Genomic DNA, 122,634 nt, shown 5'->3' with positions numbered 1-122,634 from the left:
CATGGGTGGTATCACTGTACTCTGGAAATGTTGCTGAACAGAGTACAAAGCGTGTGGGGAAAAATACACACAAAAAAATACTACTGCAAAATTTGACAAAGGCTTTTGGTAAAATGTGTGCATGGAACAAGTTAAAATACCAGCATTTGAAATACCCTGGGGTTTTCAAATTTTTTTTTTGGCCAGGCTCAAAAAAGTTGAACTTGATAAAGACCTCATTGTGCGGTTGAAACATTGTTGCTGTCTTCCTTTAATAAATCTGCCTGAGCTGGAACCCTTGAGTGCCTGGAGTCTTTATTTATTTTGAGATATAACTCTTGTCCGTCATAGAAGTACTGGCCAGCAGCAGCGGAGGTTGTCTGAGCGCATCGTGCAGATGTCCACCGGCTGCCAGAGAGGAGGATACAGGTCCCGTGCAGCGCTGCGGGGGATCCTCCTCTCTGGCAGCCGGTGAACGTCTACACGATGCACTCAGACAACCTCCACTTCTGGCGGGGCTTCCATGAAGGAGAGCGCCGGCAGGACATGACCTTCCGCTGCTCCATCATAGAAGCAGAAGTGGCAGACATCGTGCAGACGTCCACCAGCTGCCCCCACTAGACACTAGGGAGTCTGGGAGCAAGTCTGCGGATGCATTGGTAAGCCTGGGGTGCAGAGTGGCATATCTGGGGAGCAAAGTAGCATTTCTGTGGGGGCAGAGCGGCATATTTGAGGAGTGGAGTGGCATATCTATAAGCAAGGTGCATATGAATTAAGGGGGACTATAAAACGGCTATTGTTTTTCCAAATTTTTGTTTGTATATCAAAAGCAGGACTAACTGCATAATAGATACCAAAAATGTTAAAATACATGTATTACTGTTCATTAGATAGAATACTGTTTTACCATTCCACTGTGTATTTTTTCTTTAAAATAGCACCAAACTATAAGAGCACGGCATATATATATATTTTTAGTGCACCATGTTCATCTATATGTACCTGTATATATGACAACATGTGTAGACATATACATTCACATACCATTCTTATATTCATCACTGCATTCCTATTCCCTGTATGTGAGCACTACCATCTTATGTTTTTTTTGTTTTTTTTTTTCTTTTTTTGTTAATTTATCTTCAGCAGTGCTAAACCCCCCCCCCCTCAAAATTCCCTACTCAGAACATTTATGACCCTCTGGAGGGACACATACTTTTACAACATCTCACCCTCCCTTATCAGATCTGGGTAGTAAGCACCACCCCGCCCCCCCCCCCCCCCCCCGACCTCCTGCCACACTACATTGAATTATATGTGTCGTTTTGCTCAGATATGCTTTAGACTTGAGAAAGGGAGAAGAGCTCCCGAAAGCTTGTCATTCCAAAATTCTGTTAGTCCAATAAAAAAGGTATTATCACAAGATACTTATTACACTGTATATATATTTTTATAATGTATAAATTAACTCTTATATATGAATTTCATTGATTGAAACACGTCATATATGTATATAATTATTTATTTATGCATCATGTATGTATGACATTGTAGACCTGTGTGCACTAAAACAATCCATAGATTTATAATAGGGATCTAAAATATTGATGCACATTCAGAATGCTAATCAATGTTTATAATTGAATGTACAATGCAAGTAATGTTCTTCAATAAAATATTTATGTTGAATTAGGACACATGACTAAAGTAATTGACGAGATGATAATTTTGCAATATAATATTAGTCACAGAAAGTGGTTATTTTTCTGAAATGACAAGCAGACATTGAATGTATTGTGTTATTGTTACTTTGCCAAACGGATAGTGCTATAATTTAATACACAGCCAAAGAAAGTTAGTGCACAGGGTTCTTGATCTAGTGGGGACACCTGTGGGAGGCCTGCTGCTAAAATTGGGTCTTGTTGACCTAGGCCCAAATAATGTACACTCCTGAGATACTTCTACTGGTTTAGCAGAGTGCTTGTCATATACTTTAGTCATGCTGGCGGAGATAGCTCAATAGTACCTATTTAGACCTAGGTCCTAGTGCAAAGTTGGACAAGATAATACCTACATGCAGTTTAATTCCACCAAGACTATTAATAGGATAATTTGACACTTGAGGCATAGGGATCGCTACCAGGGAAGGGGGGTCCCCTAGATTATTCCTTGCCCCCCCCACTGAATCTGTAAAGCCCCCAACTGCAGGACCAATTGGCTCAGTGCCATCTAAACACATGGGCACACTGGTCAGTTGCCCAAGGGCCCAGCGTTTTAGAGGCCCCATGGTGAATCACATTGTTGCCAGCATGTGATTCTCCACGGTGCTCCTAAAACAGTAACGTATCTATAGAGGAGGGCCGTTCCCCTAGGCCGTTCTTCAGGGCTGCACCGAGGCAGGTGCAACATTGCGATCTCCGTAACCAGCCCTGCTCAAGGGGTCTAATGGCAGTGTATGTGTGTGTGTTTGTAAGCTGGTGTGTGTAAGGGCAGTGTGTGTGTGTGTGTATGGACAGGTCTGTGTAAGAGCAGTGTAGGTGTGTTTGTAAGATGGTGTCTGTATGGGCAGGCATGTGTATGGGTGGTAATATTGTTAATCAAGAGCTTATAAGGTTATGTCGCTTCTGTTTTCAGCCATACAACACTCTTAGAAACACAAGAATACATCCGGCACTATTGTGAGTGCGACTGACACCATATAATTTGTTGTTTTTTGTAAACACTCTACACTATTATTGTTTTCCCTTTTCTTGCATGAGAGCCCCCTTCCAAGGTTGATATAATTATTTGAGTGCATTGGAGCCTGAACTAATTCATCTATTTGAATAATAAACTATTCACTGCAGTAAGAAATTCAGGACAATAATAATGTATTTAATTATACAGTGTAATTTATAGACATTTCTTGTTTTTGTACACTTTATTGTAATTTTTAGGCGTGTAGAAATCTTCAATACGCTCACACACACGTCCCTAAGGAAATAGGGACATTTTGAATTGTGTCCCATAGTAGTTTGCCTGCAGAGAACTTGTTGAATTGTACCGTAGTGGCCCCTAGATCCCATGGCATAATATATATTGGGTTCATTGATATTCATAGAAAAATTGTCCTTCAAGACTATACGCTACGCAATTTTTCCCATCATTCAATACTGATGAAAATACTTGCCTTAGAGCAGGTGAGAATTGATATTGATACTTTTTTTTATTTATATAGAAATAGACGTGTACATGGACATGCTCATAATAAAAAAAAATATATATAAAAGGCTATTAACATATATGGACAGAATGATGACATGGGTAGTTAATTTACAGTAAAAAACATAAAAATCCATGAAATTTAAAAACAAGTAATCACAAAATACAGACATCTTTAAACTGGCAACATAATCATATGTATAGATTAACTGAATTTAGTGATGCGCAGATAATAATTATCGATTTAGAATACACAAAATGCATATTTGGCAACCCTGTTTAAGTGAGAACACTTTTTCAATAGCATCACATCACAGTTTATGCACTCTAGCTAAAATCGACCACTTGGTGGTGCTACATCACATTCTTGGCAATCATAGATTTACATTTCACACATATTGCGAAGTTGTTCTCCCAGTATATAAAAAAAAAAAACAAAATACAAAAACATATCACAATGATCCTTAAGGCGTTTACGATTCCGCGAAATCAAATAATTTTAGGGTGATTACAGTTCTAGCATGTTAAGTATAAGGAGACCTATAAAGAACGATTCCTTGCAAAGTCTTCAAAGTGGTCCTATAGCAACCAACAGAATATGCCTACTGATTGGACCAGTTTGCTGTGATGCTAACAAGCCAGTTTTATATGTTTGCATCAGAATTGCATTTTTGTAAATATCATTGTTTTTAAACAAACAAAATTAAAATTTTGAAGAGGATAAAGAGATTATTTTGAATTAAATTTCACAGTATATACAGCCTAGTAAAACTAGTAATCTAGTAGAATCAATGGCACTGGTAAATCAAGACCCATAATTTGACTCAAATTTAAATTGTGATTTTCTTTCATTATAATATTCAATATTCAAGTAGACATCTTGCACCAGTTCTAAAATTGGAGACCTCACACATTTTATTCACGGCCTTCTTGCCAACACATTGTGCAATCGCTATATTGATAGATATTTTGTGCAACTTTTAGAAATTGTTGAACACCTCTGTTAATTAGTGTTAGTGTCCTTTTTGCTGGTAACCTTTTAACAATAATATAGTACAAACAGGATGTACACTCAAATAACTTTGTTTCTAAGATACTATAAAAAAAATTGAAAAACTTAGAAACAAAAAAAATACATGATCCACTCCTACAACTACCTAAAAACACCCTTTGCTTATTGTCATTGTGAAAATGTATTTCTTTAATCATATTATACTATATATTAATATAGCATAAGTTTAAAAAAATCAAACCAAATTTTTTTTTGAGGGCTGAAGAGAACTTATATACAGTGCAAATGATATAAAGAAACTGAGAATATAAGTCAGTTTTTTGTTATATAAAAATAAAATGTTTCATATTAGGATAAATGTCCATACTTTGTAGCTGCCCATAACTTTTAATATAATATTTTTTTTATGTAGTTTAATCTATATATAGAAGTACAAGACCTGTAGTTATGTAAATACTGACTCTGAATACGCATGAAGTTTAAGCAGGCACCATTGTAGCTTGGTTTAGATAAGTTGGGGTAAAGATTTCAGCAAGAGTGATGAGTTTAAAATTATATAATATATATGCTGCCTATATATTATATAAATTATATAATATATAGGCACCACTTTTTTTTATATATATATAATGCCCCACAACATCTTTGCACGGAAATGATGTACTGTTTTGCTAAATGCTAAAACTCCCTATTTAAGGTAATTCCGATGTGTGCTAGTAGTTGCCTCTCAGAGTTTGCCATGAAACCTGAATAAGGCATGCTTACACTTTAGTGACCAAAGGTATACATAAGCCATAAATTTAACATATATACATTTTGGCTATAAATGACAGACAGAAATATATATATATGCTGCAGATCTGTTGTGTAAAGTTGTAACCTGCATATTTGTATGCAACAATATCTGGTATATCATAATCTCCTTTGTGCTTAATTATAGCTATTAGGGAGAGCTACTCCCTGAAGGTTCTTTTTTAACTTGTAAATAAATTATTATTTTCTTTCCTTTCACATTTTTGCCTTGGTCATGCATGTAGTACTGGCGACCATCATTTTTGCCAATAACAGATACACATGGTGCTTTGTTAAGTATCAAGTAAATCTCTGCCCTAAAATCAGTAAGTGCATGCAAGAATAATGGTTGATTCCAAGAAAGTTTATACAAAAATCCTTTTACTTTTAGAGGTCAGATTTTAGATGCACCTTACTTGAACTTGGTAAAGTTTCTCTTGACCAAGCAGTCAGGGTCAAATCTACAAGTCACTTAGGTGGCTGCTTAGGGTGCTGGATGGTTCGAATGCCACTGCAATGCCCTCTCTTACATTACTACATCACTGAAATGTTGCTCAAATTTGAATAAAGCAGAGAAAACAAAGCGAACGTGTACTCGACTGAGCCTTGTAAAAAAAGTGAGAGATACAAAAATACACAATTATGTTGTCTTGCTATTCTTGATAACAAAACACAATGTTTGAACAGATTACACAGGGGTATGCTCAGTATTGCATAAATATCTACCTGCTTGTCACAAGGAAACACTCAAATATATAAAGGCTTACAAAAAGCTAAAATATTTTTTCAGTGTTCCTGAAACCCTGTTAAATTATCTAACTAAACCATGTAGAAGTGCTTCTGCACATTGACAGAACTGCTAAATGAGCAGTTTTACAGAACTTTGCCATATTGTACTGCACTTTAGTGAATAGACCACATTGACATTTGCAAATCTACAATGCTGCTACCTAGTGACTATCTGTGAAAATGTATTATGTGCTTCCATAATCAGGAGGTCCTGAAACATCATGTCACTTTACATCTTTGTTATGCATCTTTTTGATCATAGGTCTAAACTATCAAGTAAAAACTCCTTAGTAAGTTGGAACATTGTTTCCAAGCACTTCATTCACTGAAATTCATGATTTAGTTGGGTCAAGCTAGAGAATCAGTTTTTGTGCACCAGTCCTTGGAGTACTGAAATACCAGGTCAGTCAGTGAAGTGTATAGAGTACGCTCTTCTTCCATTTCCCTGTTCTTAAAATCAGCTAAATATATGGTCCATAGATAGGGAACATATCAGATATTAAACTGATAAAGAGTCTAGTCTACTTTTAATGCATGTCTCAGTCCACTTTCATGGACTACAGTGCATTTTACTGTATACATATTGGAACATGCATTCTTTAGTTACTGGAGTTAGAAAAATAGATTTTTCTCTCATTTCCTCCTCCATGGCAGCCTTTACTTAAATCAGGAAGCATTAGCAGCTAAACTTCTCTGAATTCTAGCTCCAACAACCAGGATGTCAGCAAATTAAGTTTGCTACATAAAAACACACTTTATAAACATTTAATTCAAATTGTTCAAAAACATCCGTATTTGTGAAGATTTTAACATTTTACTCTTTTTACCAGCGAAGTCATACTGTGTTTTAACACCAGCAGTTAAGAGAAAGCTCTATGTAAAGTTACACCTTAAGTCATTCTACTCAAGTTTGATTTTGCATTACGCTTGTGTCACATTGGTTCTCACACATTACGCTTAAATACTGCCTACTGAAGCATGGTCAAAAGTAAAATGCTATTGACTTGCACTCAGCAATAAATTAGCTAAATGGAAACAGACCTTTCTATGGTGTGGCTTTCTGGTAAACATAATCCTTCACATTATTGCCAGTATTCACATTTTTGTAGGTACTATTTCAATAGGAAAGATGTAGTGTCATTTTCCTCTATAAGAAATACAAATATGTAATTATATATATATATATATATATATATATATAGTTATCGTTTTCAAACTTCAAGCACACTATACTCATTGCTTGCTAGCTCCAGCATTGGCTCATGTGAGCGTTACAGGGCATCTAACATGAACTCCTGTGCCTCAATGCAGAAAGCACTCCCACTGATTTCATTTTGGGATCATTTTCCTGCCACTAACTAGCGACCAAAAGTGGTTATGAAAATGGGACAGGGGGTAGTGTACAGCAGCTCTAGAGCCACAGCTTCTCCTAAAGGTTTTTTTTTAAATTCCTGCTAAAGAACGCAAAGTACTTAATATGCATTCTTCATTGATGTGTTCCTTTTAATGCCAATGTTCTCACAAACTATAGTATAAAAATGTTTATATTACCGTGTTCAACTGAATATATATGCCACCAATATATTTTGAGTTTGTTCAAATATCACTGGGCATTAACAGAAAATGTGTTTAAAAACGTGGCTTGCACTCTGTTTTGTGCAGATAAAGTGTTCAAGGCAAAAAATACAGATACTCTGCAAAATAAATGGACTTAAAATTAATTGTTTTAAAAAAATGATAACTTAACCTGGTAATAAGCAAATACAATTAAACTAAGGATTGCTAAACCCAGGTCATCTTAACAGGCTAGTGCTAAAAAGTGAGATCACAATTTCTGAACAAATTATTTTGCAACTGTAACCTCTATCTAGGAATGAATTTGGAATTCTACAATCTTAAGAAAATTGTATGATAAACTCCTTTGTGCAGCTTAACCACTAGTTCTTGCAAAACAAGTCTTTAGTAAACTGCTGAATTGCTAAAAGCAAAAAAAAAATCTGGCACAACACAAAGACACAAAACAAGTTCTCAAATATTCTTACTGATTTAAAAATAGACAGTGTCTGCGTTCATATGTCCGAGCATACATTGGCCATAACATCCAAGGTTTTAAACTTGATCTGTCTGATATTCCGACATATCAGAGATGTTTTCTGACATGCTGTGAAAGATCTCTTGATGTTCCTGGTTCTCGATGCAAATTATTTCAAACGTACAGTGCCTAAATTCAACTGCTAATGTACCAAAGTATGTCACAAAGCACATAACAAGAACCCACTGGACCCTTGGAGCCAGAATGTTAAGCTTCTGCCATTCAAAGATAAAATCTGTGGTAGGCTGTTAAAGAAAACAGGTGTAATTACTTGACTTCTTAAATCAATTTACATTTTTTTGTACCGTGTAATATACATTTGCATTCTTACAATCAGATTCTTCAGCACGTACCAAATGAGTAGTTTTTCAGGATTATGTAGAATCAGATATCATCAGGAGCTGCTTGTTCTTTTGACCTGGGATCCTCTGCTTATACCAAGAAATTGTTGGCAATCCCATTTGTCTTAAAGGGTATCGGTATCTCTCACCAATTTGTTTTATCGGTAGTATCAGATGAATACTTTCCAAAAGGATTGTGCGGTTTTATTGTTTAAATAAAACTAAAGATTTGGTCCTGCTGTGTAATAGTCATATCCATTCCTGCCTGCCACTACTGGAAACACTTCAATGATATTCACATGCGATATAAGCCATTATAACATTACATTGCCGGTTTACAGAAATTGATAATTTAGCATGTATGAGAATAACCACAACATTCTGTAATTAAACTTCAGTAAAAAGGATACAAATTATGACACATAATGTAATGATTGTAGTCAAAATAACTCTTGGGATTCCAACTCTCCTTCCCTCATTCTTGATGTTTATTTTAAAGGTTAAGACAGACTGGATCCAGCAGGCTAGTGTTCCAAATCCAAATGTCATGGATGTGCCAATGTTATGAATTTGCATATTTCCACTAAGCTGACAAAGAATAATACAATAACTTGTTATTGATAGTCATCAATTCAGGAGAAACCAGTAACAATATACAAAAAGTTGAAATTTATCTCTACACTGTGCTCACTGAATTTTGGGACACTGCAGAGCATAGTGCACACATACAGACCACATTTTTATTTCCCAATGACATACAGTTACTAGCCAAATCTTTTTTAAGGTAACTTTCCCCTTATACAGTTGCCAGCTGCAACTTTAAAGACCCTTAAAATGCCACTATTTTATAACAAGTGCTCTTTACCCAACATGAATTGTCATGTAGTCTTTGGGAAGAGCACATTTCATAAGCAAAATTACAGTAGAACATAATCATCATTATTAAAGAAGACTCCAGTATTAATATATTATACAGCACAATAACCATGTAATGCTGTGTGTGATGAATGGAATCTTTGGAATGAAATCTGAGATATGTTCTTCTTGTATTTTCTTTCCGCTGCCAGTGGGAATTTGAATACATCGATTTTAGAACTCATAAGACAATAAATGTAAAAATAAAAAACATTGAGCCATAACAAAAAAGATGTATTATTCTCTATGGAAACAAACATAAGCATTATTACTTGACATTAAAACCTCGGGTAAGCAGGTCAGATAGGAGCCTAGCTGCAGGTGATACCAGATGCTCTCTTTGTACCCCACAATGCATAGTGATCAGTAACAAGGAACAGACAGGCAAAATGAAACACACTGAAGCCTGGATGATATTATGAGCCCGTGGACAGGAAATGCGTGGTCAGGCAAGCCGGATCAGAACCAGAATATCACAGGAACAAGAAGAATCAGGAAACTATGAAATGGGTAGGAACCAAATCGGCAGCCGAGAGCAAGGTCAGGACAAGCCAGGTAAAAAAAAAAGTGGAATCCAACAGAACACTACTAGCAGTAGCACAGGACAAGAACACAGAGCAACAGCACCAATCAACAAGAACAACATAAAGGAAAAAAAACTATGGAGTCCTATTTTCTAATTAAATCAGCTGTTTTGGGGAGTTTTTTTCTGCCTCTTATTGAATGAGCAATGATTAATGATTTTAATCTTATTATATAAAGAATGGACCACCATGTGATCACTAGCTTATGATTAAGCATGTGAATGCAAAACGAGGCAAGCTGTTTGCTTTTTTGTTCTGCTGTGGCCTGTTCTACCCCATGTGAATATTATTAAACGCTTACCAGCATTGGATCAACCTTAAGGACTCCGCAGTTTTTTCTCATTCTTGTTGTTCTCATAATAACGATCATCTGTTCCATAGCAGTTCTAAAAATTAGATACATGCAACCTAGGATGAACAACACATGACATATTACAACGTGTGGAGAAGCCATGTGTGAAAAAATAAGTACCCCATATGATTCAATAGCTTGTAAAACCACATTTAGCAGTGTTTCTGTATGACTTTATCAGTCCCTCAAATAATTTTGGCATACTCTTCTTTACAACGTTACTTCAGCATTTCAATCTAGTTGAGGTCTAGACTTTAGCCAAGCCTTTGGAACACCTTTTCTTTTTCAGCCATTCTGTGGTAGATTTGCTGCTGTGTTTGGAATCATTGTCCTGTTGCATGACCACATTTCTGCCAAGCTTTAGCTGTTGGATAGATGAACTCTCATTTGAATCTAGAATACTTTCATATACAGAGGAGTTCATGATCGACTCAATGACTGCAAGGTTCTTAGGTCCTGCGGCTGCAAAACAAAAACAAAAAATCACCCCTCCACCACTGTGCTTGACAGTTGGTATGAGGTGTTTGTGCTGATATGCTGTGTTTGTGCATTATGGCCAAACATTTCCACTTTGGTCTCATGGAGGATATTGTTCCAGAAATCTTGTGGTTTGTTCAGATGCAACTTTGCAAACCTAAGCCGTGCTGCCATGGTCTTTCTCCTGGCAACCCTTCCAGTCAAACCACACAATTGTTTCTTTAAGATCATTGATGATGTCTTTCCTCATTGGGATTGTGTTAACACACATCTGAATGCTCCAGAACAGCAAACTACTAAAACTTTGGCTTTTTATATAGGCGGTCACACTTGCTGATAATCAATTAATCAAGGGCATTTGATCATCAGCACCTGTCTGCTACTTCACATCTTAATTCCTATAGAAGCAGTAAGGGTGTACTAAGTTTTCCACACATAGCTTCTCCATTTTGACTTTATTTTTGTTGAATAAATAAATGACACAGTGTAATATGTCAAATGTTGTTGTTCATCTGAGGTGGTATTTGCCTAATTTGTAGACCTGCTAAGGAACAGATGATTGTCATTATGTCCTGATATGTAAAACCATAGAATTCAAAGAGAGTGTACTTTCTTTTTTTTAATGCGACTATGTGTGTGTGTATGTATGTATGTATGTATGTATGTATATATATATATATATATATATATATATATATATATATATATATATATATATATATATATTAGGGCTGCAACTAACAATTATTTTCATAATCGATTAGTTGGCTAATTATTTTTTCGATTAAAAATGAATGCAAATTTTTCATTTATTTAAAATAATTTAATAAACAAATGATGTTAAATACAAACAGCAGAATAAAAAAATTCTTTCTTGTCTTTATTTCCCAACCAGCCCCCCCCCCAATTTATGCACATTTGAGCCCAGGCTTGCCACGATGCCTCACAGACATGCCATGCTTCCTCCCACATATACCACTCCACGCTGCCTCCCACATATACCACTCCACGCTGCCTCCCACATATGCCACGCTGCCTCCCACATATGCCACGCTGCCTCCCACATATGCCACGCCACGCTGCCTCCAACATGTCACTGTTTCTGATACGCCTTATACCCCCTGATACACCACTCCATCCTCCCCAGACATGCCACACTGCCTCCCAGACATGCCACGCTGCCCTCCCCACATATGCCACTCCACTCTACTCCCAGATATGCCACTGTGGCCCCAGATATGCCTTATACACCCTGATACACCACTCTGTGCTCCCCAGACATGCCACACTGCCCTCCCCACATATGCCTTATACCCCCAGATATGTCTCTCCGTCCTCCCAGATATGCCTTATACCCCCCAGATATCTCATAGTGCCCTCATAGAGTCACAGACCCGTTTGCATCACACTGACATCATACTTTTATAAATAAGTACTGGGTTAATCTTCACTGCCCCCAGGATTTAGATTCCCCTTAGTTTGCCCCCCTTTATCTCTAACTGAACTTTAAGTTAACTTTATTAAATTAATTAAATTAACCCTCAGTCCTCATCATTAAATTAACCATAAACACCCCATTAACCATAACTACCCCTAAATTAACTCTAAATACCCCATCAAACACAACACCCCATTAACTATAACTGCCCCTAAATTAACCCTAAACACCCCATTAACCACAGCATCCCCTAAACTAACCCTGGCGGGGTCAGTTGTCACAGTGATTACAGGGAGGCACTGGTAAGAAGGAACTGCTGCTGTGAGTCACTGAAACGGATTATATAATGAGGGGTATTTTTCAGAGCGTTTGCCATGAAAAAACCCTCATTTTATAATCGATAAAAATCGATTCAACTAATCGATAATGAAATTCATTGGCAACGATTTTCATTATCGATTATTATCGATTTTATCGATTAGTTATTGCAGCCCTAAGGTACACCTTGCTAGTACCGGGTTGGGCCCCCATTTTGCCTTCAGAACTGCCTTCACTTTTCCTCAGAGATTTTGATCCATATGGACCATCATGCAGTTGCTGCATATTTGTCGGCTGCACATCCATGATGCGAATCTCCCGTTTCACCACATCCCAAAGGTGCTCTATGGGATTGAGATCTGGTGACTGTGGAGGCCATTGGAGTACAGTGAACGCATTGTCATGTTCAAGAAACCAGTTTGAGATGATTTGAGCTTTGTGACATGGTGCATAATCCTGCTGGAAGTAGCCATCAGAAGATGGGTATACTGTGGTCATAAGGGGATGGACATGGTGAGCAACAATACAATATAGGCAGGATGGATCCATGTTTTCATGTTGTTTACGCCATCATCAGACCAGGCACATTCTTCCAGTCTTCCATTGTCCAACTTTGGTGAGCCTGTGCGAACTGTAGCCTGTTTCCTGTTCTTAGCTGGCAGGAGTGGCACCCGGTGTGGTCTTCTGGGTCTGTAGCCCATTTGCTTCAAGGTTGGACGTGTTGTGGGTTCAAAGATGGTATTCTGCATACCGTAGTTGTAGTGAGTGGATATTTGAGTAACTGCTGCGTTTCTGTCATCTCAAATCAGTCTGCCCATTCTCCCTTGACCTCTAACCTCTAAGGCATTTTCATCCACACTGCCGCTCACTGGATATTTTCACTTTTTTGGACCATTCTCTGTAAACCCTAGAGATAGTTGTGTGTGAAAATCCCAGTGGATCAGCAGTTTCTGAAATACTCAGACCAGCCCGCCTGGCACCAACAACCATGCCATGTTCAAAGTCACTTAAATTCCCTTTCTTCATTATTCTGATGCTTGGTTTGAACTTCAGCAAGGTGTCTTGACTACGTCTACATGCATTGAGAAACTATTTGTTTTAACAAGCAATTGAACAGGTGTACTTAATAAAGTGACCAGTGAGTGTGATATATACCCTGAAAACTCTGAAAAATACCCCTTGTCTTATATTTAAGGTCGTCTTATAATCAGATGTGCATTACTGGAGGGCAGGTAGGCAAATAAAAGAAAATAAAAATAAAACAATAATTTTTCTAAATCATAGTTTTTATGAAATATGAAAAAATAGTTTACATGTGAATTAATATTTACCAGTAAAACTTTTTTTTTACTATAGGGTAGTCTTATATTCAGGCTTTTTCTTTTTTTTAATAAATATTCAATTTTGGGGGGTCGTCTTATAATCGAGCAAATATGAGACATAGATACATATATGTATATGTACACATATTTATTCCCTCCATTGTATCCAAACTAGAAATACAAATCTATCCTTAATATAGCGAACATATCACTGACTAGCTCATTAGTAATAGCAGCATCCGTGGCTTTTTCAGACTGTGTACTTTTTTTGGGTTTAGGATGTTTTTTTATGGCCTATTGAAGCCTTGCATTACACATAAAATATAATAAACATTTTTATTCTATGCAACCATCTTAAAACAGTTTAAAGATACTGTTGTGAAGCACATTATGAGTACATCTCAGCAAGCTACTGAATTCTGCAATAGATAATTTTTAATACAAAGAAAGAAGCATGTAAATAAGAAAACCTTCCTAAAAAAAATCCTGTGTTGCTTTCATGTCATTAAGGTTTCCAAAGAAAAGAATAAAATAACAGTGTTGCCAAGGTTTATTTACTTAACATACTAGAGGGTGCAATTATTTAATTGTTTTATCTTAGTGGAACACCATCTTAAACGGTGTGTTAAAATGTATATGTACACTATAGGGACATACGTATTGGGACACGCCTCTTAATTATGGAATTCAGGTGTTTCAATCAAACCTATTACCACAAGTGTATAAAATAAAGCACCTAGCCATGCAGCCTGCATTTTTAAACATTTGTGAAAAAAATGGATCCTTCTGAAGAGGTCACTGAATTCAAGCGTGGTACTGTGATAGGATGCCACCTCTGCAAGTCAATTTGTAAAAATTTCATCCTTGCCAAAAAAAAATAATAAAAAAAAAAAATCTGTGCATCAGGAGCTTCATGGAATGGGTTTCAATGGCCAAGAAGCTGCATGCAAGCCTCACATCACTAAGTACAATGCCAACCGTATGATTGAGTGCTGTGTAGTCTGATGGACGAGTTTGCCAGGGATTGACGGATGCCAGGGAAACATTACCTGCCTGCTTGCATTGTCCCAACTATAAAGTTTGGTGGAGGAGGGATAATGATATCAGGCTTTTTTCCGGGGTTGGGCTTCTTGGGCCTCTTACTTCAAGAGAATGGATCGTAATGCTTCAGCATATCAAGACATTTTGGGTAATGCTTTGCTTCCAACTTTGTGGGAACAGTTTCAGGAAGGCCCTTTTCTATTCCAGCATGAGTGTGCTCCTGTGCACAAAGCAAGGTCCATAAAGACATGGCTGGATGAGTTTGGAGTGGAAGAACTTGACTGGACCACACACAGCCCTGACCTGAACCCCATCTAACGCCTTTGGGATGAAATGGAACAGAGATTGTAACCCAGGCCTCCTTGTCCAAAATCAGTTCCTGATCTTACAAATGCTCTACTTGATGAATTGGCAAAAAATTCCCACAGAAACACTCAAAAATCTTGGGGAAAGCCTCCCCAGAACAGTGGAAGCTGTTATAGCAGCAATGCCATAAATTTTACTGTTGGTATAATGGGAACACATAATTGTAGATAGTAAAAGTTAATTATTTTGCAACCAAGTACCTGAAAATTACCCAGTAATGTCATTCCAAATGATGTCAGACAGAAGGCTACCAGTCCACTTATGCTGAGCCATGGGTTGATTGTTTTCGGCTTAAGCTGTATGAACCGCAAGACAGCAATCACAAGGGCTGTAAGGAAAGGGGTTGAGAATTACGAAAATTAGTTTTTTTCCTTAGATGCAACACAAAGATACCTTGTTATGATGGTACTGTTCTGCTCCAATTCCACAACATCAACAAGGGATAACATATAACGCTGATACCCGGGAAGGGCTCAAAGGGACCCCTGCTGCAGATCTTAGTGTTGATGAATGCCTTGACATCAAGGCATTACAGCAACACCGTTTGGGAAAAGAACACGACTGTTTAGTCGACACATCAGTTGTCGCCAATAAGATGTTTTTCTGTGATGTGCCTGGCACGTCAATTGTCGTCAAACGGTTAAGGAGAAACTACTTAAAAATTATGATTAAAAAAAGATTGCAAACACAAAATAGTAAAATAAATAAGAATGCATTTCTCAAAGAGCTCCTCTATATTCTATACTTTATTGAATTTAAAATATCTTTCTTCAACTATTAAATCATTTGCTAAAAACAATACAGTAATCAATGGAGAAAGCTTTATTTTAATCCAAAAAACCTCCTTTATCTGAACACTGTAACAACTAAACATGTACCAAGTGCTTCATTAGAAAATGTCCCTAGATGACAAGGGATGTCATGGGCAAAAAATGTCCCCATCTCCCCACAATCATGGTTATCGTAGGGCAGGGGCATCCGACGTGAGACCCGCGGGCCAAATGCGGCCCACCGGACTTCAAGGTGCGACCCGCACCACATGAACGTTGAATCAATACACATGGGTGTGGTTGCATAAATCCACAAAGTGGGACAATACACAAGGTTGGGGAGCGAAAAACATTAATCAATACTAAAGGGGGGCATGGCTGGGACATTAATACACAAGGGGCAAAAATATAAAGGGGGGGTTTAATGACAAAGCAGTGTAGAAAATACATTTTTAATGCTTCATAGTGGCTTAGCCTGTCCTGGTGTGTGTGTTTGTGTGTCTGTGCAGCAGTGTCTGTCCTGGTGTGTGTGTGCTTGGGCGTCGGTGTGGCAGAGCCTGTCCTGGTGTGTGCATTTGGTGTGGCAGAGCCTATCCTGGTCTGTGTTGGTGTGGCAGTGCCTGTCCTGATGTGTGTATTTGGGTGTCAGTATGGCGAGCCTGTCCTGGTGTGTGTTTGGGTGTCGGTGTGGCAGAGCCTGTCCTGGTGTGTGTGTCTGGGTGTCGGTGTGGCACAGCCTGTCCCGGTGTATGTGTTTGGATGTCGGTGTGGCAGAGCTTGTCCTGGTATGTGTGTTTTCGGTCATCTGTTCCCTGACACTTTACTTTCTGTAGGAATAAATTGAACTATTTAATTTTACTTATCCAGAGATAAAACACCCTCCTGAATTTGTAGTCACTTCAGAGGACAAAACTTTCTAGGCCCATAAATCAGTGAGAGGAAAAGTAAATGTTTTGTGTTATTTACTCTGTTTCAATCTGCATATTTTATTAAAAAGGATTAGTGGCACTAAATTGTGTCTTCAGGCCTCTCGTGTATGATGACTTTTTTAGTGTACTGATTACTCCAAAACCCATCACATAAGATTTTATCTTGTATTATCTGCAGAGCACTGATGTCCTCTTTATCCAGTACACATGGATGTAGAGGAGTTAAGATTCTATTTTATTTATTTCCATAAAATGGACACCAAAATCCATAGCACCAGGCCCGTGATGCACTTAATCCGGCCCTGCCTCCAGTGTACCCACAGCATGCTCCAGCCTTGTGCAGTTTTATTTGGCTAAATTTGTTTTAAATGGTTTGGGGACTGAGTTTGTTTTACTGTTTAAGTAATTCAGTATTGATAGAATGACATTTAAAAGTTGTTAAAAAAAAACGTTTCCACTTGTTTCATTATCTCCTAAATAACCCTTTATTAATATGCATTATAAACGCACACAAATTGCTATGTACTCAAGAGCCAATAGAACTACGACAGCTACAGTTAAAAAATTGGGCTATATGTATTTTCAAAAGACTCAATGGGAGTCTTGTTGTCAATTGGATTATTCAAATTTTCTTGGAACTGGAGTCTTATTTGGAAATTTTATTCTATTTTTATTTATAACTTAACTGTTTTAAACATTTTTATATTTTTTATATTTTACTCACATTCGGCAAAATGCAGCTTCTGCAGGGCATTTAGCTGGTAGTGAGAGTTTCTACATTGGAAAATGCAATTCACAATGAGTGCTACTTAGTAAAAGTTGAAAAGCAACCTAGTCTTTCACTTTTCACTCATACTCTAATTTGCATACTATCATAAAATTGTCCACTTGCATCTTAATTCTGCTGAGAGTAAGTCAAGGGCCACGCCGAGGGGGTGCACTGGGAGCGGAGGAACGCTTAGCGGTTGCTTAACCCTCTCGCCGCATGACTTTAGCAAGGCAAGTGAATTGGAAAGGGGGAGGGTAGGTAGTCAGAAAGGGGGTGTAGGAATATTGAAAAACATATAGGTGAGAGATAATGAGGAGGAGGAGAAAGAAAGGTGGAAGTTCCCATGTGTGCAATCTGAGTGCTGGAGTAAGTCCTTTGAGTGCAACTCAGGTGCTGCGGCATGTCCTATATGTGCAATCTGGGTGCTGAGCAAGGCGTTTGGATGTAACTTGGGTGCTGGAGGCAAGTCCTGTGAATGCAATCAGGGTGCTGCTGCAAGTCCTATGAGTGAATTCTGGGAGCTGCAGCAAGTCCTGTGGATGCAGCCTGGATGCTGGGCAAGTCCTGTGCAGGCAACCTGGGTGTCGTGGTGGTAAATTCCAGGAGGGCAATCTGGGTGCTGCAGCGAGTCCTATGAGTGCGATCTGGGTGCTGAGCAAGTCTTGTGAGAGCAATCTAGATAATGGGCAAGTTCTGTGGATGTAATGTAGGTGTCACAGTTGTCTTAGGGTGTCTGACCATGAATACTAATGTGCATGTTTCACTTTATTGCACTTTGGCAGTTTTTTGGTAGTTTTCTGTTTGTTGTTATTACCGTATTTGATCGATTATAAGACAAGTTTTTTTCCAGAGCAAATGCTCTGAAAAATACCCCTCGTTTTATAATCTGGGTCTTCCTATAATCAGACCTCAAATAGGTCTGACTATGAGATTTAGATCTAGATCCCCCGCAGCGCTGCAGGGGACCTGGATCCTCCTGTCTTATGCCCCCCCCAACTTACCGGTGCTTCTGAGTCCCTGGTGTGTAGCCGGGGCAGCGTGTAGACGTCTACGCGATTCGCGTAGACAACTTCCGCTGCAGCCGGAAGGAGGTGCGGTTAACAGCAGGGGTTGTCTGCATCCATCGTGCAGACCTTCCCCGGCTGTCAGAGATCAGAGTTCCCAGGCACCGTGCGGGGAACTGTGATCTCTGACAGTGGGACAACACTGCCCGGACAACACACTGGTAGTCAGAAGCACTGGTAAGTTTGGGGGGGGGGGTGTTAAATGGGGGCATAAGGCATTTCTGCAGGCAGAGTGCTCTATGAAATGCCTTTTAACCCCCTTAATGCCACTCTGCCTCCTGAAATGCCTTATACCTTCCTATATGCCACTCTGACCCATAATATGCCTTTTAACCCCCTACATGCCAGTGGCATATCGGGGTATAAGGCATTTCTGGAGGCAGAGGGGCACATAGGTGGTCAAAAGGCATATCATGGGGCACAGTAGCATATAGAGGGTTAAAAGGCATATCATGGGGCACAATCGCATTTAGAGGGTTAAAAGGCATATCATGGGGCACAGTGGCATATTGGGGGTATAAGGCATTTCTGGGGCAGAGTGGCAAGCCTGGAGGCAGATGTGCATAACTGGGGGGACAGGTTGGAAAATAAAAGGAAATTAAAACAAAATATTTTTCTCAATCATAGCTTTTATTAAAAAAAAGGTTTACATAGTTTACATGAATTAACATTTACTGGTTTCCTATAGGGTCATCTTATATTCAGGCTCTTTTTTCCTAAATTAATATTCAGATTTTGGGGGGTCGTCGAGCAAATACGGTATTATTATCATATATATATATATATATATATATATATATGTTTATATAACGCCAACAATGTACGCAGTGCTTCTTACAATACTCATATTCAAGGGGTATGACAGGACTAGAATTGACAGACTAAGACAAACCGATACATTAGGTGGAGAGTCCTGCTCGCAAGTTTACAATCTCGAGGGAATGGGGTAACACCATAAAAATGTAATTTGTTGATCTATGATGAATCAATGTTCATATTCTTAATTATGCATTCTGATAAGCCAACCTTTCATAGTTTCTTCTAGCTGGTCCTTTTATATACTTAAATTGTCCCTTAATAATGTATCATTATCGGACATGATACAGACCTTTGTGCACATGTGTGGGAAGACCTCCCATTGATTTTAATTGGGAACACTTTCCTGTCACAGACTATTCAAGCAGCCAACCAGTGACAAAAATGTCAGCTCATGGAGGAGGAGGTCAGCTGTTGCAGAAGGACTGCAACTTTTAAGTCACTTGGTTTATATTATTTTTATTTTGGAAGAATGCATATTTAAGTATTCACTAGAGTACTAGAACTGCAAACCTATTTCACCTCATCACCACACTCAGCTTCCTTTTGAGAATTGGTGCCAACTTATATAAATATCCAGATTCATAATGTGAAGATCTCAATACTGATAAAAATGAATGAGATCTAAACAGTACACCCTTCCTGTGTCATCTATGGTGTAGGGCAGGGGTGTCCAAGTTTTTTCTGCAGTGGGCCACTTCATCAGAATTGTAAACGTGCGAGGGCCGCACTTATTTTTTACTGTCATTTTTAGCCTTTAATAAAATATGCAGATTAAAATAAAGTAAACGACACAAAACCTTTACTTTTCATCTTACTGATTTCTGGGCCTAAAAGGTTTTGTGACTACAAATTCAGGATTCTAGATAAGTAAAAATTAAATAGTTCTATTTATTCTAGGGATGCACCAAAATGAAAATTCTGGACCGAAACCGAAAATTCAGGGTTCACTTAGCCGAGGCTGAAAATGGCCCCCACCTTTAAAAATAATAAAAAATCCCACACTTTTAATAAAAGTAGGTTACACGCAACATTTGGCCCGCGGGCCACATGTTGGATGCCCCTGGTGCAGGGATACCAGTAAAAAAATAAAAAAAGAACATGTTGATGAGCTTAGATGCCATAACAGATTGTTTAAGAACTTTTAGAACCATCCATTGTGCTTTAGTCTAATGAAAATAGAGAGCAGGTAAGGTAAACATGTGGGAAAGTAAGAAGTATTTGCCAACAATCAAAGTGATCATATGAGAAAAAAAACACATCAGTTTTCAGATTTGCCATTTAAGGCTTGCCACAGGTTAGTGAGGTAAGTATCACCATCTTTTTGAGAGTAATACTTCTATAATCCCTTGCTACCTGTAAATCCATATGTTACTTACCCTGACACATGCAAAACAGCACACTAATAACAAAACAGTCATACACACACTTACCCAGAAAGGCTGCCATATTCATCACTTGACTGAATACACAGCTTGCTGGAGGTGCATCACCTGCAACACTTCAGAATCATAGAGTAGGTTATAACGAGAACATCGCAAATGTTATCAGATCAAGAAGGAAGATGCTTATTACCTTATATATGGAGGTCTTCTTAAATCAGGTCGTCTTAAAGGGGAAAAAAGCAACAAACAGAGAGAGTCACAAACCAAGGTCAAGTTACATCAACTTGTTAGTGAAATGTTTGAGGAAAAAAATGTATTACCTGTCTAAGGTTAGAGGAAAAATTTTCCTATCTTCTATGGCTATAAAGTACCTGTTTAAGATAAAAACGGTATTTGAAATTAGATCATACGATCAGCATAATATAGATCAAATGTACATTTAGCCTGTTCATTTTGCCATAGGTTGGACCGAGAGTAAACAAAAACCTTAATCTCGTGTGTTCCTTAGAGAGGTTAGTGGGGTGGTTTTGTGCTTTTAGGGAATACGTTTATTTTAATTTTTAGGGGTATTATTTACCCCCAAAAGTATGAGGTGCACCTCAGCTGTAACTCTTTCCTTGTGACCGTATAATGCTCACATCCCACAAATATAGGGTATCTACTTGCTCAGGAGAAGTGGTAGATTAGAAGTATTTTTCCTGTTACAGATATCCAAGCATACAGCATCCATTCCAAAATGTGCCTGATATGTGAAAATGTTTTTCCATTAGATATGTTAAGGATCACATGGAAAAGCAAGTCCTCAGATGATGCTTTCATGAAATATATAGTTTATGGGATTATGTTGGTGGTCAAGGGTAGGTTTACCTCAAAAAGTATGAGATGTGCCTGGTTTATTGTAAAACGTGTAATGCTGATATACCTCACATATGTGGCATCTACATGCTGGGGAGAAATGTGAAATTAACTTCTTTCTTTGCAACCCAATGTAAAGCATCTATCCCAAAATGTTAGGAGTTCCTGTTAGTATTGTGTTTACAGTGGGCCACCTAGAAAGGTAAGTCTTTAAATTCTTCAAAGGGTATATTTTTTAGGGAAAATATAGTTTTATGGGGTTACACTGAAATATGAGACCTCTGTTGGGCCCTAAATGAAACAACTTGATAAAGACCTCATTGCGAGGTCGAAACGTTGTTGCTGTCTTCCTTTAATAAATCTGCCTGAGCTGGAACCCTTGTGTGCCTGGAGCCTTTATTTGTTTTGATCTAAATGAAACATAGACCTAACAATGTGATATGTTTTCAAACATGAAATTTCGACATGTTTGCAATGCACATGTTAAAATTTTGACTCCGCAATGTAAAAGAAAACCAGAGCCGTAGCTAGCTCCTTTTGCGCCTGAGGGAAGAATGGAAAATTGTGCCCCCAGCTATTTTTTTTATACAGAGGTTATTTTATAAAACTGCCCTTACACACACACTTACACATACACGCTGCCTTTACACGCACCTGCCCATAAACACACACTTGCCCCATATCTCTGGAATCTACAGCATTCTCCCTCCCAACATTCAACAAACATTTCAAAACTCACTTCTTCAGAGACGCATACCATCTTAGCTGCTAGAACCTTCTTGTCATTGATACAACTACCACACTACCTCTCACCTTTTCTCTGTGCCTTATGTTTGTCACCCGATTCCCTCAAGATTGTAAGCTTGCGAGCAGGGCTCTCTCCACCTAATGTATCGGTTTGTCTTAGTCTGTCAATTCTCGGCTTGTCATAGCCCTTGAATATATGTATTGTATTAAGCGCTGAGTACATTGTTGGAGCTATATAAATAAAAGATAATAATAAATACACTGCCCTTACACACAACTGTCCATAAACACACATATACACATACAATGCCCTTACACACACACACACACACACACACACAAGCTTACAAACATACAAATACCTATAATTCTCTTACACACACACACTGCCAATACACAATGCCTTTATACACACGTGCCCATAAACACACATATACACATACTGTAAGGACTTAACTGCCTCTCCGGTCCCGCTCTGTGGGCGCTCCCGCTACGCTTCCTCCTCAGACGGCTTCCCGGCCGGCGATTACCACCGCTACCCGGTCGGTGTCTTCACAACATGGACGACCACATGGCAAACTGGTAGCATCCAAGCAGCCCTTTTTTATTGTTATGTTTCCTCAACCACCAAACTAGATTGTAAGCTCACAAGAGCAGGGCTCTCTCCTCCTTTTGTACCAGTATGTTATCATGTGTGATTTTAACCCCTTCAGCATGGAGCTGTTTTATTCTTTTAGTACCCTTTATGACCGAGGGTGTTTGAACATTTTTGCGGTGCTTGTGTTTAGTTGTAATTTTTTTGTGTTTTTTTTTTCCAGGAAAGAATGGCTTTCTTTAGATATCATTATTTTGATCATATCATCTAACTTACTTTAAAAAGATTATAAAATATGGTGAAAATTGAAAAAAGGGCTGACTTTTATTTGAAAAATCCTTTACTTATCTACAAAGGCTAATAAAAACCTGCTATGTAGATTCTAATAATAATTGAGTTTAGAGATACTCAATGATTGTATGTTTTTTGCAAGTTATACAGCAATAAGTACAAATAGAGTAGGGCTGCAACAACTAATCGATAAAATCGATAATAATCGATAATGAAATTCGTTGGCAACGAATTTCATTATCGATTAGTTGAATCGATTATTATCGATTATAAAATGAGGTTTTTTTCAGAGCAAACGCTCTGAAAAATCCCCCTCATTATATAATCCGTGTAATCTGACTCACCGTCTCACAGCAGCAGCTCCTACTTACTCCCCCTCCCTGTAATCACTGTGACAACTGGCCCCGCCCCTTCCTTCTCCAGGCCAGAACCACATGGCTGTGACACTCATCTAACTGTAAGTATATGTATATATGTATATATATATATATATATATATATATATATATATAATGTGTATGTGTGTGTATATATATATATATATATATATATTTGGGCTACTGAAAGTTGGGGGAGGTGGGGGTTAATTTAGGGGCAGTTATGGTTAGTGGGGTGTTTAGGGTTAATTTAGGGGCAGTTATGGTTAATTGGGTGTTTAGGGTTAATTTAGGGGCAGTTATGGTTAATTGGGTGTTTAGGGTTAATTTAGGGGCAGTTATGTTAATAGGGTGTTTAAGGTTAATTTAGGAGCAGCTGTGGTTAATGGGGTGTTTGGGGTTAATTTGATGCAGTTGTGGTTAATGGTGTGTTTAGGGTTCATTTAGGGGATGCTGTGGTTGATGGGGTATTTAGGGTTAATTTAGGGGATGCTGTGGTTAAGGGGGTGTTAAGGGTTAATTTAGGGGCAGTTATGGTTAATGGGGAGTTTAGGGTTAATTTAGGGGAATCTAAATCCTGGGGGCAGTGAAGTGACATATCTGGGGGTATAAGGCATATACAGTATATAAGGCATATGTGGGGAGGGCAGTGTGGCATGTCTGGGGAGGACGGAGTGGTGTATCAGGGTGTATAAGGCATATCTGGGGGTAGAGTGGCATATCTGGGGGTAGAGAAGTGGCATGTCTGGGGAGGATGGAGTGGGGTATCAGGGGATATAAGGCGTATCAGGCACAGTGGCAGATGTGGGAGGCAGCGTGGAGTGGCAGATGTGGGAGGCAGCGTGGCATATGTGGGAGGCAGCGTGGCATATGTGGGAGGCATTGTGGAGTGGCAGATGTGGGAGGCAGCATGGCGTGGCATATGTGGGGAGGGCAGGGTGGCATGTCTGGGGAGGATGGAGTGGTGTTTCAGGGGGTATAAGGCGTATCAGGCACAGTGGCATGTGGGGGGTAGAGTGGAGTGGCAGATGTGGGAGGCAGCGTGGCGTGGCAGATGTGGGAGGCAGCGTGGAGTGGCAGATGTGGGAGGCAGCGTGGAGTGGTATATGTGGGACGCAGCGTGGAGTGCTGTGGTAGGCAGCGTGGCATATGTGGGGGGGCAGCATGGCATGTCTGGGAGGCAGCATAGCAAGCCTGGGCTCAAATGTGCATATATTGGGGGGCTGGTTGGGAAATAAAGACAAGAAATGTATTATCAAAGTTTTTTTATTCTGCTGTTTGTATTTAATATCATTTGTTTAGTAAATTATTTTAAATAAATGAAAAATTTACATTCATTTTTTTTATCCGATTAATCGATTAATCGAAAAAATAATCGGCCAACTAATCGATTATTAAAATAATCGTTAGTTGCAGCCTTAAAATATAGTATTGCTTTTTTAAAACATTTTTTTTCTAAACTTGTAATTCTACCCCCATGTCCTATTTGGGATAGCTTTGAAGTCAGCCATCAAACCATATATTTTTAAATGTACCCTAGGGTACAAATGATAGCAATTTAACTATTTCCATGCACTGATTCTACCACCAGCCTTTGCCAAACTTTGTGGTAATAGTGTTTTTTTTGCTTTCTTTTCCCCCCACACACATTGTACATGAATTTTCAGCTCCTGGTATATGTCACAGCCAAACACCCCTTAACAACGAGGCATTACAGCAACAATGTTTGAGCAAAGAACGTGAACGTTGGTTCTTTTTCTTAGCTCATTTAATGTCATGACGTGCCATTACATAATTGGACATTAACCATTTTTCCCTGAAGTGCCTGGCACCTCATTGGCTGTTAAGGTCTGTTTGACTAACTACCGCCCTATCTCTCTGCTTCCTTTTACCTCCAAGCTGCTTGAACGGATTGTGTACAATCGCCTTACTAACTTCCTCTCCTCTAATTCCCTCCTTGACCCTCTACAGTCTGGTTTCATACCCCTTCACTCTACTGAAACAGCTCTAACAAAAGTCTCCAATGACTTGCTCTCTGCCAAAGCAAAAGGTCACTTCTCTATTCTAAAACTACTGGATCTCTCTGCTGCTTTCGATACTGTTGATCACCACCTTATTCTAGACTCACTTGCTTCTATAGGCATTGGAGATACAGCTCTCTCCTGGATCTCCTCATATCTGTCTAACTGTTCCTTCTCTGTCAACTTTTCTGGGAAGACATCATCGCCCCTTCCACTTTCGGTTGTTGTCCCCCAAGGTTCAGTCCTTGGCCCTCTGCTGTTCTCTCTTTATACTTCCTCTCTTGGCAAACTAATCAACTCATTTGGCCTCCACTATCATCTATATGCAGATGATACCCAAATCTACCTGTCTTCTCCTGATCTCTCTCCATCTCTCATGTCCCGTATTACCAATTGCTTGTCTGCTATTTCTTCATGGATGTCACAACGCTACCTGAAACTTAATCTTTCTAAAACTGAACTCATTATCTTCCCTCCCTCCATCTCCACCCCACTACCTGAATTATCTATCACCATTAACAACATGACTTTCTCTCCTGCTAACCAGGCCCGATGCCTTGGGGTCATCCTTGACTCAAACCTCTCCTTCATCCCTCACATTCAGTACCTCGCCAGATCCTGCCGCTTGCACCTAAAAAACATCTCTCGTATCCGCCCATTCCTCACCCAAGAATCCACAAAAACTCTGGTTCATTCACTTATCATTTCCCGTCTTGACTACTGCAAGACTCTTCTGGTTGGCACTCCACTGTCTCGACTCTCTACTCTACAGTCTATCCTAAATGCCGCTGCTAGGCTCATCTTCCTTGCACGTCGCTCCTCTTCTGCTTCCCCCCTCTGTGAAACCCTCCACTGGCTCCCAATTACCTTTAGAATTAAATTTAAAATCCTGGTAAAATCCTGTTCCTCCATACATTTCTGACCTCATTAGTAAATACTCTCCTACTCGATCCCTACGTTCTTCCCATAGGCTAAGGCTCTTCTCCTCACTTATCACCTCTTCATTTTCCCCGTCTACAAGATTTCACTCGAGCTGCCCCATATCTCTGGAATCTACTCCCAAGGAACCATCAGCACATTCACCCTCCCTCCTGACATTCAAGAAACATCTAAAAACCCACTTCATCAGAGAAGCATACCATCTTAGCTGCTAGAACTTCCTCGTCATCGATACAACCACCACACTACCTCTCACCCTTTCTTTATGCCTTATGTTTGTCACCCCATTTCCCTCTAGATTGAAAGCTTGCGAGCAGGGCTCTCTGCACCAAATGTATCGGTTTGTCTTAGTCTGTCAATTCTTGTCTTGTCATATCCCTTGAAGTTATGAATTGTATTAAGCGCTGCGTAAACTGTTGGCGCTATATAAATAAAAGATAATAATAATAATAATAATAATAATAATAATAAGGTGTTAAATTATTTCACGCATTGTAACAGAGCTATGGAATCTGCTGGCACTAATCAGACTTTTTGACCAGAGAGCAATTTCCCCTCCTGCTCCACAGGCCAGCCCACCCCTGCAAGCTTCAGAGCTCCACCAGGTCATAATTGACTCCACAATGATTCTAGTATAATCCTATTTTCTGGATCAGGGCCCTTCCCCTAGGTACTGTAGAATTTTAAGAATGATTTGTACTAGTGCTTAATATGGAAACATATTTTTTTTATAGGTAATACACAGCTAGCACACACCTTAACACAGTGCTCGACAAATCCCAGGCGCCAGGTCGCCATGGCGACAGAGAATTTTGTCCTGGCGCCTAGGTTTTGTCAGCCTCTTACATCCAGAAAAAATTGTGGATGTAAGAGGCTGAGGCTGAGTCACCACACGGGGGCGCTGCTGCTGCTGTCTGCCCAGGAGTCTGGGCAGACAGCACAGCCACTTCGAGCCCACCCCCGAGCCTGAGATCACTCCCACGGAGTGATCCTGTAGGCTGAAAACGCGGTTGCAGGAAAACCAGCAATCGTGTTTTCAGCTGCCACAGGCAGCTTCAGGGAAAGGGGGTTGTGTGTTGATTAGGTCACCACACAAGTGTGGGGACCTGACACAACACCCCCCTGCTGCCTGATCGCTCCATTAGAGCGACAGTGCAGCGTTAACCCCTTCAATGCCGCGATCGCGGCATTTAGGGGTTAATTCCCGTTTATTTGCCAACCTGCCCCCCCAGTTATGCACATCTGCCCCCAGGGTTGCCACTCTGCCCCATGATGTGCATTTTAACCCTCTATATGCCACTCTGCCTCCAGAAATGTCTTATACCCTCCTATATGCCACTCTGCCCCATGATATGCCTTTTAATCCCCTATATGCCAGAGTGGCATATAGGGGGTTAAAAGGCATATCATGGGGCAGAGTGGCATATAGGGGGTTAAAAGGCATTTCTGGAGGTGTATGTATATATATATATATATATATATATATAAACTGCTAACAGCAATCACACTCCTATCAATCCAAGGCAGCCAGTACATGCTGGAACCTGAGGATGATAGGAGTGTGAGTACAGCCTCCCTATGCCATGCTACCACCACCCTTACACATCCATACTAACACACACTCATTCACAAACCTTTAAATACTCATTCATTCCATTAATAACACACACACACACAAACCCCCCCACCCCCTTACCTGAACTGCAGATCTCTCACTCGAAGACTTCTGCAGGGGCCCGGCTGTGAGTGCAACTTCTCTGGCCCCGCCCCCAGAGGAAGGAGGGGGGAGGCAGAGTTATGTGACACTCTTCTAGCTTCCTATTCTCCTGCTGCTCGCGACCAAAGCCCGGTAAGTAGCATGGCCCCAGCGGACATTTTGAGGTCTGATTAGAAGACGACCTCGATTATAAGACAAGGGGTATTTTTCAGAGCATTTGCTCTGAAAAAAACCTCGTCTTATAATCGAACAAATACGGTAATTAAAAAAAACAGCACTGACCTGGAAGTCCAGGGTGCTTCCAGGTCAAATGCTGTGAGTTTAGTAAGTGGGCTGATGACGATCAGATCACTCCTGACCAACTGTTAGTTTTAAAAAAATCCTGGCTCCTAACTTTTTTAGCTGACGCCTAGATTCACAACAAATTTGTCAAGCCCTGCCTTCACAGAAGAAGAAAATGACCACTTTTAGATGAAATACCATTTTTAGCTAAAAATGGGTGACATTATGGCTTGTAGGAGGACAAAGGAGTGTGCATTTCAAAAGATGAATACCAATTTTTGGACAAAAAATAAACAATCTTCCCAAAATACATACTTAATTATACAAAATATGAATTTATAGTTTTGAGATATTTGTTGAAGATCATTACATAATCAACAGATAATAATAATAATAATAATAGAGTGTTTACTTACACTATCCAAAGTCCAACTGCACTGAACAAAGACATTACAAGGGGAAGAAACATCCACACACTGCACTTTTTGGTATCCATAGCTGAAAAAGAATAGAATGCATCAAAACTTAAGATTTCCCACAACATTCGCAACAATGCATTAAAACAAAATGTTGTTGGTTGCTTCCATCTCAATAACATCTAAGGACATAATTATGATAAAGGGACATTTCAAAGCCACATACCCCCACCAAAGTACAATAACATAAATGCAATGTCAATGTAATGTCGTTTTAAAGAGATTGGGAGTAGGGATTGCTAATCATGGTGGTTGGGAGAAGTGTGACAACATGGGGTCTATTTACACCCATGGTTTTTTGATATACACACAAGCTTTGTAAATACTGTATAAAATTCTAATTTTAGGATAATTATTTTATTTTATTAATTTTATCTTCTCTCTGTTATGGTACTACATACAACACAGGAAATTATGTCAAATATAAAGGGTTTAATTTTCCTTTAAAACAATGTTTTTGCCACCATTCACTTTATCTTTTAACTTAAGGATGTCATAATCTAATCAATATTAGCAAACATAGAATTTGTAATAGAGATAAATATCTAAAGATATACTAAACAAGTAATAACATCTAAAGGCCAAATTTAGCAGTTTAATAAGGAAATGCTATTCAAAGTGAAAACTAATGAAAGAATGGTGAATTATGTGTATAGGAGACTATTTATGGTGACAAGAGCAGACATGTGGCATGTGACCTTGCTATTTGTTCAACTTAAAGGCATCTGCACTGAACTGGCAGCATAATGAATGGTCAACTTCATTCCTGAACAAAGGTGAATGTTTTCTATAAAATCTTAACCCTGTTAACCAAGTTGTAATATCTACATTAGGCCATTGGTGTTACTAAATGTCATTAACAAAGGTTTCCTAGTGACAACCTCTGCAGAAAACTCCATATTCTCAAAAACAATAGAGTATGTGTAATGGTCATGGTCAATGTATAATGTGCCTGGGCATGGTAATAAATCATTGCAAAGGATGTGCTTCATAAACTGCATAATCAAAGGCACCTGGCGACCCTCCACTTAATTCACTTACTTCCCTCCCTAGATCTTTCTAAGGCTGTCATGACCAATCAGGTTCAGCAGAAAAATAACTTAATGGAGAGGGGTAATCAGAAAACGCTCGCAAACGGGGACATCATTGCTCTCACTACTACAAAAAAGGTGAATCAGTGAAGTTAATCAGTGAACATCATTGCATCGGTTTATTAACTAAACTGTAAATGTAGGAAAGTGGTAAATCTGCCAAATACAATATGTTTGGCAAGGGAGATGAATGCAAACTGAAGGCTAAAATCTTACGGCACATCACAACTTTTTTATTTTACATAGTAACTACATTGCTACAGAATTCCTAGCTTAACACAACATCAATCAGATGCAACATGTCAACTTTTAAAAATGTATGCACGCTCACTACCACTTATACACACTCATCTCAATATTTAGACAGCTGGAAACACTACATATCTAATAGGAGACCAAGGGGCTGTTAGGAGTTTTAAGTAGCTAAGCCACAGTGTCTACATTCACAAATTCTAGTTTCATTAGTAAAAAAAAATCTCTTCAAAGTACTCAGTGATTTAACTGTACAATATATAAGTTAATTCATGGATCCATTTTTCAGGGTGATGCTTAAAGAGTTGTAAGCATGAGGGCATTCCTGGCTGTCATTGTTGATACGCTGAAAATGTGCCATCATCAAGAAGCCAGAATCTACCATATTTGCTCAATTATAAGATATACTGATTATAGGACCCCCCCAAAATTTTAATATTAATTTAGGAAGAAAGAAAAGTCCTGAATATAAGACAACCCTATAGGAAAAAGTTTTACTAGTAAATATTAATTCATATGTAAACTATTTTTTATTTAATAAAAACTATGATTGAGAAAAATGCATTTGTTTTTGTTTCCTTTTATTTGCCAACTTGCCCCAATTATGCACATCTAACCCCAGTTATGCACATCTGCCCCTAGGCTCCATCCCACAGATATGCCTTATACCCCACTATATGCCACTCTACCCCCCATATTTACCAATGCATCCCCAGACTTGCCCCCCTGCTCCACACTGGAAGATCATATCACGCTGGTGCTCAATCATAGAAGCCCGGCAGGAGCTAAGGTTGTTTGAGTGGTGGTATAATGTGGTGTAGGATGTTCTGTTCCTCTAGAGGTGTCAGAAGGTGTTTACACTTCTAGTGGTGCCAGCTTATCTGGATCTGGTTAATTAGAAAGAGATTCCCTACATGGTTAAGGTCATCATTTAGGCTATTCAATTGAAGCATTAGTTTACTTTCCCATACTTTTCTCTCCCTCTGGGTATGAAATAGTCCCATCAAAGCCAATTTTGGCAAAAAAAAAATTTCCCATTGGTGTCTCTGTGCTCATTTTACTGACATTGGATCTGTGTGAATTGAATTTTTTATGCAATGGTTGACCTGTTCCACCCACATAGAGGGCTGTTGGACAGTTTGCAGACATGCTAAAGGATACCACATTGGATGATTTATCTTATGGTTATGTCCATTCGGTATATGTAGCCATATGAGAAAACTAAGTAGACCCTAACTGCTTCCATAGGAATTAAGATGCTAGCAGACGGGCGCTGCTAATGAAATGCCCTTGATTAATTGATCATCTGCATGTGTAACCACCTCTATAAAAGCCAATGTTTTAGCAGTTTGCTAGCCTGAAGCATTCAGGTGTGTGTTGACGCAATGCCAATTAGGAAAGACATCAGCAGTGATCTTAGAAAACAAATTGTTGCTGCACATTAATCTGGGATGGCTTCTAAGGCCATTTGCAAACAATTGAAAGTCCATCATTCTACAGTAAAAAAGATTATTCAAAAGTGGAAAACATTAAAGACAGTTGCCAATCTCCCTAAGGTCATGCACCAGGACAATGATCCCAAGCACCCCAGCAAATCTACAACAGAATGGCCCAGTCAAAGTCCATACCTCAACCCGATTGAAACGCTATGGCGGGACCTTACAAAAACGGTGCATACACAAATGCCCGCAAACCTTAATGAACTGAATCAACCATGTGAGAGATTAATAAAACCATATAATTTAAAAAAGGGAGTACTTTCTTTTTCACACAACTGTATGTTGTAAGTGTGATGGTCAGGTGACCACAGCACACTTTGTGAAGAACTGGGAGTCTTATATATGATCACAGCAGAGAACAATTTAAGTCAGCTCTAGACTGCGTCACCCTGTGAATCTGCCCATTTACCCCGTAACCCTGAGATTGGGGCAAAATTTCTGAGACTCAGCAGCAAACACTGAGAGTTTCCAGGTTTTATTATATTGCATTTTGTTCCCATGACATGACTTATCTATAGAATAAAGCAATTGTAAGCTTGCCAGTAGGGCTCTCTTTATATAATATTTGTCTTAATCTATCCATTCTGGCTTTGTGATATCCTTTGAATGTATGTACTGTAAGAAGATATGAATGAATGCTCCACACTATATTAAAGATATGCTAGACAGGATAAAGTACTGAATTACAGTTAATGTGAATAATAAATCATGTTTACGGACAGATTAGTAACTGAGATAGTAATATCATATGCCAACGGATAGTTTGTACACCGATATATTTCTCATCTTAAAAAAAATAAAATATACATATATTGTCAAACCCTGTAGCACGAGTGCCATAAACATCACATTTAGGGGTCTTAAGCACAGTCCTCTAGGGTAATCAGAGCCAGGAACACCAGCTTGTAGCAAAACAGCGCTTTATTTTAACTGTTTAGATGCAACATCCCAAAACCAAATCATAAAAAGAAAACCTAGCTCCCAATTGGAGCCCTCTCTAACTAAACTATGCTGGTCCAGACCGACCAGCCTAATTACTCACTAACTCCCAGCAAGACCAGCTAAGTGCCGGCACGGGAGGTTGTCTAAGCGCATCGTCCGAACGCATTTTACACACCCCCCCCGCCCCTGACTTACCAGAGCAGACTCCCGGGTGTCTTGCAGGGCCGGCGGAAGACATCTACGCAATACGCGTATACAACTTCCGGTGCCGACACTTCCGCTGAGTGCCGGCACCGGGAGTTGTATACACGATGTGCATAGATGTCCCCCTCCGGCCCCGCAAGACACCCGGGAGTCTGCTCTGGTAAGTCGAGGGGGGGGGGGACAGAGTGGCAGCATATCTCGGGGGGGGCAGAGGACAGAGTGGCAGCATATCTCGGGGGGGGAGGACAGAGTGGCAGCATATCTCGGGGGGGGAGAGGACAGAGTGGTAGCATATCTCGGGGGGGGAGAGGACAGAATGGCAGCATGTTTTTTTGGTGCTTTTTTAAAGTAAAAAACTTTTTCTTTAAAAAAAGCACCAAACTTTTAGGGTGCGGCCTATATACGGGGGCGGCCTATATCCGAGCCAATACGGTATATATATATATACCGTATTGGCTCGGATATAGGCCGCCCCCGTATATAGGCCGCACCCTAAAAGTTTGGTGCTTTTTTAAAGAAAAAGTTTTTTTACTGAAGGCACTTTCACTGCAGCTTCATAGAAGCCACAGTGTAAGTGAAGGGCAGTAACGGAGTCTGTCTGTGCGATGCAGACCCTCACCGGCTGTCAGAGAGGATGATTCTCTGTCAGCCGGTGGGGGTCTGCATCGCACAGACAGACTCCGTTACTCACCTTCACTTACACTGAGGCTTCTATGAAGCGGCAGGGAAAGTGCCTGTCAGTAACGGTGCCAGGTAGAGAGGCATGGGAGGGGGAGGAGCCAAAGTGATGTATGGGAGGGGGAGGAGGCAGAGTGGAGTATGGGAGGAGCCAGAGTGGAGTATGGGAGGAGGGAGGAACCAGAGTGGTGTATGGGAGGGGGAGGAGCCAGAGTGGTTTATGGGAGGAGGCAGAGTGGAGTATGGGAGGGGGAGGAGCCAAAGTGATGTATGGGAGGGGAGGAGGCAGAGTGGTATATGGGAGGGGGAGGAGGCAAAGTAATGTATGGGAGGGGAGGAGCCAAAGTGATGTATGGGTGGGGGAGGTGGCAGAGTGGTGTATGGGAGGGGGGAGGAGGCAGAGTGGAGTATGAGAGGGGGGAGGAGCCAGAGTGGTGTATGGGAGGGGGAGGAGCCAGAGTGGTGCATGGGTGAGTTATAGTGGTGTATGGGGGGTATTATGAATTTTTAGGGCATATAGGGGGTATAAGGCATATGGATATTAGGCATATCAGGGGGGCATAAACATATCTGGGGGTAAAAGGTATATCAGGGGGCTCAGTGGCATATAGGGGGTATAAGACATATCGATATTAGGCATATCAGGGGGGCATAAAACAAATCTGGGGGTAAAAGGTATATCAGGGGGCTGAGTTGCATATCACTGGCATATAAGGAGTATAAGGCATATCAGGGGGCACAGTGGCATATCAGGGGGCACAGTGGAATCTGGCATATAAGAGGTATAAGGCATATATGGGGGCAGAGTGGCAAGCTGGGGGTCAGATGTGCATAACTGGGGGCAGTTGGGTAAATAAAAAAATTTAAACAAGGCTTTTTTCTCAGTTTTTATTAAATATGAAAAATAGTTAACATATGAATTATTATTTACTAATGACTTTGTATTAAAACCTAGTTTGAGAAACACCGTGTTTGGGTTCTTGTAGCTTTTATTATTATAAAGTAAAATAAGAAGGTGAATAGAGAGAGGCCATTGCAATAAAGAGATGAAAGTGTAAATTGTACGTTTTTTATTGCAATTTTTCTTCAATTTAAAATAATGTATTTTTTTATCCGATTAATCGATTAATCGACAAAATAATCGGCCAACTAAATCGATTCTTAAAATAATCGTTAGTTGCAGCCCTAGTGTAAAGTACAATATTTTGGACGCACTGTGTGTGAATTAAAGGCATGTATCAGGGAACTTATCAATGGTGTTCAGGACAAAGATTTAAAATCTCCCATTGGTAAACCTTTTTTTATTGCAATGGAGGAGATTTAGCTTATTTTTCATTCACAGGGATTGAAAAAGTCTCTGGCTTCCCACGTGGGGGTTGTGTCTATTGGATATTTCGACAGGGAACTCCATTTCGCCATGGCCTCAATTCACAATATGACGTCTCTTGCTATGTGGATTAATTTCTATAGAGTAAAATAGCGTAATGTTTACCGTATATTCCGGCGTATAAGACGACTGGGTGTATAAGACGACCCCCAACTTTTACAGTCCAAATATAGAGTTTGGACTATACTCGCCGTATAACTCTACCCAGCGTACAACAACCAGCCAATCACGGCAAGCGATGTACCTTACCAGTGATTTGCTGACATATACATACATGCACTGCCCTCACACACACACACACACACATATAATGTATATATGTGTGTATATATATATATGTGTGTGTGTGTGTGTGTAATATATATATATATATATCTACACATATGCCTGTCCATACATACACATTTATACACTGCCCTCACCACACACCCCTGCCTTTACACACACATGTATATGTATATATATATATATACACACACACACACGTATATATATATATATATATATATATATATATATACACATACACACACCAGTGTGTGTGTGTGTGTGTGTGTGTGTGTGTGCATATATATATATGTATATATATATATATATATATATATATATTTCTCCCCCCTTTGTCCCTTTCTCCCCATCTCTTACCTTATCTTCTGTCTTCTTTCTTCCATCCAGTTGTGGGAGCCCGATGTCTGGCACTTCAGACCTCGGCTTCCCTGCTCTCTAATCACTACGCGCCGGCTATTGATGCCGGGCGCCGGGACATGACGGCATCCCTGCGCTCGGCATCAATAGCCGGCGCGTAGTGATTAGAGAGATTGGTGGCTTCGTGGGAACCTCCGGCTTGGTAACTACCCGGCGTATAAGACGACCCCCCACTTTTAAGAAGATTTTTTGGGGTTAAAAAGTCGTCTTATACGCCGGAATATACGGTATATTAACCGACATCTCCGGCCACCTAGTGGTTGCATTGGTCCTTGCCTATTGCAGTAATTTGGAGACTATATATCACTGGAGGTGGTAGTAAGTGTTACATTTATTCCAAGTTTTCCAACTCAAATGTTTTTTGTGTTGTGTAACATTTTGCTGCAGATAGGCTCCTGGTGTAGTATATATTTTTTGTTTTGTTTTCTTATGCTTCTATTCACATTACATCAAATTTATCGTGTCCTTTCTCCATTTCTGTGTATATATAGTTATATTAATATATGTTATTGGATCTGTATATTACAATAATATGTTTAATTTTGTGTTTCTAATATATATATATATATACATACACATATTCTTTCTGTTGAACACTGATGTTCTCTCTCTCTCACTATTTCAGGCATATGGTAATATATGTGTGGCACCTGTGGGGATTTGACACGCTGGGTCTAGGAGGGGGGTGTATCCCCAGCTCCAGAGTCTCTTCCCACATTTCCACAGCTGCTGTTGTTTTCTAATGGTTTTAATTTGTATGTACCCTATATATTCAACACAGTGTACCACTCTGTTAGGCAGCTTATGACTAAGCACAGTTTGTGCGAAACACATCGGTTTAGCCTTTTTTTGTTCGTGTTCACATACTGTTGTTCCTTTCAAATTAAATCGTCAACGGACGCTCAATAAATTTATATTTTTTTTATACAGGGTGGTTCAGAAGAGCTTGATGAATTCAAGCGTGGTGTCATGTGATGCAATAAGTCAGTTTGTGAAATTTCATCCTTGCTAGATAAGAACAGTTAGGAACGTCAGCAACTCAGCCACAAAGCAGAAGACCAAGTAAAGTCACAGAGTGGGGACACTGAGCCTCATGGTATGTAAAAGTCGCGAATGGTCTGATTCCATAGCTGAAGAGTTACAAATTCAGCACAAAAACTGTGTGGCAGGAGCTTCAGGGAATGAGTTTCCATGCCCGTGAATCTGCATGCAAGCCTCATATCACCAAGTACAATGCAAAGCGTCGGATCGAGTGGTCTGAAGCACGCCACCACTGGTCCCTGGAGCAGTGGAAATGCATTTTGTGGAGTGAAAAATCACACTTCTGCGTTTGGCAGTCTGACAGGCGAGTCTGGGTTTGGCAGATACTGGGAGAATGTTACCTGCCTGACTGCATTGTCCCAACTGTAAAGTTTGGTGAAGGAGGGATAATTGTATTTCTGGGGTTAGGATCAGGCCCCTTGCTTCCAACGAAGGGAAATCTTAATGCTTCAGCATACCAAGACATTTTGGACAATGCTATGCTCCCAACTTCGTGGGATCAGTTTTTTATTTTCTAGTGCAGCAAAACTGTGTCCCAGTACACAAACGTATAATAGAAGCAAACGTCCCAAATGTCAAAAAATGACTCTAAATCATGTGCCAACCGCAACCCTAGACAAACACTCTCCGGATGTTTGATGAAATATAATGATCCATGTAGGGGCGCTCGCAATAATAGGGAGAAGAAAACACAATAGCCAGTATAATTTGACATGTTCCTCCTGAAGAAGCCACATGTAGGGCTGCAACTCACGATTATTTTCATAACCGATTAGTTGGCCGATTATTTTTTCGATTAATCGGATAAAAAAATGAATGCAAATTTTTCATTTATTTAAAATAATTTAATAAACAAATGATGTTAAATACAAACAGCAGAATAAAAAAAACTTTGATAAAATGCATTTCTTGTCTTTATTTCCCAACCAGCCCCCCAATTTATGCACATTTGAGCCTCACAGACATGCCACGCTGCCTCCCACATATACCTCTCCACGCTGCCTCCCACATATACCACTCCACGCTGCCTCCCACATATGCCACGCTGCCTCCCACATATGCCACCGTGCCCGATACGCCTTATACCCCCTGATACACCACTCCATCCTCCCCAGACATGCCACACTGTCTCCCAGACATGCCACGCTGCCCTCTCCACATATGCCACTCCACTCTACCCCCAGATATGCCACTGTGGCCCCAGATATGCCTTATACACCCTGATACACCACTCCGTCCTCCCCAGACATGCCACACTGCCATCCCCACATATGCCTTATATACCGTATATGCCTTATACCCCCAGATATGTCTCTCCGTCCCCCCAGATATGCCTTATACTCCCCAGATATGCCTTATACTCATAGTGCCCTCATAGAGTCACAGACCCGTTCGCATCACACTGACACCATACTTTTATAAATAAGTACTGGGCTAATCTTCACTGCCCCCAGGATTTAGATTCCCCTTAGTTTGCTCCCCTTTATCGCTAACTGCACCTTAAGTTAACATTATTTAATTAATTAAATTAACCCTCAGTCCTCATCATTAAATTAACCCTAAACACCCCATTAACCATAACTGCCCCTAAATTAACCCTAAACACCCCATTAACCACAGCATCCCCTAAATTAACCCTAAAGACCCCATCAACCACAGCATCCCCTAAATTAACCCTAAAGACCCCATTAACCACAACAGCCCCTCAATTAACCCTAAACACCCCATTAACCATAACTGCCCCTAAATTAACCCTAAACATCCCATTAACCACAGCATCCCCTAAATTAACCCTAAAGACCCCATCAACCACAGCATCCCCTAAATTAACCCTAAACACCCCATCAACCACAGCATCCCCTAAATTAACCCTAAAGACCCCATCAACCACAACAGCCCCTAAATTAACCCTAAACACACCATTAACCACAACTGCCTCAAATTAACCCTAAACACCCCATTAACCATAACTGCCCCTAAATTAACCCTAAACACCCATTTAACCATAGCTGCCCCTAAATTAACCCTTAACACCCCATTAACCATAACTGCCCCTAAATTAACCCCCACCTCCCCTAACTTTCAGCAGTCCAAATATTAATTTTATTCTTACAGTTAGATGAGTGTCACAGCCATGTGGTTCTGGCAGAAGGAAGGGGCGGGGCAAGTTGTCACAGTGATTACAGGGAGGGACTGGTAAGTAGGAACTGCTGCTGTGAGTCACTGAAACGGATTATATAATGAGGGGTATTTTTCAGAGCGTTTGCCATGAAAAAAACCCTCATTTTATAATCGATAAAAATCATTAAAAAAAAAACAAAAAAACATATATATATATACACACACAGGGCCGGGGCCACCTATAGGGAAAGTAGGCGCTATGGGGAGGTGGGGTATAAGCGGGTGTGGCAAAAGGGGAGGTGCTTGTGGGGAGTGGAGCCGGGGGCGGCAAAATTATGTTTTGCTTAGGGTGGCAAAAATCCTTGCACCAGCCCTGTATAAAATATATATATATATATATATATATATATATATATATAATTGTTAACAGCAATCACACTGCTATTATGCCCAGGCAACCAGTACATGCTAGAACCCGGGCATGATAGGAGTGTGATTTCAATAACAATATTACTTATATGATTGTTAGCAGCAATCACACTACTATTGGCCAGTACATGCTGGAATCTAGGTATGCCTGGGCATGATAGGAGTGTGATTGCTGTTGATTATATATATATACCGTATATTCCGGCGTATAAGACGACTTTTTAACCCCAAAAAATCTTCTTAAAAGTAGGGGGTCGTCTTATACACCGGGTACTTACCAAGCCGGAGGTTCCCACGAAGCCACCAATCTCTCTAATCACTACGCGCCGGCTATTGATGCCGAGCGCAGGGATGCCGTCATGTCCCGGCGCCCGGCATCAATTGCCGACGCGTAGTGATGAGGGAGCAGGGAAGCCCGAGGTCTGGCACTTGAGACCTCGGCTTCCCTGCTCTCTAATCACTAGGCGCCGGCTATTGATGCCGAGCGCAGGGATGACGTCATGTCCCGGCGCTCGGCATCAATAGCCGGCGCGTAGTGATTAGAGAGCAGGGAAGCCGAGGTCTGAAGTGCCAGACCTCGGGCTCCCACAACTGGATGGAAGAAAGAAGACAGAAGATAAGGTAAGAGATGGGGAGAAAGGGACAAAGGGGGGAGAAATATATATATATATATATATATATATATATATACACACACACACACACACACACACTGGTGTGTATATACCGTATTGGCTCGAATATAGGCCGCACTTTTTTCCCCCACTTTAAGTTTTTAAAGTGGGGGTGCGGCCTATATTCGGGGTCTAGCGCCCGACGCCCGGGACATGCAGTCCCGGGCGCCGGGCAGGCAGCGGGGTTAAGATACAGATCCCCCGCAGCGGTGCAGGGGACCTGCATCCTTCTCCCCGATACGCTCAGACAGCCTCCCCTGCCAGCACTTCCCACGGGGGGGGGGTGCCGGCACGGGAGGTTATCTAAGCGTTTTACCTCTGTCCACCCCCGACTTACCGGAGCAGACTCCCGGGTGTCTTGCGGGGCCGGCGGGAGACATTTACGCAATACGCAAATGCAACTTCCGGTAACGGTACCGGAAGTTGCATACGCGTATTGCGTAGATGTCCCTCGCCGGCCCTGAAGACACCCGGGAGTCTGCTCCGGTAAGTCGAGGAGGGGGGCAGAGGAGGACAGCGGCAGCGTATCGCGGGGAGGGAGGACAGCGGCAGCGTATCGCGGGGAGGGAGGACAGCGTATCGCGGGGAGGGAGGACAGCGGATCTCGGGGAGGGAGGGCAGCGGATCTCGGGGAGGGAGGGCAGCGGATCTCGGGGAGGGAGGGCAGCGGATCTCGGGGAGGGAGGGCAGCGGATCGCGGGGAGGGAGGGCAGCGGATCGCGGGGAGGGAGGACAGCGGCAGCGTATCGCGGGGAGGGAGGACAGTGGCAGCGTATCGCGGGGAGGGAGGACAGTGGCAGCATATCTCGGGGGGGAGGACAGTGGCAGCATATCTCGGGGGGGAGGACAGTGGCAGCATGTTTTTTTTGGTGCTTTTTTAAAGAAAAAAAACTTTTTCTTTAAAAAAGCACCAAACTTTTAGGGTGCGGCCTATATACGGGGGCGGCCTATATCCGAGCCAATACGGTATATATATATATATATATATATATATATATATATACATATACACACACACACACACACACGTGTGTGTGTGTATATATATATATATACTGGTGTGTGTATATGTGTGTATATATATATATATACACACACACACACACGTGTGTGTGTGTATATATATATATATACATATACATGTGTGTGGTGAGGGCAGTGTATAAATGTGTATGTATGGACAGGCATATGTGTAGATATATATATATATAGATATATATATTATATATGTGTGTGTGTGTGTGTGTGTAAGGGCAGTGCATGTATGTATATGTCAGCAAATCAACCAGCAAATCACCGGTAAGGTACATTGCTTGCCGTGATTGGCTGGTTGTTGTACGCTGGGTAGAGGGGTAGTCTTATACGGCGAGTATAGTCCAAACTCTATATTTGGACTGTAAAAGTTGGGGGTCGTCTTATACGCCCAGTCGTCTTATACGCCGGAATATACGGTATATATATATATATAGTTATTGCATTTTTTTGGTGTGTTACTTTTAATAAATATAAGATTCTATCACATACATCTGCTGAGCTCTGATGTCATCTTTATCCAACACACATGGGTGGTGAGGAGTTAAGATTCTGTCCATTCCCAGGTACTTATTTTAATTTAATTTAAATTCCTGGGAATTTAATATGGTATTCTGTTGTCATAAAGGAAAAATTTAATATGGTTTTAAAAAGAATGATTTATAGCTATTTGGATGGTAAATAGCGTGGCTCAGATAGGTGTGTGGGTACAAGAGCTCGACCACGCGATAGAATACATGGGGCTGGTGTCCAAATATTTCCAGGGCTGCTTTTCATTCCCAGTCTGGCCCTGCCTCCCTATACCAGTCTTGTGTTTCATTGTTGAAAGATGAGCTGTCAAAGACAACAGGACAAACCATCCACTACCACTGTAGCTAGTGTAGGCACACAAGGGGACAGGAGGGTCGGGGCTGGAGCAGAAAAGCCCATGCTGAGGTTATGGATGAGCAACACTTATCAGCTCACATTTTGGCAGTTCCTACCAATATGCTAGTGCAGTGGACCAGACCACAGGCAGGTACAGCAGTAGAAAAAGGACTAGTGGTGCCTAAAAAGGCAGCAAACATGTTGAAAGCAGTTAGAGATGGGGACATTGTGTTTTTTCGTAGTGCTGTACATAGACTACACAAGGTGGTAAGTGCAGCTTTTCCAACTGACGGGCAGTGTAGGCTGATTGAAAAGTGCCATAAGATTGCTGGATGGAGGCAAGCCTCTCATGGGGGAGGAGCAAGAGAAGATGGGTCTATCTAATCACACAGTTGAGAACAAATGTATATCAACAACTGTAGATGACTATAAATTAAAACAAAGTGTGAAAAGTAAAAACCGTAAACATTCATACATTTTAGTGACACCAAAGACAATAAGAGAATACAGAAAATAACAGAATGGAACTAGTTAGAATGTTTCTTTTCTCTTTTTATTGAGTCTGGGTATAGATAAGTTTTCAGCCTCTACAGTGAAGAAAAACATTTGATCCCATGCTGATTTTATACTTGTGCCCACTGACAAAGACATGATCAGTCTATAATTTGAATGGTAGGTGTATTTGAACAGTGAGAGATGGAACAAAAAAATCCAGAACATGTTTTAAATAAGTCTGGCTCTCAGGTGTTTTTTATAAGGCAACGAGCTGAGAAAGGGAGTGCTCCTAATCTCAGCTTGTTGCCTGTATAAAAGACACCTGTCCACAGAAGCAATCAATCAGATTCCAAACTCTCCACCATGGCCAAGATCAGAGAGCTGCCCAAGGATGTCAGGGACAAGATTGTAGACCTACACAATGCTGGAAAGAGCTACAAGAACATCGCCAAGCAGCTTGGTTAGAAGGTGACAACAGTTGGTGCGATAAATCGCAATAGTAGAAACATGAAGTCAGGCTCATCATATCTCAGCCCTTACTGGATGTTGGAGTCCAGGGCGCAGGAGTGTAAGAACGCACACACACATACTTCACAAATGAGACAAAAGCAGAATGTTTGAATATAGGTATATTAAACAAAGCAGATACATCTCACCCTAACTAGCAGAGTAGGAGGCATAATCAAGTATACAGACTGCTGGGGACTAAAAAGTTAGAATAGTCCAGGTAAGAATCCAAAATGGTCTGGGACGAGTAATAAGCAAAAAGGGGTAAATCCAATAGGCAGTCCAGGTCAAAAAAGTAACAGGCAAGCAAAATGGTAAATCCAAGAGACAGATCCAGAGTCTGGCATGAACTATAGCTCCAAAGTAACTTAATGAACTCACTCCTCTGTTACTGAGAGGCAGGGTTATAAAGCCTGTTGGCTAGGACAGGTGTGCTAATGACATAGGCTTCAGGTGAGGGAGGCATGGATATAGCAAAACCAACACAGCTGAACATAAATACACAGAACACGGATTCTAAACATAACCAGACAAGACATACATGGTACAAGACACTACAAAGGACAGGGAACAAGGCAAGGAACACAGGGGATGGAGTGAGGAGCCGAGATCCTCAGACGCTTCTCCTTTAAGCAAGGATAGGATATCTCAACAGGGACATTGGGAGATGAAAGAGGAACCGAGATCCTCAGATGAATAAGGGAAAAGGTACATAAAATACAGATACACAAACAAAACAGAAAGCTGTGGAGAAGAGATCAACTCCAGGCAGACCTCTTAAAGGGCAGTTTGGCAGTTTGCAGGGCTAGGGCACCGAATCCTGACACACAAAATAACTGTCAATCTCCCTCGATCTGGGGTTCCATCCAAGATCTCACTTCGTGCAGTTTCACTGATCAAGAGAACGGTGAGGAATCAGCCCATAACTACACAGGAGGATCTTGTCAATGATCTCAAGGCAGCTGGGACCATAGTCACCAAGAAAATAATTAGTAACACACTACGTCGTAAAGTACTGAAATCCTGCAGCATCCGCAAGGTCCCCCTACTCAAGAAAGCACATGTACAGGTCTGTCTGAAGTTTGCCAATGATCATCTGATTGATTTAGAGGAGAACTGGGTGAAAGTGTTGTGGTCAGATGAAACCAAAATCGAGCTATTTGGCATAAACTCGCTGTGGTTGGAGGAGGAGGAATGCTGCCTATGACCCCAAGAACACCATCCCCACCATCAAACATGAAGGCGGAAACATTATGCTTTGGGGTGTTTTGCTGAAGGGACAGGGCAAATTCACTGCATCAAATGGATGATGGATGGGGCCATGTGCCGCCAAATCTTGGGTGAGAACCTCCTTCCCTCCGCCAGGGCATTGAAAATGGGTGGTGGATGGATATTCCAGCATGACAATGACCCAAAACTAACAGCCAAGGCAACAAAGGAGTAGCTCAAGATGAAGCACAATAGTGTCCTGGAGTGGCCTAGACAGTCTCCAGACCTTAATCCCATAGAAAATCTGTGGAGGGAGCTGAAGGTTCGTGTTGCCAAACGTCAGCCTCGAAACCTTAATGACTTGGAGAGGACCTGCAAAGAGGAGTGAGACAAAATCACTCCTGAGATGTGTGCAAACCTGGTGGCCAACGGCAAGAAACGTCTGACCTCTGATTGCCAACAAGGGTTTTGCCACCAAGTCACGTTTTGCCTCAGTACAGATATTAGTACAACTGAGCAACTCAGAACATGTTTCAGGGTGTTTAACCCCTTAATGACAATTGCCGGTTCTGGCACGGCACGAAAAAAAAGTCGATTATGACAAATGACGTGCCAGAACCGGCACGTCTTTAAACGGGTGCAGAAAGCGATCTACGTTCGCTTTCTGCAACCAAACGGCGTTGCTGTAATGCCTCGACCTCGAGGCATTCAGCAACGCCACGATCGGCACCAGGGGCCATGTCTGGCCCCTCCCCGGGGCGTCAACAACCGCCATACATTGTATGGCGGTGGACGCCCGTTTTAAAAGCGTTTAGGAGGCGATCAACGATCACCTCCTAAACTTAAATGGTGTCGCTGGAATGCCTCGATCAGGAGGCATCCAGCGACACCAAAAACTTACCTTTGGATGGACTGTGACCGCTCCGGAGAGCGGTCACAGCCGCAGCTGCCGGTGATCTTCGCCATCTGCAAGATGGCGGCGGCCCGGGAAAAAAACAATAAAGTTGAAAAAGTTCGCTAGACGGTCTCAGACCCTCTAGAGAACTCTGGCTCCACTTGCAGGTTGAATACAGGTACTGCATTCAACCATGCAAGTCAATGGAGCCCAGTTTTCTAATCACAGTGTGATTAGTAAAAATAAATTAAAAAATAAAATAAAATGAATAATAATTAGAAAAAAATAGTAAACAAAACAGTAAAATGTAAAAATAATTTCCCACTGATGCCACTATCAGGGGAACCTTCAAGTTGAAAAAAAAAATTAAATTTTTTTTTTAAAAAAGGCAAAAAAATAAAATATATATATAAAAAATATATTTTTGTGAGCAAGTCCTAAAATTAGCACATTAGCTTAAAACAATTCTCGCATGGAGAGAGTTAAAATACTGGCATATTAAATGCCCATGGGGTGTCTACTTTTAAAAAAGGTATGATTTGATGGCGTAAATTGAATTGGCCGGGTTCAACAAGGTCCCAATTAACACGGGGGGAAGGATGGCCACACATCTAATTTCCAATTAGAAAAATGCACACATACCAAATGTGGCCTTTTAGTTCCCCCCCAAAATGACAAACCCATGCATATGGGGTATCACTGTACTCAGGAGATGTTGCTGAACACATATTGGGGTGTCGTGTGACAGCGGCATATACCAGGAGCTGTAAATTCATACATAACATAGGTGTGTGGGGGAAAAATACACACAAAAGAATACTACTGCAAACTTTGAAAAAATTCTGGTGGTAAAATGTGTGCATGCAAAGAGTTAAAATACCAGCATTTAAAATACCCTGGTGTGTCTAGTTTTCAAAAATATATGGTTTTGTTGGGCACACTGAAATGGCCCGGCTCAAAGATGTACCAAATAGGGCATGGGCAGTGGATCCCCAAATGCCAAAGTTCAACATTGAAAATGCGCATGCCCCAAATGTGGCCATTTTGCCCCCAAACAGCCAGGCAAAATCATTCATGTGAGGTATCGCTGTACTCAGGAGATGTTGGTAAACACATATTGGGGTGTTTTATGATAGTGACATATACCAGAACCTGTTTATTCATACCTGAAGTAAAATGTGTGTGAAAAAACAAATGCAAACAAATTACTACCATAAAGTTTGACAAAGGCTGATGGTAGAAATAGTGCTTGGAAAGGGTTCAAATACTAGCATTTGGAATACCCTGGGCTGTCTAGTTTTCAAAAATATATGACTTGATGGGGTAAATTGCATTGGCCGGCTTCAAAGATACCCGAAATGGCACATGGAGGGAAGAATTACCAGATTTGGAAAAAATGGCTTTGAAATAGCAAAACGCTACCTGTACTTATTGCCCCATAATGTGTAGAAAAAAGCAAAAAACATAAAAACATTGGGTATTTCTAAACTCAGGACAAATAGTAGAATCTATTTAGCAGTTTTTTTCATTACCTTTTATAGATGAGTAAAAGATTTTTCAACTAAAAGTTAGAAACAGTCATTGTTTTCTAAATGTTTCACCATATTTTATATTTTTTTAATAGTAAATAATATGATACAATCAAAACAATGTCATCTAAAGAAAGCCCTTCTTGTCCTGAAAAAAAACAATATATAATGTGTGTGGGTTCAGTAAACGGGAAAGAAGAAAATTACAGCTAAACACGAGCAGCGCAGAAATGTTAAAACGGCCATTGTCACGAAGGGTACAAAAAGTAAAATCAACCTTTGTCACGAAGGGGTTAAACAATCCTGTACCGCAGAAAAAAATAGCCATATGAGTTTTTTGGGTGGTTAGTGTCCCTATATCTACAGCTCACGTATCTAATTTATTGAACACACCGGTTAAACATTCACAGTGCAGGGTGGAACATTCATGTGAACTCTGAGATTTAATAACTAGTTCACGCTCCTTTAGTAGCATTGAATTCAAACAGCATTACCTGTAGATGTGGATCAGAGCTGCACAATTGGACCAGTCCTCATTACAAAACTGTTTTACTTTAGCAATATTCTTGGGATGTCTGGTGCGAATTGGTCCCTTTATCGCAATATCTCAATCAGGATGAGATCAGGACTTGAGCATTTTCTTCTGTTGAAACCATTATTTAATTGATATTCTTCTGTGGTTTGTGTCATTGTCCTGCTGTATCATCCAACTTCTGTTGAGCTTGGTGGACAGATGGCCTTGCATTCTCCTGCAAAATATCTTGATACACTTGGGAATTCATTTTTTCCCTCTAGACCCTGATACATCAAAGCGGCCCCAAACCATGCAGCCATGTCCCTTTCACCATATGTTATAGTTGGGATGAGGTTTTGATGTTAGCGTACTGTGCTTTTTTGTCCATACAATATGTGGACTGAGGGACTGCCTGGTCGATAAAGCATAGTCACCAGCAAAGCCCTCTCCATCGGCATTTCCACTGTCTCAGCACGCTGCGTTTAAGAGCCAGGACATAAAGTTTTTTTGGTTTTAAGTACTTGGATGTAAAACGCACCCGCCTCCCCGTTAACTGTTTGTGTTAGTAGTTGAAGCATTTTTTTTGGATCAAAAGTTTCTAAATTACCGTATTTGCTCGATTATAAGACGACCCTGATTATAAGACGACCCCCCAAAATCTGAATATTAACTTAGGAAAAAAAGAAAAAGCCTGAATATAAGACGACCCCAAAGGAAAAAAGTTTTACCAGTAAATGTTAATTCATGTAAACTATTTTTTTTAATAAAAGCTATGATTGAGAAAAATATTTTTTTTTGTTTTTATTTCTTGTATTTTCCAACCTGTCCCCCAGTTACGCACATCTGCCCCCAGGCTTGCCACACCAATATGGCACTGTGGCCCATGATATGCCTTTTAACCCTCTTTATGCCACTGTGCCCCATGGTATGCCTTTTGACCCCCTATGTGCCACTCTGCCTCCTGAAATGCCTTATACCTCCCTATATGCCACTCTGCCCCATAATATGCCTTTTAACCCCCTAAGTGCCAGAGTGGCATATAGGGGTGTAAGGCATTCCAGAAATGCCCTACACACACACACACACACTTACTTACTTACTTACTTACTTACCGGTGCTTCCAATTTCCTGCTGTATTGCCGGGGCAGCGGGTTGACGTCTCATTCCGCGGCAGCCGGAAGGAGGTGGAGTTGGCAGCGGGGGTTTGTATGCGTCCGTCGCAAATACCTTCCCCGGCTGTCAGAGATCAGGAACTCTTGAACTCTGATCTCTGACAGTCGGGGAAGGTATTTGCGACGGACGCATACAAACCCCCGCTGCCAACTTCACCTCCGGAAGCACCGGTAAGTGTGTGTGTGTGTGGGGGGGGGGCGACGACAGGAGGATCCAGGTCCCCTGCAGTGGTGCGGGGGATCTGGATCTTAGTCTCCTAATCAGACCTCTATTTGAGGTCTGATTAGAAGACGACCCCGATTATAAGACGAGGGGTATTTTTCAGAGCATTTGCTCTGAAAAAAACCTCGTCTTATAATCGAGCAAATACGGTATATCTTTAAAAGAACATCACTCGAGGCAGCGATCCCTGAGCATTTTTTCGCCTTGAGATTAGAAAGGGACTTTATGCCCTACTAATAAATGGTAAGACAACATAAGGTAAGACAAAAATTGGGTTCATCATCTGCCTTGTGCGCTTATGATGGATTATTTATAATTTTTCTTTCCCACAAGGCCACACAGACCTGGACTGAATCATTGCTACCTGTTGGTATGTGTTACAAAAAAGTGTGTGAATACTGCTCTGTCCACAAGGGTGGGTAATAAGGTTGTAAGAACATGCATTTGTATGGAGTTGTTTTTTTATTTGACATACAAAAAATTAATTAGAGGTTCGTCGGCAGTTTGCTTTCCAACTGTGCAAGAAATATGGATAACTATGCATCTTGGAAGTTATACATACAATTTAGCTGATGGTCAACATCTTGGCTACCCCTATTTTAAAATAATATATGAAGTACCCCCTGTTTTCAGTAGTTTACTAGCAGCTATAAGTTTATAAAAACAACATCATTTTAAACGATACAATATAAATATTATTCACTGGCTAGAGAAATCTAGACCAGAGGTTATTTTTAATTATTTATAATTCTGGCCTGAAACATTTTTATAATTATTTTTACCTTTTTTTCACTTCAGAAATGCAGTTTACTTGATCCCCAAAGAGCTATAAAATACAATGTCTTTCGGTTGAAAGGAAAACGCATATAGAACAAAAGAATCCTCTCAAACTGCCTCAATAAATGGGATCCATCCAGAAAACACTCATCCTGACTTTCTACCAGGGGAGTTGATGTAGGAAGTGATTCATAATTTCTTGTCTTGTTATTTTTTCAACAATAATACTTGCCAAATAATGTGCAATGGAAAACTATTACAGTAACTACAATTAACAGCTCATATACGGTAATTGAATACAGAAAAAATAACCAATTCTAGAAAACACTCCTGTTATAGTGGCAGTGATTATATAATAATTGATACTGGTATATGCAGTGCTGCTTCCAAACCAAACTCAAAATGACATTAAACGGCTTCTCAGTAAATGTATACATTAGTGGTTAATCATTTGAATAGCCTCAGCATAAAGAGAATTTAGAAATGTATGCAATATGTATTAATAATATTCTTCTATTCTATTCTTATTATTAAAGAAATAAATTTCGGGAGATATTTGCTGCCTCAGACAATTAAAACAACCTAGTAATGTTATCATTATATAATAAGCGGTTAATTTTTAATTTCTATAAAGCGAGTAGTGCCCTATGCAGGTAGTAAGGTGTTCCTCGTCATAACTATTTTATTGTCAATGCCATTAGTACCAGGATTGTTGTCGGAGTCCGTGGCAGAGATCAAAACCGGAGAATCAGAAATCCACAAGATCAGCAATAAAGGACAGGAACTACAATTCCCTAGCATGAAAGATAGGTGTATGCCTGGGTTATATAGGTGCATGATTGTAGGAATAAGTAACAGGTGTGTCGGGAGCAGGTAAACATCTTATGTCAATGGAGAGGTAGCGAGTACAACAACCTAAAAGCAAGCTGGTGACCAGGGCCGGCCCAAGACAAAATGCCGCCTGGGGCGAAGTTTAGAATGCCACCCCCTCCCATTATCTTCCCTGCTGCCCCCCATTATCTACCCTTCCTTTCCCTCCCCCCTTGTACTTACCTTTCAGCAGTCCTGCGGCGAGTCATTTCCGGCGCTCAGCATTGCAAGCCGGCACCGAGACCAAGCTAGAGGGCTCGCAGAGGAGAGAGAGGGGCGCCGAGCGGGTACTGACAACTTGGTAAGTGAAAAAAAAGGGCTTGGGGCGGCAAAGTGCTAGAATCCATCATAAGGCACCATTTAATAAAAAAATACATGATATAAATGTAAATCTGGGGGTATCAGACACTGGGCTATTTTGAAAAATACTCAAAATGTGGATTAGTGATATTATTATTATTATTACTGTAGAACGTTCAATCTGAGACAGCCTTAATGGCAGACACCCTGAACTGGATTGATAGAACATAAGTGATAAGACCAGGGCCAAAATGATGTAGGTGCTGATGGAGCTGCAGCTCTAAGTCCGTAACTGAAAATAGGCCTAGTTGCACAAAAGTCATGGAGGTGCGCACAGACGGGCAGGCGCAGATCTCGCCTGGTTGACCCATCGATTTGCAAGGCTACCGTTGTCCTTACAGAAGTATAGTCCTTACAGAAGCCTGGCAAATCAAGTGTCAGGCATGCCAACGCAGGGTGCTTCCCTAGCATTACACCTTTCAATTCTGTGCGCTTGCCAGCACAGGTCCTGGAAATGCACGGGAGCGGCCAATAGAGGAGAGATGGAATCCAAAAAGTGAAAGCATTCTCTTCTTGAATTTATCATAGTTGGAGTCTAGATTGTTTCACAGAAAAAGAAACAGAACTCTGTGTGAAAGGCATCACATGAGTTTAACATCTGCTACCGATCTTAAGAGTTCAATGACTCTTTGGTTGGTTATAAAATAGGATTATGTTTAGTTCAAGCATTTTTCCTTAATTTATTGTTGATACATTATGAAACTTTGCTCTAGTTTCTGGTATTCATAAACAAGTGAGCTATTCAACTAAAATGCAAGTATATTTTATGCACAAAATAACATATTCACTTATTCTTGAAGAGTTTTAACCATTAAATTATCAATTCATATGTCCATTATTGTAATGTGAGAAAAGTGTGGTTTACCACACCATATCTTCAGGTAAGGTATTGTGAAAGATGTTTTCAATAATGTCTGGTTTCTCATTATATTTTGCAGTGTCAATATAGACATAATTACACATTTCTTAGCACCTTTCTTGTACAACAAGGCTTGAGTAAAATACTAGCTAAGAAGTAAATGTAAAACCCTTGTCTGGATCTTCTATATAATACTTGTAAGTAGAAGGCTAGGAGTAGTCCACATTTTTTTTTTTTTCAGACATAATCTGTCACTTAAATACATCAACTACACTCTATCATTAGACATAATTTTTTGCTAAAAATAGGTGATATGAATGTAATTCTTAATTAGGGGTGTCAGATACCATTATCTGAGGACACTATGGACACTGGCCTATTTAGAAAAATATTAAAAACGTGGCTTAGTGATAATAATAATATTAGATTGTTCAACCAGAAGTGCCTAAATTACTGGCAAAATTACGGCCTTGAAATCAGACACCCTGAACTTGATTGATGGCATGTGAGTCTCTGTGGGTCAGCTCAAATATGTGGTTTAAAAGGTTACAGAACACTTTGATGAATGACAGAACTTAGGAATTTAAAAGATGGGCCTCATATGTTAAACCAAGGTCACCAATGAAAATGCTCAGGTTTAAATTTAAGGAAAATGTATTGTTTGCTATGTCTTTACAAATGACATTGAGAGAGATTTGCCTCTCCTCTCGCATTGAAGGTTTGAAAGTTTCTTCAGAGGTTCATGAAAGATAATCTTTTGTAATTGATCCCATTCTAGTAGATTAATGAACAATAAAATTAATATCAGATTTGTAGAATGTTGTTACTAGTAGTTAATTCTACCCACAGCAGAGCAGTGAGACAGAGGCCTCGCTCTCCCACCACAGGACTGCACGGTTAGTGACCTACAAAAGGGGGTAGGGAGAGGGTAGATAGTGAGAAGGGGGTAGGGAGAGGGTACATAGTGAGAAGGGGGTTGGAGAGAGGGTAGATAGTGAGAAGGGGGTAGGGAGAGGGTAGATAGTGAGAATGGGGGGTAGGGAGAGGGTAGATAGTGAGAATGGGGGTATGGAGAGGGGGTAGATAGCCTGAGAAGGGGGGAGAGGGGGTAGATAGAGTGAGATAGTGTACAGTAAAACTGTCCCTTTACTGTACATACAGGATATGATTTACAAGGTTAAAAAAAAAAAAACAAAGAAAGTTTTTAACACATATGAATTAGAGGAAAAAGCAGAATATTTAAGAAAAACCACACTATGAATAACGGTATTCAACAAAGAGTTATATTCCAACTGAAAAACTATAGTCAGAGGCTTTGATACATATAATGGTACCGTATTTGCTCGATTATAAGACGACCCTGATTATAAGACGACCCCCCAAAATCTAAATATTAATTTAGGAAAAAAACAAAAAGCCTGAATATAAGACTACCCTATAGGAAAAAAAGTTTTACTAGTAAATATTATTTCATGTAAACAATATTTTCATATTTAATAAAAGCTATGATTGAGAAAAATATATATTTTTTTATTTCCTTTTATTTGCCAACCTGCCCCCCCAGTTATGCACATCTGCCCCCAGGGTTGCCACTCTGCCCCCAGAAATGCCTTATACCCCTATTTGCCACTCTGCCCCATGATGTGCCTTTTAACCCTTTATATGCCACTCTGCCTCCATAAATGTTGCTAACAGCAATCACACTCCTATCAAGCCAAGGCAGCCAGTACATGCTGGAACCTGGGGATGATAGGAGTCTGAGTACAGCCTCCCTATGCCATGCTACCACCACCACCCCCCTTACACATCCATACTAACACGCACTCATTCACAAACATTTAAATACTCATTAATTCCATTAATCACACATACTTGCTCAAAAACTCTCCCCCACCCCCTTACCTGAACTGCAGATCTCTCACTCGAAGACTTCTGCACGGGCCCGGCTGTGCGAGCAACTTCTCTGGCCCCACCCCAGAGGAAAGAGGGGGAGGCAGAGTTATGTGACACTCTTCTAGCTTCCTGTTCTCCTGCTGCTCGCGACCAAAGCCCGGTAAGCAGCATGGCCCCAGCGGACATTTTGAGGTCTGATTATAAGACGACCTCGATTATAAGACGAGGGGTATTTTTCAGAGCATTTGCTCTGAAAAAAACCTTGTCTTATAAATCGAGCGAATACGGTAATAAAAAAAAAACATTTGCGAGAATGTAAAACAGCCTAACAAAAGTGATAGAGATTAATTCAAATTTAAATATGCATTTGGTGAGCAGAAGACACAATGTTAAACAAGACAGAAGATCCAATGAGATATTTCACAGCAGGTAATATTTGCATTTTGCAGACAAATTATGTGTTTCTGTATCACTAATGGCAGTAAGTAACCTGACAAGAAATTAACTATTTCTATTATCTATGGGAAATAACAAATGAAGACATGAAAATAAGGCCAGAAATAATAATATAAAAGAATAACTATACTGTATTGTAAAAAGGCGGTCCAGATTTTGCTTCCTATGACTTTTATAGTGACGTCTCGATATATCCATGGACATATCTATGTAATACAAATAAGGCAATCTATGATTTCTCCAATAACATGTATTTAGGTAGTTTTTCATTTACCTAATATATAAATCTCTCAGCTTGCATACTAAGCATACACTTTCTTCCTAACTCAGCATTAGAAGTGTTTTAAGTTTTTTTTTTTTAAGTTTTTTTCTTTAAGTGTCCAACATAAAGGAAAACACAGAAGTGTAATGTTTCTTTCTGCTTCTTTTTTTTTTTTTTTTTTTTTTTTTTTAAACAGCCTTTCTGAAAATCGAGATTAGCTGGCCCAACATGCAATCTTTCTCTAAAGAGAACAAAGAGCAGCAGGCTGGGCCATTTACGGCGGGAAAATATGGGACAAGGGGATTAGGAAAATGAGTTAAGTATTTAACCTGGCCCTCAAGGATTAGGCCTGCATTACTCACTTTTTCTGCTTTGTTTTTTCAGATCCTGATGCCGGACCCGCTTTGGAGAACAATGGAAGCCGAGGCCTTCTACCTGCTCGATTAAGCTGGAACAGGAACTCACCTGGAAAAGAAAAACAGAAAAGTTAGACCTCCGAGGAGATACCGCCGGGATCCCCTTTTGGCTGGTGAGGCAGCCCTGGTTTCCAGACCACGTCATCGTCCCTGCCGTCCTACCTCCTCTATCCATTCCACCTTCCCTGCTATCCCGCTACCTTTCCCGCCTTTCCTACACTTCATTTAATCCTTCAACCTCCTCCCGACCCCGCAACCCGGAGGATTAGGGTCTTGACCCAGAGGAGTGGCACTCACCCGGCAATCTCTGGGTCAAACCCGGAGAGTTCCCAGGTACGCCAGCTACCCAGGGGCCCTCCAGACACGCTACCCAGGCCAGTACCGCTACTGCGGCAGCCCAGGGACCTTCTTCCGCGCCGCTGGGAAGCAGTCTCCCATATGGAAAACCATCTGGTCTAAATAGACCGGATGGGTCAAATAACCCAGCGCGCTGCTCGCGCCTACTCAAAATGACGGACCAGAAGTGGCTAGATCTTCCCCCCACGGTTCTAGAAACGAAGGTTCCGCCCCGTTATTTGAATTTAACCCCTTGCTTGCTGACAATAGCCAGCAGTCGGAAGGTAAGGTACCTTCCCCCTATTCCCAGTTAACCCCTGCCTTACCAGTCCCCCCTATTTTCACTATACAACCGGGTAATTCAGACTAATCTTGATGTTTCTTCTTTGCAGGAAGATTTAGACAGAGTTGGGGACTGGATGTGCAAGTGGCAGATGAGGTTCAATATAGAGAAATGCAAAGTTATGCATTATGGTAAAAATAATAAAAATGCAACCTATTCTTTAAATGGAATATCCTTGGGGGAAACTACCAATGAGAAGGATTTAGGAATAATGGTTAACAACAGACTTGAGAACAGTGTGCAATGCCAGCAAGCAGCTGCGAGGGCCAATAAGGTTTTAGCATGCATAAAAAGAGGTATCGATTCAAGGGAGGAGGATATTATCTTGCCTCTTTACAGGTCATTGGTAAGACCTCACCTTGAATATGCAGTACAATTCTGGGCACCGGTCCTTAAAAAGGACATTATGGAATTACAAAAAGTGCAAAGGAGGGCTACGAAATTAATAAGGGGATTGGGAGATACTAGTTATGAAGAGAGACTAAAAAAGTTAAAATTATATACGCTAGAAAAACGGCGTCTCAGAGGGGATATGATAACATTATAAAAATATATGCAGGGCCAATATAAAGAGCTCTTCAGTGACCTGTTCATTAACAGAAATATACAAAGAACAAGAGGTCACCCTCTGAGACTGGAAGAGCGCAGGTTTCATAGACGACAAAGGAAGGGATTCTTTACAGTGAGGACAATAAAGGTATGGAATTCACTTCCAAGGGAGGTGGTGTTATCCAATACATTAAATAGCTTCAAAAGGGGCCTCAATATTTTCTTAGAAAGGCATGACATACAGGGATATAAATAGAATAACATTAATATTTTAGAGCTTCTTGATCCAAGGAGAAATCCGATTGCCTCTTGGAGTCAAGAAGGATTTTTTTTCCCCTGATGGCAGAGTTCGAAGTAGCTTAATTAGGGTATTTTTTTGCCTTCTTTTGGATCAAGAATAGGAAGGTTAGGTAGAAGGGTTGAACTTGATGGACTTAGTTCATAAGGTTGAAAAAAGACCTATGTAACTATATGTACATGGGACTGTTTAACCCTCAGGCAACATATTTTAACCCTTTCCTTCCCCAACCATTTAATTTTGCAGGTTACCCCACTATGGCATGGCTTTTTCAATACCCCCAACAAATGGTAGCACGGGCCTTCCAGTTACCTTACATGCCTGACCAATCTACCCCTCAACTGCCGCCGTCCCGTTCTTCAGCTGCACCCACCCAGGTCACAATCAATGCTGTTCCACTTCTCTAACAGAACCAGGCAACTGCTGGGCAGACAGACACCTACCCCGACACAAGCAGGGGACCTGTGGAGGCTAGTGTCCAGTAGAAGGGTATATGAAAGGGAGGAGCACAGGTTTTTTTATGGTTCCTGTCATTCCTACAGGGGATATAATCTACTTGTCCTGGACTGACTAGGGCCCAAAGGACAAATTAAAAAAAAATGTAATTTTTTTTTAAGCCTGTGCCACAGTTACTTTTTATCAAAACACCATAGAGGGAACAATTTTAACATTTAAATGCATTCAGACACAGTAATACTAAGGAGTGACATATGGTAGACGGACAAAAGTATTGGGACACACCACTTAATTATTGAATTCGGGTGTTTCAATCAATTGCCATAGGTGTATAAAATCAAGCACCTAGCCATGCAGTCTGCATTAATAAACATTTGTGAAAAAATGGGTCGTTCTGAAGATCTCAGTGAATTCAAGTGTGATACTGTGATAGGATGCCACCTTTGCAATAAGTCAGTTTGTGTAATTTCATCACTGCTAGATATTCCACGGTAAACTGTAAGTGGTACTATTAGAAAGTGAAAGTGTATAAGAACAGCAGCAACTCAACCACGAAGTGGAAGACAACATACAGTCACAGATCGGGGTCACTGAGTGCTGAGTCCCTGATGCCCAGAAATGAAACGTTTTTTTTTTTTATGACGTGGAGGAATGAGAGGGGCGCCGAGCGGTCTCTCATGAAGTTTTCAGAAAATGATTGGCGCCCCTCAGTCTCCTCCGCGAGGCCTCTAGCTCGGTCACGGTGCCGGCATGTCATGCTGAGCGCCAGAATATGACATCATATTCCTGCGCTCAGCAGTGAAGCAGCGTGCACTGTGGCAGAGCAGGGAGACAGAGGCCTCATGCTCCCATTGCAGGACTTCTGGAAGGTAAGTGAACTACAAAGGGGGTAGAGGGTAGATAATGAGAAGGGGAGGAAAGAGGGTAGATAATGAGAAGGGGAGGAAAGAGGGTAGATAATGGGAAGGGGAGGAGAGGGGGTAGATAGTGAGAAGGGAGAGAGAGGGTAGATAGTAGAAGGGAGGGAGAGGGAGTAGATAGTGAGAAGGGAGGGATAGGGAATAGATAGTGAGAAGGGAGGTAGAGGGTAGAAAGTGAGAAGGGAGGGAGAGGGAGTAGATAGTGAGAAAGGGGGGGAGAAGTGGGGTAGATAGTGAGAAAGAGGGTAGTAAGAATATTGAAATAAATGTGTGAGTGAGAGAATGAATAAATCAGTGTGTGGGTGAATTGTCTGAATGAGGGAGAGAATTAATGAATTTGTGAGAATGATTTGTGTGAATGAGTGAGAGAATAATTTATTATGTGAATGAAAGTGTGAATTAGTGAATGACTGTAAAAGTGTTTGTGTGTATAATAGATGTATAAATGATTTGTGGAAAGGCAAAGATGGCACCAGCAGGGTGTTTAAGCCTTGGGGACCAAGATGGCACAGGCCGGGCTGTTTGAGGACAAAGTTGACTCATGCTGGGCTGTTTGGGGACAAAGATGGCAAGTCCTATGTGTGTTATCTGGGTGCAGGTCCGGTTCTATTTGGGCAGTGTGGATGTCAGGGCTGGCTTTGGGTTGTGTAACCTGTGATCTATGCCTGTAATTTAAGGGGGTTTTATCTATAGCTTTAATGCCGAGTTTTTATGTGAATTCCAATTGATCTATAGCTGCAAAGCAGGGTTTGTGTGTTATTCTGTTGATTCATATATGTTATGCTATGTTTCCATACATTATTTATGTATACCTGCAAATACAGGGTTTGTATGTCTTACTCAGTTGATCGATACATGCAAGTGCTGTTTTATGTGTTGTTTATTTGATCTATACCTATTTTTTGGTGCGGGAATGTTGCATGCTAGGGAATGTGGAGCGGGGCCCAAGGAAACGCTTGCGTAGGGTCCAATTTTGTCAATAAAAAATTTATTGGCAGCAGGGTCCAAAATTTATATATATTGGCAGCAGGGTCTAATATTTATATATACCGTATTTGCTCGATTATAAGACGACCCTGATTATAAGACGACCCCCCAAAATCTGAATATTAACTTAGGAAAAAAAGAAAAAGCCTGAATATAAGACGACCCCAAAAGAAAAAAGTTTTACCAGCAAATGTTAATTCATGTAAACTGTTTTTTTTTAATAAAAGCTATGATTGAGAAAAATATTTTTTTTGTTTTTATTTCTTGTATTTTCCAACCTGTCCCCCAGTTACGCACATCTGCCCCCAGGCTTGCCACTCCAATATGGCACTGTGGCCCATGATATGCCTTTTAACCCTCTATATGCCACTGTGCCCCATGGTATGCCTTTTGACCCCCTATGTGCCACTCTGCCTCCAGAAATGCCTTATACCCCTATATCCCATTCTGGCATTTAGGGGGTTAAAATGCATATTATGGGGCAGAGTGGCATATAGGGAGGTATAAGGCATTTCAGGAGGCAGAGTGGCATTAAGGGAGTTAAAAGGCATTGTATAGAGCACTCTGCCTCCAGAAATGCCTTTTACCCCTATATGCCACTCTGGCATTTAGGGGGTTAAAAGGCATATAATGGGGCAGAGTGGCATATAGGGAGGTATAAGGCATTTCAGGAGGCAGAGTACTCTATTAAATGCCCCCTTAACGCCACTCCAGAAATGCCTTATGCCCCCATTTAACACACACACACACCCTATACCCCCATTTAACTAACACACACACTCTCTCTCTCCCCCCTCTCACCCCCCCTTCCCCCTCTCTCACCCCCCTTCTCCCTCTCTCACCCCTCTCTTACCGGTGCTTCCAGCCGGGGCAGCGGGTTGACGTCGCCTTCCGCTGCAGCCGGAAGGAGGTGGAGTTGGCAGCGGGGGTTTGTATGCGTCCGTCGCGTATACTTTCCCCGGCTGTCAGAGAGCAGAGTTCCCCGCACCGGTGCGGCACCGGTGCAGGGAACTCTGATCTCTGACAGTCGGGGAAGGTCTATGCGACGGACGCAGACAACCCCCGCTGCTAGCCACACCTCCTTCCGGCTGCAGCGGACGTTGTCTACGCGGATTGCGTAGACGTCAACCCGCTGCCCCGGCAATACAGCAGGAAGCACCGGTAAGTGTGTGTATGATGGGGGGGGTGAGACAGGAGGATCCAGGTCCCCTGCAGCGGTGCGGGGGATCTGGATCTTAGTCTCCTAATCAGACCTCTATTTGAGGTCTGATTAGAAGACGACCCCGATTAGAAGACGAGGGGTATTTTGCTCTGAAAAAAACCTCGTCTTATAATCGAGCAAATACGGTATATTGGCAGCAGGCACTAATTTTTATATATATTGACAGCAGGGTCTAATATTTACATATATATATTGGCAGCAGGGGCTAACAGTAATATAAATTGGCAGCAGGGTCTAATATTAATATATATCGACAGCAGGGGCTAATATTAAAGAAACTGACAGTTCAGCTGTTATTTTGTAATCATATTTCATCCCATAGGACATTATTTATGTATACCTGCAAATACAGGGTTTGTATGTCTTACTCAGTTGATCGATACATGCAAGTGCTGTTTTATGTGTTGTGTAGTTAAAAATGCATGTCTAACACATATGCGCTTCATAGTGTGTCCCTGAATGACAGAAATAATATGTGGTCACCCTAGTGCTGAGGCACATGGTGCATAAAAGTCGCTCTGCTGATTTCATAAAAGTTTAGCTGAAGAGTGCTAAACTTTCATTGTCATTAATATCAGCACAAAAATTGTGTGGGGGGGGGGCTTCATCTGCCATGATCTGCAGGCAGCTGATCTGCCATGGGTTTCCAGATCAGCTGAATGCAAGCCTCACATCACCAAGTAAAATGCCAAGCACCAGATGGAGTGGTGTAAAGCGTGCCGTCACTGACATCTGGAGCGCTAGAAACGTGTCCTGTGGAGCCAAATTAGTATTAAAAGAATACTTCCAATACTTATAGTTTACGTGTCTCTGTTTGGCAGTCTTATAGGTAAGTCTTGGTTTGATGCAAGGAGAATATTACCTGACTGACATTGTGCCAAATATAAAGTTTGGTGCAGGAGGGATAATGGTATTAGGCTGTTTTTCAGGGGTTGGCTAGGCCCTTTACTTCCGGGAAGGGAAAGCTTAATGCTTCAGCATGCAAAGACATTTTGGACAATGCTATGCTTCCAAATTTGTAGGAACAGTTTCTTTTGACTGTAAAAAACCACAACATGTTGGGAGAACATTTAGACCCCTATAAAAGATTATACGAACATATAAATAATATCAAAAAGAGTTATATTAACCCCTTAACGACAATCCCCGTACATGTACGGGGTTGCCGTGCAACGGGTTAACGACAATGCCCGTACATGTACGGGCTGCCGTTAAATAGCTGCATCGCCGCGATCGCGGCGTTTTCGCCGCGATCGGCGGCTTTGCAGCATCCACGGAAGCCTCCCAAGTGAGGCTGACCGTGGATCCGGGGAGGGCAGCCCTTGGCAGCCCTCCCCGGAAGAAAAATGGCCGCCGCCGCACCGATCATGAAAGATCGCGGCGGCGCCCGGCTAAAACAGCTTAGGAAGCGATCTGAATCGCTTCCTAAGCATAAATGGTGTTACTGACATGCCTCGATATCGAGGCATATCAGCAACACTACCCCCCTACCCCGATCGCCTTGTGATTGCTCCGAAGAGCAACCACAAGTGCCATCCTGTAAATGACGTTGCCGTCATTCACAGGATGGCATTAACAATAGAAATGAGTTCATAGAGGGTCTATCCAGACCCTCTTGTGAACTCTCGAGCTCCTCCTGCAGGTTGAATGCAGGTACTGCATCCAACCATGCAAGGTCAATGGAGCCCAGCTCACTAATGAGTGATTAGTAAAAAAAAAAAAATTAAAAAAAAATTTAAATTTTTTTTTTTAAAAAAAATGTTTTAAAAAAATAAAAATAATATGGTAATATATAAAAATCTCCACTGTCACCAAAAAAAAAAAAAAAAATTAATAAGCAAGTCCTAAAATTCTTTATCTTTATAAAAATTCCAGCATGGAAAGAGTTAAAATATTGGCATTACAAATGCCCATAGGGTGTCTCGTATTAAAAAATGCATGAGTGGATGGGGTAAATTGAATTGGCCGGGTTCAAAGGTGTCCCAAATATGGGACATGGGGGCAGTAGGATCAGATGTCTAAATGGCCAAAAAATACACATCTCACAAAGGCGGCCTTTTACCTCCCAAATAACCCAACAAACCCCTGCATGTGGGGTATCACTGCGCTCAGGAGATGTTACTGAACACATATTGGGGTGTTGTTTGACAGGGACATATACCAGGAGCGATAAATTTATACCTGAAGTACAACGTGTGTGAAAAAAATACAAAAAAAATTACTACCATAAAGTTTCACAAAGGCTGGTGGTAAAATTAGTGCATGGAAAGGGTTAAATTACCAGCATGTGAAATACCTTGGGGTGTCTAGTTTTTAAAAATATATGACTTGATGGGGTAAATTGCATTGGCCGGCTTCAAAGATACCCGAAATGGCACATGGGGGGAAGAATTACCAGATTTGGAAAAAAGGTTTTGGAATAGCAAAACGCTACCTGTACTTATTGCCCCATAACATGCAGAAAAAAGCAAAAAAACATAAAAACATTGGGTATTTCTAAACTCAGGACAAATAGTAGAATCTATTTAGCAGGTTTTTTCATTCGTATTTGCAGATGAGTAAAAGTTTTTTGTTTAAAAAGTGAGAAAAAGTAATTTTTTAACAAAAAATCCCCATATTTTATCATTTTTTTATAGTAAATTAGATGATATGATAAAATTAATGGTATCTAAAGAAAGCCCTGTTTGTCCTGAAAAAAACAATATATAATATGTGTGGAAGCACGAAATGAGAAAGAAGAAAATCACAGCTAAACAGGAACACCGAAAAATGTTAAAATAGCCATTGTCCCACAATATACTACGAGTAATAACCCCTATTGTCCTTAAGGGGTTAAACACAATCGCTCTTTACATTTAAAATAAAACATGGGAGCAACCTAACAGCACTGAAATGTACTTAGGTATAGTCAAAATAAATAAGTATTGGAGAGATGGCAATTTCAATAAACAAATAGATGAAGCAGAAACTAAATGGATTTATGATCTTTGCTCCCTGAACCCACAAGGTCTAAACATAGATTTTGAACTACAAGTTTGAGTGAGGACATTTACACGACAAAAATATTTAACAATTAGAAAGATTTTTACAACCTCTTACAATCTAGACTCACTTTTCATATAGTAGAAAAACAAAAACTGTTCTAGTAAATCAAAGCAAATAAGATAATTCAATATAACAAAATAAATACATTTTGTGCAAAATAATGTAAGCTTAAATAAAATATCAGTTATGTAAAATGATATCATTTAAAAGCATTTGAGTTATGGATCAAATGTGTGGTTACATTTGCAAATTAGTTCCCCTGTGCTCCCTGGGTAAGAGGAGGTTCTGAGGAAGATCCTTGACCCAAATGTGGCAAACTTTCCTAGAACCGTGTGTGCTGTCTGGAGGGGTTTCCAAAACCTGGTTTAGCTGGTTTGGAGAGATGCAATTTCAATAAACTAATAGATAAAGCAGAAACTAAATGGATTTATGATCTCTGCTCCCTGAATCCACAAGGTCTAAACATAGATTTTGGCCTAAAAGCAGTTTTAGAAGACTGAAGACATTTACACAACAAAAATATTAAACAAATAATCTCTAACAACTAAAATCCTTAAGAATTAGAAACATTTTGACAACAAAAAATATTTTAAACCATACAATCTAGAATCACTTTTGAAATAGTAGGAAAACAAAAACTGTCCGAGTGGATCAAAAGCAATTAAGATAATTTGATATAGTAAAAAATCATTTAGATCCCATGAAATAAACCAGTTATGTAAAATGATATAATTTAAAAGGGTTTCCTACCTTTCTATCCGTACTTTTAGTGTCTCATTCACTGGAACTTGCTCCTCTCCCTACCACTATCTATTGGTGTTCCTCAAGGCTCAGTTCTTGGGCCTCTGCTATTCTCCATCTACACTTCCCTCGGTCAACTTATTTCTTACTTTGGTTTCTAGTACCACCTATATGCAGATGACACCCTAATCTATATTTCTGCTCCTGACCTTTAAACCTCTCTTCTAACTCGCCTCACTGACTGTCTATCAGGAATTGCATCATGGATGACATTCCCGTTACCTAAAGCTCAACATCTCTAAGACCGAACTCATGGTAATCCCGCCATCTCTTCTGTCCACTTTTCCTGACATCTCTATTACTGTTGACAACTCCACTATCCAGCCATGTGCGTGGCCTCGTTGACGGGTGTTCCCCGCCTTCTCCATTCAAGACTGAATAAAGAAAGGTGGGGGCGTGCACGCGCTCTCTTAGATTCAGCCGCGAGAGCAGCCGACGGAGGAGGAGCAGGGATGTTGGTGAGAGCGGCGGCGTGGGAGCTGGTACCCGCGATCGGCGGGTACTCAGGTGAGTTGCTTCGTCGGGGTTCTCTCAGTGAACCCTGACACCCGCCTTTCACCGCTTCAATCCATCCTCAACACTGCAGCTAGATTAATTTTTCAAAACTTTCAAAACCTCTCTGAAAATCCACCTGTTCAGGGAATTCCTTTCCATTACTCCCAACCATTATCATAATCAAGTCATCTAAACAATCAACAGCTTCAACACATCATCAGAACCAGATCAACTCATCCCCATCCAAGCAGTCCTCTCCTATTGGTTCACTTCCCCCTCAACCACCGACTAGATTGTAAGCTCGCAAGAGCAGGGCCCTCTTCTCCTTTGCACCAGTTTGTTATTGTATGGGTTTCTAAATTGTCCTACTGACTGTAACAGCGCTGCGGAATCTGCCGGCACTTTATAAATAAATGTAATGTAATATAAAAAGGGTTATGGAACAAATGTGTAGTTAAATGTACAAATTATATGTATGGGTCGCTGGGGTGGAGCATTTGGAGAGTAGGGTGGGTCTGTGCTCCAACTCCAGTATTGTAGTAGGCTGTATGCCCTAAGTTGGGTTTGAAGGATTCGGTCCAGGAATTCAATAAAGCCTCCATCAGGTACAGGTGCTGAAGCATAACAATCAGAAAGAATAAATGTGGCAAACTTGCCTGGAAACGTGTTTACTGTTTGGAAGAGGTTTCCATTGCCCTGCTTAGCTGGTCCTGGCAAGGCAGTGATGTGGGTGTCAGTCTGGACCAGCAAAATATAGCCAGAAAGGGCTCCAATGGGAGCTTGGCTTTATTTCTATGGATTTTGTTTTGGGGATATTTTGTATTTTGTGCACCAACAAATAAATCAAGATTTGCTGCAAATTGGTGTTCCTGAGCCTTATTGCTGTAGAGGACCATATAAGTAACAATTATGGTCCTCGCGTTACAGGGTTTGTCACACTATGTCAGTGTGGTGACCTTAGTGTGGTGAGAGTGGGTCTAAGTATGTTAGTGTGGTGACTCTGTGTGTTTGTTAGTTTGTGTATTAGGGTATGTTACTGTGTGTCTGCTTGTGCATGTGTTTCTAGATATGTTAGTGTGTGTCTGTTTATGTGTGTGTCTGGGTACGTTAATGTGTATGTCTGGATATGTTAGTGTGTGTCTGGGTATATTACTGTGTGTCTGGGTATGTTACAATGTATGTGTTTGGCTATGTTAGCGTGTTTGTTAGTATAAGTGCCTGTCTTAGTATCTAGGTGTGTTAGTGCGTGTCAATGCGTGTGTTAATGTGTTGTGATTGTGAGTGTCTGGCTGTCTGTGTTAGTGTTGAGTTGCTGGTTGTGTTGGTGTGACTGTCTAAGTTAGTGTGTGTCCTTGTATGAGTGTATTAGTATGAGTTTCTGTGCACATTATGACGTTGCTATGTTCTGTTTATCCACTGTACAGCACTGCAGAATATGATGGTGTTATATCAATCAATAAATAAATAATAATAATAATAATAAAACATGATTAGAAAGACAAAGGGCAATTACATTCAAGTACCGTATTTGCTCGATTATAAGACAAGGTTTTTTTTCAGAGCAAATGCTCTGAAAAATACCCCTCGTCTTCTAATCGGGGTCGTCTTCTAATCAGACCTCAAATAGAGGTCTGATTAGGAGACTAAGATCCAGATCCCCCGCACCGCTGCAGGGGACCTGGATCCTCCTGTCTCACCCCCCCCATCATACACACACTTACCGGTGCTTCCTGCTGTATTGCCGGGGCAGCGGGTTGACGTCTACGCGATCCGCGTAGACAACGTCCGCTGCAGCCGGAAGGAGGTGTGGCTAGCAGCGGGGGTTGTCTGCGTCCGTCGCGTAGACCTTCCCCGACTGTCAGAGATCAGAGTTCCCTGCACCGGTGCCGCACCGGTGCGGGGAACTCTGATCTCTGACAGCCGGGGAAAGTATACGCGACGGACGCATACAAACCCCCGCTGCCAACTCCACCTCCTTCCGGCTGCAGCGGAATGCGACGTCAACCCGCTGCCCCGGCTGGAAGCAACGGTAAGAGAGGGCTGAGAGGGCTGAGAGGGGTGAGAGGGGTGAGAGGTGAGAGAGGGGTGAGAGAGAGTGTGTGTGTGTGTTAGTTAAATGGGGGTATAGGGTGTGTGTGTGTGTGTTAAATGGGGGCATAGGGCATTTCTGGAGTGGCGTTAAGGGGGCATTTAATAGAGCACTCTGCCTCCTGGAATGCCTTATACCTCCCTATATGGCACTCTGCCCCATAATATGCCTTTTAACCCCCTAAATGCCAGAGTGGCATATAGGGGTATAAGGCATTTCTGGAGGCAGAGTGCTCTATACAATGCCTTTTAACTCCCTTAATGCCACTCTGCCTCCTGAAATGCCTTATATCTCCCTATATGCCACTCTGCCCCATAATATGCATTTTAACCCCCTAAATGCCAGAATGGGATATAGGGGTATAAGGCATTTCTGGAGGCAAAGTGGCACATAGGGGGTCAAAAGGCATACCATGGGGCACAGTGGCATATAGAGGGTTAAAAGGCATATCATGGGCCACAGTGCCATATTGGAGTGGCAAGCCTGGGGGCAGATGTGCGTAACTGGGGGACAGGTTGGAAAATACAAGAAATAAAAACAAAAAAAATATTTTTCTCAATCATAGCTTTTATTAAAAAAATAGTTTACATGAATTAACATTTACTGGTAAAACTTTTTTCCTTTGGGGTCGTCTTATATTCAGGCTTTTTCTTTTTTTCCTAAGTTAATATTCAGATTTTGGGGGGTCATCTTATAATCAGGGTCGTCTTATAATCGAGCAAATACGGTATATTGAATATATTACTATATTGAGTATATATTAAAAAGTTGTTCATTTGTTTTTCTATTAGTTATTTATCACTGTATAGTGTTATGAACATGTATGACAATAAAACAATTCTGCAAACAGTTGAGAAAAATCACAATGGGCAATTTATATCTTTTTTCTGTTCATTGCTTTTCACTGGTTGTTTAAGTCCATTATTGCTTATTATGATTCGGGAATGTAAGGAATGTAAGAAACTCTTACTCTCTTTACATGAGTAATGTTACAACAGTCCAATAAATTTGTTTTAATGTAATAGGCAAACAAAAGAAAAACCCAGAACTGCCTGCATTAATTAATTTTCCCAGAATTATCATTGGTTCAGTTCCAGCATTAGTGGAGTCAGAGTACGATAACCCATCATTTCCCTAAAATACAAACCACATGTCTTGTTGCAGTAAAAATTAGATCACAGGGTTTACTTGAAAATCCCACAATGTTTCTATTAGACATTGTAGCGTGGGATCGTTTTCACTTTATGGAAGTAAGCCATCAAGCAAGAACTGAATAAAGTTCAGCAATGTAATGATTTGTACATGGCTATATGTGAAGGGTTTCATCACTATGATGAAAGGCTCATCATGCTGGTGTGTTGTAAATTATAATTTAGGATGAGAGACCTGCTGTAGACCTAGCACGGACAAACTTAAAGTGGGTTTGTTACATCTCCTAAACTACTAACTTCAGCACACTAAATAAGCATACATGATTTAATTAATAGACTTTTGCACATGGACCAAAAACATTTCTGACAGCTTCTCCCTGTTCCTCCAATAGGAGAGAAAAAATTTAATTATTGAGGTAATAGCCATAATAACCAGCATAGCTGGTTAACAGGTCATCTCTGTTACTTTTCAACACAAATCTCATCTTCCAAAGGATAAAATAGCCCTTTAACCAAATATCACCAAAACAATTACAGTATACAACATACTAAAAGTTGTGATGTTAATATGTGCCATTTTTATCAAGTCAAATGAGTAGAAGCATACCTATTCTACCTATATAGCTGGTATTTAGCATCAGCTGAAAGCCAAACGTACAGCTAAGTAAATAAATGGTGTTTAACAGAATTGCAAAAAAGGTTCAATCCTTTCATCAAAACACAACATTTTAATTTGATGGTACTTGCGAACCATTCAGCCTATCGACTCTGCCCATATTTCCTGATATAAAGACTCATTAATCAGTCCTTGATCTTATCTTAGATTCAAGATATCTTTATGTCAATCCCATGTGGTTTCAAATTCACTCACTGTATTACTCCCTATTTTGTCTACCACATTTATTAAATAAGAAATGAAACTAGTTACAAAATGACAGTGTGTGATTGCCTCAGTAGTCATTGCCGAGTACAGATGTACTCTCACTGTACTTACACTATATGGACATTTACTGGTTTATTACACCAACAGGGACTTTTAAGACATCATGACAGAACATTTTATCACTGGGGTGCCTGGAGGGGCCTGTGGGCCAGCCTTCCCCCAAAAGACAGTAATCGCTGCTGTCTGTTTCCCATTACCCCTAACCAAAAAAGCTTGTTATTGGCCCTAGTGGTAGCGTCGGGAAGGCACCAGGCAGACGGCTGGAATGCTTACCCTGGGCGGGACAAGAGGAGTGGAAGATATTGTGTTTCACCTGGTTCGATCTATATAAATAACTGTAAATAACAATTAACGAGAGTCTGTTTCTCTCACCCTACACTGTGTCTCGGCACGTGACTGGGTAAATAAGAGGAGGTAAAATTACTGGGCTGCAGTAATAATAGTTGGTCCCCCCTTTGCAGCTATATTAAAGGATGCACATCATAGTTCCTTCACATTTTTGTGAAGTCCCCCATACCAAATGTATGGAGTTCTATGGCAGGATCCCCTCAAGTGCATGTCACTCTCTATCTCCCCTTTTTTGGCTTACAGTTAATGTGTTTGGCTTAACAAGAGCCCCACACACACACACACACTATGTGTGCATGCACAGAGAGTGCCCCATTGATTTTTTTCCTTGATTTTTATTTTCCTAAGGTTTTTGTCAATCATTGGACCACTGAGGAGAAGGGCAGCCGCAGGGCTTCTACCTCAGGTAAATTATTTTTATTTTTGAAAAATGCATATTAGAAACCCAGAGACACATGTTATTAGCCTATTATGAAAACCTAACCATATTTCTGACATCATAACTACAAAGATGCTAGGTGCTGCGTTCTCTGTATGACCCTAGTGCCTGTCCCGTCTAGGATTTTATGGCAATGTGAACAGTATATATGGCATCATTTGAAAATACTCTACTTGAATGTACTGCAACCTTATCAGTAGCTTTACAAAATTAATTTAGTTATGCTAATATCTATGATGGCGACAGCACCCCTATTTGAACCTGAAAGACAACCACAGTAATTACCCTATTCACTGACACACCGTAGTTCTTATTGAAAGTGTAGCAATGCTTCGAATGTGAATGTAATTCTAGTTAAGATTATTACCGTAAATGTCAGAACACGGTTAGATGTTGCAAAAGAACTTAGAAATTTCAAAACTCATTGGCAGGCTCTGTAGCAACAGCAGCAGTGTTTCCGCTTAAAACACATGAAATAAAACAGTTTTAGTTTCTCTTTTGCTTTCTTCCCATAGCATTGATAGCAACTAATGGAAACAATTTCACAAGCATTCCATTAAGGTTTATAAATATTCAGATTCAACTAATTACAGCTGTATTAGTTTTACTAGTTCATCTAAATATTTTAAGTATATTTTGCTTTACTAGATTCTTATTTGTTATCTCAATGCCAGTCTTGCTAGTTCTGTTAAGACAGTAACCCCGTTACTAAAAAGTTCTGCTATAAGGCAGGGCTTTCCAAATTTGGTTTCAATCTTGGAGACAGCTAAAAAAAAAAAAGTTAGGAGCAAGATTTATTATAAACATTACGACAAAAATAACATCCTAAATTTACTAATTTATAAAGAAGACTTGAACCAAAGGTCATGGGCATTTAACATATTCAGATAATTGATATATTCTGATGTGACACACCAGATGTTTTATGCTTTCTCTTTAATATTTCTACTAGTTTACTGTACCCACACTAATTATATATATATATATTTTAGGACAAGTATGGCTTTCTTTAGATACATTATATGATCAAAATAATGGTAATTTATTATAATGAAGTTTTTTTTGCAAGTTATAGGGGAATGTACGAGTAACATATTGCTAGTTCGAAACCATTTTTTAATCTAGCCATTATGCGCCCATGTCCTGTTTCAGACATCATTGAAGATGGCCGATTCAATTTACCCTTAGACATCCCAGGGTATTTCAAACGGTGTATTTTACCAATGCGGTTCTTATATACAGTACAATAAGCTGGTGTAGCAAAACAATACATTTCATTGAACAAAGGGACACTTGTGTAGAAGTTATCTACATACAAGTGGTATGGTTTAGGGCTGCAACAACTAATCGATAAAATTGATAATAATCGATAATGAAAATTGTTGCCAACGAATTTCATTATCGATTAGTTGAATTGATTTTATTGAATATAAGATGAGGGTTTTTCTGAGCAAATGCTCTGTTTGACGGTGGGGATGGTGTTCTTGGGGTCATAGGCAGCATTCCTCCTCCTCCAAACACGGTGAGTTTAGTTGATGCCAAATATCTCGATTATGGTCTCATCTGACCACAACACTTTCACCCAGTTCTCCTCTGAATCATTCAGATGTTCATTGGCAAACGGCCTGTACATGTGGTTTCTTGAGCAGGGGGACCTTGCAGGCGCTGCAGGATTTCAGTCCTTCAAGGCGTAGTTTGTTGCCAATTGTTTTCTTGGTGACTATGGTCCCAGCTGCCTTGAGGTCACTGACAAGATCATCTTGTATAGTTCTGGGCTGATTCCTCACCGTTCTCATGATCATTGAAACTTCACAAGGTTAGATCTTGCATGGAGCCCCAGACAGAGGGAGGTTGACAGTTATTTTGTGTTTCTCCCATATGCAAATAATTGAACCAACTGTTGTCACCTTCTCACCAAGCTGCTTAGCGATGGTCTTGTAGCCCATTCCAGCTTTGTGTAGGTCTACAATCTTGTCCCTGGCATCTTTGGACAGCTCTTTGGTCTTGGCCATGGTGGAGAGTTTGGAATCTGATTGATTGACTGCTTCTGTGGACAGGTGTCTTTTATACAGCTCGTTAGCTGTATAAAAGACACCTGGGAGCTAGACATCTTGCTGATTGATGGGGGATCAAATAGTTATTTCACTGAGTAAAATGCAAGTCAATTTATAACTTATTTGAAATGCGTTATTCTGGGTTTTTTGTTGTTATTCTGTCTGTCTCTCACAGTTCAAATAAGTCTACCATTAAAATTATAGACCGATCATGTCTTTGTCAGTGGGCAAACGTACAAAATCAGCAGGGGATCAAATAATTTTTTCCTTCATTGTACTTACGGGCGAGTTTGTTTTAGTTTATTGAACTTTGCTTGTTATTCCTCTGACACAACAGTACTACATGATGCATCAATTGTATTCATTTCCCAGAAACTAAACTCATTTACTGTTACAAACTCTCACAGTTTGTTTTGCCTTATTTCCAAGATATTTATTGTTATCATTCACACCACTCTTTCTGAACAGCAAACTGAATGTTAAAGAAATTCGATATAAACTCATACCAATGAGTTTCTCGTTAGTACTGTCAATTAAAGGTTTTAGTAATAGTAGCCAAAACAACAATAATCACATTCGTGGTCATACCAATTTACCATTGGCAACTCAGCAGAGATGCGCACACTAGGGCTGCAACTAACGATTATTTTCATAATCGATTAGTTGGCCGATTATTTTTTCGATTAATCGGATAAAAAAAATGAATGTACATTTTTCATATATTAAAAATAATTTAATAAACAAATGATGTTAAATACAAACAGCAGAATAAAAAAAAACTTTGATAAAATGCATTTCTTGTCTTTATTTCCTAACCAGCCCCCCCAATTTATGCAAATTTGAGCCCAGGCTTGCCACGCTGCCTCCCAGACTTGCCACGCTGCCTCCCACATATGCCACTCCACTCTACCCCCACATATGCCACTGTGCCTGATATGCCTTATACCCTCCGATACACCACTCCATCCTCCCCAAACATGCCACGCTGCCCTCCCCACATATGCCTTATATACCGTATATGCCTTATACCCCCAGATATGTCACTCCATCCTCCCCAGATATGCCTTATACCCCCCAGATACCTCATAGTCCCCTCATAGAGTCACAGACCCGTTCACAGCACACTGACACCATACTTTTATAAATAAGTACTGGGTTAATCTTCACTGCCCCCAGGATTTAGATTCCCCTCGGTTTGCCACCCCTTTACCTCTAACTGCGCCTTAAATTAACTTTATTAAATTAAATTAACCCTCAGTCCTCATCATTAAATTAACCCTAAACACCCCATTAACCATAACTACCTCTAAATTAACTCTAAATACCCCATCAAACAAAACTACCCTAAATTAGCCTAAACACCCCATTAACCACAGCATCCCCTAAATTAACCCTAAAGACCCCATCAACCACAACAGCCCCTAAATTAACCCTAAAAACCCCAATTAACCACAACTGCCTCAAATTAACTCCAAACACCCCATTAACCACAGCTGCTCCTATATTAAACCTAAACACCCCATTAACCATAGCTGCCCCTAACTTAACCCTAAACACCCCATTAACCATAGCTGCCCCTAAATTAACCCTAAACACCCCATTAACCATAGCTGCCTCTAAACACCCCATTAACCATAGCTGCCCCTAAATTAACCCTAAACACCCCATTAACCATAACTGCCCCTAAATTAACCCTAAACACCCCATTAATCACAACTGCCTCAAATTAACCCCAAACACCCCATTAACCACAGCTGCTCCTATATTAACCCTAAACACCCCAATAACCATAACTGCCCCTAAATTAACCCTAAACACCCCATTAACCATAGCTGCCCCTAAATTAACCCGAAACACCCCATTAACCATAGCTGCACCTAAACACCCCATTAACCATAACTGCCCTTAAATTAACCCTAAACACCCCATTAACCATAACTGCCCCTAAATTAACCCCCACCTCCCCTAACTTTCAGCAGCCCAAATACTAATTTTATACTTACAGTTAGATGAGTGTCACAGCCATGTGGTTCTGGCCTTCTGGGAGAAGGAAGGGGGCGGGGCCAGTTGTCACAGTGATTACAGGGAGGGACTGGTAAGTAGGAGCTGCTGCTGTGAGTCAGACTAAACAGATTATATAATGAGGGGTATTTTTCAGAGCGTTTGCTCTGAAAAAACCCTCATTTTATAATCAATAAAAATCGATTCGATAATGAAATTCGTTGGCAACGTTGGCAAACTGGTCTGATCAGGGTGGACCAAACTGGGTAAGACAGCCTTTATCTGGAAAGCTACTATCTAGTAAATCGATGTTCACCATTAAGATTGCGCGATAATTGGGTCCTTCCACTCCTTTGGAAGGCATTTATCGGACCTTTGTGAAGTGCTAGAGCAAGTATTTGGAGAATATGTTGTAGTACGTCAGGCCAAGGGGATCCAGCCCAGGGCCTTGGCTGCTTTTAATTGCTTGATCGCTGGGGTCATTTGTTCATTGGTTATAGAGGCATCAAGATCTGCACCCCAACTGGATGTGCCTCTCCAAATATGTTTGAATGTCTGTCCCGTCCCAGGAGGAAGAAAGGAAGAAAATGGCAGGATTTCCAGGGCAGCGCTACCCTCACCTTTTGAGGCGGGGCCCCCTAGGAAAATCTCAGGGTCCACCTAGTCTTCAATGGTGGAAAATTGCCACCCCAAAGAAAGAAGAGTAGAGAGAAGAAGGAAGAGTAGAGAGAAAAAAAGGGTAGGGAGAAGGAGTGAGATTCAGAATATATTTAGAACTGGGAGGGAGTAAATCACTCATCCTTCAATACCTGAGTAGAGGTAAACCCAAGTGTAAAAGTAAAATATTTTTTTGCCATTTAGACATTTGGTCCTACTGCCCCCATGTCCCATATTTGGGACATCTTTGAACCCAGCCAATTCAATTTACCCCATCAAATCATACATTTTTTAAAACTAGTCACCCTATGGGCATTTATAATGCCAATATTTTAACTCTTTCCATGCGGGAATTTTTGTGAAGATAAAGAATTGTAGGACTTGCTCATAAAAAAACTTTTTTTTTGGTGACAGTGGGGATTTTTACATGTTACCATATTTTAAACATTAATTTTATTTTTTTTAATTGTTAAAAACGTTTTTTTTTTTTTACTAATCACACTGATTAGTGAGCAGAGCTCCATTGACCTTGCATGGTTGGATGCAGTACCAGGAGGAGGAGCTCGAGAGTTCTCAAGAGGGTCTGGATTCAGTTTTCTATTGTTGATGCCATCTTGTGAATGACGGCAACGTCATTTACATGATGGCACTTGTGGTTGCTCTTTGGAGCGATCACAAGGCTATCGGGGTAGGGGGGTTGTGTTGCTACATGCCTCGATATCGAGGCATGTCAGCAACACAGTTTATGCTTAGGAAGCGATTCTGATCTCTTCCTAAGCTGTTTTAGCCGGGCGAGGGCTTTCCTCCCCAGATCCACGGTCAGCCTCACTTGTGAGGCTTCCATGGATGCTGCAAAGCCGCCAATGCAGCTGTTTAACGGCAGCCCGTACACGTATGGGCTTTGTTGTTATCACGTTGCACTGCAAGCCCGTACATGCTTTGCCGTTAAGGGGTTAAGAATGGGTTTGGAAGAAAGACCTAAACGCAATATTTAGGAGGGGGGTCAACATACTTTTGATGACATAGTGTATATATATAGTAATTTGAATAAACTATGTTCACCAGAAAAAAGTTTTCAAAGATTTATTTTTAAAAAAGCAACCTTTTGAGAGGATTTGTTATTGTAAACAGATGTTACTTTAACCCCTTAAGGACCGGGCTCATTTTTCGTTTTGTACCCTGTGGGACCGAGGCTGTTTTGACACTTTTGTGGTGCTTGTGTTCAGCTGTAATTTTCTCCTCACCCATTTAGTGTACCCACATAAGTTATATATTTTTTTTTCAGGACAAGATGGGCTTTCTTCAGATACCATTATTTTGATCGTATCATCTTATTTACTATAAAAAAAATTAAAAAAACATGGTAAAAAATTGAAAAAAAACACATTTTATGACTTTTATTTGAAAAATCTTTTACTCACCTAAAAAGGCAAGTAAAAAAACTAGCTAAATAGATTCTACTACTTGTCCTGAGTTTAGAAATACCCAATGTTTTTATGTTTTTTTGCTGTTTTTTGTAAGTTATAGGGCAATAAGTACAAGCAGCGTTTTATGATTTCCAAATCTTTTTTAACAAATCTGGTCAGTCTGCCTCCATCTGCTCTTTGGAACATCTTTGAAGCCGGTTAACTCAATTTAACCCATTCAAACCATATATTTTTGAAAACTAGACACCCCAGGGTATTCCAAATGCTGTTATTTTAACCCTTTCCATGCACAAATCATACAACTACACTTTGTCAAACTTTGTAATAGTAATTTTTTTTATTTTTTTTTTCCACACAAATTGTAATTTAGTTATAAATATGCAGGTCCTGGTATATGTCACTGTCAAACAACACCCCAATATGTGTTCAGCAACATCTCCTGAGTACAGCGATACCCCACATGCATGGGTTTGTCAGATTGTTTGGCTGGTAAAAGGCTACTTTTGGGGCATGCGTAATTCAGGTGGTCATTTGGTCATTGTGCCTCCATCTCCTCTTTGGAATATCTTTGAAGCCGGTTAACTCAATTTAACCCATTCAAACCATATATTTTTGAAAACTAGACACCCCAGGGTATTCCAAATGCTGTTATTTTAACCCTTTCCATGCACCAATTATAGAACTACACTTTGTCAAACTTTGTAATAGTAATTTTTTTTTATTTTTTTTCACACAAATTGTATTTTAGTTATAGATATACAGGTCCTGGTATATGCCACTGTCAAACAACACCCCAATGTGTGTTCAGGAACATCTCCTGAGTGCAGTGATACCCGACATGCATGGGTTTGTCGGGTTGTTTCAGATTTAAAATGCCACATTTGGGAAGTGCGCTTTCTTTCTCCATTTTGGTCAGTCTGTACCTATGCCCTATCTTTGAGCTAGGCCACTCCAATTTACCCCATCAGCCATTTTTTTTTTATATTAGACACCCCTTGGGTATTTGAAGTGCTTTTATTTTAACTCTTTGTTGAGATTTTTGAGAAATTTTAGCACTTGCTCAAAATAATAAACTTTATTTTTTAATTTTATTTTATTTTTTTTAATACTTTTTTTATATTTTTTTTTACACATTTTGCTGGTACTGGATGGTTCATCTAGTGACATCACTGCATAATTATTTTTAAATGTTAGCACATTTTTATATTTTTTTCCTTTTTTTTTTTTTTTTTAATATTTTACTTATCACATAGTGATTAGAAAGCTGGGCTTCATTGACTTGCATGGTTGAATGCAGTACCTGTATTCAACCAGCAAGTGGAGCCAGTTCTCTAGAGGGTCTGGAGACCATCTAGCGAACTTTTTCGTCTTTATTGTTTTATTTCCCAGGCCGCCGCCATCTTGCTTGATCGCCTCCTAAACGCTTTTAAAACGAGCGTCCGCCGCCATACAATGTATGGCGGCTGTTGACGCCCCGGGGAGGGGCCAGACATGGCCCCCGATGCCGATCTCGGCCTTGCTGAAAGCCTCGACATCGAGGCATTGCAGCAAGGCTGTTTAAGCGAAGAAAGTGATCCTTGATCACTTTCTAAGCTTATTTAATTTTTTGACGGTTCAGGACCGTCAAAGGTCATTTAGTGACCTTCTTGTTATGACGGTCCTGAACGGGCAAAGGTCGCGAAGGGGTTAAAAGACTGAATATTTACAGGAACACTTACTAATAGTCCTAGGCTATCTATAGCAGAGTCAGGGGAGGGCTGGCAGCCTAAGGCCTGGGGGGCAAGTCAAGTGAAGTGGCTCCGCCCCCTCGCACTCACCTTTCAACCCTCACGCTGCTCCCATCACTATGCTGGAAAACTTATCTAAACGGCCGCTGGTTGCTGATGCCATCGGCCGGAGCTACTTTAATCCTTTTTTTTTTTATTTATTTAATATGCCGGATCGGCTTGCAATATTAAAAAAAAAAAAAAATAAAGTATTAAAGTAGCGCCGGCCGGCAGCATCAGCACCCAGCGGCCGTTTAGATTCGATTTCCAACAATCTGATGGCCGCATAGTGATGGGAGCAGCGTGAGGGGTGAAAGGTGAGTGCGAGGGGGCGGAGCTTTCACCCCTCACGCTGCTCCCATCACTTGGCGGCCATCGCATCCGGCCGCTGGGTGCTGATGCCGCCGGCCGGCGCTGCTTTAATACTATTTTTTTTTTCATTTAATAGCCGATCCGGCTTGCCATATTCAATTTTAAAAAAAAAGTATTAAAGTAGCGGCGGCCGGCGGCATCAGCACCCAGCGGCTGTTGAGCAGAGTCATAGTCAACAGTCACAGCCAATAATCACTATCTAGCTTAATACAATCGCTGTTCAAGTCAAAAAGCAAAAATCAAATGACACAGGCATAGTATTCATTTTGATGCACACGTGTGAAGGAAAGTTTATGCGTGTGAGGTGGTAGTGTGCTCTGAATAGTGATGTCCGGATCATGAACGAATCGTTTATTTGATCCGAATCTTTTTAGTGATCCGGATGAATCGGTTCAGTAGACTGAACGATTCATTTGTAGCAGTTCAGTCTGTGAATCATGCAGCTGTAACCTGATCCTAGAGCAAGTCATCTGCAGAGCACTCAGACACAGACTCTGGGATCAGGTTACAGCTCATTAATTCACAGAGGAACGATGACTCATAGAGTCAGAGAGTCTTCAATGGTTAATGGGGTATTTAGGGTTAATTTTGGGGCAGTTATGGTTGATGGGGTGTTTAGGGTTAATTTAGGGGCAGTTATGCTTAATGGTGTGTTTAGGATTAATTTAGGGGCAGTTATGCTTAATGGGGTGTTAAGGGTTAATTTTAGGGGCAGTCATGGTTGATGGGGTGTTAAGGGTTAATTTAATGCTAAGGGTTAATTTAATTAATTTAATAAAGTTAACTTAAGGTGCAGTTGGAGGTAAAGGGGAATGTAAATCCTGGGGGCAGTGATTATTAATGTATTTATTTATAAAAGTATGGTGATATTCTCTGATGTTTCGAATCCCAATGAAGGCAGAGAGTCGTTCAAAGATTCGGATCTTACAGTGATCCGGATCTTACAGTGATCTGGATCACTGTCAGATCCGGATCTTTGAACAACTCTCTGCCTTCATTGACATCACTCGAGTAGGCAGGCAGGAGGGTTCATTGACTAATGAAAGGGGCGGGGCCAATCGTTAGTGTGCCTGCACAGAGGGACTGGGAAACAGTAACTCCTGTGAGTCACACTGAGTGATCCGAAGATTCAGATCATGAATCGGATCATGACCTTAGTATCGTCAACTTCGGCCCCATTCCCCAAATAAGACACATAGACAATGCATGTAATTAAAATTGCTTTATTGTTCGATTTTGGATAAATTTGGCCACGGTCAAAATCCCAGTATTATCCCCCAACCGTGACACCCATTATCATATTTCTTAAACGTTATAAACCACACATTTTTTGGCTACAAGCCAACCATATAACACCGTACATCTATAGGGCTGGTAAGGGCGTAACAAATCACGTCACCTGTAGAGGCTGCCGGCGTCCAAAGCCCAGCAACCACACGTCACCCAACGTATCGCCTGAGCAAGGTGCCCAGGGAGTGTTCTGCACTTCCGCCCTGAGGCATGTGCACCACGAGTACAACCATACCTTAGATAGTTGTCTCAAGCACCGAACCAGCCAACCACATATTAACAATGACCAAAATATAAACACCAACCGCCACACAAGACGATATAACAATAAAAAGAGGGAAGGGAGGGTGGGAATTTCGCCTACTTAAAAACCTACAAGCTCATCTGTGAGCAGGTCCCCAAATTTATTTAGTTGATGACACCCAGTGCCCTCCCCTTCTTCCTGTTCCTGAACATTCAGAGTGTGGGGGCAAAAGTTCACACAGGGGCCAAGTAGTCACAGAGGATGTATGTATCTAACCAATATTTTAACCCCTTGTTAGGTCATGGGGTGCTCCTCGTTCCTTCCCCGGTCATGGTGCCCCTATACCTATTTCATGCTCCGGGGCTGGTCTTTTCAGTGAACAAGTCGAAATTATCCGATTCACTTTAATGATCCGAACTTCCCATCACTAGCTCTGAATAGTGATTGCAAATATCCATAAAAATCCATAATCAAGTGCACGAGATTGTAAGGACCGCAGCTTATCAAAACACATCCAATTGACGACCTCAAATGATCAACTCACCTGCAAACTTTGGGTTTGCAAGTGAATGTATTCTAAATTTCACCACAGTTTCAAAAGTATAGAACATGCACTTCATAGACATGCTGTGGTAAAGGAACAAACCTTAATTATGAAATAGTTTCCTTTAATCGAAAAGAAAAATACATTGTTCAGAAGGGAAACAGAAGGAAAGTATCTCACAGGAAATTTCTAGTCTGCTTAACAGGACCAGAGGGAAATCATTCTGCTTTATAAAAGATAAACAATGGACTTTTAACAAAACAATCACTGTTCTTTGTAGATTCACAAAAGGTGGTTTGGATATCCTTAGAGGTTATAACAATGCAATGCAAAATACAACTTCACAGTCTCTGCTGCATAAAATGTAATTTGCTCAACGAGGCATAATAGTAGTAAGTGGATGGACATGATTATTACTATTCCCTTTTACTTATCCAGTTCCAATAATTTACTCAGGGCTTCTTACCATAGACACATACAAATAGTATGACAAAACAAAAACTGACAGACTAAGACAAACTAATACATAAGGTAAAGAGGGCCCTGCTTACAAGATTATAATCAAGAAGGAATGTAGCATAGAAAGACACAAGGTATAAATGACAATGGAAAATATATTAATAGCAGATAATATGTGAAGGCTTCAGACGTTTACAATATTATCAGCTGAAAAAATGGGTTTTGAGTTTTTTCTGGAAATCCTGTATATAGAGAGGTTTGGTAAGCGCTGCGTAAACTGTTGGCACTATATAAATAAAAGATAATAATAAATGCGTTGCAGAGATATTGCACAGTATGAGTGAAATCATACAAGCGTGCAAAGGAAGCATGCTGATGAGGGAGTGGGAGAGCCTTAGTTCATGGGAAGAATGTAGAGATGGAGCAGGGGAGTATTTTGTTATGAAGACAGAAATATATGGGGGAGCAGTACCATGTAGGGCTTTGTATATTAGTGTGAGGGCTTCACAGAGTGGGGAGGCAGATGGAGAGTGAACTTTAAGGAAGATAAGCCTAGCAGAAGATTTTTGGATAAATTGCAGAAGAGAGAGGCAACACAAAGGAATACCAACCAGAGGTGGGAGATAATAAGGGACAAACAGTTTTTTTCTGGTTTCCTGAGTGAGGAAAGGTGGATGCAAGAAATGTTTTAAATTGTAGTTTGTAATATGCGACATGACAGAAAGAGAGAGATCAGGTAGACAGGAAGGCAGGTAGATTTGGATATAATCTGCATATACACTATATGGACAAAAGTATTTTGGCCGGTAGCGAAACTTGGGGGGGTCCACCGTAGTTGATACTTGTTAGCGGGGTGCCACCAGGCTGACTGCCCCCAATGCCGGACTGGCCTACAAGTAGTATTCCGAGCAGCCAAGGAGCTCTGGAGACACGCAAATGTCTATGCGACCCAGCCTAACACAGGCAGTTCCTGTTTCCCCCAGGAAGTTGCGGCCCACAAATGACTACCACAAAGTTTGACAAAGACCCTGGAGTGTCTAGTCTTCAAAAATATATGGTTCGATGGGGTAAATTGCATTGGGCAGCTTCAAAGATAACCTAAATGGCACATGGGGGAAGAATTACCAGATTTGGAAAAAATAGTTTTGAAATAGCAAAACACCACTTGTATTTATTGCCCCATAACATGCAAAAAAAAGCAAAAAAAAACTAAAACATAAAAAACATTGGGTATTTCTAAACTCAGGACAAATAGTAGAATTTATTTAGCAGGTTTTTTCTTTAGCTTTTATAAATGAGTAAAAGATTTTTCAAGTAAAAGTCAGAAAAAGTCCTTTTTTCTCAATTTTCCACCGTATTTTATACTTTTTATAGTAAATGATATGATTCAATCAAAATAATGACATCTAAAGAAAGTCCTTCTTGTCCTGAAAAAAAACAATACATAACTTGTGTGGGTAGAAGAAAATTACAGCTAAACATGAGCACCGCAGAAATGTTAATAACATTAATAAAAATTAATTAATAATAATTGTAACGGGTTCGCCAAGAGAGCTGTAGTAACTCCCAGAGATCACCCAGATGTATCCTCCTGTTGTCCCCGGAATCACTTCCAGCACCAGTCAGCATGCACACCTTGGAACCCTGCCATGTGTACCCAATAAGTAGACACAACTACCTTGAATTGAGTACAGCAGGAATTAACAGTTTATTGATGTAGAACATAGACTCATATATCCAGAGAACCGCATTAACATAAATTAACAGATACATGTATACAACCCAACCTTTAATCCCCAGGCAGCAATCCTATTGATGGGATTAATTAAACAATGGAGTTCCTGTCTGTGCTATCTTTGTTTGACTGCCAGGCTGGAGCCATCTATGAGTACCTTGGGGCCCTGTATGACAGGTCATTCTGTCACAATAATATTAATAATAACATTAATAAAAATCATTAATAAAATCAGCCATTGTCACGAAGGGGTTAAGAAATGTGTCCCAATTGTTTTGTCCATATAGTGGTGCACAAAGCAAAGTCTACAAAGACATGGTTGGATGAATTTGGTGTGGAAGAACTTGACTGCCTGCACAAAGCCCTGACCTGAACTCCATAAAACACCTTTCTTATTAACTGGATCGAGGAATGTGAGCCTGGTCTCAATGTCCAACATCAGTGCCGGACCTCAAAAATCCTCTCTTGGATGAATGGGTAAACATTCCCACAGAAAAACTCTAAAATCTTGGGGAAAGCCTTCCCAGAAGAGTAGAAGCTGCATAGAGAGACCCAACTTCATGTTAATGTCTATGTACTTAGAATGCAATGTCATCAAAGTCCCTGTTGGTGTAATGTCAGGAGACCAAATATGTTTGTCCATATAGTGTAGGCGATGATGGTATCCAAAGCAGTTTTCCAAGAGATGAAATGTAGAAAAAGAGCAGAGGGATCCCAACAGAAAGTAGGAGAGGTGAAGACATATCAGAAACATAGAAACATGTCTGCACAACCTCTGAATAGATGCCTTCATTGTATTTATATCTACCACTTTAGCTGGAAGGCCATTCCATGCATCCACTACCCTTTCAGTGAAGTAATATTTCCTGATATTAGTTTTAAACCTTTGCCCCAGCGTAAGATTATTTCCTCTTGTTAAATAAACTCTCTTCCTTTATCATGTTGATTTTCTAAGTATTTTAATGTTTCTATCATATCCCCCTATTACGTCTTTCTTTCAGGCTATATATGTAAAAAAATCATTCAATGTTTCCTGGTAGGTTTTATGCTGCAATCAACAAATCATTTTAGTTGCCCTTCTCTGAACTTTCTCCAAGGTATCTTTATTAGGGTGACCACATGTCCCGGAATTGAAACGCCGTCTTTTTTTTTTTTTTTTAATGTGGAGGGGCGCTGAGCGGTTGCTCAAGAATAAGTTTTCAGCAACCGCTCAGAGGCCGTCACTCTACTCTGCAAGGCTTCGCAGTGCCGGCATTTCATGCTGCAAGGCTCAGCAGTGAAGCAGCGCGCTCCGCGGCAGAGCATGGAGAGAGAGGCCTTGCGCTCCCACCGCAGCACTTCTGTAGGGTAAGTGAACTTCAAAGGGGGAGAGGGGTAGATAGTGAGAAGGGAGGGAGAGGTGGTAGATAGTGAGAAGGGGGGGAGGTGGTAGATAGTGAGAAGGGAGGAAGTGGTGGTAGATAGTGAGAAGGGAGAGAGAGGTGGTAGATAGCGAGAAGGGAGGGAGGGAGAGGTGGTAGATAGTGAGAAGGGAGGGAGAGGTGGTAGATAGTGAGAAGGGAGGGAGAGGTGGAAGATAGTAAGAAAGGGGGTGGTCAGAATATTGAAATAAAGAGTGATAAGGAATTAATGTGTGGATGCATTGTGTGAATGAGTGAGAATTAATTAGTGTGTGTATTAATTATGTGAATGAGTGAGAAAATGAATTAATTAGTGTGTGGATGAATTCTGTGAATGGGTCAGAATGAACAAATGAATGTGTGGATGAATTGTGTGAACGAGTGAGTATGAATGAATGTGTGGATGAATTGTGTAAATGAGTGAGAGAATGAATGTATTAATGTGTGGGTGAATTGTCTGAATGAGTGAGAGTATAAATTAATGTGTGGATGAATTGTCTGAATGAGAGAATTAATGAATTTGTGAGAGTGCATTAATGAATATTTGTAAAGGATTTGTGTGAATGAGTTAGAGAATAAATTATTGTGTGAATGATTTATGTGAATGAAAGTGTGAATTAGTGAGTGACTGTAAAAGAGTTTGTGTGCATCATAGATGTATAATTGATTTGTGGAAAGGCAAAGATGACACAAGCAGAGTTTTTGAGCCTTTGTAATTTAGGGGGTTTTATCTATACCTTTAATGCTGAGTTTTTATGTGAATTCCAATTGATCTATACCTCCAAAGCTGGCTTTGTGTGCTATTCTGTTATATCTGCATATCTGCTATGTCATGTTTCCATACAATATTTATGTATATCTGCAAATACAAGGTTTATATGTCTTATTCAGTTGATCAATACCTGCAATGCCGGTTCCATGTGTTGATTTGATCTATACCCTCAGTGCTAAGTTTACATGTGATTTCCAGTTGATCTATACCTGCAATGCTGGGCTTGTGGGTTCTGTTGATATATACCTGCAATGCTATGTTTCCATACATTATTATTGTATACCTGTAAATACAGGATTTGTATGTCTGATTCTGATTTAGTGTGGCAGCGAGAGCGAAGGGAGCGATTGCATGCTAAGGCGCTTGGAGGAGGGCCCAATTTTTTCAATATAGAATTAATTGGCAACAGGGTCTAATATTTATATATATCAACAGCAGGGTCTAATATTAAAGAATGAAAATTGACTGTCAGTTCAGCTGTAATTTTGGAATCATATATCAATCACGGTCTTTACTTCAAAAAGATAAGTAGAGATTATGTAGTTAAAAATGCATGTCTAACGCATGCCCCCCAACTATACCGATTTAAGCGGGACAGTCCCAATTTTGGGTCTCTGTCCCACCGCCCCGCCTATATACACCGGTGGCCGGAGGAGGCTTTCAATCCAGTTCGCAGCCGCTCAGCGGCTGTGTTGAATATTGGTCGGCGTTTAATGAAATTAAAGGAGCTGGCTTGCACGCACCACCCGCCCAATGCCCGTGTCTCAGGTCTTCGTATGTCTGGCTGAGCCTTATGGGAATTCAATTCAATGTGTTGGTTATTTTTAATATGCATGACTGTGCTGACAAAAATAAAGCGTGTTTTAAGTTGCTTGTATCGGTGAGTTCCGCAAAAAGTATTATTTTTTTTTTAAGTGTCTCTCTTTCACATTTTGAAATGTTGGGAGGTATGCTAAATGCATATATATATATATATATACATATATAATATCCGTGTCTGTTATCTCATGCACTTCATAGTGTGTCCCTGAATGGCAGGAACAAAATGTGGTCACCCTAATGTTTATCCTTCTGGAGATACTCCAAGTGAGGTCTCACCAGTGCTCTGTACAACAGTATGAGCACTTCCCTCTTTCTACTGCTAATACCTCTCCCTATACAACCAAGCATCCTGCTAGCATTTCCTGTTTCTCTATTGCATTGTCTACCTACCTTTAATTTCTCCGAAATAATTACCCCTAAATTCCTTTGCCCTTTGTTTTTTATGCCTAAACTACATTATTTTGCATTTATCCAGATTAAATGTCAATTGCCATAGCTCTGACCGTTTTTCCAGTTTAACTAAATCATTTGCCATTCGACTTATCCCTCCAGGACCATTAACCTTGTTGCAAATCATCTAATTTCATATAGAAAAAAAAAATATCATAAAATAAATTGATAAAAACCCACTTTTTCACACTTTTATTTGAAAAACCTTTTACTCATCCGAAAAAGCTAATAAAAAAACGCCAAACAGATTCTACTATTCGTCCTGAGTTTAGAAATACCCAATGTTTTTTGCTTTTTTTTCTGCAAGTATTTGGGCAATAATTACAAGTAGTGTTTTGCTATTTCAAAACCAATTTTTTTCCAAATCTATATGCTATTTTGGGTACCTTTGAAGCCGAGCAATGCAATTTTCCCCATCAAATCATAGATATATATATATTTTTTTTTTAAAACTAGACATGCCAAGGTATTTCAAATGCTGGTATTTAAACCCTTTCCATGCAGTAATTCTACCACCACCCTTTGGCAAACGTTGTAGTAGTACTGTATTTGCTCTATTATAAGACAACCCCCCAAAATTTGAATATTAATTTAGAAAAAAAAGAAAAAGCCTGAATATACTACCCTATAAGAGAAAAAGTTTTATAAGTAAATATTAATTCACATGTAAACAGTTTTTTCAGATTTAATAAAAACTAGGATTGAGAAAAATGCATTTTTTGTTTTTATTTCCTTTTATTTGCCAGTCTGCCCCCCCTGATATGCCACCCTGCCTCCCTGATATAACACTTTGCCCTCTCTATATGCCATTCTGCCTCCCTGATATGCCACTTTGCCCCTATATGCCTTATACCCCCTATACGCCAATCTGCGCCACTGATCTGCTTTATAGCCCCCCTATATGCCCCCCCAAAATTAATGATGCATCCCTAGACTTGTCCCCCATGTTCCAGACTCCCTGGTGTTTAGTAGCAGCAGCTGGTGGGCGGGACTTGGGTAACAGTGGAGTCTGTCTGCGCGCATCGCGCAGACGTTCACTGGCTACCAGACAGGAGGATCCAGGTCTCCTGCAGCACTGTGGGGATCCTCCTCTCTGGCAGCCAGTGAACGTCTACTCTTTTTCTTTATTTATTGTACTCCAGGTGTGAATTTACAGCTTCAGGCTAAAAGGCCACATTTGGGAAGTGTGCTTTTTTCCCCATTTTGATCAGCGTGTGCCTACGCCTTTGAACCCAGCCACTCCAATTTATCCCATTAAACCATTCTTTTTTTTTTTTTTTTTTTTTTTTTATAAGTAGACACCCCTTGAGAATTTTAAATGCTAGGATTTGAAGTCTTTCCAGAATGCGCCGCCATCTTGCGAGTGGCCTGGAGAGCGGTCACAGTGCTTTTGAGGCATTTCAGCGACACCAGACATGGCCCCTGATGCTGATCTCAGTGTTGCTTAACCCCTTAATGACAAAGCCTGTACATGTACAGGCTCAAAATGCATTGTTTTCAGTGGGTTTAGGGACCGCCCATTGTCCTTAAGGGCTTATTGCCTTGGCATCGAGGTATTACAGCAACACCGTTAAAGCGAAGAAATTGATCGTAGATCACTTTCTAAGCTAGTTTAATGCCATGACGTGCCAGGCACGTCATTGGTCGTTAATTGACCATTTTTGCGTGACATGTCTGGCCCATCATAGGTCATTAAAGCATTAAATAGAATGGGTCCAAGTACAGATCCCTGAGGTAGCCCACTGGTAACAATACCTTCCTCCAAATATACTCCGTTGACTACAACCCTCTGTTGTCTGTCACTGCCTAATCCATTTAACAATACTAGCACGTAAACTCAAATATTGTAGTTTCTTTATAAGTATTCTATGTGGGACATTGTCAGAAGCCTTACTGAAATCAAGATACACAATGTCTACTGCACCACTTTGATCAATTTTTTTATAGTCACCCAATCAAAAAAAAAAAAATCAATAAGATTAGTTTGGCATGATCTTCCTGAAGGAAACCCATGTAGTTTTTGATCTTGAAACCCATGTGACCTTAGAGGCTCAACAATCCTTTAACATAATTTCCATTCATTTCTCCACTACTGATATAAGACTGATATGTCACTCCGTCCTCCCGGGTATGCCATATAGCCCCCAGATATCCCATAGTGCCCTTATGGATACACAGACTTGTTTGCAGCACACTGACACAATACTTTTATACATAAATACAGGATTAATATTCACTGCCCTCAGGATTTAGATTCCCCTTCGTTGCCCCCCCTTTACCTCTAACTGCACCTTAAGTTAAGGTTATTAAATTAATTAAATTAACCCTCAGTCCTAAGCATTAAATTAACCCTAAAGACCCCATCAACCACAACTGCACCTAAATTAACCCTAAACACCCCATCAACCACAACTGCCCCTAAATTAACCCTAAACAACCCATCAACCACAACTGCCCCTAAATTAACCCAAAACACCCCATCAACCACAACTGCCCCTAAATTAACCCTAAACACCCCATCAACCACAACTGCCCTAAATTAACCCTAAATACCTCATCAACCACAACTGCCCCTAAACACCCCATTAACCACAACTGCCCCTAAATTAACCCTAAACACCCCATCAACCACAACTGCCCCAAATTAACCCTAAACACCCCATCAACCACAACTGCCCCAAATTACCCCTAAACACCCCATCAACCACAACTGCCCCAACTTAACCCTAAAGACCCGATCAACCACAACTGCCCCTAAATTAACCCAAAGCACCCCATCAACCACAACTGCCCCTAAATTAACCCTAAACACCCCATCAACCACAACTGCCCCAAATTAACCCTAAACACCCCATCAACCACAACTGCCCCAAATTAACCCTAAACACCCCATCAACCACAACTGCCCCTAAATTAACCCTAAACACCCCATTAACCACTGCTGCCCCTAAATTAACCTTAAACACCGCATTAACCATAGCTGCCCCTAAATTAACCCTAAACACCGCATTAACCATAGCTGCCCCCAAATTAACCCTAAACACCGCATTAACCATAGCTGCCCCCAAATTAACCCTAAACACCGCATTAACCATAGCTGCCCCTACATTACCCCTGAACACCCCATTAACCATAGCTGCCCCTAAATTAACCCTGAACACCCCATTAACCATAACTGCCCCTAAATTAACCCCCACATCCCTTTTCAGCAGCAGCCCAAATATTAATTTTATACTCACAGTTAGATGAGTGTCAGCCATGTGGAGGCTATAAGGGGCGGGGCCAATCTGCCCCTGACTGCAAGGAGGGACTGGGAGAATGAAATGGGTGGGCCAATCAGTACTAGGGGGTCTTACTAAAGAGTTAAACATTTCAAACTTTTATACTTCTTATACCTTGATAAATTATTCTTTCCTTCAGAGAATAAAAATAATGCTTAATTCCTCAATCCAGACTCATGGCCCCCTATCATAGCACAGAATAGTGATATATATTCCGTAATACTCATCAAGTGGAAATATTTAGAACATGCCACACAATAAAACAATTATACTTTGGTCAAGCAATAAGATAACTTTTCTGGTACCAGACATGTAGGCAAACAAATCATCAACACGGTAGACTGAAGTAGCTTTTTTGTATAAACTACTTGTAAAACTCCACATAAATGCTATCACTGGCATATTAAGTGTAACACACACAGGGAGGGACTGGAAGAAAGGGGCGGGGCCAATTGGCAGTGACTGCAGGGAGGGAGTGGTAAGTAGTGTAACCCAGTGCAGTTATTCTGTCTAATAACATTGCAGCTGAGTTGTCATGGATACTGACCTTTCCTTCCAGTACCAGGTCACTTGTCTCCTGTAAGCCAATCAGGACCTCTTTGGGACGTATGTCAGTCTTCCTGAGCTAGGGAAATGTTCCTCAGCCTATCAGAGGAGAGGATCTGGGAAGAAACTTCTGGAAGAGTAGAGCTAAGCACTTAAGCAGGGGAGTGAAGTTTCTTAAATGGAGGTGTGTCCTGCAACATCAGCGAGAACGCTAACTGACAACAGCACAACTGCCCACCGACGCCAGTGCAATTGCCCACCGACGTCAGTGGGTAGTCCTGGCCACGTCGTACAAAGCCCATCAGTTCCCAAGTATGGTTATAGATAAATATGAATATTTCTTAGTCCAGTCTATATACCTTTTTGGCAGAGGTTTTCATCTCTGGTTTTCATTCCCTTGGGTGTTTGAAATGCTTTTATTTTAACTCTTTCTATGTCGAGATATTTGAGAAGATAAAGCACTAATTTTAGCACTTGATCAAAATAATATTCTTTTTTGGACTTTTTGTTTTTTATATTTTGCTGGTACTGGATGGTTCCTCTGGTGACATCACTGCATAATTATTTTTAAATGTTAGCACATTTTATTTTTTGAATATTTGTGATTAGAAAGCTGGGCTCCATTGACTTGCATGGTTGAATGCAGTACCTGTATACAACCTGCAAGTGGAGCCAGATTCTCAGGAGGGTCTGGAGAGATTCTCCTGAGGATTCTGTTCAACTTCATCTTGCGAGTGGCAAAGTCACTTGCAGTGGCGGTTGTGACCGCTCTCCGGAGCAGTCATGACGCGTCCTGGGGTGAGTATTTGGTGTCGCTGAATGCCTCGCTATCGAGGCATTTCAGCAACACCATTGAAGTGTAGGAGGTGATCAACGATAAACTCTTTTAAAAGTAGGCATATGGTGGATGTTGACGCCCCGGGGAGGGGCCAGACATGGCCCCTGATGCCAATCGCAGCATTACTGAATGATTACAGCAACGTCGTTTAAACGAGGAAAGTGATCTAAGCTTATTTAATTTAATGACGGTTCAGGACCGTCAAAGGTCGTTAAGGGGTTAAAAGTGCATTTCTAAATATTTGTAGCGAAAGGCAAATATAGTAATTCAGTTTTTCCAGGAATTACCTATTAACAGCAAACTTGGTGATCCCAATGACTGAATGGAAATGCATCCCAGTCAAAGGTTTACTAACATACATAGTGATCTTTTTTAATGTTATTATTTTAGATCATCTCAATCTGTGTATTTATTAATCCCATAACATTTAAAGCCATTTCCTGTTGAGGTTCAACCACCAAAGCACCAAAGCAGTCTTCAAAAGTGGGGATGTTAAACTCGTATCACAGAACTGCTAGGGAATGCAATTTTATTGGTACACTGTGCAATCTGAACTGCTTTCAAATGTTCATATAATTTAATCCTCTATGTCTGTGAGTGGGTTGATTGTAGGGCTGAAACAACTAATCGATAAAATCGATAATAATCGATAATGAAAATCGTTGTCAACGAATTTCATCATCGATTAATCGGATCGATTTTTATCGATTATAAAAAGAGGTTTTTTTCAGAGCAAATGCTCTGAAAAACGCCTCTCCTTATATAATCCGACCTCAAACAGAGATCGGATTATAACACCGGAATCCAGATCCCCCGCAACGCCGCAGGAGACCTGGATTCCCCTCACTGTCGGCCGGTCTCTCACTTCCGTCTCTCTCCCCCTCCCATCTGCCTCCTCCCCCCTCCCATACATCACTCTGCCTCTCTACCCGCCACCGTTACTGACAGGCACTTTCCCTGCAGCTTCATAGAGGCCTCAGTGTAAGTGAAGGTGAGTAACGGAGTCTGTCTGTGCGATGCAGACCCCCACCGGCTGACAGAGAATCATCCTCTCTGATAGCCGGTGAGGGTCTGCATCGCACAGACAGCCTCCGTTACTGCCCTTCACTTACACTGTGGCTTCTATGAAGCTGCAATGAAAGTGCCTTCAGTAACGGAGCCGGGTAGAGAGGCAGAGCGGTGTATGGGAGGGGGGAGGAGTCAGAGGGGTGTATGGGAGCCACCCTCCGATACACCACTCTGGCTCCTCCCCCTCTCATACGCCACTCTGCCTCTCTACCCGGCTCCCTGGTGTCTTGTCAGAAACGGAGGTTCACAGGAGGCAGAGTGGAGTATGGGAGGGGGGAGGAGGCAAAGTGATGTATGGGAGGGGGAGGAGCCAACGTGATGTATGGGAGGAGCCAACGTGATGTATGGGAGGAGCCAGAGTGGAGTATGGGAGGGGGAGGAGCCAGAGTGGTGTATGGGAGGAGCCAGAGTGGTGTATGGGAGGAGGCAGAGTGGAGTATGGGAGGGGGAGGAGCCAAAGTGATGTATAGGAGGGGAGGAGGCAGAGTGGTATATGGGAGGGGGAGGAGGCAAAGTGATGTATGGGAGGGGAGGAGCCAAAGTGATGTATGGGCGGGGGAGGAGGCAGAGTGGTATATGGGTGGGGGAGGAGGCAGAGTGGTGTATGGGAGGGGGGAGGAGGCAGAATGGAGTATGAGAGGGGGGAGGAGCCAGAGTGGTGTTTGGGAGGGGAGGAGCCAGAGTGGTGTATGGGAGGGGAGGAGCCAGAGTAATGTATGGGAGGGGGAGGAGCCAGAGTGGTGTATGGGTGAGTTATAGTGGTGTATGGGTGGTATTATGAATTTTTAGGGCATATAGGGGGTATAAGGCATATGGATATTAGGTATATCAGGGGGGCATAAAACAAATCTGGGGGTAAAAGGTATATCAGGGGGCTCAGTTGCATACCACTGGCATATAAGGAGTATAAGGCATATCAGGGGCACAGTGGCATATCAGGGGGCACAGTGGAATCTGGCATATAAGAGGTATAAGGCATATATGGGGGCAGAGTGGCAAGCTGGGGGTCAGATGTGCATAACTGGGGGCAGTTTGGTAAATAAAAAAATTTAAACAAGGCTTTTTTCTCAGTTTTTATTAAATATGAAAAATAGTTAACATATGAATTAATATTTACTAATAACTTTGTATTAAAACCTAGTTTGAGAAACACTGTGTTTGGGTTCTTGTAGCTTTTATTATGTCAGTAAAATAAGAAGGTGAACAGAGAGAGGCCATTGCAATAAAGAGATGAAAGTGTAAATTGTACGTTTTTTATTGCAATTTTTCTTCAATTTAAAATAATGTATTTTTTTATCCGATTAATCGATTAATCGACAAAATAATCGGCCAACTAATCGATTATTAAAATAATCGTTAGTTGCAGCCCTAGTTGATTGCAAACCTGTGTGTTTTATTAATGCATATGGCAGCATAACTACATTTTGTGATCATATCTAGAGAACTATGGGTAATTGCTTGTATTCTGCAGTCTACGCATTGTGCCAACAAATGTACACTCGCCTTAGGAATTACCAGTACCACTAAGGAACCCTTAGGAATTACCAGTATTTATGTATAAATTGTGTCTTGAATATGATCTTTAAGTTAAAACAATGAGCACAATCTACTTTAACTAATAATACACACATTATTGTATTGTTCTTGTCCATATTGCATACATTATTAAAACATTCCCCGTGTGGGTTGGAAAAAGTAAGTAAACCCCTAAGCTAATTGGAGTCAAGAGTTGGCAAACCTGGAGTTCAATCAATGAAACAATTTTGGAGTTGTGCTTTTAGAGATACTTTTGACATAAAAAAAACATTCAAACATTTTGAGTTTGCTATTCTCAAGAGGCATCTACTGATGTGAATCATGCCTCACTAAAAATAAATCTCAAAAGACCTACAATCGAGGATAGTTTATAAAGCTGATAAGGGTTACAAAGTAATCTCAATTAATTTACATGTTGATCAGTCCACCGTTAGACAAATTGTTTATAAACGGTGAAGATTTAGTACAATGACTACTCTCCCTAGAAGCGTGTGCCCAGCCAAGACGACTCCAACGGCACAACACAGAATGCTCAATGAGGTGAAAAGGAACCGCAGCTAAAGGATTGAAGGAATCATTGGGACTGGTTAACATCTCATTCAAGTGTCTACCATACGCAAAACATTGAACAGGTACGAAGTGGCTGGCAGGACACCACGTAGTAAGCAGCTGCTCCAATGTAATATTGCTGTTTGCCTGAAGTTTGCCAAACAGAACCTTGACGCTCCACAATGCTATTGGGATAATGTTTCATGGCCTGGAAAATATGGATTCCAAGGTTTATTATGGTATCATACAGGATAATGCCAGGATCAGTACTGTGAATGTTTAATAGGTGTGTTCAATAAAGACATGAAACATTATCATTGTTTTAAGCACATTGTGTTTGTTTATACCCATGACTTAGGTGTTTACCAGATCACATTTTATGACCAATTAATGCAGAAAACCAGGTAATTCCAAATGGTTCATTTACTTTTTCTTGCCGCTGTATAGCAAAACAGTGATGGGGGAGTGGGGGTACTTTCCAGCTCTAAACAGGGTGCCAGACCAGTCAAGTACACAGCTCTGTTCACTCTGTACACAATCCATTTGGTATTATAGGTGTCCAGTGGTGTAGCTAAAGCCATCTGGCTCTGGTCATCCTAGCACTGAGTTCCACCAACATATATTATAATCACACAGGTCGATTGGCAGTACAGATAACAATTCTCTTCATACATGATCCAAACATAAACAGCAAGCGTGTTAATCTTTCAAAAACACGGCTGCTGAAAAGGCATTTACCTAAAAAAAAATGCTAAAACTGTAAAATCTGATCATGAACTGTAACAATTAATGTGGACAATTCAGATTTTAAAATAAAATGAAGTATGATTTTGCACTTTTACAGCTCAGTCACATTTCATTTGATGCAAAGGGTCACCACCCTGAGGGAATCCACAGAACAAAATGTGTACAATCATAAGCTGAAGCACCAACCAGCATTCAGTTGTCGATATACAGGCAATGCATTATGTATGAGTTCTACCCACATCTCCAGGGTTGTACAATACAGTACACCAGTCACACTGACTGACATATCGACCTTACATGTGTATGTTGTTAATTATGCATGTGTTCGGTAGCCGCATCAATTTCTGCGCTTCTATCTACATACAACCCCACTGAACACGCCTCTGGGCCGACTGTTATTGCTTCTGTTAATACATATAAAAGAAAGCACTGGAACAAATGGGAAACGGTGAGGAAAAGCCGGTAAACAGTCTCATCATCTTCACCAAGGATACCCTGCATGCTGCCAGTGACAGCTGTACATGCTACACACATGCTGTGCACCTCCAGATCCGTGTGGACATGGTTCAGATTGAGAAAACTGGGCAGCCACCATTAAAAGGAATTTGTCCTACCTCCAGATTCACACGAAAGGCTCCCGGGAACTTCCCGCTACCTGGAGACAGCAGATTCTGGCCGGTTTATAGAACGAGCAGGGAAAGGCTTTTGTTAGCACTCCTCCTCCTTTCCGTACAGACCACTGAAATAAATGCCTCTCAGCTCTCAAGCTTACATTTTCCTTCTCCAGCCTTTCGAACAGCCTCTCACTTTCACTTCCTTCCAGCCTCCTGCTGTCTGAGACCTATTTTTTCCAGCTTTACTTAGTAATGTATTTGTTTAACTCCTCATGTCCCAATCATTTTTTTCTTGCTTTCTCTGTTTCCATATCGCATCGTAAATTATCTGAAATATTTAAGTATTTACACTGAAGGTGGTGTGAAAATGTATTCTGTTTGTAATTGAATGCTATTTACTAATACATGTGTATTAGTCCCAGGGGTTTTTTGGTACCTCAAAGTCCGGAGCAATTTTGCCATTTTTGCGGTATGTCGGTTCAGCGATTATTCCCCTTTCCTGCGAATAGTGTACCCACATAAACTATATATTGTTTTTCTCAGGGAGAGATAGAGCTTTCTTTTGATACCATAGTTAGATGATTAGCTGAAAATTTAGGATGAGAAATTTAGTAAAAAAAGTTGCGAAAAATAGAAAAAAAAATATTTCTTTATATATTTTCTCTCTGAATCCTCCAAAAATTAGGCAAAGTCATGGAAAATGCTCTCCAAGTTTATCAATTCACGTGTCCTGATTTCAGAAATACCTAATTTATATAGAATTTCCATACTTTCCCAGCGCTTATAGGGAACAAACTATAAGGTGTACGTTATTCGTAGAATTTTTACATTAGGTATGATGGGATTGCAACTCTAATTTTAAACAAATAAACCAGAAATACCCACAAAAGTATATATTTTTGTAAAGCAGACAACCTAGACTATTGTATCAGGGGTATCTGGGCACTCTTCACACAGGTATTTGGCCACCAATCACTGTCAAAGGTGGCCTCGGAAATTAGTTCCTGCGCTTTTTTTTCACCAACACTTCTGTGTTGCTTAGATTTTTTTGCACATGGTATGTGTTACCGCAAAGAAACCCGCCCACAATTGTTTAGCTGCCTCTCCTTATTAACCCCTTAAGGACAATAAGGGTTATTACTCGTAGTATATTGTGGGACAATGGCTCTTTTAACGTTTTTCAGTGTTGCTGTTTAGCTGTGATTTTCTTCTTTCTCATTTCGTGCTCCCACACATATTATATATTGTCTTTTTCAGGACAAACAGGGCTTTCTTTAGATACCATTTTTATTATATCATCTAATTTACTATAAAAAAATGATAAAATATGGGGATTTTTTGTTAAAAAATTACCTTTTCTCACTTTTTAAACAAAAAACTCTTACTCATCTGCAAAAACGAATGAAAAAACCTGCTAAATAGATTCTACTATTTGTCCTGAGTTTAGAAATAACCAATGTTTTTATGTTTTTTTTTTGCTTTTTTCTGCACGTTCAAAACCTTTTTTTCCAAATCTGTTAATTCTGCCCCCCATGTGCCATTTCGGGTATCTTTAAAGCTGGCCAATGCAATTTACCCCATCAAATCATATATTTTTAAAAACTAGACACCCCAACGTATTTGAAATGCTGGTATTTTAACCCTTTCCATTGCACTAATTTTACCACCAGCCTTTGTGAAACTTTATGGTAGTACATTTTTTTTGTATTTTTTTTTACACACGTTGTACTTCAGGTATGAAATTATCGCTCCTGGTATACGTCCGTGTCAAACAACACCCAAATATGTGTTCAGTAACATCTCCTGAGCACAGTGATACCCCACATTTGGTTATTTGGGAGGTAAAAGGCCACCTTTGTGAGGTGTGTATTTTTATGCCATTTAGACATCTGATCCTACTGCCCCCATGTCCCATGCATTTTTTAATACGAGACACTCTATGGGCATTTGTAATGCCAATATTTTAACTCTTTCCTTGCTGGAATTTTTGTAAAGATAAAGAATTTTAGGACTTGCTTATTAAAAACTTTTTTTTTGTGACAGTGGGGCTTTTTACATGTTACCATATTTTTTTTATTTTTTTTTAAACATTTTTGAACAATATTTTTTTTTTTTCCTCTCATTAGTGAGCTGGGCTCCATTGACCTTGCATGGTTGGATGCCGTACCTGCATTCAACCTGCAGGAGGAGCTCGAGAGTTTTCAAGAGGGTCAGGATAGACCCTCTGTGAACTCATTTTCTATTGTTAATGCCATCCTGTGAATGACGGCAACGTCATTCACAGGATGGCACTTGTGGTTGCTCCACGGAGCAATCACAAGGCGATCGGGGTAGGGGTAGTGTTACTGACATGCCTCTATATCGAGGCATGTCAGCAACACAGTTTATGCTTAGGAAGCGATTCCGATCGCTTCCTAAGCTGTTTTAGCCGGCCGGCCATTTTTCTTCCGGGGGGGGGCTTTCCTCCCCGGATCCACGGTCAGCCTCACTTGTGAGGCTTCCGTGGATGCTGCAAAGCCGCCGATCGTGGCGATGCAGCTATTTAACGGCAGCCCGTACATGTACGGGCATTGTCGTTATCTCGTTGCACGGCAACCCCGTACATGTATGTGGATTGTCGTTAAGGGGTTAAAGAGATACCTCACATCTTTAGTTGTTTTTTTCTTTCTAGAGGGCCATATCCACCCCTTACATATAGTACCCTATAGGGTAGTATTTTTTTTATACCTGTGGCTTAACGGGTTTGGGTGTTGTGAACGGGGGCAGAAGGGTTATACTTTTTAGATGTTGTCTTAGGGCAATGGGATGTAAGGCTTTTTTTTCTTTTTTTATTATCTTTTTTATATATTTTTTTATAATTTTTTTTTATTTAAATGCACCGTTATCAGTGCAGTATGGTTAGAGGTCCTCTTAGGGACCTCTTGAACATGTTGTTAATGCCAGTGATGTCACAATGACATCACTTACCTCACGATATTGTTTTTTTTTAATTATTATTTATTGTATTATTTTAGTGAATTTTTTTTATTGTTTTTTGAAATCACTAACAATTTTATTTCTTTTTTTTTTTTTTTGCTGATTCGTTTCTCACTGTGGGAGAAGAGTGAGAAACATGGTTTTAAAAAATTAAAGTTTCCAAGAGGGTCTCTCCAGACCTTCCTGAGAACTCCCCTTGCAGGTTGAATACAGGTACTGCATTCTACCATGCAAGTCAATGAAGCCCAGTTTTCTAATCACAATGTGATCAGTAAAATTAAAAAGAAAATAATAATTAACAAATGGTAACATGTAAAAATAATTCTCCACTGATTCACCATCAGGGGAACCTTCCAATTACAAAAAATATATATAAAAAAAGGGAAATATATATATTTATTAAGAGCAAATCCTAAAATTAGCGCTATATATATCTTCAAACAATTCTCACATGGAAAGAGTTAAAATACTGGCATGTTAAATGCCCATACGGTGTCTACTTGGAAAAAAAAATGCATGATTTGATGGGGTAAATTGAATTAGCCCGGTTCAACAATGTCCCAATTAACACAGGGGGCAGGATGACCACATGTCAAATTTCCAATTTGAAAAATGCACACGTCCCAATTATGGCATTTTACCTCCCAATAAACCCATGCGTGGGGTAAATTGGAGTGGCCGGGCTCAAAGATAGGGCATAGGCACAGACCGACCAAAATGGCCTTTTAAATCCCAAACAACCCGACAAACCATGTGGGGTATCACTGAACTCAGGAGATGTTTCTGAACACATATTGGGGTGTACACAATTTGTGTGAAAACAAATTCTACCACAAATTATGGCAAAGGCAGGTGGTAGAATCTCATACATGAAAGGGTTAAAATACCAGCATTTGAAATACCTTGGGGTGTTTAGTTTTCAAAAATATATGGTTTGATGGGGTAAATTGAATTATCCAGCTTGAAAGATGTTCCAAAGAGGAGATAGAGGCAGAATGACCAAATGCTAAAAGTCTGTGTTGAAAACCTGACTTACGCATGTCCCAATGTAGCCTTTTCCCAGCCAAACAATCTGAAACCTTTGCATGTAGGGTATCACCATACTCAGGAGATGTTGCTGAACACATATTGGGGTGTTTGACAGTGACATGTACCAGGACCTGTATATTTATAACTAAATTACAATTTGTGAGAAAAAAAGTGTGGTTGTATAATTAGTGCATGGAAAGGGTTAAAATACCAGAATTTGAAATACCCTGGGGTGTCTAGTTTTCAAAAATATATGGTTTGATGGGGATAAATTGAGTTAACTTCAAAGATGTTCCAAAGAGGAGATGGAGGCAGAATGCAAGATTTGGAAAAAAAGGTTTGGAAATCATAAAACGCTACTTGTTCTTATTGCCCTATAACTTACAAAAAACAGAGCTGCGGGTGATCTGGATCTTAGTCTCATAGGCAGACATATTTGAGGTCTGATTATAAGACGACCCTGATTATAAGACGAAGGGTATTTTTCAGAGCATTTGCTCTGAAAAAAAACTTGCCTTATAATCGAGCAAATATGGTAATTCTGACCAAATTCCCAACTCCATTTAGACAAATGCAGCTCTAAACTTGCAATGAACCTCCACCATGCTTCACTAATGCCAGCACTCACTCATTCTCCTACTGCTCTCAACCCTTTTCGTGAACAAACTGCCTTCTGATACAGCCAAATTTCGGATTTTAACTTGTCAGTCCACATCACAAATTGCCATTTTTCTGGACCCCGGTTCCTGTGTTTTTGCAAATACAGGAGTTACTTGGCCATGTTTCCATGTCACATGTATGGCTTTTTGGCCATAAGTCTTGAACATGAAAACCACTTCTGACCAGACTTCCTGGACAGTAGATTAGTGTACCAGGGTCCCAATGTATATGTGTGTTAGCATAAGTGTGTGTGTACATGTGTATTTTAGCATGCCTGTGGGTATTAGAGGGAGTGCGTGTCAGCATAAGTGTATAGGTGTGTGTGTGTTGGCATGAGTAAGTGTAAGCATGAGTTTGTAAGTGTGTGATAGGGTATGTGTTAATGTGAGAGTATGTGTAAGTGTGTGTATGTGTGTTAGCATGAGTGTGTATGTGTGTGAGAGTTTATATGTAAATAAGTGTGTCTGTATGTTAGTTAATCTCACACGCAAAAGCAACTACAATGTGCATATGATGACCGGGGTTTCCCTTTAAGGTAAAATGGTAGTAATATACAGTTGCTACTTTCTGTATATGCATCTAACATAAGGTGGAATAGTAAGCCAGCAATTTCTTAAATTACACATTTCTACTTGTTTTAAAATGATCTTGAATTTGGACAAATAATAAGGTATCCTTGCTAAGTTTAAATAATGTGTTCCATTGTTTTTAGTGAAATATTTTCACTGTGCCATCCTATAAACACAAGCTTAATATGTTTAAAAATCAGTAACATGTTCAGCAGCAATATAGAAAAAAACATTTCAGTAGTTGATAATAGTAGATAATAATTCAGCTGCAATTCCCTACAGTGCTAAAAGATAATTTATAGTGGAACAAGAACTACTCGTGTTGTTATATATACACATACACAGTATTAATAGTGAGAATCTAATAGAGAGAAATATATACTGCAGCCACTAGGTGTCATCAAATCTCTTAAAATTACATCTTGGCTCCTAGAAACTTCAAACTTAAATCCCACTAATTATTATTGTATTTTCTGCTTCCTGCTTTGTTATAATGAGTTCTGCTGATCCTATAAAAGGAAACTACATCTGCATTTATTGTGAGTATACTGTTTTTTTCTTATTTTTGTAGTTATAAACTACCCATGTGAATATAGACCTGTCAAGTCATGAATGGACTTTTTGGCCAATTTAAGTTTTACAATTTTGTTCATCAGAATGCATATTTAACAAGGGTAGCACCGTTAATGCTAAAGATAAAATGGCATGTTGCAAGAAAACTGCACTGGTATTAAAACTGGTATGATGTCCTCTGGGCATTATGATTGAAATGTATCATTTTGAAAGATTTTTAGCACATAATGTCCCCCATACTGCACTCCTATAAGAATCTACCCACAATTAGCTATATCTATTTTCTGAACTGCTTTGCCCTAACATGCCTCAAAACTCCTTGGTTTTATTGAGAATCATTTTTGAGCTCCTCAAACAAAAAGAACTTTGTGGATATTCTGATATTTAATGCATTTCCCACAGCTAACTCATCTCAAGATTGTTTTTAAAATTTATAAATTTTAACTAAGATTGACGTTATTCTGTCCTGGAGTAAACCCGATATGAAAGTCAGTAATGAGAATTCAGAGGCTCGCAATAGCATGCTAGAAATAATCCATACTTGCACTCTTGGAGTATATTTGTTATATGAAAATGACATACAACTTTATGTTCAAGTTATCTCATGACGTTTTTTTCTACTAAGGTACATGCTGAAATCCATATGGCTCACCTTATTTGAAATTGTTGAATAGTATTTCTGACACCAGTGTTTCAATCAGCTTTAATGGCAATAAAGTCATGAGGTGCCACCCATAAGCTCAACTGGCCACCAACTTCTCCAAGGTGAATTGCCAGGTTTATCTGATTTATGCCACCATGGAAGACACTGAGTATATACGTTTTGACGTGCTTGGTCACTAGTTAAATTTTATGTGGCCACAGACAGCAGCTCCTAAAATTAGACCCACACTATGGTGGGCAAAAGTCATTTGATTAAGATCCATCCAATGTTAATTTTATGTGCTTCTCGGGAAATAACATTTTCATCAAACTTTTTATTCTTCAGATAAAAAAAATACAGCTACAGTAAAAATCAAAAAAAGATTTAGTTCCCTCTTCGCATTGTGTTGTGTTTTAATCTGTCAGGCTCACTTTTTCTTCTTTTACATGAAGCCTTGTTACACTAAGCTTAAAATCCCCAAAGATCACACATTATTTCATATGAAGATAAAACTATACAAACTTTCTTTGTAAATACCTTTAAAGGGATATTGTACACAAAACAATGATTGTTTCAAAATGTAATGCTGAAATTTAATAAATACCGTATTTGCTCGAATTTAAGACGAGGTTTTCTTTCAGAGCAAATGGTCTGAAAAATACCCCTCCTCTTGTAATCGGGGTCGTCTTCTAATCAGACCTCAAATGAGGTCTGACGATTACACTGAGATCCAGGTCCCCCCGCATCGCTGCAGGGGACCTGGATCCTCCTGTATGGTAACCTCAGCTGCTGCCGGCGTCTATCACCGAGCGTCGGCGAAAGTGCCGGCAGCAGCCGAGGTTGCATACCCGCGTACCTTCCTACTCCCGGGATAGCCCGCCCACTGCGGAGAAGCAGAGCCGGTTGGGGAGATTACTCCAGAAGCAGGACCCGAACTCGGCGGCACTGTGCCGTACCAAAGCAGATCTGGTAGGCTGCTTCAATTTTCTGGAGGAGGCGGGGCCTAGCGGGGTCACACTGCGTCATGCTGAAATCCTGTGGGAGCTGCAGAAAGTACCTGCTGAGGCATCACGGTGAGTGAAGTGCCTGAGTGGGTATATTAGTGTCTGGGTATCTAAGTGTCAGAGGGTGTAGGTAAGTGTCTCAGTGGGTAGGTAAGTGTCTGGGTGGGTATATTAGTGTCTGGGTATGTAAGTGTCCCCCTATATGCCACTCTGTCCCATGATATGCCTTTTAACCCCCTATATGCCAGAGTGGCATATACGGGTATAAGGCATTTCTGGAGGCAGAGTGGCATATAGGGGGTTAAAAGGCATAACATGGGGCAGAGTGGCATATAGGAGGGTATAAGGCATGCCTGGGGGCAGATGAGCATAACCGGGGGCAGGTTGGTAAATAAAAGGAAATTAAAAACAAAAAATAGTTTACATGAATTAATATTTACTGGTAAAACTTTTTTCCTATAGGGTCGTCTTATAATCAGGCATTTTCTTTTTTTCCTAAATTAATATTCAGATTTTGGGGGGTCTTCTTATAATCGAGCAAATACGGTATATGTGAAGCATAGAAGGGATTGACTTATGCATGATAGGTGTGATGGGAGTGAGTTGTGATGAGTGATAGGTGTGAGGGATTGAGTTGTTATATCTGATGTCTGGTAAGAGGGAGTCACATGACATGTGATAGGTCTGATGGAGTGAGGTAACAGAATGACCTGTCATACAGGGCCCCAAGGTAGACAGAGATGGCTCCAGTCTGGCTACCAAACAAAGATGGCTCAGGCAGTTGTCTACATATACCTGTTTATTAATGTTAATTCAATTATGCGGATATATAAGGCTATGTTTTACAACAATAAAACGTTCCATTTGTTCTTCACAATCATGGTGGTCGTGACTACTTTTGTGATCTAAGACAAAGATCCATCTATTAGCCTTTTGAGGCTGGAGACTATCCTGAGGGACAGCCGAAGGATTCATAGGGTATCTATAACCCTAACTAAGCAACCCATTACAGGTGTGTATATTGGTTACCTGGGGGCAAGAGTGTGTAAGTACATATGTTAGTGTGTTGGTTAGTATTTGTGTGGGTATGTTTGTAATGGTTCACGTGTTTTAGTACAAATCTTCTGTATTGCTCATAGTTTTCGGATTAAAATCTAGGAGTAACATAAAAGAGAATACATAAAGAAAACAATTGTGTAATATGTCACAGTAGTGAAACCCCCACTACATAATATTGCACTCATGGAACAGGTGATTTTTTTTTTTTTGCCTTGAGTGCAAAATGCTCTCAAGTTAAGTAATCTTGAAATAATGAATGATGTTCAGCTGAGAACCTCAGTCAGAAAGATACAGTAGGGCAAAAAAGTATTTAGTCAGCCACCAATTGTGCAAGTTCTCCCACTTAGAAAGATGAGAGAGGCCTGTAATTTTCACCATAGGTACACTTCAACTATGAGAGACAGAATGGGGGGAAAGAATACAGGAAATCACATTGTAGGGTTTCTAATGAATTAATTGGTAAATTCCTCTGTAAAATAAGTATTTGGTCACCTACAAACAAGCTAGATATCTGGCTCTCACAGACCTGTAACATCTTCTTTAAGAGTCTCCTCTGTCCTCCACTCGTTACCTGTATTAATGGCACCTGCTTGAACTTGTTATCAGTATAAAAGACCTGTCCACAACCTCAAACAGTCACACTCCAAACCCCCCTATGGCCAAGACTAAAGAGCTGTCGAAGGACACCAGAAACAAAATTGTATACCAGCACCAGACTGGGAAGACTGAATCTGCAATAGGCAAGCAGCTTGGTGTGAAGAAATCAACTGTGGGAGCAATTATTCGAAAATGGAAGACATACAGGACCACTGATAATCTCCCTCGATCTGGGGCTCCACGCAAAGATCTCATCCGTGGTGTCAAAATGATCACAAGAACGGTGAGCAAAAATCCCAGAACCACACGGGGACCTAGTGAATGACCTGCTGGGACCAAAGTAACAAAGGCTACCATCAGTAACACACTACGCCGCCAGGGACTCAAATCATGCAGTGCCAGACGTGCCCCCCTGCTTAAGCCAGTACATGTCCGGGCCCGTCTGAAGTTTGCTAGAGAGCATTTGGATGATCCAGAAGAGGATTGGGCGAATGTCATATGGTCAGATGAAACCAAGGTAGAACTTTTTGGTAGAAACTCAACTCGTCGTGTTTGGAGGAGAAAGAATGCTAAATTGCATCCAAAGAACACCATACCTACGGTGAAGCATGGGGGGGGGAAACATCATGCTTTGGGGCTGTTTTTCTGCAAAGGGACCAGGACGACTGATCCGTGTAAAGGAAAGAATGAATGGGGCCGTGTATCGTGAGATTTTGAGTGAAAACCTCCTTCCATCAGCAAGGGCATTGAAGATGAAACGTTGCTGGGTCTTTCAGCATGACAATGATCCCAAACACACCGCCCGGGCAACGAAGGAGTGGCTTCTTAAGAAGCATTTCAAGGTCCTGGAGTGGCCTAGCCAGTCTCCATATCACCCCATAGAAAACCTTTGGAGGGAGGTGAAAGTCCGTGTTGCCCAGCGACAGCCCAGAAACATCACTGCTCTAGAGGAGATCTGCATGGAGGAATGGTCCAAAATACCAGCAACAGTGTGTGAAAACCTTGTGAAGACTTACAGAAAATGTTTGACCTCTGTCATTGCCAACAAAGGGTATATAACAAAGTATTGATATGAACTTTTGTTATTGACAAAATACTTATTTTCCACCATAATTTGCAAATTCTTTAAAAATCAGACAATGTGATTTATGGACTTTGTTGTCTCATTCTGTCTCTCATAGTTGAAGTGTACCTATGGTTTAAATTACAGGCCCCTCTCATCTTTGTAAGTGGGAGAACTTGCACAATTGGTGGCTGACTAAATACTTTTATTTTTATTTTTTGCAAAAAGTAATGTGCTATGGAATGATACTTTTGTTATTGGACTAACAAAAGTAATAACATAATACCGACACCTAAACCCACACACCAGGACAGGCTCTGCCACACCGACATCCAAACAAACACAGGACAGGCTCTGCCACACTGACACCCGAACACACACAAGACAGGCTCTGCCACACTGACACCCAGACACACACACCAGGACAGGCTCTGCTACACTGAAAACCAAAAACACAGAAACAGCAGGACACAATCTATGACACAGACATATACATCAGGATGGATTTTTCACACTGCATTGTCGCTTATGCACCCCTTAGTGTTTTTGCCCCTTGTGTATTGATGCCTCAGCCAGCACCCTTTTAGTATTGATTAATGTGGTGCCCACACACTTGTATGATTGCCTCCAGCCAGCACTATTTGTATTAATGCCCCCAGCAAGCCCGTCCCTTTATTTTTGATTTATGTGATGGCCCCATCACATACACGCATTAGACATGCATTGTTAACTACATAATTAGTACTTATCTCTTGTAAGTAAAGAATATGATTGAAATATATTTTCAAAATAACAGCTAAACTCTCAGTTTCTTTAATATCAGACCCTGCTGCCGATATATATATTAAATCCTGCTGCCGATATATATATTAATATTAGCCCCTGCTGGTATAGATCAGCACAGTAACACACAAACCCAGCTTTGCATGTATAGATCCATTGAAATTCACTTGTAAACTCAGCACTGAAGGTATAGATCAAATAAACAGACTCATAGACATATATATTTGCAGGTATACAATAATAATACATGAAAACATAGTATTGCACGTATAGATCAACTGGAAAGCACATGTAAACTCAGCACTGAGAGTATAGATCAAATAAATACATGGAAACAGCATTGTAGTTATTGCTCAGCTGAATAAGACATACAAACCCTGTATTTGCAGGTATACATAAATAATGTATGGAAACATAGCATAGCAGATATGGCTGTACAGAATAACACAAAAACCCAGCATTGCAGGTATAGATCAATTGGAATTCACATAAAAACACGGCATTAAAGAGATAGATAAAATCCCCTAAATTACAGGCATAGATCACAGGTTGCACACCCCAAAGCCAGCCCTGGCATCCGCACTGCCCACATAGAACCTAACCAGCACCCAGATAACACACATAGGATTTGCCATCTTTGTCCCCAAACAGCCCAGCACAAGTCAGCTTTGTCCCCAAACAGTCCGGCCTGTGCCATCTTGGTCCCCAAGGCTCAAACACCCTGCTACTGCCTTTCCGCAATTATACATCTGATACACGCAAACACTTTTACAGTCACTCACTCACTCACTACTTCACTCTTTCATTCAGACAATGCATCCACACATTAATTCATACTCTCACTCATTCACACAATGCATCCACACATTAATTCATATTCACTCATTCACACTTGAAACGCTGGCACCACGACAGAGGTAGAGGCCTCGTGGAGGAGACTCTCTCCTCTGCGTCAAAAAAAAAAAGCATTTGAGGCTGCCCGGGACTTAAAGTCCCATTGCGGGACTGTCCCGGGGAATCTGTTGGGTGGTTCCATATTCGGTGAGGGGGCAACAGGGGGGGGCAAGGAATAACCTAGGGGGGGCAATTACCCCCTGTAGCAACGCCACTGTGGACTGGCCAAGCATGTCTACAGACCTAAACCTTATTGAGCATCTGTGGGGCATCCTCAAACAGAAGGTAGGGTAGCACAAGGTCTTTAACATCCACCAGTTCCGTGATATCACCATGGAGGAGTGGAAGAGGAATCCAGTGGCAACCTGTGAAACTCCATGCCCAAGAGGGTTAAGGCAGTGCTGGAAAATAATGGAGGCCACACAAAATATTGACACTTTGGGCCCAATTTGGATATTTGCACTTACAGGTGTACTCAATTTTGTTGCCAAGGTTTTAGACATTAATGAAAAGATATAATACAGTATCTCACAAAATTTTGTAAATATTTTATTTCTTAATTATATGCCCTCTATCGATTCTGGATTTGTTATCATCCCAAATAAATTTCATAAACAATTTTTGAACTTGATTTAATTTATTTCACGCAATCTAATGGAAGAATTCTAAATAAATGAGGACATATTATTTTATTATATTTATTCTTCCTAACCACAATATAGGGATGATTTTCCACTTCTTGGTTAATCTCTCATCAAAATCAGGTTTAATTAAGTCCCGAATTGATGGATTAATATGAATTCCCAAATAGGGAAATCCATCTTGTGCCCTGTCAAAAGTATATCTTTCCACCACTTTTGACCTGTTTTTCTCATCTAAATTGATAGCCATAGCGTGGGTCTTCGATAAATTCAATTTATAGTTTGAAAAATTATATTGTGATTCTGTCAGTCAGAATCACATCATCTGCATAAAGGCAAAGAACATGCTTCTCGTCTTTTATCACAACCGCTTTGATTAAATCATTATTTCTTATTCTAGCTGCCAATGGTTCAAGGGTTATTATATATAGCATCGGGGCCAGGGGGCAGCCCTGCCTTGTTCCATTACCAATTGTAAACCAATCCGCAGCTATTCCCAGGCCAACAGTTCTTGCAACTGGATCTGAGTATAAAGCCATAATGGCTGCCTTAAAAGAACCGACAATACCCATTTTTTCTAGGGTTGCTGACATAAATGGCCAACTGACCCTATCAAAGGCTTTTTCGGCATCTAACGAGAGGGTCAGCTGGGGGATCCCTTTTCTTTTGACATATTCTAGGATATTAATGAGTCTCCAGCTTTGTAATGAATAATGCTGAGGTACCGAAAACCCCTGGGACTAAATGATAGAAGCCACCTGATGTGTGGCCAATGGCTGGATATGTACAGTCACACATTACATATGTATACTCTGCTAGAGCAAATTGGGTCAGTATCAGGCTCTGTTGGCAGTAGCGTACCTAGGCGGTGCCACGCCTCCAGAGATGGACTATAATGTCCGCCTCTTGAGGAGAGGAGCAGGCTTAGTTGGGGAGATCTCCCTCTAACCGTCTTAAAATCAGTCAAGGGAGTGGGAGGTCTGTTAATGTAGATCTGCGATCCTGCTCTCGTGCAATGCATGCAGCAACTGATGCTGTGCATCGGAATTTGATGTCACCCCAGCGCACAACACTAAAGCCGCACCAGCCGCCAGGGGAGGGGAGGGAGAGAGAGAGAGTGAGAGAGAGTGAATTTACAGGATCTGCCCCAGGTGCTAAATACATTAGGTACACCCCTGTTTCCAAGTACACGTTTTATATTCTTTTATTTTATTTCTTCAATAACATGTTTCTTAAAAAGAACTAGGAGATTAAAAAACCAAGACATTTACCTGAAACTGACATTTCAGAGTGGAAGGCTGGATCATGAAAAGTCGCTCTATGCCCCGTGATGGCAATCACAGAGGTATGAGCAGCCTGGATGTCAGCACAGAAATATTATTCTCGTTAGGGGGTCCCAAAAAGACATGCCCTAGGGATTTGAAGATCTATATTGGTCAACTAGTCTGGTGCACTACCACAGACCAGCTGCCTCTGAAGGGGTTTTTCTATGTTGACATGACAGGTACAACTTAAGAGGGGGCACCTAGAGACATTAACCCCTTAAGGACTGGGCTAATTTTTCATTTTGTACCCTGTGGGACTGAGGCTGTTTTGACACTTTTGTGGTGCTTGTGTTCAGCTGTAATTTTCTCCTCACCCATTTAGTGTACCCACAAGTTATATATTGTTTTCAGGACAAGATGGGCTTTCTTCAGATACCATTATTTTGATCGTATCATCTTATTTACTATAAAAAAAAAACATGGTGAAAAATTGAAAAAAAACACATTTTATGACTTTTATTTAAAAAATCTTTTACTCACCTAAAAAAGCAAGTAAAAAAAACTAGCTAAAAATATTCTACTACTTGTCCTGAGTTTAGAAATACCCAATGTTTTTATGTTTTTTTTGCTGTTTTTCATAAGTTATAGGGCAATAAGTACAAGCAGCGTTTTATGATTTCCAAATCTTTTTTAACAAATCTGGTCATTCTGCCTCCATCTCCTCTTTGGAACATCTTTGAAGCCGGTTAACTCAATTTAACCCACTCAAACCATATATTTTTGAAAACTAGACACCCCAGGGCATTCCAAATGCTGTTATTTTAACCCTTTCTATGCACCTATTATACAACTACACTTTGCCAAACTTTGTAATAGTATTTTTTTTATTTTTTTTCCACACAAATGTTATTTTAGTTATAGATATACAGGTGCTGGTATATGTCACTATCAAACAACACCCCAATGTGTGTTCAGGAACATCTCCTGAGTACAGCGATACCCCACATGCATGGGCTTGTCAGATTGTTTGGCTGGTAAAAGGCTACTTTTGGGGCATGCATAATTCAGGTGGTCATTTGGTCAGTCTGCCTCCATCTCCTCTTTGGAATATCTTTGAAGCCAGTTAACTCAATTTAACCCATTTAAACCATATATTTTTGAAAACTAGACACCCCAGGGTATTCCAAATGCTGTTATTTTAACCCTTTCCATGCACCAATTATACAACTACACTTTGTCAAGCTTTGTAATAGTATTTTTTTTTTTCACACAAATTGTACTTTAGTTATAGATATACAGGTCCTGGTATATGCCACTGTCAAACAACACCCCAATGTGTGTTCAGGAACATCTCCTGAGTGCAGTGATACCCGACATGCATGGGTTTGTCGTGTTGTTTGAGATTTAAAATGCCACATTTGGGAGCTCAGCCACTCCAATTTACCCCATCAGCCATTTTTTTTTATATTAGACACCCCTTGGGTATTTGAAGTGCTTTTATTTTAACTCTGTTGAGATTTTTGAGAAATTTTAGCACTTGCTCAAAATAATAAACTTTTTTATTTTTTTTTTAATACTTTTTTTATTTTTTTAAATTTTTTTTACACATTTTGCTGGTACTGGATGGTTCATCTAGTGACATCACTGCATAATTATTTTTAAATGTTAGTTAATGTTAATGTTCCATTACCAGGGCTCGGCTGGGCGCGTTTTCATATTTGTTTCGGGTCGTTTGCCTGTGACATCTGCATTTCGCTGTGTCAGTTATGCTCATTTTGTGCGTTGTGCCTTGTTACCATGTACTATTGCACTTGCTGTACCAATGCCTTACACTTTGTTCCTTACCCCCCCTTTTCCCCTTCCCTTTTTTTGCCTTCTGTACCCCCCCTTCCCATATTCTAAAACATCTTGAAAAACCAAATAAACTTGGATTTTGAAAAAAAAAGAAAGCTGGGCTCCATTGATTTGCATGGTTGAATGCAGTACCTGTATTCAACCTGCAAGTTGAGCCAGAGTTCTCTAGAAGGTCTGGAGACCGTCTAGCGAACTTTTAAAACTTGTTTGTTTCTTTTACAGGGCGGCCGCCATCTTGCTGATGGCGAAGAACACCGGCAGCTGCGGCTGTGACCGCTCTCCGGAGCGGTCACAGCCCACCCAGAGGTAAGTGTTTGGTGTCGCTGGATGCCTCCTGATCGAGGCATTCCAGCAACACCATTTAAGTTTTAAAACATAAACGCTTTTAAAACGGGCGTCCGCCGCCATACAATGTATGGCGGCTGTTGAAGCCCCGGGGAGGGGCCAGACATGGCCCCCGATGCCGATCTCGGCCTTGCTGAATGCCTCGACATCGAGGCATTACAGTAACGCCGTTTAAGCGAAGAAGGTGATCAACGATAAGCTTATTTAACTTTTTGACGGTTCAGGACCGTCAAAGGTCATCTAGTGACCTGTATGTCATGACGGTCCTGAACCGGCAAAGGTCGCGAAGGGGTTAACATACACCAGTGGGATATCCAACATGTGCAAGTAATTGTATCCAGCTGAAACCCTAGCAAATGTATTTCAAGAAGCCTACCTCTGCTTTTATGTAGATTTGTTGGTAGAGGTTTTACAGTGGAGGAATGCCTCAATTCTTCAAACACAAGGGATTTGGCATAAATTGTAATCAGTAAAGCTTGTACAGTCCACAAAGATTTCACAAATAAGGATATTATTAACATTGTAGTTTCCACTCCTTGACTTTACTATACATCATGAAGGTCCGGTCCAACCTCAGTCTTCCACTGGACCTTTGCTGACCCTGTATAATAGGTAAATCAGTGATATTTCTTCAGTCTCCTCACCCATGGAATTATACATGATGCAGGACCAACTCAGACCTTCTTGCTTGAGAAACTTTTCAGTGGTGGTATGATTAGTGAACTGATGGTGTTGTTTATTGAGTAAACCCCAGTATTCAATCTGCATGTTATCAGTAATTAGACTATTGCTTCTGCATGCTGACAAACTCTAAAACATGCTACCACACAGGGACATTTATTTTCTTCAGTTGACTTGTTTCTACAAAGTAGACTTTTTTTTAATAATCGCTTGTATTGTTTAGTAATGTAGAGAACTGCTACATGTGTGATAAGTAGTTTGCCATCTAGACCTACCTTGCCAACTGCTGTAGACATGTTACATTTTTTGCAGACATGTGTTAAATTGTTAGATTGTTAGATTAGATGGTTAATCAATATCCTGTGCAAAAAGGTGCTCAGTTACCAAGTAAGGACAATTACAAAGTAAATGTACGCTTCCCCCCCCCAACGCAATCAGTGGCCCAAAGCTGGGAGACACTTGAACTTATGACATTGACCAAATAAAAATCAATCACAACCTAATAAGCATATAAATAAAAAATTGTGATGCTGCTGAAATTACCAATTGGTACGAACAATAAAGAAAGGAAGAAGCACACACACACACACAGCACTAATGTTGGACTTATCTGGGATTGCTGCAGAAAGTAATGACATTAGGTAGGTTGTTTTGAAAACTTCAGTTTAAGGGTAATATAACTTGCATTTGAATAAAGTGAAATACATTTTCACCACCTTTGATTTTTATTTTTAACCCATGACTATTTTTTTCTCTCTCTCTAAAGGTGAACATGTTTAAAAAAAAAAAAAAATTAATATATAAGATTGCTCCAATAATGAAGTGCCAGGTCAGGTGGCATAGTCCTTGTTTCTATAGCTCCTAGATCCATCCCCAAAACATTAAATATATGAGGCATCATGTAGTATGTATAAGTGCTGACATTAAAAGGCAGGTGAAGAAATAAAACAATATTTCTAAATTGGGATCTCGTTTTATTCAATATGATGCATGTTTGGCAAAAAAAGCACTGTTATTTCTGAAATGTACGTGAAAATAGCTGCAGCTAATGGGGAAAAAACATGATACTGTCCTCCTGAGTTCTGACATGCTGTAAAAATCCCATCAAATACTATTATATTCGGAGAGAAAATGGAAATAAAACTGTAAATACCAAAATAAAATAGAGAATAACAAATTCTGGAATTCATGGTATTTCACGTTGCGTTTAAAGTCACAGAGTTGATTTCTAGAAAATTAAAAACATGCCGGTCCGTGGTACACTTTTATTCTCAAGGATAAGTGTGTGTGTTGAAGAGAATGCCTGGAGTCTTTGAGAAGAGCCTTCACACTCCAAGCTTGTTTGCCTGGGTAAGGACAACTTTGAGAACTGGCATGAACGCAGATGTTTCGCTGAAGTTACTGGTAGAAACTATGTGTGTATGGATGTTAAGGCCTTCCATGTAGTTCCGGGACTCAATACTTCTGGCAATGCTGTGCAAACCTGCGATTATTGCAGGGGAGAGCTGAAACAAAAAGTAAACATCTCAAAAAAAGGTTAAGAAAACAAGGCTACATGAAACAATTAACCCCTTAATGACAAAGCCCGTACATGTACGGGCTCAAAATGCATTGTTTTCAATGGGTTTAGGGACCACCCATTGTCCTTAAGGGGTTAAGATCTGTGATTCTATGTGAAACACTATGTGTGCCCTTACAATAAGTAGTTTTTAATAGTGGAACCAGGCTGGTGCATTTAATTTGTTTGATTTTCGTATTACAGTATATAATTTAAACATAGGATCACTTGGATCTGTAAACTCATGCTAAGTATTTATGACCACTATTCCATAGATCTGTAAAAAGACAGTTTTAATATCAATAAAACATTTGTTATTCTGCTGCCAAAATCTCCTTAAAAAGGTCTGGATTCCATTCCTTAGAACCCCTTTTCCATATTGTACTGATAGTTTATTTGATTTGTCACTTCCCACCATTCTACCTCCATTTCCTTGTGATACATTATCTTAGCCGCTGAACATATATGAACAAATTTCGCTGTTCGCTAGTTATTTCTGGAGGGCTAGAAGGAAGGTCTATGGGGAGAGTGTATTTCTAGAGAACAGGGGAATTAATCAGATGTGTTAACCTCTCACAACCCCACCAGGAGGAAAGTTCCCCTTTCCTTGCTACATCTACATCACGTGGGTGGGTTTGATCTATTTTATACATTTTCGGCGGAACCATATACCACTGAAACGAGATTTTATAATGGAGTTCTGCTAAGGTTATACAATGTATGCTATTCCCGACTAGTTGTATCCCCCGTATCCATTCTTCAGGGTCAATCGCAATACTGAACTCTGTCTCCCATTTTATTAAAAATGAAGCCTTTGAATCATCCTCTAAATTCCGTATGAGTTTGATTGCTCCTGTTATTTGCATTTCTCTATTTTGTATATCAGCTCATGAGATAATATAATTTCTCTAGTACTCAAGAAGTTTTTAATTCTAAGATAAGTAAAGATTTCCCGTGCGGGGAGAGCGAAATTCTCCTGGAGTAAATTTATTTAAATTTGTCTAAATCTCAGAGAGATGAAAAATTCCATTATTCCTCCAATTATTTATTTATCTGTAAATCATCAATACTCAAATTATTTGAATTGGAGAAGATGCTGGGAGGGATTTTATTACATTGAATTTCTTTGTTAAGCATTTGATAGTGTGTAGAATTTAATTTCCTGTAGCTATTGACCCAAAATAAACTGTATAAATGAATGTTCTCCACTTATATCCTCCAGTCTTAACCATAATGGTTCCTCTCGGTCCCTCCTATCCCAGGACAAAAAAACGGGTAATCATACATGCGTCATGAAAGCGTTTTAAGTCTGGACAAGCTAAACCTCCCCTTTTCAATGTTTTTTTTTAGTATTTGTTTGGATGTTCTTGTTTTTTTTAATTTAACCATATATATTCCAAAATTATTTTCTGGAACTGTTGGATGAGTCTTGGGTTCACTCTAAGTGGAATTGATCTTAGGAGATAAAGTATCTTCGGAATGATATACATCTTAACCAGCTCTATTCTTCCCAATCAGGATAGTTCAAGATTCTTTCAGGCCACCAAATTCCCCCTGATTTCTCCAAGTAATTCCGCATAATTTGTAACACTTTCAATTTTAGATGTTCTCTTAATGCACAGGTATTCCAATTTAGTGTTATACCAATTAAAGTTAAACAGAGTAATTTCTCAATATCTCGCTCCTCTAGACCCAAGGTTAACGTTTGCGTTTGGATTAAGTTTAATTTGTAATTGGAATAATTACTTTATTCCTCAATCTGTAGCAATGCCTGGACTAGTCAAAGACAAAGGACATCATCAGCATACAATGAAAGCTTGGGTTCTTGTTTACCAACTATTATGCACGTTACATTTTTAGACTGTCCGATCGTTTCTGCCAAAGGTTCCATAGACAGAATATATAATAATGTGGCCAATAGGCACCCCTGGCGTGACCCCTTTTTAATAGTAAGTTGCTCAGATTCTAGCATTGGACCTATAACTTTAGTGCCTGGATTTGAGTAAAGAAGCCTTGTATAATCCTTAAAATCTTCCCATAATTCCAAATGTCTGTAAAACCTGATCTAGAAAACCCCAATCTTCCTGGTCAAATGCCTTTTCAGCATCTAAAGCGAAGAAAGCAGTCCCAGCACGACTAGGTTCCTGTTGATTTATCAGGTTCAAGATCTTACGAGTATTATCCGCTCCTACCCTGAACAAATCCCACCGGTCTTTATGGACCAATTCTGTGATGGTTTCCTTAAGTCTATCCGCCAGTATTTTGGAGAATAATTTAACATCCAGGTTAATCAAAGAAATCAGTCTGTAGTTCGGAATTTTAGATGGATCTTTCCCAGGTTTTAGAATTTTGAATATTGTGCCGAGGCAATCTTTCTAGAGTTGGATGCTCCGGGTATACCCTTAATGATATTGGGGCTATAATTTCATGCAATTTGTGATAGAAGATAGCTGTGTAACCATCTGGGCCCGGGGCTTTGCCCAAGTTAAGTTTGGATATTCCCTTCTTAATTTCGGCCAGAGAAATAGGGAGGTTTAGCTTGTCCAATTTTTCAGCCGATATTGTTAGCAAAGCAAGCTTAGATAGGAAGTTCAAAGTTGTTTGTTTAGGAGTATTTACTTTGGGTAAGTTGTACAGTGATTTATAGTATTGGCCAAAGGCTGCAGATCTGATTGGGCGAAATCAGTTTCTTATCTCCAACTATAATGTTCTTTATTACTTCTCTTTTACACTTGTTTTTGACCCTATTTGTGACAGATTTGCCTGCCCTATTATTCAAAAAGTACTATTTTGGTGTAAATAAAGTAGGGATTCATTATCAAATAATTTGGACTTAATTTTCTCTTTAATTTGATTCATCTGTATACCGATTTTTTTCCATCTAATTTATCTTTATGGATTCTTTGAAGTTTTGCTAAATCTATATATAAAACTCTAGTAGAGTCTCTTGTTTGTTACCCTTCTTCCCTTTATTCGCACACGTTTTAATAAGGGAGCCCCGGATAAAGCATTTGAAGGTACTCCAAAGAGTGATGTCAGAGACCTCCCCATCATCATTAGGCGCAATAATCTTTCGCTTCTCTCAATAAATTGTCTATTTTTAATTCTCATCTATAAAATTTTAAACACCTGAATGACTTATTCCTGTACACTGGGTCACTGAATTTCCATCTAGCTTATAGTCTATAATGCAGTTGTAATCACCACCCATTATTAATCTACCCATTTGAATTTGTTCAATTCTGGTCATTAGCTGTTCTAAAATGTTTAAGGGGGATTGATTAGGAGCATAAATATTGACAATGGAAAATCTTATATCATTTTTCTTGGCTATAAGTATCTGGTTTCTCCCATTTCTATCACTTTCGTCATAAACGTTCAAATTGTAGCTTGGTGGAGATCTTCTTCTGACCTTCCAAGTTAGCATGGTATATAATTGGAAAGAGCACATATATCCACAAATTTAATGGAGAGGTTACTCAATGTGCCTCCTGCATTAATGCCACATCGATATTTTCTATGAGGGGATTATAGAGAAGGCTCCTCTTCTGAGGTGAGTTTAGTCCCTAACAATTCAGGGACATTAATTTCAGTGTCGTTTAGATCATCCCTCCAGCTTGCTCTGAATTATTTTTTTTACTCCCTCTCATATTAATCTTGGCAACCCCTAGCTCAAGCAACAGAAACATACATACAACTTTTGTCCTAATAACTTTCAAACGTTGAGTATTGTTCTAATCAACACTCAATATAATCCAGCTGCCACCGCAGGAAGCCTGAGGCGACTGGACCATGTGACAGCTATTATCTTCAATTATTCTTCCTGTCTTCCTCCTAACCCATCTCCCCTCTACTTTCCCCTTCCTTTCCTTAAACGATATTAGCACGGAAAAAATTTATATACAGCAACAGTTTTTAGAAAGTTTCAGATCGAATCTAGATGTGCTTGTAAGTAGCTGTGGGTCCCATTAAACAGAAGAATACAGAAAATGGACACATGAGCCAATGATACAGATACATTTTTGCACTTACTGTTTGCTCTCTTAGCTTGTCATACAGGGACTCCAGGCGTTTGTTTGCTTCATCTAGCTTCCTTTTTGTTTGCTGGAAAAGAAATTAAATAGCTAGGCATTAAATGATGCTCATTCCTTCTAGGGCATTAAAATCCGTACATGTACGGGCTCAAAATGCATTGTTTTCAATGGGTTTAGGGACCACCCATTGTCCTTAAGGGGTTAAAATGATGTGACCTGTGACTATAGGACATGTACTAGGCAGGTCCAGTGTAATAGATTCTCTGTCTTTTGTCAACTACAAGGAGAAGGGATGAATATCCATCATACTGCAAATTATTTTGGTGCACATATCAGCTATTAATTCTAGTATATGCCTACACATTATGCTGTTATTTCCAACCAGGATTTTGTAGGCAACCATCAAGGCAATACGCAATGTCATTTAAATTAGTCATAGAATAAATGCAGTTACTGTCACATTGTTTTACGCACAGATACAGCCATCTTCTTGATTAATAAAATAATAAACAATCAATCAAACCTATATAATTATATGATACAGAGATGAGCGAAGGGAACAATTTTGGGTTCATGATCATCATGGACTAAAACAAAATATTGTTATTTGTATTATTCAAGTAATCTTTATCTCAAACACTTGATATTCATAGACAATGCATCAAGAAAGAAAGTGTTTATACACCTGGTCAACAGCAGAAGACAAACATCTTTGGATAAGGGCCTCAAATGTGCTTTTCAGAATAAGGTGCTCCTCAGGGATCGGGTTCTTGGTGATCTTTTCAGCAGGCAGAGTGTGTATAGCCTACAACAAAGGCATATTTTTTGTTTAAATTATACAATTGTTAGATCACATCAAATTGTCTTGATTTCAGTAGTGTTTAAAGGGTAGATAAGGCTGCTCTAGAGATTATCTAGAGAATTCTGGTACTTCAAATAATAGTCAGTGAACTGGTAAACTTGCAAAAGTACGCTAACAACTCTGATTGTTAACCTGTATGCCAAGGGTGTCCAACATGCGGCCCTCCAGCTGCTGCAAGACTACATCTCCCATAATGCTCTTTCAGATAAGGGGCTGGCAGAGGAGTATGGGAGATGTAGTCCTGCAGCAGCTGGAAGGCCGCAGGTTGGACACTCTTGCTCTATGCCATAGCCAATTTACCTGCAAGTACAGCGTTCTGGTAATACACCCTAATCACCAGGGCCATGTGAGGTTCAAAGTTTAGAGCAGTGAGAGTTTGTGCTCCCTACTGTAAGTGGGATAAAACTATTGTGTAAAAAGCAAGTTAGAGACATGTGGTTAGCCTTTTAGGCCCATTTTGCTAGTGGTATGGATCTTACATGGTAGGCACTTAAACTTAATGGGCATTTCAGAAGCGCAATGGGTCAATGCTGTGATTATTACTTAAGGCTGCCCAAGCTGATACTTACTAAATAACATGCATATTTTATCTTAACATAAGTGACTACTGCTTCCAAAGCAAGCATTAAGTAGAAATGTTAAAATTACAACAGAAATACTGAACCAGCAAGGATTTTGTTTCAAATAAAATATTTGAAGAGACCTGTATGTTGTTTCCAATAGTAGCTCCAGGAACCCCATCTTTATTGGCCTTTGAAGGATCTAGGTACACTCCTGGCTGTCCAACATGGGGCTGCATGGTTGAAAAGAGATTTGGTGCTCCTGGTTGAACCGAGGATGCTGATGAAGGCTGAAAAGGTACTGATGGAACAGATGATGCAGAAACTGGAACCTGCTGCTGCTGAGACCGTGAATCAGCTATAGGATTCATTATGGGAGCTGTGATTGGAGGGGGTGGTACATAATTTTCTAAAACCTTAAAAGAGACAGACAGACAAGAACTGAGTGCCATCTTATAGGCCTTACAAACTGCACATTTAACATCTATCACTGTTTGATCTGGACAAAAACATGCACATGGGCAGTGTGTTTAAACCTGACCTTAAAACCTATGTTTTTGTGGGAATTGGGCTCTGGTCTATTATATTAAAAAAAAAAAAAGTGCCATTTCCACTTTATTACAGAACCACTAAACTTTTTTCCTTGCAGCTTGCATTTTAGTAGTTACAAGAGAAAACAAAAAAATAACAAGGATTAGGTATCTCGTTTTGTGACTTGCCCTGTGAGTACAAAGGTCTGATGAATCTGGATAAGCACGGTAGCATCTGCACCTGTATCTCAGGGAAAGACTCTGAACTGTGACCTTTGCCAAAAGATCCCCTAAAAAGCTAGTCTATCAACCTGACATGACTATGCTGGAAGTTAACCCTGTCTTTCCATATTGTCAGTCTGAAAGTTGCTGATAAGGCTGCCTGTCTCTAAGAAATCATAGATCATGCAGTGGTTATATTATATTATATATATATATATATATATATATATATATACACATACACACACACACATACATACATATTACACACATAACCACACTCCAAGGGCAAAAGTATCGGGACATATCTTTTAATTATTGAATTCAGGTAATTCAAATTAGACCCATTGCCAAAGGACTGCACCGGGAGGCGGGTCCCGCGGGACCCGCCAAAAAACTTGCGACCGGCGGTCAGGCACTGTACCTGCGGGTCCCGGTAATCCCGCGCAGTCCCGCAAGGCTGCCTTCTTGCTGCTCCCTTACAGCGTCTCCTAGCTTGCTCCGCCCAGGAACAAAACAGAGTCACGTGATGTGACGTCACTTCCTGTGACTCCGCCTTGTTCCTGGGCGGAGCAAGAGAAGAGAGACGCCGTAAGGGAACAACTCGAGGGCAGCAGCGCAGGACTGCGCGGGAAATCAGGTAAGGAGGCGAGCATGATTGGCCACAAATGTGGCGGGAGCGGGCGGGATTGGCCACAAATGTGGCGGGAGCGGAACACCCACATTGCGGGATTAAAAAAGTAGTCCCGCGCAGGGCTCTAGTGCAGAGAATCAAGCACTGTAGCCATGCAGTCTGCCAGGGCCGGGCCAAGACATAATGCCGCCTGGGGAGAAGTTTGAAATGCCGACCCCCCCCCCCCGCTCATTTTCTACCTTTCCTCTCTCTACCTTCTCATAATCTACCCCCCCTCCCTCTTATCTACCCTACCCCCCCCTTGTACTTCACTTACCTTTCAGCAGTCCTGCGGCGAGTCTCCCTGCTCTGTCACGGTGCGCACTGCTTCAATGTTGAGCGCCGGAAATGACGTCATATTCCGGCGCTCAGCATTACAAGCCGGCACAGGGACCAAGCTAGAGGGCTCGCAGACGGGAGAGAGGGGCGCTGAGCAGGTACTGAAAACTGGATAAGCGAAAAACCACTTGGCGCCCCTCTCTCTCCTCCCCTGAAAAGAAGAAAAAAAAGGCGCTTGGGGCGTTAAAGTGCCGTCTGGGGCAATTGCCCCACTCTGCTCCAGGTCCTGCAGTCTGCATTTACATTTGCTCCAGGCCCTGCAGTCTGCATTTACATTTGATGGAAAAATGGGTCATTCTTAAGTGCATTCTTAACTGCGATAGTATAGCACCTTTGCAATAAGTCACTTCGTGAAATTTCATCACGCTGGATATTCCAAGGTCAACGGTAATCAGTGGTATTGGAAAGTGAAAGTGTTTGAAACAGAGTTTCATGGAACGGTTTTCCATGGCTGCATTCAAGCCTCACATCACCACGTACAATACCAAGCATTGGTTCGAATGGTGTAAAGGATGCTGCCACTGGGCTCTGGAGCACATACCTTTTTCTTTGAAGTTCTGCTCAGCGCTGGGGGATCGTTCCAACCATTTTGAGGTCCTGCAAGAAAATGATTTTGTTAGTGTTGAAAAAGCATTTTTGGAATGCATCTAACACATAATTTGCAATTACGCTGCATGGTATAGCAAAAAAAAAAAAAGAAACAAACCAAAAATTTGCACAAGCACTTTGGACAGATTTAACTTTAGTGTTCTGCTTCAATCTGGTATTAAAATGATCCTACATTCAAAGATGGAAAATGGATCTGATGCTACCAAATATTAAACCCAAATATATAAAGGGGGAGGGGTGTTCCTGTTAAGATACTGGGATACTTTAAGGTAAAATAAAAAGCTTCCATTTAAAAATATTTGTATACAATTTGTGCTTTTTGACTTCAATGGCAGGCCGCAAATTTTTCTAGCAGTTAATGCGAAGACAAAATCAAACAATTCATCTGAAGCCAGAGAGGCATCTATATAGCGAGGTAGCGGTTTTAAAAGGTATTTTAAAAGTGGCAAGGCTTATGTGGAAGCACATTTTTTTGGATGGCCCCCTTTCTCCGATGAAGCTATGACATGGTCGGAGAATTTGTGGCTTTTAACATCAGTTATACAGTTGTAGATTGCCTAAATGAACCTGGGGTGGCAAAACATCTCAGGGGTAAAAGGAGACATCAAATCCATGAGGGAAAATAAGCACTTCCAGATAAACCTGTTATTTTTCATTACTGACAGATTCATTAGTGGAAATACAATATATGGCAAAGAAACATAATTGTTTAGTCCCAATTTAAATTGAATGTGCCATTATAATTTTTTTGGTAAATTCCACAATTTGGTAAGCGTAAGCAAAAAAGCTTCAAAGATTTGCAATCTACAAAATATTTTGTTATCTACTGTCTACTGGGTGCTTGCTGCAGCACTTGTTCACCTTGTGGGTAATTCCTCATATCTTGAGCAGAGAGATATTCTGAAGGTGAAATGCAAAAAAATATTTACAATGCAAGGAAATTATGTAATTCATATAGCGTTCAGATTTGGGACATTATGTTATTTCATCAGAGGCAGCACACCTCGCTGCTCATAAATAAAATTGGCCATCACAGATGCTGTTGTGCATATTCTAATTCTCTGATCGTTACCAGCTAGAATGGTGTTTGATAGCAGCTTAAATAAACTGTCCATGTTTGAACAAACAATAACCAAGTAGTGTTTAGGAGAGACATAGAAAAGCTTTTTGTTCTAATACATGCATGGGAGAGCTCCTAAAAGCAGGGGGCGATTTAAATATATCCCAACATGCAATGCACATAGCCGTGTAGTTTTGTTTTAGCAGTATGCACATATCATAGAAGTGCAGACATTTTGCAAGATGTTAGCATACTAACGAATGAAAACCCCCTTTTTTGGTGCTATACTCATATCTGCTTGTTACACATAGTGTTACGTGCAACACAGACATTTGTGCACAGTGTCCAAGTTTACAATTAAATCAACTACCCTAACTCTCAAGGTGATGTAATCTGTAATCTCCCACCCCCAATTCATGCTCAGACCTGTTCTTTGGGATGCAGGCAGCTCACTGGTGGCAGGCAGAGTACCTGTAGGTCCAGAGGGAGGAGGTGGATAAGGAGCAGAGGTAGTAGGAGCTCCAGGTCCGCCATGCTGGAAGGATGCTCCAGGAGGAGGAAGAGAAGAGGAAGGAGAAGAGGATGATGATGATGCAGCTGGGGGCTGCACAGAGTAGTTTGGCTGAGGAGCAGAGCGAGAAGAGGAGGCGTAAAGAGAATTGTGGTAGGAAGAAGCAGAAGGAACGCTGGCTGGTTGGGGCTGATAGACGGCCGATCCCCCAGAACCGTAAGAGTATTGTTGGGATTGCAGATAAGCTACACAGAACAAAAGGAGGAAGAAAATAAAAGTTAGCATTTGAGAAAAACAAATGATGATATTTTTTTTTATTGTTTTCACAATCCCAGTTACTAATAAAACAATCTGTGGGCTGTCAACTTAAATCATTTCCAAAATGACAAGGGGTCTCAGTTACAACTGCAGTTGAGCCCACTAAGCTTTTTCTTGCAAGGAGAATTGATTTGGTCCTTGGTAAAGTCATACATTTTACTGGGCCAACACAAACATAGAAAAGATGCACATTCGCATGGAATAGCATTCCATTTGAAGGGGCCTCTGAAGATGCTGAAAGCATGTGGTTTTTATATTGCTTTCGGTCTGTATCCAAAGTTAATACTTTTCCTGACTATGATTGCATCTCCTCTTGGACCAATATTTCTACATCCATTACCCTTATTATGATCCATTTATTATTTATTTGCGTTAGACAGCTGCCAGGATTATTGTGAAATAAAAAAGGTGGATATAGTGGGGATTCTAGAAAGGTAAACAGACTTTACTGCACTATTGGATTTAAAAGATTATGATGTACAGGTCCACAGGTTTATTTTCCACACCAATTTTGAATACTCAACTTCTAGTAACCTCTGAAATTAATCAGATATCGGATTACTCACTGATCTGTGTACTTCAACATAGTAAAGGACATTAAACGGTGCACGGGAGGATACATACGCTGAGGATATGGTTGACGGGGGCCCATGTGAGAGTTAAAATTGTAAGACACGGTGCCCGAATCTGGTTGTGGTGGTGGTGGTGGTCCAGTAG

General features: G+C 40.4%; 2 protein-coding genes across 8 annotated transcripts in view; both read right to left on the bottom strand.

The window, feature by feature from the left end:
• Positions 1–7,767: 7,767 nt before the first annotated feature.
• On the bottom strand, positions 7,768–94,178 carry TMEM150C (transmembrane protein 150C). The gene is made up of 9 exons (XM_053463096.1): positions 94,006–94,178; positions 54,358–54,460; positions 28,993–29,074; positions 21,073–21,123; positions 20,943–20,975; positions 20,801–20,868; positions 15,220–15,347; positions 8,617–8,794; positions 7,768–8,100 (listed from the first exon to the last, which is right to left on the bottom strand). Exons 3-9 carry the CDS (start codon positions 29,070–29,072, stop codon positions 7,883–7,885), a joined length of 756 nt encoding a protein of 251 aa, XP_053319071.1. The 5' UTR covers positions 29,073–29,074; positions 54,358–54,460; positions 94,006–94,178; the 3' UTR covers positions 7,768–7,882.
• A 17,416-nt stretch (positions 94,179–111,594) lies between these two features.
• Positions 111,595–122,634, bottom strand: part of SEC31A (SEC31 homolog A, COPII coat complex component) — a 26,368-nt gene continuing 15,328 nt past the window's right edge. For 3 of the 7 annotated variants that reach the window (XM_053462828.1, XM_053462868.1, XM_053462851.1), the window contains 8 exons: positions 122,542–122,634; positions 121,515–121,844; positions 120,890–120,928; positions 119,961–120,016; positions 117,799–118,071; positions 116,919–117,038; positions 116,232–116,303; positions 111,595–112,146 (listed from right to left, as the gene is read on the bottom strand). The exon at positions 122,542–122,634 is cut by the window's right edge and continues 64 nt beyond it. In XM_053462828.1, the coding sequence (XP_053318803.1) occupies positions 111,967–112,146; positions 116,232–116,303; positions 116,919–117,038; positions 117,799–118,071; positions 119,961–120,016; positions 120,890–120,928; positions 121,515–121,844; positions 122,542–122,634 (1,163 nt within the window). In that variant the 3' untranslated portion in view covers positions 111,595–111,966. The remainder of the gene's footprint in view (positions 112,147–116,231; positions 116,304–116,918; positions 117,039–117,798; positions 118,072–119,960; positions 120,017–120,889; positions 120,929–121,514; positions 121,845–122,541) is intronic. The other 4 variants (XM_053462844.1, XM_053462836.1, XM_053462859.1 and 1 more) reach the window with 4 other exon arrangements.

The sequence above is a fragment of the Spea bombifrons genome, chromosome 1, assembly GCF_027358695.1.
Source record: "Spea bombifrons isolate aSpeBom1 chromosome 1, aSpeBom1.2.pri, whole genome shotgun sequence".
NCBI classification, from domain to species: domain Eukaryota; kingdom Metazoa; phylum Chordata; class Amphibia; order Anura; family Pelobatidae; genus Spea; species Spea bombifrons.
Note: the sequence above shows the minus strand (reverse complement) of the source record. Positions and strands in the feature narration are given on the sequence as shown.

What these genes read in the sequence shown, in the direction of transcription:
- TMEM150C (XM_053463096.1), bottom strand. Translation starts at nt 29,072, where the DNA reads ATGGATACCAAAAAGTGCAGTGTGTGGATGTTTCTTCCCCTTGTAATG. An exon ending in AGAAGACCTCCATATATAAG is followed by an intron (nt 20,869 to 20,942) that starts GTAATAAGCATC and finishes ATGATTCTGAAG; the next exon opens with TGTTGCAGGTGATGCACCTC. An exon ending in TACATTATGTGTCATAATTT is followed by an intron (nt 8,101 to 8,616) that starts GTATCCTTTTTA and finishes AGCCTACCACAG; the next exon opens with ATTTTATCTTTGAATGGCAG.